Raw genomic sequence first — 128,658 nt, 5'->3', positions numbered from 1 at the left:
GACACTGCAGGACACGAGCGTTTGGTACTACCAATGCCTTTATAGTTTTATCCCGTTGGGAACTTCACCCGTACTGTCATCTTGAATGCATAGAAGAAGGAATCCACACACAATGCACCAGAACAAAGCCACAATGAATCATTCATTCAACCTAAATGGCTACCTCACGAAATTCTAAGTTTCATACTTACCACATTTACTATGGTATACTATCAAGTGGATATATACTATATAGTTGCGGATTTATATTGAATAGTAGCAAAACGACGAAAGAAAATATATTGCCCTGTGTGTGTTCATTTTGTTAACAGCATATGACTTTCCATAATAAAAAGTTAACAGCGATGTAGGCAAACGCGTTGTACACTACCATCGTCTCCTGGCACTCAATTCAAGTTTGATCGAGCGGTATCCTGGAAACAGCGCACTCCTTCGATATAGTATCTTTTGGCCGCATTTGTGCGGTATGGCACTGGCTTCGCGTAAACAAGATATCCAACTGTGTCGCGATAACGTGGGAAAATGCCACCTCTTTTGTGATTGACTGATACGTACAATCGGTCTTGGATACAACGGGTCATCATAGTGTTTTTACACACTGTTCTTATTCAGATGAAAGTTATTAATTTCATTGGTGCGCACTGCCTATTCAGCCTGGTGGTAGATATATCATGTCTGGATTAGTCATATGTTTTTTAAACAGTTTCATGATGCACTACTAAAATATATGGCTGTATGCCCCGCAGCGCAGCTAGAGGCTGGAAAAGCCACTCTCATCTGGCTCGGATGTTGAGGTGATCGTCATTATGACGTCACGCAAAGAATGTTACTGCCAACATTTTAATTTTCTGTGTCGTGCCAATTCGCACCTTCATGTTGCTTTTCGCATTCGTCCAGAAATTTCCTCACCGAATTGTTTCATTGGGGCGGGAAAATATTTCATGCCACTCCCCCTCATTAAGCGGGCAGCAATGCATAAGGGATTGCGAAAGCGTGTGTTCACTTTGCATGAAATGTGTCACCCCATCATCAATAACCCATGCCTGCATACGATTTCCTCGCCTGTATCGATGGTGTAATAAACTTTCAGAACTCCCGGACGATAATACATTGAATAATTTATCGCATATAGTGATGCTTCTTAGAATATCTGAGTCGGCACCGTAACAGTACATTGTGAAAGATCATCTTTACACCAATTTCCATCTTACGACGCATAATACCGATGGTTACAATTTGAAAAAGTAGATGTGGTCGGAATATGCGAAATGGGAAGATGTTGTGAATTCGTGTATGTGTTGTTTCGAGCGTTAATGTTAGATACCGACCAATCTGCGTAGGACAATCAGCCATTTAGGTTCGTGCAAGTCTGTGTATTGAGAATGAACTTATAATTGTATTAGTGGAAGGTCGTGTTTGGTTCATGTACTGCACATGGTACCACATGATAAAAGAGCACAGAATTGGATATGTTCTTTGAATTAGCACTTTAACATGTCATTGTTTTAAAATACCGACAGCGCTATGTAAATGACTTGGATCCGTATACGATTCATATTTTGCTGGTCGAAATTTAAAACAAAGTGTGACAATAATTCAACGGCGCCAAGGGAAGCAGTATTTCCTGTCCATGAATTGCATGTCACGTATGGGCTGCGCTGCTTAGCAGCCATTTGGAAGCGTCAGAACACATTTCAAGAGCACCCTCCCTTCATACCAGCTCATATACGTCAGATAGGGATAATCCCTGCAGTCGAGGGCCATCAGCATAGATGGGTAGACAGGTGTAAGCGTGTAGCTAGCCTGTCGAACCCATCGTTAATGTTTCCATATCTATATTTATATCATGGTAAAATGATGGTTATAATACTGATCAAACTCAACACAGGTGAAACATCCTGACTGCATCCGTGAATATAGGTGCCCGAAATGGCGCTAGTATTGTGAACTAATCGCAAACATGCAATGCAAATTCGAAACTAAAATAACCTTCCGGACTTCACTGTGTGCTTAGTGTCACGCTAATATTTAAACACATCTGCGGTGTATACGTAATACGTATGGGCTATTTCCTTGTGACTGAACCAAAGTCGTTTAGAACGCCAGGTAACCATACCGATAAAAGGATATAACACCGAAATCGCTTGTCGTTTCGACCGGTGTGACATATACGACTTGTAATAGAAATGTTTGGTCCTACGATTCTGTGACTTCTGCCTAGAGCAGGATAAATGTACATGTACATTATGACCTAAATTTACCCACTTCTGGTACCTCAAGTGATCGCATCGAAACTGACGCACATTATAGTAATATATTGACATTGTTGCAAGCGCCATTCGCAAGCTCACGATGATTAAAATCGAATAGGAATAAGCGCATAGCTCTGCTAATGCACATCAAGGATATCTAGAACTAGATATCCCTGTGATGGATATTGGACACTCCCATTTTCTTGACTTCATTGATTGGACAAGTGCGTAGGCTGGGAAATCATTGGATACGGAGGTAGCCAATTTCACTCATTCGAAAACACGGCTAAATATTTAGCAATCTGCATACATATCAAATTAATTAAGTATTTAGAACTCATCTCAACCACTGAGACACAATTTGCTCAAATGAACTCACAAAACAGCACAGACGAAGCAGTCGAAAGCATATATTCTATTATTGCCGAAATATTGGTGTATGGCGTAGAGTATGAGAGTTTTTCATCAATGTAACTATAACTAAGTTTAATTCGGAACTGGTCAATACGAAAATAAACTGGCACACATTAACCACTTTCCATCTATGCATCGACACAGGCTTTACGAACGATATATATTTCGGCTTCGTTCAGGCCATTGGCCACTTATACAAAATTGGATGTGGCGATACTGATCTATGCGAACATTGCACAGTACCAGAAACAGTCGAGCTATTTTTGCTACACTGCCATCGATATGATTATCATAGAAACTTTTTATTCGACAGGATGCGTGAGCTCAAAATCGCCACAACACTCGAATATGTACTGATCGTTCCCGAAATGTTATTCGAAGATATATAGAATGAATTTGATCAAAATGATTCCGGATGGATTTTGGGGCTTCCTTCAAGCATTGTCTCTTGTAATCGAAGATTTATTGTGGAGAAATTAGAGACTGTGCCCGTGGTTAAGATATATTTTGAATTGCGCTTCACTAGAATTCAAGTCAGACGCCAAACATCCCTTTGTTAATAAAACTTATAGAAAACGCACTATACCACGTTGAATTTTAGCGCAAATATGGGTGGGGAAATTGAGTATCTGAATGGACGCCATCAACATAAGCTAAATATATTTATAGAACAAGAGACAGCGTGTCAGAATTAATCTAGCCAGCGCAACAGTATACAGCATAATTTTATAGTTGTAAGTCTCACACCACCCAGGAAGCTTCCGTGTATCATTATAGTGATACGTGAAGAGGATGAAAACCACTGGAAGTTATATAATATTGTTGCACAATTGCTGCAGACATGCAGCATTCGCTCGATGATTAATGTGCTATTGATACATGCCAGTTTTACCATAGTTGATCTATGATACATATTAGCCAAGTTATGAATGTGTAAGGTAATCATATGATATTTTATTCAAGTTCTACCACATTTAGAACTGGGCATGAGACATGACTAACTGTCGCATCCACTAATTCACCAAAGGTATTCCATCATCCGCTAGCATGCTCTTTTACGAACCCATATGATGTGAAGCGGTGTCATTTCCGGAACGAAAATACGCATGCATGTTGTTTCTTTCGATGGGAATCCGCGTGGCACGTTGCGTATAAACAGCATGCCGTAAACGCGGAATTGTGCTGCGAATTTACTTTGCTGTGTACGGGGGCCTCCAACCCTCGCTCTGTGGGAGGATTGTGCGATCCGCCCAAAAAAGATTATTCAAATACGTGTTTGTTTGTTTGTTTGTTTGTTTATTTCACAACATTGGCGCTTGTCAACTCATTCGGTCGTTTGCGCCCGCACAGTAATTTATTTAGATATAACTCTTTCGAGGTCTTTGCGTCAGATTTTCGGATGACTTCCATTCACGCGCTCTCGTTGCTTCTCTCTCGGTTTTCATGCGTCCGAATCTTGTCTCTTTGCTGCCGATTTTTAGCTCGGCTCACCTTCATACTGGACTTTTTCATACACTGCAATCGCACTGAGGAGCCCAGATAAACCTCCAACACATAGAAGTTGGCCCGAACTGGGATTCGAACCAATGCCCTTGGTGTCGGGGCGATGGTGCTTCACCAACTGCAATCGCATGACCGCGAAATTTGGGATGTTGATGACTATTAAAACAGTGTAGAGGTACGCGCATTGTCGTATCCAGGAAAGGTGAACTGGATCATGCCACTCCCACATTCTTCCTAAACCCTTGTAAATTATGCATTAAGTAAAGCCTTTCGTGGCATATTTATTCAAGTTGAATATTTTATTCACACTCCACGTGATCTCTTGCCTTTAGTACACCTCCCGAAAAACAACGATGAAAAATATGCCTAATTTACACCAGAAGAATGATTGTCGGCTATGAAACCGTGGCCCAAATGATCGACGCGTGTTGGCCGAAACCTATTGATATGTCCAGCCGCCTGTTCCCTCATATCGAAAAATTAAAAAAGATCATCAACAATCAAGTGGCCCTCGCGATGATTCGGAAAACGGCATTTGACCCTTCGACTCTGAACAACACGGAATAACTATAGGGAGTATAGTAAGGTAACCATATTATGGAAATTTGAAAAGAGGACACTCTTTCAAACTTTTTCAGACTTGCAATACCGGAGGAAAATCCTAAAAAAGGTAAATTTTTCCCACTTCGTGGTCGGTTGACTAAAAAAAGGTCAACTTCCCGGCCCAACTTCCGAAATACTGTTTTTTTTCCACATTATCCGCTGGTTGACTAAAACAGAGGTCGACTGTCCGGCTCAACTCCTGAAATACGGGTTTTCTTCCACATAATCGATTGGTTGACTATAAAAAGGTTAGCTTTCCGGCTCAGCCCCCGAAATAGCCACCGGAGCGTTACTTCAGTGCTCATTTACTGTATCACAGTCGGATTTTGCCCTATATTTAACCAAAATTCTCAAAAAAGAGGACAAAATGTCAATAAAGAGGACATTTGGGTGTCCTCCGAGCACACTTTTAAAAAGTCAAAAATGAGCACAAATCCTCTTAAAAGAGGACGTATGGTAACCCTACAGTATAGGCAAATAATATCCCAGAGAGAGCTCATCTCCGTATAAAAAAGAGCTTTGACAAACATCCAATGTATGGGAATGGAGTGTCGCGACTCTTGTATCCAGAATATACCTACCCAATGACAGCGGCCCGTTGCTTATTCACAGAAATTTCGCATATTCAGTTACTCAATTCAATTCGTGAGTGTTTCATTTAGCTGGCGCCATTACCCCGGCAATATATCGGTACACATAACGCAGTGAAGAACAAATAAGGATACAATTCGGGGTAGCATGAATGTCATACTCAATCATACAACCGGCTAATTGGTGTCGTCATCTCCTTCCGGTGTGAAAATGCGTGATCGACTGGTTATTCCAATTCCAATGTAGGGCCGCAGGCCGCAGAGCTCAAATTCACATAGGGTTGCCAAACGGTCGCATTCATGTGGTGTGATGAGGAATGGATTAACTCTATTAACATAAAAGGAACTGACAAGCGATTGTATTAATATTGAATACAGCAGTGACTCAATTGCTACAATCTCATTATATTGAGTTAACGCCATTCATTCCACAATATTTTTAGTTTGACTGTGGACTTGCGTAGGCTAGACTATCAATGGCCATACGTTTTTTCGGTAATACGAATCAGGATGCAATACGGAGTAGTATGAATGTCAAGCGGTGTCATAGGCCGGCGAATTGTTGCCGTCACTTCCTTCCCGTACGAAAATGGGTGACTTGTGGAGTTGTAGCTCAAATTATGTATGCCATAGAGTTGGTAACTAAGACTACTTGGAAATATCGATATGACCATCATGTATTACACATAGTTACGCCGTAAATCAATTTACGGGTAATCCGTTTTGCGCATATGACAAAATTCAACTTGACTCAACGCAGTATATAGTGATGAAAATATATGCGCTTTTGTCGGCATGTTGCTGCATGAGAATGGGATGTTGTAGAATTATAGTTCACGAAGTATATATACTTGTATGAATAAGGCGTGCCAATTTGTTGCAAATATCAATGTGAATATCAATGATTAAAAGTGCGGTTACAGGTACATGAAACTGACATATTCTCGATACAAAACAGCTGGATGTAGTGAAGGATTCATGAAACTGAAACTGAATTATTGTTACTTAATCGACCCCATCGCAACACACATTTTAAATCGAAACGAAATGCTCAAATTGCTATTCTGTTCACGAAATGCGAATAATAGTGGAAAGGTGGAAACTTCATGGCTTCCACGAAAGCGCATGGTCCTTTTAACTGATGTGCCACCACGCAACATCCATACTATCTTCCGCGTCGAGTTGCGCCGTTGTGAAGTGCGAACTAAAGTTGCAAGTCTCACACTGTAAAGTATCGGTCTGGCACGAACATCAAAATACTACTTCCTTCTATATCCGTCGAATTCTGCATCAGTTTCGCGACGTCATGCATGTGCTTTGCTCACGTGGGAATTCTGTAATTCGTCTATCAGTTGCACGCACCGATTACAACTACGACATAATTCGGAAATTCCCCACTTTTAGGACATGCGTAATACGCATTGCGTATATTGTAGATGTCGGTTCCACGGCCCGTGTCCCATGATAATCACGCCGGTATCAACCGAGAGGCGTGTCTATCAGTAATTCCGCCCGTGCGATTTCGATTTCGTTCTGAGATCGCGTAATTTTTATTGCCGTCGTTGTAATATATCTGTAAGGTAGGCTGTCGCATGGTTTTTCCGAAGGAAAATCCAGTTACCGACACGATTAGGTTCGCTGCTAAAGCTGGTATGGCAGACATTTGCCGTCAGTTTCAAGGGGAAATACGTCGATGCAGTGCAGTGTTGGTTTTATATAGCGTGTTTTATTTACATTACTCACGCAGAAATTTTGGATTAGGGTCCAGGGTTTCCCGTTATCGATATACAAGTAGTAACGTACCTTTTACGCGAGATGCGTGCACTTTCTAAACAGCGCAATGTATCGCCATCCGCCACTCGAACGATGTCGTACGACTAGAGCTATACAATGAAACATCGGCTTGGGTAAGCTCTCTCGGTAGCGAAGGAAAGCGCTTGTAGCGATCGTTAGCTATTCAATACTTGTAAGTTATTTATAGACAAACCACATCACTGAACTGAGCAAATACGCAAACGCCGTCAGTATAGGACCACTCATACTATAGTAACCGCCAACTGCGGCGCAGCAAGTCTTGATAAGTCTCTGCTGTTAACTAATACAGTAAATGTTTTCGACGTTTTCAAATGGTAACTGCCACCTCCATGTACAGTTGTATAGGCCTACTGTTAGTTTACTGATAAATCCATGTATGCTGTTTTATATACCAACGTCTCACACCACATGTAACGGATATTTCCATGTGGGTATTGGATAAGTACGATACCCCTCCAAAGTTTTATCAATATCCCGCAATACATCATTTCGTATATATATATATTTCGCATGTTGCTTCCCGAAATAAGTAATGTTTTACAGTTCGCGACGTAAATACAAACAATTGTGACCGATCTATTGGTCACTTCGAGAAATATATTGCATCGATAAAATTATCGTCTTACATAGGTATCAGAATCATTTTTATGAAAGAGCGCAATCAAGCCAAAATACTACATAATTGCAATTAGGAATCGAAAGGACTTGGTGAAGTAAATCAATCATATTTTTTTCCAAATGGAATTGATACAAACTTCCCATAAAATTGACTTAGCAAGTAAAGTATATCCTTCTCAGGGAGATTATAATACAAATACTATGTAGATTGTCTGTAGTAGTCTGTTATGGCCTAATAATCTGAAGTATACAAAATATATAAGGTATATATTGATTGTAAAGCAGGTTTCTAAACCACTCCAGAATTCGGATGGATGACGAGTCCATGGGAACGTATCCCGCACCCTACCTGCCCACGTTATCTAGATTTATAATTTAGATATCCATGGACAATAATTGGCTACGTCTACGTGATAGGTATCACGGCGCCTTTTCGACGAATAACAACCTGTGTATGATATGACGTCAAACGAAATCACGTGACCGGTTTATTATGCGGCGATCGCGTTTGGAACGCAGCACTGGGTTGTTTTCGATTGTAACCTCGTAATACGAGAACTCCCAGGAATATTCCTCGTATACTACTTCAACAGAGACGCCCGGTGATATTTTTGAACGCTGGGAAGGAATTTCTGGAAAAGCATCGCCACACAGGATGTTTCGTAAAATCAGAAAGCAGTATTCTCGTATTTACAAATGCGTTGTGCCCCAAAACTTTATAAGTTTCATTTCCTGAATTACCGATATAGAATGAAATCAATCCCAAATGCGGTGTTTGCTTGCCTGATCCCAATAAGAGTGCTTTGAAACCGAGATAATGAGTTTAGATGAGATGGGTGAATAAAAGGGTTCATCAAAGCAAGAAACCCATAAAGCTCGAGAGTAATTCTGCAATGTGCACATCGCGCAGTTGCGGTAGTTCTCCGTTTCCTGGAAAGAGTCTGTCTTGAGTTCTGTCAGGATTTTCGATCGTGAGCGGTTGTGAAATGATTTGACGAAGGCGCAAGAACCAATTGTATATTCGACAATCCACATACGTGAGGCGTGCGTATTGGCAATTCTTTCATGCAGTATATAAGCATGACGAAATCTTGCATATTGCAATTTTTCCGTTCAGTTGCATTTTGACATCGATGCTCTTGATTGCGTCATAATTTATCGGTGACGTCACTTCAACGACGAAAGTATTTTTCCTCTCCTAACTTCTGATTCTCGTTTCTCTTCTTCCTCTAGCGAATGCTGTACCGGAACTAGCCGGTTTGAAACGATATTTTATCCAGGGGTGGGCAAACTGCGACTCTTTCATGATTGCACACGATTTTCACCATTTTGCTAGAGAGGTTTAACCTGATTATAAATTGATACATTTTATCGCGTATTAACAATATGAGTATTGTTTCGTGTTGTGTATTTCCTTATGGTTTACGCAAGATTTGTATAATTTTAGGGGAAGTTGCCACTACAGCAATTGAAATCGCGAATCGAGTTCACATAAACTTTTCACCCGCAACAATATATATATGCCTGGTCACTTGGTCAGTGGTCACTGGTCATGAATCAATTATAAATCATTGTGTTCAACAATGAACTTGATAACTAATGCGCCTGCGCAGGTCACGGTCATTTCCGAGCTAGAAATGGTGAATATGGCCCTTTCATTTTATTGCAAAAACAAGCAATAACTGCAGAGTTTGGCCAAGAAAATGTCGTTGAGATTACCGAGCTGATATCATCCTTAAATTCTCATTCGCACTTGAAGGAACTACCCCGCACTGCTTACGTCATATCAGCCCGATTTCAAACACCCTGCAGCCCACACAATGATAAACTTCATTCGAAAGCCTACATTTCATTGTGACGTAATAAATTCGTATTTTTTGTCGTGCCTCTTTTACAGCTAGAATTTTTGATATGCGGCTCGGAAATGAAGCAGGTCTGCCCACCCCTACTCTATACCAAAATAGTATATAATATAGGCTACCTCCCACGAACGACGGTCGGCGGAATCATTGAATGCAGATTACTTTAAGATACTCGTATTGTCGTAATAGCTGTTATTTTCCTGCTGTATAGTTAGTGGCGTAAATTGTTGAGTGGACCCGCTATATAGTCTGGATTGTATGGTTTGTTTCAGTGTGCTTATGTGTGTTGGTAAGTCGGGATAATTAGAGTCACTTCTCTTAGCTCTCCGCGCTATTGAGAAAGTTTCGACCATACAAGGTTTCGTATGTAATGATCCCAGTCTGATCAAAGATCGTCAACTGTAGTTGTTGCAGCCATTGATGCAAGCCAATGTAAGGCATGCCAGTATTGCCAACAGTTTACTGTACTTTGACCCGATAAGGCCTTGACGTAAATCATTTCGGTGCTATTCAGCAGGGGCAGAATATTTACGAGTTCTACATATCCCCGAGCAGCGAGTAATGAAATGAAGAGAAACATTTTCATTAGTTGACAATTGACATTAGACGATTTATCATGTCAGGAGCCGAAAAAGAATTTCACCACAAGAACAAAACGAATCTGCCCGTTAATACTGGGAAAATTGAAACGTATGGTATTCGCCATAATGCTATGATAGGAAAGTATATAGTTCGAGTTAGCCAAATTAGCCTTGCTGCAAAATCTCCGTGACCGAATATCAGGCTATCGTGTGGACATATGTTGACCTATGTTAACATTTGTAAGAGAACTGTAGGCCAGTGGTTCTCAACCCTTTTGACCTCGCGAACCAGTAAAACTCGAAAAAGAATGTTGCGGAGCGGTGAACCGGGTCCTACGATACTTAAGTACCGTAGGCCCCGAGTGAACCTTACCGACAAATCTTTTGAAAGAAATGCGACTTATAGTTGTTTGGTACTCAATTTCGAATTTTGGCATCCTATATGGTTTATTGATTGCGACGTCATTACAGTTATTTTGCGTTCACCATGTATATAAAGTTCGGGATATACGGTATTTTGACTTGGTCATTATAATTTGTGGTCAAGGGTTCACATTAACGTTCAAGTTTTATATGTCCGCGCATGGCCTAGTAGTACACTGCAATCCCTACGTGGTATGAGAAAGTGGTATGGTGGTGGTGATGTCTCCTCTAAATAGTGGTGGCGTGTTGTGAGGTATGGTGGGTGTGATGGAGGTGGTATGTGGTGGTTGTGGTGACTCCCGCCTGGTCGCAGTGATATATTATCGGTTTCGCTGCCAGCTCTCAGTTAGCATGGCGCGATGAATTAATACAAACAAATCTACCTACAGTATATGCTGAAGCAACCTTGATATTTGATGGCTACTTATTGACACCGTCTGTCTCTTAGTTCACGTGCGGCAAAATATTTGCCTTAATACGCTTTATGACTCTTCCTCAGAACCGCGCGCTAGTCAATCCCCAACATAAAAAGCCGCGGCAGCTGTGAGGCGAAGACATATTTGCCAAATATTGACCAAGTGGACATACAATCTACATAGCGTTCACCAATAGCGCATAGCTCCCTACAATGTAGGGCACACACAATTCATGTTATGCATGTCTTGCTACGCCACGCCAATGCTCCACCAAACAACTATATTGATCATAAGCCTGTGTTCGCGTCGCACCTTCGAGAATGCCTGACTCAATTTCAGTCACAGACCTAAATCAGTAGGAAGTCGATTATATGGAGCCCGGAAAAAATGCGAAAATGTGATCATGTACCGAAAGAGTTGCTAATGAGATAGTGAGGCACCATATAGTACATAGTTTGAATCGAATCATTGTCTTCGCGAGCACCGACAGGGATGGTTCATATTAGCCAATTAGCCCATTTGAATGAATATTAATCTCGAGAATACCCGAGTGTAAATACGGAAACTCTGTTGCGTCTGATGTAATCGTGAAATTACCCCGCTCCGTAACCATAGGTGTGTAAGCTGCTTATCCAAGAATAATAATTGACGTATTGAAAACGTTTTTATTTGTGACTTATTGCCAAGCAAGCTCTAATAAAGCTACAATAATTTCAATAATTGAAGGGCGTCGTTCGATATGCCAAAAGAACCCAAGTGACTCCATATCGTAATGGCCTAACGGATGGTGACGGGACAGGAAAACTCAGCGAAGTCCGCGTATGGCGTTGTGGTAAATTTGAGGGGTGACGAAACTTTGTATCATCTGAATTCCGTCCCAGATTTTTCGCAAATTATGTAGGCATATCTACTAAGAGTGTGAAAAGAGGGTGTATTCACACCATACGGGTATAAGTACACGAAAACGCGACCAATTCAGAATTCAGAAGCCCGTTCGCGGGGTGTCGATTTAATTGTTCACCAGAATGGTCGCCGACTAATCATTATTTCCTTTTTTGTGTTTGCCAATTTAGAGCCAATTTCAGCCAATCATCATTATTAACCGGAGTTTTTCATTCTATGTGTGTATCCGGGATAGGCTATCTAGAACTCCCTGGTAAATCTAGATGTCTCTGGTAAGTTCTAGCAGGGCCTACGATAACTTAGTATCTTATTAACTTATTATTAAGTTATCGTAGGCCCCGGTTCTAGATATCCCTGGTATGTGTTCAATCGCTAGTTCAGTCCTTTTGACTATACTTCACGAAAGAAACGGTTGGATTTATTCATGGTGTAAACTTTAATGCATTCTTATAAATCGTAGGCTACGTGTCCATTGTCCAACTGCATGCCTTCCGTGTCCCCCTGTACCTAAGTTCGTTCCTATACTCCATTTGCACTAATTCTAGTTCTATAATCTATTTAACAAGCCTAAATGAACGTCATGTTCAGTGATGATGCGAGTCGCTGAAAGGATCTGCTTAGCGTAAACACGACCGTTCTAAAGGGTTTTCGGTTAACAATACTAATTCCAACAAATGTACGTACAGCACACGTATAAATAAGGTAGTGTTCATGGCTTGTTTGTAGACTTTTAGAGAGAGAAGACTTATTTTCGCCTGCACTATCGAAATGCTTTGACGATGGAGATCTTTAAGCAAGCCATCTATAGTCTGCACCACTCCTCTTGCTAACCGTGCATGCTGAGCGCCGAGCGGGATAGCTGCGGATACCAGTTTCCGAGTCTTCGGTCTGACTCGGCCGCGGGATTGAACCCAAGACCTACCGATCAAGAAGCCGGACGCATCACCGTTACACTATCTTGCTTGGCTAGGCTGACTGTTCTTAATATTTTGTACCTATTGGCAAAAATACAGATTGAATTAGATGCGAATATTGATTCGATTGGAGTGACATTGTTTGTTTGTTTGTTTGTTTGTTTGTTTGAGGTATTCATGATGTGTGTCCACTATTATGGTCATTTATACCTTCTTCATTTTGTCCGTAGCTGCCGACTTGTAGCACGGCCCACTTCTAGGCTTTTATAAGACACCGCTTACGCGGATGAAATGGCGGGGATGAGCCAAGATAAACCTCCAACACTAAGGCAGGAATTCTGCGGTCGACCTCTGGCGGACTCGAACCTGCAGCCCATTGGTGATACAGCTGTATAGATTACATGCACCACTACGCTATCTCGCCATACGGAGTAGCATTGCATTTTGAGTACACCTTTCTGTCCATGTCTGTATAATATATTGCCGATCTACCAGTCATCAGTCAAATTTTACTTGTTGCAATTCGATTTCACTCATAATGATGTGCTGAGCAAAATTTGTTAAAACGCGATGTTCTGAAAACTCTTTGGTAGAATTCTACCAGATCCAAGGCATCGCATCCAATATTGCCGATATGCTTATAGAGTCATCAGAGTCCCGAATTTGCTGCAATCGTGATACTGAGTATATGATATGAACTTTAAATCCAAGGATTTTGATCTGATATTTCACAAATATGTTCACTGAGACCAAGAATCATTTAAAACTAGGTCTGTATCCGCGAGTAGAACCTACGAAGTTTCAATTGCACACGTAAACCTCAGAATTATGAAGGTTATTATCCATTATTATCAAGGTTCGAGCACGAACGTGAACCTAACGTTTGCACCGTGTCATGTGTAGTTCAGGTTACTATATATCGACCGCTTTCGAAGCATAAATATAGATTGTGACGAGACCTACCAACCAAAACAGTCTTGAAGTCCCGTGCACGTTTTCGTGATCTGTGACTTCTTTATTGAGTGCTGAATTATATATGGAATAATTGTTATTCAAACGATTGATGGGCGGAAATATTTGAAATCTGCTGTAATCAGACATGGGATTACCGTGATTTGTCATCTTAATCGATTACCACGACGCCTCCTGGCAGTATTCGCGTAGCAATTTCGTGGCCATGGAAATGAATAATTGTTGCATTACGATGATTTTCTAAGTACAGCACCAGCACGCACGTTAATATGGGACTCGACTCGAGCTTCGAGATTACAATAAACTCAAATCAGAATAGTAACAGTCAAGTATCTCAATCTTGCCTATAGCGTGGGCACGGCTGGCTATAGGTGGCATCAATCTCATCAATGACTCCTTGCACGATATATCATATCAAAGAGACGCTTAACTTTTCCAGCTGACACTCGCCAAGGGTTAACATCAGCTCAAAGGCGAACATGCAAAAACTTTGTTTAACAACGAAGCGTGAGCCGGAAATTTACGGGTTTATTTCATTATGAGTATTATATTCAAATTCTCTTTGTTGGCATAGACTTGGTTGAAATTAGTGACGGTGAATTCGACAAAAGACAAATGATATATATTGCTACCTATTGCCAAAATAGAGAACCTCTCGATAATTGGCAGCACGTGTCGGGGGTTATCAAGCAAGGGCTTACCGATGAGAGAATTTTGAGCCACGGTCTGATTATATGCGAATGCCAACGGATCACGAATTGTAGGATTTGATTGATAGCGGAATACGCTGTTTGATAGGGCTGGGCATAATGATTCGACTACTCGAATCTGAATCGAGTAATATTTTCAATGATTCGAGTCGAGTAGTAAAAGAAGATTTTTTCGAGTACTGAAATTATACGCTCCTCGCCACTGAAAGTTATGTATCGATGAGAATTATAGTTTCGGCACTATTTTCTACTGTGCAAGCCTTCAAACCTTAATTGACCGTATTTCAGCATACGAAACATATAGAACAAAGCTATGAGTAGCGTTACCGGAAATAATACATTTCCGAAGTCCTGACCATCCCACAACATTGTCACCGAGTGCAATGAAATGGGTAAGGTCGAAAAAATACCTAAGTATCTTTAATGTGATGGATAAGAGGTATTACATTCTCTCGGGTGGCATGCAAGGTAAATATTTGAACTTTGACATCTTCCATTCTGTTATGACGTCATAACGAGCGATACTCGCATAATACGTGATTCAGAATCGAATAACTCAGGTACTCGATTTTGCCCAGCCCAACTGTTTGACACAGTCCTGCTCGTGTCTGCATTAGATTATAATATTAGTCTGTGAGACGCCGTAAGTAGCGATACCGATATGTTTGAATGCTCGTATTATAGGTAACCCATGCTCAGTGTCATCTCGTAAAGCTTCATGCAATAAAGATAAATACATTATTATTAAATATATCATGTTTATGATGAAAACAATTAATCGATCTACGGTAGTAGGCCTACATAGTTATGAGCAGCGTATTGTAACATTTAGAATTCGCGATTCAATAGATAGACGGTGCAGTTGTTTTCGTTATCGTTAAGTAGGTTCTATGCTGAGTAAGTGAGTAGTTACGCGTGTGGCACAACTGACATAGCCATCGTAATTTTCTCTGTGATGGATACGGCTATGTCATGAGTCTTCCGTGCATAATTCCAGACATATTCTTAGCAATACTGTCGATACTAATTTATTTCGCGCGGATTGCTTTCAAGCAATGAATCACCCAAATCATATGTTGAAATCTGATAAAGCAATAATCCATGATTGGGGATAGGCGGTTGCCAAACACTCGACCACAAGTCGGCACTTGTGGTTTCGATTTCCTCCGATGACTCTATATTACAACCATATATGGGCTAGAAACGATTTTCGTTCCTTGAAATAGCATAAATACGCTCTGAGATCATACGCGTCACGTGAAACGCATGTACTGCAGATCAGGATAAGCACCAGTATTCAACGTCACGAAACGCTGCGAGGGCATTGTCCTTCTCACCCTTGGAATATTGTAATGGCACGAGTCAGAATGTGGCAGGAAATTCATTTGCCTATAACAACATCACATTTTTAAAATCTAATGCCGTTCAGCGCGTTGTGTGTACAGATATCATATTCACAACCACTATCGTTTGCTCCTGTTAATCGTCGACGCAGTTGCGTACACATCTCCCTCCTACCTCTCTCTCTCTCTCTCTCAACTCGAAGACTTTTCGGGTGCAATGGATGTTGTATTGAAAATTATCTTCAAGTTCTGTACCACGAACCAACTGTTTAAATGGACATAAATCATAAAAGGATGACGTGAACGTATACATCAAAATCATCAAATGCATCGATAATTCTTTTCTGAGGCGGATGAGGAAGTCTAGCGGGCGTGTTGATATTAAAGTCAAAATGATCAAGTTACATTTGACCGCTCGTACGTAGAACAGTCTACATTTTGTCATTGCCCAATGCCCAAGCGGACGTTGATGTCTTGCATTGAATCAAACCAACCAGGTCATATTAGGTCCTAGCATAAATTACCTTATTATAGGTTAAAACAATCACGCATTTCGACACGGTATATATGTTTACAATTTGACGTGCGACATCACCAAGGTACAAGCAGCATGTATAGTTAGTATAGTAATGTTTGTTGAATGAATTATTGCATCTTACGTTTGTCATGCAGTACAGGTTCAAAGTTTCAAAAGCTCATAGTTGGGTAAACTTCAGAGAGTAAACAAATAACAAAGATCAACATGATGACTCCGGTCGGGCACGAATACACTCGGGTACTGGCGGGCGGATGTACATTTCAATTATCATGATCATTTATTATGCATTTTATCATTTCAAATTACATCAAGAATTTCAATACAGTTAAAAGAAGGAAAGAAGTTGAAACCAATCGTTGACGTCAACCAATCGAGTTTCCACCTTAGCCTACACAGATCGCCACAAAACTCGGAAAACTATAGTGAAAAAGAGGAATACACAACACATTGAAATGTCCACGCGATGATTCGGCAAAAGACATGTTACCTACAGTACGTGGTCGTCATGACCATTGACCAATGACCATACGTGCGCACTGCGCAGGTTATCTCCTGCATACCCGAAGCTGCTATAGACCCCGTTTTGTGATAGTTGTTGAACATCAATTTTTTTCGAAAGCAGCTGCCATATATACTGATATCAGCAGAACAAGCAGAAAAGCTATCAAAAGTAATTAGTATATTCGCCCATGACTTATGCATTATACATGTTTCCCATTCGAGCCATGCAACTTTCATGATCTTGTGTTGCGTCACCACGAGTATAATCTCGTGCTTCGACGGGCAAAGCAGATGACGCAATATACGATCCTGTATTTCTTCCGCATACCAGAATATTTTGATTATGCCATGTAATACTGATGAAGATGACACGGGACTAGACCAGGAGCAAAGTCAGAAGATAACAGCTCTAACCAATGAAAAATATATCGAATTTGGCGGGTAACCCGTGTAGATAAAATTTCGACGTGGTATGATTCCATACATTGGCAATACATGACCTGACCATGACCGTGAAGAATTATAGATTGGGTGATGAAATATTGTTTCATGCGGAATGCCTGGTCTAAAAGCTTCACGATATAAATCCCAGATTTTAGCAGGCATAGGGATGCGTCAAATTATATTTTCTTTCACATTTTGGAGACAGTAAAATTGCGTTTTCTCACTTTTAAATTTCCAAATCAACGTCATTTTAATGCAGATTTTAATGGTAAATTTCAGCTTAATCTAATTCATGAGTTTTATTCGATTAATAATGATTTACGATTGAAGTTCAAGTCCAATGTCCTATAGTTTTATTTCGAGTTCCGGAGATGATCGGAAATTCATCTTTATCGATTAGGACAGGATAAATATACGGCAAACCGGAAATTAGTAGCCTACTGCCGTAGGCCCTGGTACTACTCAAGTATCATACCCGGATACTTCATGACAATATTACTATATCTTTACACTCATAGAAGGGTGCCGGTCATTATATTGTACATCGCCTACTCGTATTCACTGCGTTGTCAACTTGAAAAATTTCCTTAACCGCAACTTGTGAATTCCAATGACGGATCGAGGCTATAATGCTGAAAAATATACGACACAAGCGACGTATGTGTGACCGACTATATATCATACATGGCTCAAATATATTTTCCATACATAGACTTAAGAGAAACTGTCATATACAAGGCTCTCACGTTACGAATTCGTTTACACGTCCATGAGTCGCGAACACTCACATATGTGAGACATGCGGATTAGATTAACCGGTCAATACACGACGATACAAAACATATTTCGCTTAGGTTCCTGACGTAATTTTTTGTCCTACATTCACGTTTATACGCTCCAATGGATTGTTATTACGGCCAATTCAGAGAAGGGCGTGATTTTAATCAACACTCCGTAAACATCATCATGACCGTTTACTTGGTGACTACAAAAGACGTCGGCATTGCACATAAGATCATATCCCTGAATATGAGGAATTGTCATGGATCAGTTGTCATTGGAGAAAGTATCTTATTTATGCAGTGGCTATATCCATATCGGTATTGAGCGTGTGTTCCATATCACCTGCTTCAGTGTCACTGAAAGCGTCCGTATGTGGTACTTGTCGATAGGGCTGGGCAAAATCGAGTACCTGCGTAATTCGATTCTGAATCAGGTATTACGCTTCGAGTCGAGTCGAGTATTCGAGTATCACTCATTATGACGTCACAACAGAATGCAAAATATCAAAGTTCAAATTTGTACTTTTTATGCCACCACAAAGAACATAATGTCAGTTATCCGTCACATTAAATATAGCCTACTTTGGTATTTTTTCGACAATACCGATTTCATTGCACTTCTTGACAATGTTGTGGGATAATGATGACTTCGATAATGTGTTATTTCCAGTAACGTTCGTAGCTTTGTACTATGTCTCGTATGCTGCGACACGGCCAATCAAGATTTCAAGATTTCAATAGTATCAAAACTATAATTCTATTGTTAGTAAATTAACTTTCAGTTGCGAGGAGCGTATAATTTCAGTACTCGAAAAACTCACCTTTTACTACTCGACTCGAATCATTAAAATGAATACTCGATTCATATTCGAGTACTCGAATCATTGCGCCCAGCCCTACTTGTCGATATGATTATTGCAAATGAAAACATATGTCATTGATTACGAGTTTGTTTGGGCAATTTGAAACTTCTGAACTGTCATATCCATGACTTATATTATAATATAATAGATAACTTCGTCATAGCTTGTATTTTTGATGCACTGTTTCCCGTCGAGCAGACTGCTTTTCCATCAGACATCTGATATTGGGTGTCATTTAACGGTTTTCATTCTACTCTACTGCAATCGATCTTCATTTCGCAGTTGGGAAGTGCGAATCAGTATAATGCAAGTGTTGTCTGTGATATCACCGGCGTTATGTGATGATGATGATATATCCGTCTGCTTTAGAGAATATTACACAGTTCTTATTGTTAATGGTCGGGTTTGTCGAAGCTGTAGTATAATAAGCATATACAAACTATACAACGCATTCGACATTTTGCATGATTATACCAAATTGAGTTCATCTGAATGACAAGACCCCCTTTTTTCTGAAAAAAATCAAGAAATAATCAGGAAATGTGCCAGATAATTTGCGACTGAGCATCGGAAAGACTCGCCATGTAGATTCGAGAACCAATTGTAGCGCTACAAGTCTGTAAGTTCTTTTTCCTGTGCTACATGGCGCCGATACGATATCACCCGCAACTCTGAAAAGCTTCTGAAAGGGATTTCGAGAAGATCTGGGAAATTTGGGGAAACAAATTCGCAATCTGGACGGGACTATGAATTCAAAAAAATAAGAATTAAACAGGCGATTCGTTAAGTAGTGCCAAACCTTAGAACATGCTGCTGTTTATTGCAGGCATGGCCTACTAAAAACACGGCCTTACAGTCTGCCTATTGACCTGAAAATTAAGAGGCCAGCTCCGAAACAGTGTAAATCTCACGGTTATACCTACGCAGATGGTAAGTAGCGCGCAAGTCAAAACCACAAGTGGATTCTGACCAGGATTTAATGTGTTAAGATGATGGAATATCGTTTTAACACGGAAACAATCATTTTAGTCCCAAAAGAGCTGCTAGTCAGGTGGATAACCCACTGATATCACTGCAAAAACTCGTGCGGATGAATACAGTTGTAGTTGTTGTTCTTGTTGTTGAAGAAGTCAAGACATTTGCAGTTGTGCGGGTTGCGCCGTGTGTTGTTGTTCGTCGCATTGCACTTGTTTCTTTCGCTGTCTAGAGTATATTCACGAGCTAAGGGTCAGTATTATCATTTGATAGGTTAGTTGGCAATCAGGTTACGGTTCCTCGACAGTGCCAGCGGTTCAAGTTGACGCGAAGAACGTCGTGTTCGAACGGCTCCATTGTAGTATCATAATCTGCTTTCTCGCAAACATAGTCTTGGATACGGTAGTCTATTTCACGAATTGTATAACTGGTAGCTTTGGTTCTAAGACATTTATGATGACGAAGGCATGTTCATTGTAACTGTTTCTATAGAATTTCATTAATTGTTGCAAGGCTTGGATATGGTGCTGTGGCGGAATACTATTTTAAAGTGATATATACTTATAGGCTGATTTGTTAATATTCATTTTCTAGTGTAGTTAATAGGTGTACTTTTAGATATACTACTGTGAAATCTGCCAAAGTCTCAAGCAGGGGATCACCATGTTATGTACTATGAGCTATGTTTGGAAGGCTTTCCAAAAATCAAGAATGCCATGAAAATTGACGTCAATTGAGGGTGCAGCGTGCTGATGCAACATAATGGGATACCTGTGCCTTTACCAACATGGTTCCGCACAAGCAAGAATACTCTGCTCAAAAGGAAATGCGAGCTACTAAACTTCCAAAGCTATTTGGATAGTCTAACTGATCCGGATACCGAAGTAGATATTTTAGAGGAGCTGCGTAATCTAAGATACCACAAGGCTGGAAATACTCTGGCATCATCTAGCACTATGATCCGGTACTGCTTGCTTTTACGTTCTATTTCTTGCCAAGCGTACAAGACACTTTTGGAAATGTTCCCTATGCCATCTTTGAGCTGTTTGCGAACAAGACTAAAGGGACTGTTGATTTTTCATTATGGCAATATCGCATTTTCTGACCAATTGAGTGCACAGCTGGTAAGGGTTGGAAAGTTGACTTTAGGCCTCTTAATTTTCAGGTCAATAGGCAGACTGTAAGGCCGTGTTTTTAGTAGGCCATGTTGCAGGATAAGTGGGGATGACTAAGTACGATCAATAATGATATCGGGGGTATGAATTCACGGTGTGACACGTCACGATTCCAAATTTCGGTTTCTATGCAACCAGATGTGAAATGGGGTCAGGAAATAAACATTCTTGATTACAGGAGTGCGGTTCGCGAGCGGACGACACGCGGACTTGACAAAGCGGCGTCTATGTATTGTATACTGTATGTGAAGTATACTGTACAGCTTATTCTGCATAACACTGCGTCATTTCAATGTTTACCGATGATTATTCACGAAACTAGATACTTTAAAGACTTGTAATAGCTTCCATGTATGGTCTCTTATAGATTCACGTTTCCCTTTACACAAGTAAGTAAGGATTGAATTCGCATGCATCCTTTGTAAAGCGGTCTGTATTCGAGGATTTGTGTCCTGTATATCGTATTGCATAGGAATTAGAGCCGCTGATTACGATCGTGATTGTGAGGATCTAACGCTCATCTATACCAACACTTACGAACTCACCTATAATAAACAGAGTGTATAAAACGAGATACACAACAGTGTGATTGATTGCATGATATTCGTAACTGATTACGGTAGGGCAGTGCTTTCATACACTGTAAACCTATTTCAGAATGAGATATCCCCCTGTGGCCCGACGGCGAAGATAGTCTGTAGAGCAGAGTGTAAAAGTATAGTGAATGCAATCATCGCTTATTGTACGTCTAATGGCGTATATCTAGGCAAATGGCTTACGCAGTCAAATCATTCCGGGCTAAAAACCAATAGCAAACTGAAGATAACCAGACCGAAATATATATTACGAGCGTTCGTCTCAATACCGTGACTGTGAATTAGCAACGCAGCCACAGGGTCAAGAAACCCTACGGTATCAAACATCTGTAACAAAATCTGAAATCGCATTTTGAACACACATGATCAATGATCATCAGTAAGGGTGACATTCATAGCCGCTCTGCAATACCGTTGTGTTTGCCAATAAAATGCAATCGATGAAAAATACACGATGGCACGTTAAAAAAATATTACGTTGCAGTGTAGGCCTATAGTGTGGGGACTGGGGAATGCACTCGGTAGCAGACCGATGATAAATAACGCAAATATTGAAAAATACCCATTACACAATAACTATATTTGAATTGTATGATTTTGACTCGATGGTGGCTCGATTGGTGGGTTCTCCTCTATTAATCATATCAGTTATGGAACTTTTGAGGCTGCGATTGTAATAATTTCCAATAATTAGCACTGTGTTATAGGTCTGTAGCGCCGCATAGTCTGAAGATAGCCGTCAAACATGGAAGACGTGACGTAGCCCTACGATTCTCCGCGGCGTTTCGAGAGCTTCGGTTCAAACGGTGACGATCAACTTGATGCTCGTTGTAGTGACCGATGGCCCGTCAGCCGTAATTCGATTGCGCAATTGTTTACGAAATGAACCGCGCGGCCCGTTTCCGCGAAGTGCGAGTGACGTAGTCCGATAACGGAGAGATTGGAGTAGATATTTATGAAAAGTACAGAGCGACCGACGCGGCCGATGGTCGTCTGTCATCATCGGGGTCTCGCATCTGTACAACGGAATCTCGTGGATTTCAATAACGGAGGGAACGTTTCATCCTCAATTTGACAATTTGCTTTACAATTTTAGCCCGTATCGCACCCATATGCCTTCCACTGAAACTGGCGAAAATCGCCGGTCTGCTGCTAGGAAGTTTGGTTTTGCAAATCTGCATCATATCTTTGCGTGAAGGTATCGACGGATAAACGTAAATTATGAGGATTAACAGTACGTTCCTAGTTTTACGGATATGACCGGATGCTTTCTTTATTGATATGCCGACTTAACTGGATGCTGAAATCTCAGATAATCTTGTATTTCTGTCATGTGATATTTGTATAGTAAGGTGACATTGCTGACATGTCTTGCTAACATTTTTGCGCTTTGCGCGACTATAGAGAACGAATTCCAATACATTTTCGAAGATTAATACTCGGGATTTCGGTAGATTTCGGCGAGATTACTGGACATTACATATACATTACGACTGTCCGCTGGAACGCGGTAGTATAGTATACAAATAATGACAGTGCGGCGAGTGAATCGCAAAAAGGTTGGCCACGCCTGGGCAGGGAATCGAGCGATACTAATGGCGAGTCGTGTGCTCAGTGCTCATTGGGAATTCCCTCGACTTGAGAATTCACTCAATTTCCGATTGGAATGAAGCCCGTTAAAGCACATTAGGATCTCTGCTGGGTGAATTAATGTTGCAACTAGCCCCAATATATAGTAGGGTTAACATACGTCCTCCTAGGAGGATTTGTCCTCTTTTTTTAGGTTATTGAAAATGTCCTCCGAGGTCGCCTAAATGTCCTCCTTTTTTAGATCTTGTCCTATTTTTTTTTAGAAATGTAGGGCAAATTCGACTGATATATAGTAAATCAGCACTGAAGTAACGCTCCGGCGGCTATTTCGGGGGCTGATCCGGAAAGTTGACCTTTTTTTAGTCAACCACCTGATAATGTGAAACTGTATTTGGGCACTGAGCCAGAAACTTGACCTTTTTTAGTCAACCGACCACGAAGTGGGAAAAATTAACCATTTTTTCAATATTTTCCTCCGGTATTCTAAGTCTAAAAATTTTGAAAAATTGTCCTCCTTTCCCGATTCCAAAATATGGTATCCCTAATATATAGGTTTTATGTTGCAGTTATAGGCGATTGTCTTGCGTGCTGGTGTGGTTGTGTGTCTTGTGTAGTCAAACCAGCAAATAGCTGCTCTGTGATGACAAAAGTGCTGGGTAGAGGGGAACAGCACCGTAACTGCCGCACCCCAAACCCCCCAATGGGGGGGGGGAGCTCAAAGGGGCAGAAATTTATTTCGTGAATTAACATATATTAAATTATCTTTTGAAATTTATGCCAGTTTTTCAAATACGTAGAATTTATAGAAATGGAGACTTCGGCTTCGGCTATTACTGCGCCACGACGCACCAAGGCATATGAAGTTATAGGCCACGTAACATGCAGCTCCGAGAAGTGTGCCAGAACGATCAGCAGCGAGAAGACCTTAGCCGAGAAGGAATGCCCTTGTCGTGACCCACAACTTCGATATATATACAATATACATGTTCAATTGGCTAAATGGCTGGCGCCGAATGTTCCTGTCTTGGCGATGTGAGCCCCACAGGACAAATGCCATCCCGCAGGGTAAAATTATTTGCCAGTAAAGCAATACCAATTTGAAACCGTGTGTGCTTTTTAGTTTTGGCGATTTCCATATCTTTTGACATAGCAGATATAGGAGGTCACGGAATAGCATAATATAACGAAGTCAATATACCAACGGGTCCGCCCGAAGATGTTCCATTCTTATTTAGGGGTCCTACCTTTTCCAACACACTCAGCTGTACCGGTAAATCTGATTACGTAAGCAGAGAGGGGATCAAAAATTGATAGCAAAATTATGCAATTCCCGATCATATTGACCGAATCAAACACGAATTATATAAATTTTTCGCGCTTCGCGCGTTTAGTCGAAATAGGGTGACTCACTGAACAGTACACCAAATGTAGCTGATAAGTTGCAGGGGAAAAGCGTACAGGCGGGACTGAGGGGGTTCTGGTGGCCCAATACAAAAGTTTTTATGGCGGGGCTAACAAAGTGCTGTTACAGTCCTGGTGGGGAATGAAGGCTCGGAATAAATCTGAAGTGGGGAATGAAGACAAAAAGGTTGGGAACCACTGTTGTATATCAACAATCGAATCGCATTATATCACAATATAGGCGGCCGATCCATACCGGCCGAATCCTTAAGGGTATCTGCAGTGCATTAGAGGTTTTATTATTGTCTAAGACGTACTGAGTTGTGAGTTGTGATAGTGAGTTGTGATTCGTCCCGATACCAGATTGATGATGAATGCGTTAGCTCAGTTCCTGCATCCTATATTTTTTTTAAATGATACGCATAGCTCTCTTGTGATATCTAGCGGCGCAACATAAATGACTACACTACACTTTTATATTTCTGAGTCGTAGGCCTTGTCGCGTTCAAAATTGAATTTCCATGTCCTTTTCGATACCCTCGAACATCGAGAGACTAATCCTCGACTATGAAAGTATTGGTTGTATGTTAATGCATATTGACATCATAAATCAAAAGAAAAAAACGTAGGTCTGCAGCAGGTTGTTTTGCAGCATAAGTTTTGAATAGTATATTGTAGTATATATATTCATATTGAAAGGAACCCGAATATTTTCGGCTGACACTCGTCAGGGGTAATCGTCAGCAACTAGTAGAGAATTCAAAAGAACAGCGTATATCAACAATCGTAACACAAAATATGACGTCACCAGCACGAAATGTCGAATACGAGAGCGTTCAATGTGTTATTTTGTTGACACATTAGTGTTAAATTTCATCAATATCATCATCATCATCATCATCATCATTGGTTTATTAGCAATTTTATCAGTTCAATACACCACAAAAAATCCGATACAATGAAAAGACAGGAAGATGTCGAAGCGACAAGGAGTAGTCTATGGAATCTGACACCCACCTTGGCCTAGGCGATGTAAAGAGGAGGCATGCACACTGAATGAAAGTAAAGAAGATAGTATAGATTAGAAAATAAGCGACAAGAAATAGGGCGGCATGTCATGGGAAGCGAGGTCGATAGGTCAGTCGTGGTCCGGTAATCTTGAGGATGGACTGTATTTATTTAGTAATACGGAACACTTTTTTGAAATTGTCCTCGGAGGACCGCCAAAATGTCCTCTTTTTTGAGAATTTTGGTTAGATATAGGCAGGGCCGTAACAGCACTTCGTCAGCCCCCCCCCAAAACGTTGGCCTTGGCCCCCCATGGAGTGATGAACCTAACTTCTGGGGGGCTTCGCCCCCCAGACCCTCCTTTGGCTATCCGCTTTTTGACGCTATTTGACATCTCCATTGGGTGTCCGTTTGGTGAGACAGCTTTTCCCGCCTAGACGCGCGAAGCGCGAAAATTTTCAGTAATTCATGATTGAATCGGGCAATATGATCGGGAATTACATATATATTGCTATCAATTTTGATCCTCTCATCTGCTCACGTAATCAGATTTACCGGTAGAGCTGAGCGAGGTCTGTTTTAAAACGTAGGACCGTCCAATAATAATTAGACATCTTCGGACGTATACCCGTTGGCAGGAACGAAACAGCACTTCGTCAGCCTCGCCCCCCCCCACAAAAACTTGGGTTTTGGGTTCTCATAGGGTGATAAACCGACCCCTCATCACAGTGTTCGCTTTTGCCACGAAATTAACTGCACTGTTTAGTGAGCCAGTTCGAAGCGCGAAAATTTTCGATAATTCATGATACAATCGGCCAATATAAGATCGGGAATTGCATATATATTGCTATCAATATCTTGTCCTCTCTGTTCACGTTATCATGCAGATTTACCGGACACTGTAGGGCCCGTAAATAACAATTAAACATCTTTGGGCGGGCGGACCCGTTGGTATGACTTCGTTACATGATTTTATTTCGTGACCTCCTGTCTGCTATATCAAAAATATAGAATCGCTCAAACGTACTAAACTAAAAGACGCACACGATTTCAAATTGGTATTTCTTCACTGACATATATTTTTCCTGCTGGATGGTATTTGTCTTCTGAGGTTCAGATTGCCAAGACAGGAACATATGGCGCCAGTCATTTAGGGGCCTATGGACAATTAAACCTATTATTTTGTATATATAACGAAGTTTGCGGTCTGCGTAAGGGCAGTCCGTTTCGGCCAAGCTTTTCTCGCGCTGCCGATCGTTCTGGCACACTTCTTGGAGTCGCATGTAATAAGTCCTAAATCGTTATATATCTTGGTGCGTAGCGGCGTGTTAATGGCCAACGCCGATATGTCCATTTCTAGAAATCTTGCGTGTTTTTTCTTGGGGGAAGAGTACCAAATAATCAAGATATTTGGCAACTTTAAATCGCGCCCAGCGCGCAAAATTTTGGAAAAAATTGCATAAATTTTCAAAACATACTCTATAATTTATGCTAATTCACGAAATAATTTGGGGCCCCCTTCGAGCTCGGCCCCCCCAATTGGGGGGTTTGGGTGCGGCAGTTACGGTGCTGGATATAGGACCAAATTCGACTGAGACCCAATAAGTCAGCACTGTATTAACGCTTCGGCGGCTGTTTCGGGAGCTGGGCCGGAAATTTGACCTTTTTTAGTCAACCACCTGATAATGTGAAAGAAAAAGTGTATTTTGGGCACCGAGCTAGAATGTTGTCCTTATTTTAAGTCAACCGAGCACGAAATGGGAAAAAATTACCCTTTTTCTAGGATTTTCTTACGATTTTGCAGGTTGTAAAATTTTAAAAAAGTGTCCTCTTCTCAGATTTCCAAAATATGGTAACACTAAAGAACACTAAAAGACTGCGTTACATGTATTCATGATCGAGTGGGTATCAAAATCATATTCTTCATAAAATATCGCACCACCTATTCCGTTATTCGAGTACACCTCATTTACCGACTAAGGAGTATTCAACCGACGCAAATTCGGTCTTTGCAAAACTGGTGTCTAAAGAGCCATAAATTATTGATTCTCGCAACGGTTCATCAGCGCTACATGTGATGTCCTTGCAAATCACGAACATACTCTCGGACGGTTTTCGGCTTACTCCACAGTTATTGCAACGTAAATTATATTATGGAAGCCATATTTTCACGATTGGCCAAATTTGGAGTGGGATTAGCGGTAGCAGGATCAGTCGTCAATTCCGCCTTGTACAACGGTAGGAATGCTTTTTTAGATAGCTCAATCGCTATCATCTCTTCGCACTTTCGCATTATGGCATTTCTGAAGTAGGCTACCAGGTTGTTATAATCTGAATACTCATCTGAGTGATGCTGACGACAAATATTCAACTTAGGTGCGTAGTGCTGTCCATTTAGTTTGCATTTATATGAAATGCATGTGGTGCATAAAGTAAGTGCTTGCATACCATTATTTATTGTTTTGTTGAAGATTTTATGAGCCGGACTGTTATGTTGATATAATAGCAACCCACCTTGTGCTGTACCTTTCTTTGTTTTTACCAATGACAATGTTCTCGTGTATTTGTAGTTGATGCGGGATGCAGAGCTGTTATATTTGATCGTTTTGCCGGAATAAAAGACAATGTCACTGGAGAAGGGACACATTTTTTGATTCCAGTCATCCAAAAGCCAATTATATTCGATGTAAAAGCCAGGCCGAGAAATATCCCAGTCATGACTGGATCCAAGGGTGAGGAATTGCTTTTCAAACTATCTAGTCTATTTTTGATCAACTGAACTGACAACTCGATGCGAGTTGTCAGATGTACCAAATATACCTATTTTATGACAATTGCATGTAAGGCTTCCGTTTAATTGTGTTGAGTATAAGCATTTTCACTAAGGATCACGCTGTGATATGCAGGTCATCGGAAGCAGGATTGTGTGTGTTGGTATTGTTCTGGTTGATCCAGGTTGGATTATGATGACAAGATTTCGTTAAGTCCAAGGGCGGTTGTGATGTACACTTTCTGAGCTCTGCAATGTGTCCTTTAGTATTATGCTTTTAATGCCAGTGCAAGGTGGGCACAAACCAGACTGGGAAGTGGTTGTATTCGGCAATCAATTGGCTGTGATAGAAGAGTTTCTCACATAGAATAATCACATAATTGAACTGAAAATTATGTGTGATGGCAGGGGCGTAGACAGCGGGGGATAATTGGTGTCCAATATCCCCCTTTCTCAAGCATAAACTACCCCTCCTCTTGAATCCAAAATCTAGCTCTTTGTTATTATCTTAGTATATGATCATTCGTGATTAGATGCCAAATCAGCTTCTTCACTGATCAATAAATGCGACCATACCCTTTTTTCTCCTATTCCTCTCTCGTCTGTGACAGCGGGAGTAATTAGCGTGTCACATTACATTGCAGCCGACCTAGGCTTGTATTGTTAGAGATAGCAGATGATCCCTAAAGTACCAAAACAGATTGTACTAATCAAATGTCCGATGTGGAATCTATTATGGATTGATCCAATTTGCGATGATTTAGTTCGGTTGTTGTGTAGATTTCCAGTCTTTGTGTGTCTCGGGCCTCTGACGCATCTGCTGATTGTCCTGTTTTAACGCGCTTGGCTACATGGCCATGGCCAGTAGTAGAAACATCGGAGACTATGGAAAATTAGGCCACTCCGTAACACGAGGCGCGTGATAGTGCTATCAATGTTCGATGTAACGTTGTAATGATGAGAAGTTATAGTCTTGGCCTGGACAATTTGCGATTGTCACGTTTGCACCGCAAACGCATTTGGGAATGCTTTTTGGTTGCAGCCTGAGCCTGCGCCGGGCCTCTGCTATTCAAGAGATACAATCGCACAAGCTCGAGCGTTAATTGGCCTTTACTATCTCCACACACCAAAATACACCATCTTAGCAGACAGTAAACATCACATTGATTTAAAACAAATTTAATCCAGATCATGAGCAATAACAGGCAACAGGCTAATTCATTTGCGCTTCTTCGCTGTTCAGTGTTCATATTTGATCGCAAAATTGAGACATCTCTCGCCGTGCTGTAATATGATCCGCGCGCGCGATTTCTTGATAATGATCCTCGCTTTGGTAATTAGGTCATGATACCTTGCTGTCTCTTTCTGCTGTTATCATGGCTTACGGGTTGTGGTGTTGTATTTAAATAGTACAACTGGGTTATATAAATGCGAATGATGAAGTCACAAACACAAGGAAGATTATCTGACCATAGTAATATCTGCATTTGTGTATACAATTAACCTGATGAATCGGTTAGAACATCATTTTTTGAAGCATTCTCCTTTTTTAAACAAATGCCCCCCTTTTTCTCGGCTGACTACGCCCCTGTGTGATGGTGCCACTACTTCCACTTTATTGTACTGGTCAACATTCATATTAGAACTACGTACGTACATTCATCCATGCCAGTTTACGGGAGAGTTGACGGGATTATTTTTGTCCGGAAATTTATTCCGAATCGAGGAAATGTGATATATTTCAGATCTGCAGAACGTCAATATCACTCTCCGTATCTTATTCCGACCCAAGCCCTCCAGACTGCCTGAGATCTTCATGAATATCGGTGAGGATTACGATGAAAGGATCTTGCCTTCTATCACCAACGAAGTTTTGAAAGCAGTAGTCGTACGTTTGCCGATTAGCATTTCCTAAAAGTATATTTTGAATGCTTTCAATTTGAATTCTGCAGGCCCGATTTGACGCGAGCGATTTGATTACACAAAGAGAACTGGTATCGCGACAGGTAAGTGTTGTCTTCATGAGTAGATGCAGTCATCATTTTTCACCGTATGCTGAAATGTAGGTCAGTGAGGATTTGAGCGAGCGGGCTGAATCGTTTGGACTTATACTTGACGATGTATCTTTGACTCATTTGACGTTCGGGCGAGAATTCACCTCGGCTGTCGAAGCCAAGCAAGTCGCCCAGCAAGATGCGGAAAGAGCGAGATTTGTCGTCGAAAAGGTGATGAATGAATCGATCCTTTAGTTGCAAAATCTGGTGCTCTTCGTAGGGTTTGACATTTCCGGAGATTTAGCTGATTTAAGATGAATTGTGAGAGTTGATAATAAGCAAATTTCCAAGTTGTCTGTGAAGTTGTGTCACTGACCTAAATATCAGCACAGTATGAACATCGATTGGTTTGATTCAATTTGAGCCCAACACCTTCACATTTGAATCTTGGTGTGAAAGCAGTCGTGGATTTCTGTGGCAGCCTATGTGTCAAATTGAAAAGTTGTAATTGCATTAACTTGCTCTATCTGTGCAGGCTGAGCAACAAAAGATTGCTGCCGTAACAACAGCAGAGGGAGATGCCAAAGCTGCAGAGCTCATCGCCAAGGCAATTGGTTTGTGCAGATTTACATCATTTTTATACTGTGTCACCATTTCTGCTAATAGATTACATATAGGCAGTTAATTAATGCTATCTGTGTCCAGGGAATAACAAATCCCACAACCAGAAAATCCAGGAATGTCGTCTTTCTGTCTTGGCCGCTTTATTGTCACGAAATGTGTGAAACATATCCTCGGGGTTGACCTATATTGCCAGCATTTCATGTTCTTTGTGAAACATTGGCTGTGATTGTAGGTGGATTTTGTGCATAGTCCTGCATAGATTTTGTGCAACAATCCTGACTAAATAACGATAACACAGCGCAGTGCTCATTGTGAGGAAATTTTTCAGCTGAATCGTGAATTTTATTCGAATTTTCACGATATCATCATCCATTCTATTACAGATTACTTACCTTCAAAACTACTGTAACTATGTTTACTGATTTAATAAGTGAAATGGTAAATTCAGTTTTATCAATCATGTCAGTATGTAATGGCTTGTATTTCGTAGGGATTTGTGTTGGCATATTACACTTATTGGATATAGGTACCAAAACAACCACTCTGCCAATGAACGTCACTTGACATTTAATGTTCCTCTTTTTCTGAGCTGGTGCAGAAGGTCTGATTGAATATTAACAGATTATTTGCATTTTATCTCCAGCTGATGCAGGAGAAGGTCTGATTGAATTGAGAAAACTGGAGGCTGCTGAAGAAATCGCGATGGTTGTTTCGAAGTCTAAGAATGTATCGTATCTCCCTCCCAACCAGTCGGTGTTACTGTCGTTGCCTGGGCATTGATCTGTGGACTGATGGCTATGTACCTAGTATACTTACAAGAGTGTGGCGGTTGACAATTTCGCTGTCTTGCTTGTTACATTTTCTAATCACAGTACAAATCGTGACGGAGTTGTGTGATGCTTGGGATTTTTTCATACATGAAAATACATTTTTTCTCCCATCTTCCTACCTATTTTTGCTGTCGTGCAGGTAGTGGTGGGGATGTTGTACGAGTTGGGAGATACCTTGAAAGTGAAGGTATTTGAAAGTGGAGGTAGTAGTTGAATAGTGCAGTATAATATCTGAACTGCTAGTTCTCAACCTTCCACACTTTCATTAGTACGATCAAAATTGGGGGAAGTCAAGAGTTATCTGCTTCAAGACTAATTCAACACTAATTGCTATGAATCCATCAAGTTCTCTCAGCTAGAATTTTGAACTTCATCCAATCTATGCATGCTTAGTGTTCTTCAAAGGTGAAACAAATAATATATTGGTGGCAGTTCAGCAAGCCAAAATTTCCAGGTCTAATCGACAGAATATTTCGTTTGGGAAATGACAAAGGGGTGTGTTTCATTTGCGTACAATGGCAAAAATAAGCAGTTTATCTGCACCAACCTTTTGAAATAATGATCTGACGCTATGACAAGTTGAAAAATTTACGCAGCAGTAAAATAGTTCACAAGTCAGACTCAAGAAATTATTGGCAATAATATCAGGTCTCAACTGTTTTCAATCCTAATCGTTGCCTTGCATTCACATATATAGACAACGATAATTGGCAGTTGGAGATAGTGAAAGGCCAACACCAGATTTTACATTGAGGAATGCAAAACCCGTTGAATTCTGATCTTGATCAAGCCCCGCCTCTCAATGGGGGAGAAACAAGAATAACCCCATCACCTCTGACAAAGAGCATAGGAATGTTCCTTTTAGTTTGTTTATAAATTTCTTCATATGTCTCTTCATCTATTTCCACTGCGGTTACAGTCTCCTCCACATCACCCAGGACCATATTGAGATGTTGATCGTAAGCATGCAATCTTCCACGTAATTCCCTTTCATTTCGCATTTTAACATAGACTCTTTCATCCAAACTCAGTCGGATCAAGTCCAAAGGTTCTTCAACAGTCTGAGTTGCTTGAGGAGGCTGAAACATGTTGATATTGATAATAGAAGCATACTATTCTATTACGATTGATTCAAGGCGAAGCAGTTAGATGTTTTGTGTAGGCAGCCGCCAGTCAGTTGCTCCAAGCTCACCAAGACCAAGCTGGAGCCTGCGTTTGCGGCGCAGGAAAATATCGATCACTTATAGTTATGCGAGACGTAACAACTTGAACCTCGAACCTCACATCCCAAAAACGGTTAGCTTACCGGTTGATCTCCGTCTTCTGCCATATCTTTTACAAAACCAGAGCAGCCGATCAGCAATGAATTTTACAGTTGTATATTTATTCACAATCCAATACCCATGCTCCAGAGATGAGCGGATTTGAAATTTCTATATGTCCTAATCCAATCCGAATCCGAACCTTCAAATCCAAATCCTAATCCATAACTTTTTCATATTCAAGTCCATGTCCAATCCTAATCCGATTCCAACTGGAAATTCAGAAAAAATATTAATTTATGCAATGGAGGGATTCGAAAATTTTCTTTCACAACCACGATTCACTTGATTCAAGATAACTTAGTAACCATAAGTACATTAATAACTGATCTGAATAAAGTTTGTCGCCGTTCGCCACACGACATTTCAATCTCCCAGAAAATAGTTCAATCCAATCCAAATCCTAATCCGTTCTGAAAAATATGTCTAATCCAAATCCAATCCAAATCCGACAAAATTTCACAAATCCTGTTTTTTCAAAACCTAATCCTAATCCATGCTCATCTCTGCCATGCTCTATTGAGTTTACGAATATTCCGCCAAAAATTATACGGATATTTATAAACGGAAATATTATTTTCTGGTAAGTTGGTATCTTTACAGGCGTATAAATCGTTAATTTACCTATAATACTAGGGATTCATCATATTCAGAAAGAGACTATGTCTATTATGTTACATAGCGCCGATTTTCAGTAAGACTGTCCAGCTTTTCATCATTCTGTAGACTGTTTCTCGGTGAACGTGCATAACACGTTCCTCCATTTTGCTACCATATTTGTAGGCCAATGTGAGAGTTTGATAATGTTTTAAGTAATGATTGATCTGATAGGAAATTGAAAAGAAGAGGGACAAACACAGCCACCACTGAAAAACCCAACTACGAATGAGTTCAGCTATGGCTCATATGTAGAAGATATGTATCTATAGAAATATAGCGAGTAAATAATAAGTAGTAACATTTCGTCAAGCCAGTGAATCACTATCACTGACAGTGTCTCTTCCACAATCCAGGCAATGAAGCAGGCAATATAGCTCAGTGATGAAGATAGATTTGTGATAGACCAAGGATAGAGAAATATGCTAGTCGGGCAAAACTGTGAGTCATGCTTCATTTCACTGCACTGGCAACAATCACTACTGTTGCAATAAGGTCAGTTGCGTGCATCGTTTTCAGCAATTTTGGGTAGATTTTACGTGAAGATAGATCCAATATAGAATCAAGAAAAAAACGATTTCTCCAAATATCAATCATTTTTTACATCACTAATGGTCGTGGAACGTCATTTGAGTTGTATAGATATCATATTTAAAATATATGAACTTGTGGAATCGATTAATGATATGGAAGACTGCTGTATTTGATTTTGTTACCTAATGAAAACGATGTGTATCGCTGTGAAACCGCTTTAACACCTGATGAAGGAGCAGAGCTCCGAAAGCTCGAGTAACTAAGAAAGTGATATTCATAGTTCATACAAGTGGACGTTAAATAGGTGTGGAAGCTATCAAGGCCTTACGTTTATATATACCGTCTGCTATCGGCACAGCAACGTGTCAATCAAACGCGTAATAAAGTCGTGTTTTGCTTTAACATTTTGGTGCTGAGTAGCCAATGCTGATGTAGTTTCTCTGTGTTCCTATAATAAAGGCATCAAACCGTCCAGCACTCCTTGCTATTATCAACCACTACTATACTCAACCTGACATAGCAATATTTGCTAGACGGATAAAAGGTTCAAATTAAGTTCAAGTATACCAATGGTGCAAGTTGTGCCACTACTGGCCAATGAACCATTTTATAGAGATGTTGAGCTGAAGCCTAAAAAAAAGAAGGCTCCTTTATATAGTCGCTTGAACATCTTAAAAGTTGAAGATATCCACCTATATGAAGTAGGTAAGCTCATGCATGGCTACTACAATGAGAGCCTACCAGATATCTTCCTAGACTATTTTACTCATCTCACCAGTCACCATTCATACAATACCCGAGGCTCTTCTATTAATCTATTCTTACCCCGAGAATATCCTAAGACTATCAGTTTCCAAGGTCCTCGTATATGGAACTCCATTTCGCCCCATATTAAAGATAAACCACTACATATCTTTAAACAAATGTTTCACGAATATCTTGTAGGAAATTATAAACATTCGTCATAAATTTGTCAATCAACATCTCTTTGCCTAGTTTGTGTTCCTGTAGCCAGTGCCATAGTGTTATCTCGTCTATTCTTTAGGTTACCTACTGTGAATGATCCCACTTATTTTTTCATCTGTCTCTGATACATTGCGAATATGTTACATTTTTTGCATTGCAAACATGTTATGTTATGTTATAAGTTTCATATTACAACCATCCTTTCAGGCTGTAGCTGACTTGATGATCTCCCGATCCCTTCGCTACAGCCTGGTTCTGAATTATATATATTTTGCTTTTTATTTATCTATCTGTGTATTATCAATGTTCATGGACCAAATAAATTCTCTCTCTCTCTCCTGTTATATCCTTGATTCAAATATAGTTTTACCAATCTTTTTCAGAACTTGATCTCGATAATGCAGCGTGCACGAAGAGTACTGAATTTTTTGAGAAGAGACAACACCAGATCTCTCGTCAATGCTCCCGCGAAGAAATCCGGAGGATATCAAAGCGGTCCAGGAAAGTGGATAATGCTCACAATACCCGCCGCTACATTTTGTCTCGGAACATGGCAAGTGCGACGCAGGGAATGGAAAAATAAATTGATTGAGAAAATAAATGCACGCACCACAATGCAGCCGCTGCCGCTACCAGAAATCCGGTCCGAACAAGAATTGAAAGATTTGGAATATTGTAAATTCACTGTAGAAGGTGAATTCGACCACTCGAAAGAGATTTACATTCGGCCGAGAATGGCAGTAACTCCAAAAGACTCAGCGGGAGGAGGATCTTTAATATCCACGTCGCCCCGAGTGGGAGCCCAGGTTGTCACACCATTTTACATGCCCGACAAAGGATATAGCATATTAATTAACAGAGGTTTTGTGGAAGAAAATCAAATTAATCCTGCCACAAGGCAGACTGGACAAGTAACCGGTATTGTACCAGTTACAGGTATTTTTCGAAGAACCGAAACAGGAACTATGATTCCTGCGAATGATCCTGGCGAAGGCATCTGGCGGTCCACTAATGTCGAAGAGATGGCCAGGTTAATAGGGACAAGGCCAATACTGTTAGAAGCAACAGCTGAGTCAACATTTGAAGGGGGTCCTATTGGTGGTCAGACAAGAATCAGACTGTGGAACCAGCATGCGTCATATATTATAACATGGTATTCGATTGCTGCTTTGACCTCCTTTATATGGTATTCACGATATATGCGGTAGCTTTTGTTCCAATTTCCCCATAAAATGAGAAATGTGGAACTAGAAGGAATAAAGACTATGGTGCACTATTATAATGATGCAAGCATGGTTCCATCAACTTGGCTATTCTAAAGCATCGTCACCGATGTATGGCATTAGTGGGTAAATTTATGCAAAAATTTCAATCACTTCAATTTGGCAAATTCAACAATTTTAATTTGATAGACGGTCAGTTGATCATAGGCAAGTATATGCTGTAAACGATATAGTTTTCGCCAAGCGGAAGCGCATTGGTCATAGTTGTAGAAATCGAATGAATGGTCGACTTCTTGACTTTCAACATATAGGCTGTGGTGAAGCTACTGTCAATGGTACCATAATGTTACAGCAGACCAATTTCGGTCACGCATTTCTTTTTATAATACAATTATCTGATTTTGAATTCATTTGTGTTCACTGTTCATCGCTACTTCTTGACTGTTTCGATCAGCCATTTGCTACAAGAGAGTTGAGATCTTTTCGCAAGACGCAAGCACACTATTCTTGTTTTTTCACAAGATTGTACACATTTTTATTTGAAAAACTTCCCTATTTTCAGTACCACGAGGGAGATAATTGCACAAGAGCCATTTGACAGGGAATAGGCAGCAAACTGTATGTAAATTGCTGTACAAGCATAGCTTGATAAAATGGTAATGGTGCATACGTGAATTCCAATGTACTTTTTGATCTGTGGCTTCGGAATCATGTTCTTTACAAAATAGGCCATGGACATAACGAGACTTGGCTGGCACTCGTAATTGCACGAGAAATTAAGAACACTCATTGGGTGGTGACAGTGATCGGTGATTTGATTAATACTGGACAAGTCAATGTATGCCACAAGACAGTTTGTGCAGTGCCGAAGTACTTGAGAGGATTCATGAAAAAATGTACTACGAGCACGTGCTAAGGAATGCGGTCACATAGTTGAGGGCCTCTTGAACCTCGGTGTAGGTTTTCACTGTGATCTTGTTTGATGGGTTAGGAGCACCATCAATCATTGCTGATAATCGGCGTCCTGTTTCTGGGCGAAATAGACAAAGAATGGGCTTGTTGAAATTCATCGCCCGTCCGATTTCGTACCCAACTCCCAAGGACGGTACAGTCACTTCAGCTACCACCGCATCACAATCGGAAAGCCAAATCATGTCGCGGTCGTGGATCTCCGCGGTGGTCAGGCTGGCGTCAACCCCAGTGCTTTCACTCGCACTCATTTCGGGGCTTGCTACGTGCTCGGTGAGGACTTTTCCGTATAGCTTCATGTGTTCGACTATCTTCAAGTACAATGCAGCGTCATCTCGTCCACCTCTTATACTGCCGCAAAAATACAGGCTTTTACCCATGGCGATATGCGAGCTGCAAAGAATGAATGTTCTTCGAGGTCAACTAACGTCAAGACATGTGACTCCGTCCGTAATTCCTGATTCAGCTGAACATTATTCAACAACAACATTTTTCGGGTTGCAGATTTTGGTTTGTTCAGAAATTGAATCGAATGGGAGCGTGTGTCGTGCAGTTCTCAATATGTAGACATGAGATATCACGAATATAGAAGTGCACAAAAGATGTGTTTTGAGATTGACAAAGAACTAAAAAACTACTTTCCATTCATTAATTTTCCGGTTCACCGGATCTGCAGGACTAGAAGTCTGTGATTGACAGAAGATAGATTTCTCAAAACATTGCTCGACATTGCAAAACATTGACGATTGGCTGGTTGACGTGTTAGCTGCTCTCAGTTTCTGTAAACTGTATGCGTTTCCGATCTGCATATGGAGTTATTTCATTAAGGCTGGGATTACGATTTTTTATATAATGCGAAGGCATCAAGTTCTGACGGGGGCTGTCAATCCCGGAAATCATTGTTTCAGTGTTGGGAGCATTGCAAGTTTTACGTTTTGGGTAAGATGATACTGATTACTAACGCCATATCCGTATTAACGAGTTACTGTATCGATTTTACTTTGCTTATTTATCTCGATTCATCTTTGGCGGTATGTGATAGCACTTAACGTCCATTAGACCATTACTAATAGCAATAGACACCTTACATAATGCTGATGTTCACACATTGTAAGGAGTAAGCCGACAAGCTATCTAATAAAATAGTCCATTTGACCACTTGAAATCCTATGTATTGTTAGTAATAGCACTTATTTTAAATTGAATTTGGCACCATGAACTCAGTTCACAGGGTGCAACAGCATATTCTTGAAACAGACACATGGAGTTCTATAGCTGCGGATTGCCAATTCCTTATCTGACCTATAGCCTGCATTGCATTACCTGCACGGCTGCACCCTTAAAGTTGGTCAATTCTGAACAACCCTAATGAGTATCTTGTATGAATTGTATAACTAATATCGATTAGGCTACAGGTATATAATAATTATATACCAGTATGGAATCGGTGTCCAAGGCACGCAGGATCACGCCGACTTGGTCGCCAGTTGCACGCGGTCACGCCGTCACGGGTCGTTGATTTCATTAAAAAAAATAAAAATAAAAATTGAAAAAAAGTCAATGTTCTCAGCCACCCCAAATGCTATATTCCAGTTAGTATGTGGTAGGGGAGAGTGGGTAGGTATGGGCCACTAAATCTTACAAAGCTATAACTTGGCCAAACTTTGTCTAATATTCCTAAATTTCGGTATAGACTATCATTAGTTATCTGGCTAACTATTACTGGTAGAATTAAGCTAAAATACCCATGTATTTAGTATTTGGAAGTGACATCAAATTTTGTAACAATACATCATTTTTGTAAGTAAAAAATAGGCTCCGAGGTATGGGCCGGGGGGTAGTGAGGTATGGGCCGCTGTCTGTATTGAATCAATAAATGCCATTCATATCCTGCAAACCTCAACTCTTGTCACAGTTACCAACAGTTTGTATATACTGATATAAAGCTGGGCTGGAAGTGGACAATTCATATATTTCAATTCCCGTATTGATTGAAAGCCGTAACACATAACGAAACAAGATAACTAAAGATATGTAACATGAAAATCACTATCAAATCATGCTTCTTTCGCCTCAACTACCCCATCAAATCCAAATGTCACAGCTCTATCTCTTATTTAAGTGGGAGTGACACACCATGATACGTATTAGAGCACATGATGACATACTGTGCCAACAAACTTTTCTCCCCGTCATTGAAGACAGTATTGGAAAACGATTTTGAAATCTTTTTCATGTGAGACTCATCCCCTGGTTTTCCATATACCTGTTTAATGTAGCTGTACCAATTTTATACTGACGGCATTCTTCTCTCCCTCCCATGCTTTAACGTTTCATATTGCCAAGCTCAGATCTGATTCTGAAAACTGGCTTTTTATGGGTTTCATGATTTACTTTCAAGAGATTGCATATGGGAGGGATAAGACCAACACCTTCTGTATTCTAGAGATAAATATATTTAATAGGATCATTCAAATATTGATTTCAGGTATATATATGTTATACTGTCCCATACCCCAGCCTATTGAGGTATGGGCCGGCCTATACCTCAACCTGCTAAAAGGCCCATACCTCAAACACTCCATCTTGGGGATTCTTACCATAATTTCAAGATCCGAGATATTGACAAAGCATTAAAACTATACTCTATAGATAGCATATTTCTATAGCTTTCACACCATATATAAGTCTAATCCAAACATGCACATATGTGGACTCAAACCCAAATTCCCTATTTTCAAATAAATTTACTCAAGGCCGAAAAAATTATATATCTCTAGCTGAGTCAAAAACTCCGCTGGCCTCATGGCTGTGAGTAACATGGGTGAGTCTGGAGCCTTTTACTAACAATCACAGAGCTTGGCAACCATATGGGATGTCACAGTCACCAGATATGGCAGTGGCCCACACCTCAACAGTGGCCCATACCTACCCACTCTCCCCTATATAATGTTTTGACCTAATCCTCAAGCCGGGATCTGTTGATTACTGTCTGTTGTAAAGTACTTGCACCTTACAGGTTGCTAACCATTACCCCATTAGCATCTGATCTCCTGTCACTGGCTTAGCACAGTCATTTCAAGTCAGTAACCTTGCTTGTCAGTGACAATGTCACGCCGCAAAGTTGACTCTGTCACGCGAAAAAAGCTTCTATCACGCAGGATTTATTTCAAAAAAAGGACGGAGATTCCAATCAGGATTATATACATATATTGCACTGTTTATTGCTATTCATTGTAATGTATATTGCACATTTCATTTAGGCATACGGATCTGGATGTGATTTGGTTATTCTCGGCGTTGATTTACAACCGATACACATTATTCCTGGCCATATCAGAGGATATCAACTTGTGACAAGCTTGGATTGTTGTCATTTTTCTGGAAAGGTATTTTAAACTGATAGCCTATAAAATTTTGTCTATACGAAATTTCAGAGCTGCTATATGTAACTCGCTAGTCGCGGTTGAATTATCGCCTCTATGCGTTCAGAACAGCTGTTGCTTAACAAGATATTGATGATTGACTGGGCAGTTGGCACTTCTTTATAACCCGTGGCCCATGAATAGAACAAGTCTGTAATGAAAAGGGCTAAACGTCTACTTTTAGGACTGGTCTACTCCCACTAAGTGGCCATGTTTTTACACTACCTTATACTTTGCCAGCTATGGAAACCTAAGTAGTTTCTTTTTCCATTGTAGATTATCTGTTATATCACGTTCTTGCGTTAAAATGTCAATATAACAACTGCTGACTGGGCGATGTTGGCCCTGTATCTCGGCAGCTGAAAAGATTTTGAAAATTGCACCCATCTGTGGCACCTTCAGTGATTTTGTATTCGTATGGATATTGCAATTTTGAATCTGTCATCGCCCATCGGCGATTGAAAAACTTGTAAGTCTGTGATGCGTCTTCCTAAACTGATTTTAAACTACTTATTTGAGTAGGCTTCTTTCCAGATCTTTCATTTACCACTTCAAGTACATTTGTCCTGTCTGTAAAATCACTACTGCTACTTGTGATTGAGAAAAAAAACGACTTGTATCTTTCTGAGTTTCGGCAATCTATTCTCGAATGATCTCTGAGGGATATAACAAATTAACGATATGAGAGTCGAATAATCAGAAAGCTCTAACGCTAGTTTACTTACAAGTGAATTTTCAACTTGCGACACGAGTTGGTCTGCTGTTTTGTTAAGCGCAACAACTGTTATGCTGTTTAGATATTTCTTAAGAATCATGTTCAAAATGCTTTTTCGAAACATCTATACCAGGGGTTCTTAACCAGGGGTCTGTCTACCCCATGGGGGTAGGAAGCACCAAATCAGAGCATGCGAGATGCATTAGGCTATGGAATTAGGCCAATTACGCTAGGCTAGAGCCTAAAATTATTTTGCAATCCAACAAAAAATGGAATAATTTCTGGGCCAATTTATTCAACTGAAGAATATTCTTTGTGCTACACGCAATCTCATGTCAATGGTCTTTTTTTTTCTAATATAGATACCATCAGAAGTTGTATTGAAAATGGACAGGGGGCACGATAAATTTTATTAAAAGCTCAAGGGGTACGAGCGCTGAATATGTTAAAAAAAACTGATCCATGCCATAATTTTGGATGTAAATATGAAACCAAACAAAAAAATTGTAATTTGGTCCATTGGAACTTCTGTGATTCCAATTGATTTACGGACGCAATTCCTCAACTTCGGGGATAGTATGCAAAATTTTGTTTATTATTGATTCATTGATTTCAGATCGCCGTGTCTTATGGAAGAGAGATCGTTATTTATCGTCCGAAATTGATTGAAAATGAAAAAGATGGTGTACCGGTTAGTTGTCTATGTTTGATGTTAATGATAATAAACTTTATTCAACTTCTACTTCTGTGTGTATCAGATCAAACTGGTTTGGTTTTAACAATTTGAGCATATGTTTAAAAAATCTGCTTTCGTGCCTTAGATTGCTATGTAGAAAGTGGCATATATGAATTACTATGTGCTTAGGTTACATTTTCGTTAAAATGCTCACAAAATTTGTTGGAAGATTAAGACTGTGCAAGATTACTGCACCTACGTATGAGATTCATGAATTCTAGAAATTTTAGTTCAAATGAAAAATTAAGGTCCAGTGCACGAGTAATTTTGGTGAATGTTTGAATTTTCAGGTATTTACGTGGTTGGAGGAGAATGTCCTGAAATTGAAAGAGGAATATGGCAAAGCCACAGTTTTGTCATGGGCATCTACGGGTATGTCAAGCTGGTATGGGCAGTGTCACACGTGCCTTGTAATGTAGTAATGGTAGATTCGAGTACATTTGAGTTTTTAGTAGCATATGTAGATTGCTAATACCGGATGCCGTCTGTTAGGAAATACTTTCAATCTCTGTATTTGTACCCCACTCACTTGTAATCGTTCGTTTCTTCATGGTTTTTCAATTACTCAGCTTAATTTCCACTGGTACGACTTTTGCATTGATTTGGTTGTTCAGTCGTTGAAGGATTTATGAAATGTTGATGTTAGTGTCATTTGGTGCCAAATTGGTATTTCGATTCACGACGAGATTTTGTAACTTGACTCGAGCAATATGAATGTGTTCAGGAGAGAGACTGTTGGTCGGATGCAAAGAAATTCTGCTTTGGGAAATCAAAAAGAATGCCAAGCACAGACCGACTCTCAACGTTCAATTCTCCATTGAAGAAAGTAAGGAAGACATATTGATTTAAATGAGAATTTCGAATAATGTCCACTGTGTCATAAATTTGTAAAAGAGGCTGGCCATTGATTCAATAAATCGAATTGTTCCGTATGCGCATATTGCGCAAAGCCAAGAAATCCGTTATTTGAGGTTATTTTTCACTCAACGAGATAGTAAGCACTTGATCCACCTATAATACCTGTGCTTTGGAAAGTTTTCGTCGCATTCACCACAAATATCAAAATTCTGTGTCCATGTCTATGTAACAGACTACTTTGGTCAAACTTGGGTGTATAATTACCATTGTTCTTGATACGATAACTGCTTTTCTTTGATACATCTGCACATATCTTTCATGCACATGGTTATAGTATCCGATTGAATGCATTCAATGCTGACAGCATTCCAGTACAAATGAGCAGTTTTCTCTTTGGGCTGGGCTGTAGCTAGAGTGACTTTTTTGTGGCAAGAAAATATAATACATATTGAAAGGAAATCACCATTGGTATGAGCTCAGAAGCCTAACAACATAGACAATTTTTGCTAGTCAATAATATATTAATAGTAGCCTAATAATAAAAATATAGATATTCACCAGTAGGATCAGTATTTTACAGGAATGACAGCCATCTATAAAAAGTGGCTCATAATAAGAATATGACAATCATTCAAGTTCTGAACAATGAACTCAAGTACCAAGCAGCACAAATCAGTTGCTACCATTCGTTTCTGAGTCTGGATTTTGGTATCGGGTCAAAATTATGATATTGATGTGATTCTATTAATTATACGTGTATAAGATCGATTTTTCTCACGATAGCAAAACTACATAATATTTCCATAGTATAATACTACATAATAGTATTGATTCGTGTACTGTACATACTGTGTTATATTTTTAAATTTGATAGTCACTCGGCACGCTGGAAAATCAAAATTCTAAAGTCAAATTAAATGAGTGCAAAGTAGTTTGCATATTGATTTCACAGGCACACCAAAACTGAAATTTGTTTCAAATCGTGACTTTTTTACCTATAATCCGTTCTTTTTCAGTCGAGGAAGAGGATGACGAAGGTCTCCAATTTTCTAACTTGGGTGAAAGTCCTGAATCAGGTGACGGCATCATCATGACTCTTCACTGGATTAATTTGTTTATTCATGTCTATCACTCCGTTACGCAGAAGGGGCAAAAACTTTGTAATTCCTACAACTCGCTCTCGTGCTATTGTTTTCAATCTGTTCTGACATACGACTGAATGGTATATTCATATTGAAATGGACCTGAGTATTTTCGGCTGTCATTTGTCAGGGGCTGTATCGCGAGTCGGATTATGCCCCACGGGTTGTAGATGGCCACACCATGACATGCACCAAATCGTCAGCTTGCTGTATCTATTTGCAGACGTTTCTTGGGAGTTGGTTTGGGGCAGCGGCATACAGGAAGACCCGTGCGACGTTCAGTTCTCTCCAGACGACATGCTTTTCGCGTCGGTCTCTCGCGGAGATACCATGATCAAAGTCTGGCACCAAAGATTCGCGCTGCCTACTAGTTATTTCCGCGGCGATTCCACGGTGAATTATATTTTGCGAATTTTGAAACATTTTGATATTGCGTTTTCGTGTCAATGTTTTTGTAGTGCATAGTATATTTGTTGCCTCAATGAGAGGTGGTTAGTAAGCACTTTTGATGTTTCGGAGCAATCAAGTAAATCAGTGGCTCTCAAACTCTTTTCGCGCCCCCTTATCGTCGTATCAAAAATAATTGAAAGCATCTAATTGAAAGCATCAACGAGAATGCAGACTTTTCCCCAGATTTTTACATGCCATTTTGAGGGTGTGTATTAAACGTGGGGCGTACTATATTTGGAAAATTATGATATGTCTTATAGATAGGAACCAGGAAATTTCAAGTGTATTTTTCATATTAGGGATACGTAATTCAATGCGACTATTTTAAGATTGCACAGTATTTGAAGAGCTTCTTGAAGGTACAGAGTATACTATTGAATATATTGAAATTGAAATGTACCCAAATATTGTGTGCTGACTCGTGTCAGGGGTAATCTACTAGTTGATGACGATTACCCCTGGCGAGTGTCAGCCAAAAATATTCGGGCTCGTTTCAATATGAATATCCCATTCAATTGTATATTGTAGCTTACAGTATGTGCATGTGCAATTGGGTATGATGGTCTGGTTTTGTGAAAGATTGTGTTAAAATGAAACGAGGTTGTGTCGGTTGTAATGTAAATCACTTGTACACGCGTACTATTTTGCTACTTTTTCAGAATTCAAGCAGAACTTCCCCTGGGCATGGAATGAAACCATCGCTGCCGTCCATCGATTTTACCTTCACTTATCTCATTCATCCAAAGCCAGTTGCTGGGTTTCAATGGAGGAAAAGCGTTCCTCTGCTACCCAGGTGAATTACATGCATAAATCGAAAAAAGAGAATATTTTGTTAGATTCGAAAATTCACGTTTGGTATTTTCATGTTACATGCCATGATGTGATGGTTTCGCAACGGGGATGGGACCATGTTTAAGTAAAGGACCACGGATTCAAATGGGAAAGAGGGCCATAACCACGGGGATGGGGACAGACCTATATACCAGAGTAAATCACTGGTTTGACCACGTATCTATGGTATCTTGTAAAACAGCCATCGCTGTTCCCTGTGAACAATACTGGATTATGGTAAAGTTTCCAATAACAGATATTCCTTAGCCGGAATATATTTTCGGTTTTGTGTTACGCACGTAGAAGATCATGAAGCAATAACTGTTTGAGATTTCAGTCGATTTCCCAATACAATTGTGGTCTCATTTCTATTTAGCGGCTCCGTTCCGAATATCCTGATAAGCTCGTGTCACGACAATATGTGTCGGATTTGGTGCGAGACATTCACGCCCGAGATGGACATCACCAAATTGGCAGGGGCCCACACCGCACCCGCACGTACCGTCAGCAAGCCGCTGTCTTCGAAAAAAAAACAGGCTTTCAAAAGCGAGAAACATCTCGGGGACGTTGCCGATGTCAAGAAGGTCAGTGTGCGACTGACAATGTGCTTTGTGAAATGGGCAATTGCTGAGGTGCAGTGCCCAGTGATTTCGAAGCAGCTACACTAGAGTACCCGCTGAGATGAAATAGCCTACTGATATGACTGATATTCATGATAGAGTCGTGATTTTTTGATATCGCAACAGAATCCTTGTTGGGTTACATTAACAGAAACGAGTTGATGCTAGGCAGTCGGGGGGTTCAAAGTGTGCTTCTCTGTTTGGGCGACCACTGATCTAACGTGTGTAAGCCTATATCAGAGTTGTGCATTATGCATTCTTATTAGAAAAATGTGCTATTTATACATGTGGCGAGACCGCGGGTGGCATATAGGATTTCTTTGTTGCAAGGCCCTCTGTTATTAATATAATCTGCACGGCGATGACCACACTAAACATATCAATCACGAATAGCTGAAGGAAAAAAATTAAGGTTATGGAATATATTTGCCAAAACTATCATGTGCCAAGTCGGCGTATACATGTTTTAACCCTTTGCGACCGGCTGTCCAGTATACTGGACCGCCACTGTTTAACACAGAGGAGTCGTTATTTAATCCAAGATAGCTAGACCTGTATTGGTCATAAACTGTTACAATCGTTTTATAAGGATAGCTCTTATGAATTCGCATACATCGGACCATGTATAATCTATTATATCAATGTATATCCTATTTGAAATGAAGATTGAACACGCAAAAACGTTTCCAGCAAAATTGAATTTGTAACGATGTTCGTTTGAATGAACGCCTGAAATGTAAACCATTGTAACTTCCGTTCTAGACGTCATATAACCAGTTACAGTTATCTTCCATGACTTGCTGTATATTATACCATTGTATGAAAGCCCTTATATCGAAGATTAGCACGTAGAAGATGTTTCAAATTGACGGGAAAGAAAGCAATACCTTGCCACGTGAAAATCATGGCTGCGTAAGAGCACCTGGCTGGTTGCGGTTTCAGACAGATGTATAATTGCTTCAGGCAATTGCAAATGATATATATAGTTAGCCATTATCCTGGCAAATCCATCAATATCCCTATCGTGGAGCCTAGTTTTGTATAAGACAACCGACACCAGCCCTAACACTGAACAAATAAGCGTGCGAGTTAGGCTATTTCGGTAGCCGAGCCTGTAATAACAACATCACATAGAGGCAGCCTATGTCTGTTTTAGATGGCACAGAAAGTTACTGTTCACTTCTATGAATAGTGTTGATCATACGTAAATCATTCGCGCTATAGAAGACAGTTCAAATGGATGTGAAATGAAGCAATACGGTATCGTGTAAAATGAATTCTCAAGCGCATATGGGCAGTGTCGAACAAGGATAAGCCAATATATGTTCACTTGGATTTTGCCTTATTGCAGTTACACACAATAACCAACTGAAGCTGATAACACTTGAATAGCAGGGAGATATATAACTTAGGCACTATTATGTATTATGTTACGTAGAACTGGACACGCGTGTTGCCTTCAGCCAGAATACGCGATTACGTAATGATTACTTATCAGCGGCGGCCGCGTGAGTCATGCTTATCCTCTCTGTCTTTCCAATATCGTAGCGCTGGGCTATGAAGCGTTATAGTAGCGTGTAATGGCTCGTTGGAACGTAGAGATTGATGCGGAGAACAATCAGGTGGTCATATACCAATAGAAGCCATATGAATGACATCAGGATAAATTGAAGAACAAAATTCTCTTCCATTTTCAAAAGATTGACTACATTTCCTCGCATAACGCCATTCCCTCTCGCGTCTGAGCCGTGCGAGCGTCTCAGTCCGCTAGGCGGCTACTTCAGGTTTACGGCAATATATTGGGCGTCAATTTAAGCCCTATGGATCACATTTTATCGGTATTTTTATGGATGCAGTAAAATTTTGGTCGGTAGGCCGGCCGATCACAAAGGGTTAATGTTGTTTTGTCCATCTCCAACCCCACTTGAGTTTACCTCAAACGTATGCTTACTAAATTGTGGTCCGCACACTTCTCCAAATTGTCACCACGGGCCGCACATTGCGCGGTGTATACATTTGACTTGGATTGTCACGGCAGAACTAAATTAGCTTGAGACTTATTTGAATATCTGGGAAAGTGAGGTATTTTATGATCACTGTGAGAAAATTTTCGTGAATTGAGAAAGGCAGCAAACAAATTTCGTGGGATTTCGCCATGCTTTCGACCTCATGCGGATAGCAATTAACGGAAGCCTGCGTCTTATTTTCAGTCTATTAGCGCGCCAGCGATGAACACCAAGCTGGATGCGAATCAAAATTCAGTGTTACCGGAAAAAACTACGAGGAGACTATTTCGACATTTCCATATTGCTGCCACCATTAATCCTACTGCAGGTATGTAGCAGACGTTTGTAACGCAGAAACAGTTGCAGCATTTTGCTGCCTTCATGAACGAGTAGAAATGATCGTTCCAGAAAATATTCAAGGAATTCCCGCAAAGCTATCAATTTCTAATAGTCATTGACCATATGACAACTGTTGCATTGTTTTTCTTTTATATCATCGAATAAAACTGGTTGTTCGTGAAAATTGCTGCATTATATACAAGGAATTTTCAAAGACTGACAGTTTCCGATTATGATAGTATCACTGTGGATATCTATTCCGGGATATAAACTTTTATGCTGTGAAACCCCTGTATCACCGTAAGTGAATATATTTTGGAAACGGCACCACTCTGTTTGTATATTTGTCACTTTCTAATTTGACGATCCCTACTTGTCTATTTAGCTGATGATTTCTAAATTTCTTCCGTCCGACTCCACTGACTGTATTTGACGAGTTATTCATGTTTCAAGATATTCCACTGCTGCCCTCCATGTCCGCGATGGGTTCACATGCCGAGGATGACAGTAGCGACTGCGGTGAGGAGAGAGAGGGTTCCGTGTTCACAGTGCATTGGCTCGATAACAAACACCATCACGCTATGGCTCATCTGAACAAGTTGCTACACGAGACTTTACTCGAGACGCAAAATACGACGCAGAGGCATCAGTCGGAAGGTATGAGGCGGCGGTCCTTAACTATGACCCCTGGGCTATGACCTATTTAGATTTCAAGCCTGCCACATTCCGAAAAGAGCGACGGAACTATATTTCATTTTGATAATAATAAGGGGCATTTCATTACGTGAAAAAAATGGTCTCTCCTACTCGAATCGAATCATTGTGCACAGACCTTGTAAATATCTTATTACAAGATCCACCCATGTAGGAGTTATGTAGATAATCCTTTCTGAAATCGACTGAGAAGTCCCGGTATACAGTATGGCCCATGGCCCATCCCGGAAATGTAATGGAATCATACTTACGTTAGTTCGTGTTACAGATGAAAGTGACAAGTCATTCGAAAGCCACAGAGACTCTGTTGCATCACAATCATCGCGGAGAAGAAGCAGTGGCTCTCCGATCAAGGTTTGCTATAGTCATTGAGTAATTGGTATACTTCTTTAGAATTGTATCAAAACACACTATGTGTGTAACTACTTTGAAACCTCTTGCTTAAATTCCATTCTAGCAAGATATTTTTCATAAATCAGCAGTAATGTGTCATGGATTTCTTGATGTTGGTTTACTTTGTTCAATTTTGCCTATCGAATTATGCACTGATGCGCTGCTCTCGGTCCGTTGCTTGCAGGGCGAGTAATGTTTGGCTTTTCTTCCATCAGAGACCTTCCGGCTTCCCTGGCAACCTCCCAGAGTGGGACAGCACAAAGCCAGAGTCCGTGGAAGCCTATTTATCGTGTCTGGCTTCACCCATCTCCCCGGATATACAGGTGACCTACTATCGGATACATTGTAAGGAGATGTAATCAATACTATCTTTAACATCACTTCAAGCGGGGATCAGTTACTCTTGTGACATGTCAAATAACAAGAAATTGAATTTCGCTTCCTAATCCATCTAAGGGATGCATGCAAATGTTTTTCGAACAGCAATGTTTCGATTGTGTGATGTAGGTATCAAAGACTTTGTAATGATAAAACTTGTTGAAACTATGTATTAAAATTATGAAATGATCAATGGTATTAATGTTTCTGATTTCCTCCCGTTGAAATTTGGATCCGGATGCTAATCGAACTGTTTGAGAGGTATAGATGGAAATATTGTGTGAAAAAGGCTGTGCTAGATATAGTATACACGATACAGTACTTCATGTACTTTACGTACAGCAATAAGTTCACCCCAAAAGGCAAAATATTCAGTCACGTTAGGCGCGAGAAGAATCATTAACGATTTCATTAAGGGTGAAACCGACATAATCTATATCCAAATTATGATCACCCATGTAACTGTGGTGGCGTGTGCCCGTAAAATCTCATAATCACATTCATTCTGTTGTGATTGCTGGGCAACAGGTAATGTACCCTGTAAATCTGGCTGTGAGAAATGGCTGCGGCTGAACAACTCTGACTTTGATGTGCAATATTTTGAAACGTCATTATTGGCCTTGTCACGGTACGCCTCAAATTTCTCCTTTGAATTTCCAGTCTACTCATGGCCTTCAATTACCGAGCCATATATACGAAGCTATCAAACGTAACTGGATCGAGCAAAGCGACGCCCTGTTCGCTATTCACCCGACGGACGGTTCGTTGTTAGTGTGGCACGTCAGCTATATTGACGAAAACCGATGTGGAAAAATCCGTCAAGCCCAGGTTTGTCGAATTAGCTTCAAGCTCGTTTTTTTCTGCTAGTTTTTTGCCCTATTGAAGGGGTTTAGATACGTCTTTAATATCGATAGTTCAGCTGCAATTTTGACTATTTTGACCACCTCTGGGAGTTTGTATCGTTGTAATTCGAACTGCCGATACTGATTGAACCGATACTCCTTATTTGGGGATGATGATTTTGATGTTAGCAAACAGTGTTCAAAATTTCACCTTAATTACATTCAATCCACTGGTGCATCAACTGAGGGCCAGCTCTTTTGAGTGGCATCAATACGATTGCTGTCTTATTCATATGAGTGGCAGAATAGTGATTTTTGAGCGAGACATCAACAAATGTTTTAAATCGTTTCAGTTACAAGTATTCAAGTTGTTATAATTGGATCAATGAAGTCTGACCCCTATCATTAAACTTAACCTAACCCCTCACCGTCAGTCAAACTCTAACGTGGTTGAACTTAGATTATTTGTCACTCAAATAATGGCATTCGTCTCGCATTGCCACTCGAGTGAGCCAGTATCGAAAATTATATTCCGTGCTGTTCACAAAAACTCATTTTCAACTCCGGATAACCAATCATGTCGTCACAAACGCATCCAGCACGACCAGTATGACGTGAAATAACGCTTCCGCTAAATTTTGAGGGACACCAGTAGGTACCGGTTCATAGTAGTTTTACGTTGCAGTAGTAGGCGATTTTCTAGCGTACTGGTGAGGTTGTGTGTCTTATGTACTCAAACAAGCAAATGGCTTCTCCGTAATGACAGAAGTTTTGGGTAGTGGGGAATGAAGGCTCGGAATAAATCTGAAGTGGGGATTGAAGACAAAAAGGTTGGGAACCACTGATCTAAATCCACATGCGTGCCAATTGCTACTCCGAAATTATAATACGATATACTGGCACTGTTCATTTATTCACTGAAAGCTTTCCTACCGAGTCTCGTCAAATTACAAGGATCAGTGATACCGTGAAGTGAATTTGAAATGCGAGAAAGATTTTGCCTGCATTATGACATATAAAAATAACTAGTAGACAATATAGTACGGTATGGCGCACTCGTTAAGACATTAAGTACAGATTTGGTTGTATGGGAAATACGACGTAGATATTTTTGTTGATTTTTTATATTATGATATTGGTCTACTAGTTTCAGTAGAGCCGGGGATTATACTTGTCAAGTAATGTGTTTTTCCCAGGTATCTTTCTCATCTCGGATTCCGATGGCGATACCAGTTCGAGACGCGTCGACACTTTCTCCAAAACTTGTGCTGTACGCTAATCATTACGTGGAACATTTGATCGCTTCAAACGATGATACATTCGGCGGAGCCTTACTGCAGTGCGTTGGCTCTCTTGCATATTTTACTATGAAGTATTTGGGCATTTGTGACGATAGTGTGAGGATGTTGCAATGAAACCGTGTAAATGTGCTGCGATTAGGTCTCATTCTCCATGAATGTTCTAGGCTGGACATTGGACGTATCGTAATGACGAGATAGCTCATAAATCTGGCACAAATCCCGCATCTTATGTTAACAGGAAGATACAAGAGCCTGAAACCAGCGAGCCGACTGACGAAGCCTTCCTGGAATCGAACGGCCACACAATGCCGATCGTTTGCCTGCTGACGAAGCACGGAGACGGCAGTTTGAACCACTGGGAGATTTCCTTCTCGCCGAGCGCCGCTTATTCGACAGTGTCAAGCCTGTGTCACAAGTAAGCGATTAATCTCAAACGTTAGAGCCAGAGGAACGTCATAGTGGAAATCTATGGAAAAAACATACGTTTAGATACATGCATGAGCTTTTTTGATTTTGTACTCACTATAGTGTGTGTTCACTATGGCAGGGTTTTGGACGTACAGAACTTCATATCATGACAAACAATATGTTCATATTGCTTAACCCTTTGTGATCGACCGGCCTGCTGACGAAAATTTCACTGCATCCATAAAAAAAAACATAAAATGCCAACCATAGGGCTTGAATCGACGCCCAATATATTGCCGTAAACCTGAAGTAGCTGCCTAGCGGACTGAGATACTCTCACGGCTCAGACGCGAGAGGGAATGGCGTTATGCAAGGAAGTGTTCTCGGTTCTTTGAAAAGAATTTTATTCTTCTATTTCTCCTGACGTCATATATAGGCCTTCTCTTGGTATATGACCATCTGATAGCCTTGCGCATGAACCTGTATCTAACTAGACATTACACGCTACTATAACGCTTCATAGCCCAGAGCTACGACATTGGAAAGGTAGACAGGATAAGCATGACTCACGCAGCCGCGCCACCGCCGATGAGTAATCGATTGAGTAATCGCGTATTCTTGCTCAAGGCAACGCGCGTCCAGTTCTACATAACAGGGGTACTGCTTTAGTGACATTGCCTTGATCTTATATATCTCCATGCTATTGAAGTGTTATCAACCTGAGTTGCATAATGTGCGTAACTTACAACTTCATAAGGCAATCGTAAGTGAACACATACTGCCTTATTCGACACTGCCCAGTGCCCATATGCGCCCGAGAATTCATTTTACGTGATGCAGTATTGCTCTAATTCACATCAATTTGGATTGTATTCTACACGACTAATGTTCCATGTATGATCAACAGTATTCAGAGAAGCTAACAACAAATTAGAAAGCCGAAATAGCCTAACTCGCACGTTTATTTGTGCTGTAGGGCTGGTGTCGGCTGTCTTATACAAAACTAATCTCCATGACAGGGATATTGATGAGTTTGCCATATGGCTAACCATATGTACAATTGTACAATTTGCAATTGCCTGAAGCAATTGTACATCTGTTTGAAACCGCAACCAGTCAGGCGCTCTTACGCAGCCACGATATTCACGTAATAAGTTGTTGCTTTCTTGCGCATCAATTTGAAACATCTTCTGCGTGCTAATCTTCGATATAAGGACTTTCATAAAATGGTATAACCCACAACAAGTCATCGGAGATAACTGTGATTGGTTATATGACGTATAGAACAGAAGGTGCATTGCTTTATATTCCAGGCCTTCATTCACGCGAACATTGTTACAATTTCTATTTTGCGGGAAACGTTTTTGTGCGTTCAATCTGCATTTCAAGCAGGATATAGATTGGTATAATAGGTTATCCATGGTCTGATGTATGCGTATTCATAAGAGCTATCCATAAAAACGATTGCAACAGTTTATGACCAATACAGGTCGATCTACTTTGAATTAAATAACGGCTCCTCTGTGTTAAACAGTCGCGGTCTAGTATACTGGACAGCCGGTTTCAAAGGTTTAATATATTCCACTTTCAGCTTTTCAACTGACTTACATCTGGAGCGAACTTCATAGGTGCGGTTAACCAAATTCGAAATATTAATAGAATTTTGAGATTGATGCGTATTTGCTAGATAAGATTTTCTGAACTCTCAAACCAGGTTGCTGGCCACAAGATGGCGAACCCTGAAATAGATCACGGTAAACGTGGTGAACATGCACCGTCGAAGCGTTGATTTTTTCCCATAAGCTTGCTGCTGTTGTAAATTACAACCCTTCTCCGTCGTTTCTTTCAGAGGCCGATTCTGCGGGCACCGGTACCACCTCGCCGACATTTTCTGCCACCCTACCCTACCCCTGATACTGACCACGTCCCATCACAAGGACCCGGATGCCTCAGGATTCGGACGCGACTCGAAACTGAGGGTGAACAGCGAGTTGATTTTGTGGCGCGTCGACCCTGTCGGGGCTTTATGCCACACTGGCGGTGTCACGGAGCTGACCCGGTTGAATGGGCGGAGCAGCGAGGATTTCTATAAGGTGCGTACGTCTGCGTAATGTGTGATGGTCCTATATATAGAATAAAAGTTCAACTATTGGTATTTTAGTTCTTATGCGAGTAGAAGTATTGGAATCGGCGATTTTTATCGAACATATCTTCAGATTTCTTGGTTTCCGGCGCTTTTTCCGAGTTGGAGTCTTGGCGTGGGTAATTCCTCTCCGAGCAGTTGCTTCTTGTCGCTGCACAGATCCTCGCTACGTATCTACCAAGCCGTTGTGGACGCCGAGGACTTGCTTGAAGGAATGGAGGCTCGTCCAAAACCAGGGTACGTATTACACAGAAAAGTCAATAGGATCATTTGTTGTTACCAGTTTTTCGTTGGGAATCTTGACTCACTCTATTAAAGCAAAGTTGGTCGCTTGTTTAATCGAAATCATTTTCAATTCGCCACAACCGAAGCTGGAGAAATGAGTTTAGATTGAGATCTGAATAATCCTGATTTTGAAGATTTTTGCTGGATTTGGATCAGATATGAATTTACAATTATTTGGATTTAGACTTTCACTCTAAAATTCATTCATAATTGGGTTGAAATAAGAAATAAATAACTGATTTTGATTTAAATCTCAAATCTTGTTTGAGTATTGGTTTGAAAATATTAAGCTGGCTCATGTCTGCGATCCTGTAATCAAACTGATTATCAATCATATAGGCTAGGCAATTCTAAATGATGGAAATTATTTTTAAGATAATTTTGCGAAATGATACAGCACTGTACGAGGGTGCGCTAGGCGAATTGGATAATGATATGCCGCAAAACTCGATTATGCACGATACTTTTGGGAGAATGAAATGGTACTGTACAAGTGAATAGTATATTCATATTGAAATGAACCCGGATATTTTCGGCTGACACTCGTGAGGGGTAATCGTCAACAACTAGTAGAGAATTGGAAAGAACATTGTATATCAACAATCGTATCACAAAATATGACGTCACCAGCATGAAATCTGGTGAATAGGAGAGCGTTCAATGTAGGCCTACTATTTTTAGGTGGTACACGAACTCCTTTTGTTGACAGAGTTTTGGTTGGTGTATCTTTCCAATTCTCTACTAGTTGCTGACGATTACCCCTGACGAGTGTCAGCCGAAAATATTTGGGTTCATTTCAATATGAATATACTATGCAATTGTATATTGAAGTTCTGTACCTCCAAGAAGCTCTTCAAATACTGTGCAAGTGTAGAGTAGTCAAATCTTGATTATGCGTGATGCTTTTTAGAGCAGTGCTCTTCAACCTTTTTCGACGTGGTACACCCTTTTAACGTTTGCTCAAAACTCGTACACCCCTGTTCATTAGGGGTCTTCAAAAATGACTTTTTTCCTCAAATCGTACTGGCTACTTGATATAATTGTTAGGTTACCTAACTTAAGCCTGCACACCAAATTTGGTTCAATTCCAACCAGTAGCCGCATGGCTACGGAAGAAGAAAGTTTCCATTTATAATATAAAAATAAATAACGAAAAATGTGAAATTTTTCTGTTCACCTCATGAAAGTATTAGGTTGTCTATAAAAATGATGTTCTTCAAATTTGGTTCAATTCCAACCAGTAGAAGCGGAGTTATTGACGTCAAAAAATTTGAATTTGAATAAAATAGTATTTGGTCACAGAGTCTATTCGCAGCCAGTTAGGCCGCCCGCCACGCAAATTGGAATTTATTTCGTGTCAGCCCCAAAACAGCATGACATTACGAACGATAATCAACCTAAATGTAACAGTATTGGGGAGAGAGTAGGTAAAGCTACTGCTGCAGAAGCGGTAATTCAGATCAGCGATGATAGCAGGCGCACCAGCCTACTGCGTATCAGGCCTGCCCCACACCACACACAGTCGATAGTAGCACAAGGGATGTCAGTAACCTCAGATCGTATGCCGCTATACACAGTCTATTGTCGCTAATTTGCATCACTAATAACAAAATACTAAATTGCAAATGTCTGGCGAAATATTGGACATAAAATCGGCATTTTAAAACAAAAGGGTTTCGATTTCAACATGGAAGCTGTTTCGACCCTGGCTGGCTACGTCGGGTAGGAAGTACCGATTCAAGAAGTATACGCTATCGCGGCGGTTTCCTCAAAAATCACTAAAAGACAAATGACTAGCTGAACACATGTTTGTTAACTGCATACTTTCCAACACCAAACGGAACCATAGGTCTATTGCCGACGACTAAATGAAAAGGAGGAATATTTGTTTATGACATCACAATCAAGCGGTGTACAGTATTAAACTTGAGATAACATCGTACCTCGCATATTGCTCATAACCTGTGCGTCAACCTGTACTAACCCATAAACCTGTCTTTGTGATAGCTAGCCATCGGCTCATTGTAATTCGGATCTGGTACACCCCTGTACACCCCATCCGAGTGGTACACCCTTTGCAAATTCTGGTACACCCTAGGGTGTACGACAACCCCAGTTGAAGAGCACTGTTTTAGAGAATGATATGGTGCTGTACAGGCTTACTAAATGTCGTTTTATTTCAGCGGCAATTCCGACGAGCCAGATATTGGATCTATCGCGTCTAAACAGTCGTCGTCCCGACCGGGATGCGCGATACTTCTCGACGTCTTACCTCTCGGAGACTCCTTCGATACGGTAATGTGTTTTTGGAATATTCTCGCGCGCCTGTGAGCTATCAAATTCACGCTTTGCAGGCCGACTGTGAAATTCTTCTTTTGAGCGCCATCCCTGAAAAGCAATACGCTGGATCGCGTGACACTTTCGACGATGTCAGTAATCCTGACTGCAAAGCACGCTCCGTACTGGAAACTTTCTACGTGGTGCTGGTTTACAAAGCGAAAGGTGCAGCGGTTAACGTGGCATCCACCAAAACTTGGAAGATCGAATTTTCTGCCAGCGTGAACGCGGTGATCGGTGGTGAGTTGTGTTGCAATCGGTGATAAAATGTTGGGCGGTTATTGAAATCTCCGACTCGCTCTCGCTTTATCCGCTGATTTAAAGAACTCAATGAAAGCACTCAGCTATACAAGTACTGTCATGAATATCAGATTAATGTTAAGTAGAAACAGCTCCACCTAAGCTGGGCGACCGGTCTGTGTCAACTTTCCAGGCGGTTCTCCAAATATATTTCAATTACGGTACCATATGTATGAGGCTGATGGCTGAAGGCTTGTCCTTTAATTAATGAAATAAAACACCCGATTTTAAACTGACTTAGAAATTCTGAGAGTACAATAAAAACGCGTTTTCATATGATGTAGAGTTCTTGGTGTACTTTGAAATTATCCAACGTCTCAATGGTGCAAGTGTTGTACAAATCTGTAGCCTACAACTTGTTTCCAGACCAGTATTATGTAAAAGCTTTGTGGACTTTATAAACAAATTCTGATGACATTGATTAAAGGTACAGAAGATGAGTTTAGCATGTAACACAACTTCCGTACATGTATATATATATGTTAATCGCATTTTTGTGAGGCAGCAGTTACAAATTTTAAATATGGTGCGACAAAAGTATGATTTCAAGACCTAATATGACAAATTGGGAATTGTAACGATGACAGCGTAACCACGAGTTCGTCGAGCTATTTGTACGAGTCACAAAAAGACGCACTTATTACGATTACCTTGACGTTACTGTATGACAAACCGTTAGCCGATCGATGATTTTTCTTACGCCCGATTTTCATATTTGTGCGATCTTGCAGCCAAACCCCAACGTGTCACCATGACGATATCGTCCGAGTCGTCCGATGATGATCAGGATGACGGCAGCTATTCGGAGGACGTCTCGAATTCGGAATCGAGCCGTTTGTCTTATTTGAACGTTTTGGCTACCGAGTTGCCGAGTCAGGTAATGCATCATAGCAGTTCTTTTTGCAGTTGTGAATTGTTACGTCATGCAAGGTGCAGTGATTCACGATCATAGGCGGGTCAATAACGAACTACAAATAGAGTTTGTGTATTTACGAGAGTGATTTTTTTTTGAGTACTTTCACTTCTACCTAGCAGTTTTTTAGGCAAAGCTAGTCAACTGGCACACTCTGTAATTCGTTAATTAATATTAGTTTTGGGTTATACTCGTATCGCCATTAAAAGTGATATTGTCACAATGACTTACTGATTATGTTTTGGAAAATCGCACCCATTTTGTAATGTCTTCAGCGTAGCTTTGCAGATATATTAAGTCACTCGACTTGTACTCGAGTCATTGAGCGTGAATCGAACCAAGTCGTGTGACTTGTTGAGACTAAGACGGCCAAGACCGACATTTCATTGTAACTTCCAAGAATGGTAAAGGCACCACATTATTGGTATTTTCTCTATCAGTCCTGATACTTGGTAAATAGGGCCAGAAACTGTTAGGACTGAGGAAAATTACGATATTATGAATGCAAGCCATTCTCTATCGCTTGAGCTGAGTTGAAAAAAGTGGCTTGAACTGGTTTGAACTGAAAACTGAGCAGTGAACATAATGGCTTGGACTCGGACTCGACCCTCTACTCACTGACTTGGACTCGGACTTGACTCGATGGCGAATTGAAAATGACTCGACTTGACTCGAGTCAAAACTATAAAAGTGAGATTGACTTGTGACTTGGTTATTTGCAACCCTGATAAAATGTTGAATCACCAAAAATGATCCTGGCCAGAATTTTAGTTTTTAAAATCTTATATCGTAATTGCAGGAAATTCTACATTCCGGCATCGACAATGTGTCTCTGGCCTGCGACGCGTTCGACCCCTTGCTGCATTCCGTCTTCCACCAAACCGAACCTCTACCCTACACCCTTTTAACTGCCGGCGACAAGGGCAATATCTATTTCTGGCGCAGCGTCGAAACTTTAGATTGCTCCGGAAACGCCCAAGTTAAATGGACCAGGGCCGGAAGTGATAGCGTCTCCGCGGACATTGAAGTATCCAGGGCGCCTTACGTGTTGAAAATGGCCCATTGCTGTATGTTGGCGTGCCTCCACGAATTCAAGGGGGCGTATGTCGTGTCTGTGTATGAATCTCTGTCGAGCGGGGGTTCAAAATGGGGGCTACAAGATAGACTGCATGTTGATACTGTACAACCAGGTACATTCGATAAGTTTCATTTGGATTGGCTTTCGAGAGAAGACGGAACTTTTCTCCTCACTGTCAACTTGGGCAGGAAAGTGAAGATATACGCGCAGTGCCCCGCCGGGATGAAATGGGAGGACCCGGCCCAATCGAAATCAGACCCAGGTGCGGATAAAGACAAAGTCAAACCGTCGATACGGCCTTTGCTTAAAAGAAAAAGCACACTGGACGCGATGACCCAGCAAAAAATATTCGGCCGGCCCAAAAAGGTGTCCGGGGGTGTCAGCCATTTTGAATATCTGCTCGGCTGGTCCTTGCTGTCCGAGGTGGCTATTGGAAATTCGGTGGGGCTTTCGGCGGGCGGCAGTGGCTCCGGGCCGGTGATGGTGTCGTGGGTACGCGGTGGGCTGCTGCTTGTAGCTACGGAGACGGAGATGCATATTTTTTGCCACTGGGTGGATAGGGTGGACCGGGCCGGTGTTCAAGGTTGGAACGGCGGAGGTGTGTTGTACGGAAGTGCATCGTTGAGTCAGTCGACGCCTGAGGGGCTGTGTCGGTATATCGCTAAAGATGGAGACGGTGAGACTTTGCTTGAGTGTTGATGTTAATGATACAACGTTTGTTTTTGGGCCAAACAAAAATTAGCAAAGTTTAGATCTGGATGTTTGCTTTGCAAAAAACCGCAAGTGAGTCATTTGCGACAAATATTTGGTTCGAATTTTCTGTTTCTATTTGATCCACTGAAAACTGTATCAGGATTCATCACCCACTCTTGACCCATAGGTATAAAACCATCCTCTAATACGTCATCTGTTAATCGTTTTTCAAAAACGTGTATGAGATACGTCCTTCATTCAAACCTTTGGATTTTGCAGGCGTACCATCGTCAGATGTGGAATCTCCAGTTGCGAACATGTTGTCGGTGGCCGATTCTTTGTCGCCGTGCCTGCCGCAGTATCACCCTCTAGTCTTGTCCGAATTGACCAACGGCGGGCATTTGGATATGGTGAAGTTTATATTGATCAATCTGGCCGTGGCGATCAACAAGCAGTTCGAAACCTCGGAGGGATGTGTTGAGACCGAATCGTCGAAACTCAAGAAATACGATTTGATTGGGTAACTTTTGCAGTGCCATTTTAATTTATTGAAGCTCAGATTCGACATTTTGGTCGGAAATTTGTGGGTGATTTGGTTCAGCGGTATGGTAACTGATAATTCGGCAAGTTCAATTTAGGTTTAGGCGTGGTCAGGTCAAAGTATTCATATTCAACATTGGTACTCCGATAGCAGTAGAAGTAACATCAAGCGGGAGTACTTTTTGCACATTGCATTGATGAATGACAATAGGAACAGGTGTGATTTTCTAAAATGAATTCACTAACCCCCAGTTGCTACGGCAATTTCACTCGAAAAGGTGATGCAAACATACCTGAAAACGAAGTTGGCAATTTTGCCTTGAAGTAGAATTGGAAGTACTCTCAAACAACCATTTGAGTAAACAGTGCGAAAAATACAAGGTTGTTGACCACTTTTGGGCTTTTACACTTACTGTGTTGTAAGGTAGCCACTGACTGGATGTTGATTAGTAACATTCTTGTGACGTATTTCTGATTGTGTATGTAACTGCTGGCTGTGATGTGCACTGTGCAGGGACCAGTGTTCAGAGTTCATTGGTTTTGGCTGTAGTTAATGTTAATGACCCAGCCCATTTCGTGTTTTTGACCATTGCTGACCGCTTCATTCAGAAACGGGACCGACCGAGATGAGGATTGCAAAACTCTGGCGCCTTTGCTGCTTCACGATATTCTGGACGAAGATGGGAGGATCAGTAAACGGATTGCTAGGTACGGAAGACTGTTATCTTTCGTCTGTTGACTCTGAACTGGAAGTGGTCAGCAACAGCAACTTTTTTTGCCTACTTAGCTGCTTGCTCGAGCAGTTATGATTTACACGAGTGGTTCTCAACCTCCGGTGTGTGAAAGGTTTCCTGCCGGTCCGCCAGATATATTAGGATTTTAAATATCAATTCCAAAGCGCAAGACGTAGGGTGCTTGGCCATTAATAAGAGAAAGAAACATCAAATTTTATATTTATTGAGAGGTGTGTAACATATTTTTTGCATGATGTGGCAGTAGAGATTTCATGGTCTACTTCATGCGTTTGTCACAAACGTACAAGTGCTATAAGAAACTGTTAAAAAGCAGCCTACAACTCGTTTTGGACAAGTTGTGTGAATGATACAGAGAATTTTAAACAAACTTTAAAATAAGCAACTCTTGGTAGTAAAATAGAGGTAAAATAGCAAAGTCACATTTACTTTAAAGGACAGCAAACACAGTCAAGTTAGAGGTCTTTAACTGGACTTTGCAGACTTCTCGTTGCAGAAACTTCAATAGAAACACATATAAATATCTAGTATAATAAAGGCATCATTAAATGGAGGTTCCAATATTACATTTAAGTTGTCGTAATTACATTTAGGGTTTTAAGGTTCAGTGGCCCGCAACATTTGTTTTGAAGTTTTACCGGTCCATGAGGTCGAAAAGGTTGAGAATTACTTATAATGCTAAATCTCCGTGACTTCTACTCTTTTTATGCTTGATTTTTACTTGATTTTTCTAACTTGGATTTTATAAAGTAGAAGGTAGTTTTGGGATATGGGACTTATATGCGCTGTATCACTAACTTGATATATAGTTTGAAAAGTTGTACCTAATTTTAATGTCATATTGCGTTAGTGGGAATGGTATATCTCGCAACTCCTGTCACTCCAACTCTCAATAACAGTTTCGCTTGGAGATTATTCCAATTGATACTGTCTGTAGTTTACGACCCCCAACTGGTATCATCTTGCGTTATTTCACAGCGGAGATTCACAACCGAAATCTGAGGTAGCGCCGACTGCAAAATCCCAGGGCAAGCAACAGGCTGCAAGCTCTTCAGCTGGAAAGGCAAAAAGCGACTACAACGATTTGTTTTCTACAAATGAGCTGAACTATGATGATGTGAGTATCCCTTGCATAGACTAAGCACTTTTTTAACCTTTAGCGCAGAGGTCTCAAACTCAAATGTGCTCGCGGGCCAATTTCCTAGCTTTTGAGGACGCCGCGGGCCGCAGCATCAATAATAGGGATATTCAATGTATAATTTCCAAGTAGGCCTTATTGGACGGGAGCTTGCAGACAGGCATTCCAAAAATATCGTGAAAATATAATTTACTATTGCACTATTCACGCTTGACACGGAAAAAATCACATTTTTAAATAGTCGAATATAATTGTTTTTGTGCCGGACGTAATTTGGTAAAACAATGAGTAATAGACATCATGCGAGAGGATGCATGATGACATTGTCAAACTGTCTGGTTATAATATTCCAGCTAGTGAACCTTTGATGTGCCACAATTTTATGTAGAATATTTTAAAATCTGCTAAAGATTGATCTGATATCAGAGCATTTGAGCGGTGTAGCCTAATGTGGGTTTTGACATGGTCATGATAAGTAGGCTATTGTCACTGTCGTTGCGAAAGTCAAATTAAATCAGCGTAATATTTTGCCTTCGTTTATTATTGGAACGTACCAATAACAACTTAAATATAATCCTCATTGAGCCATAGTAATACATTGTTTCTTAACTTTAGCAGTCGCACCTCTCGTGCTTCCAATAAGATTTCTCGTCACCCCTGTCCATTTTCAACACAATTTCTGATGGTACCTATATCAAAATCAGAGAGCCCATGCACATAAAATCTCGCGTAGCGTGAAGACTATTTTACAGTTGAATAAATTGGCCAAGAAAATATTCAACAGCATATAGGCCTAATTTCAAAATGCATATCGTACCCCCTGATGTGGTGCTTTGTAACCCGAAGGGATCTACGGACCCTGGTCAAGAACCCCTAGAATAGAAATGTCCAATCACCGATGAATTCATTGGTGTTACAGCTGTGGAGCGTACTACTACTTTACTCACCACCGATAATAACATGGATAAAGAGAACAAACAACAACCAGCATGTAACCAACTATACGTCACGGCGGTCACATAATGCCGAGGGTTGCCATACTGACCTGATTAGATAACTAAATACCACACGCAACTCAAGCAACGACCTTTTGATATATTACTATTCCCCATGATAGTTTCATAGATTGTTGCGTCCATAGGATTACCAAGTCACCGTTCCGAGTCGCAAGTCATTCTCTGATTTTAACGTTTGACCCGACTCAACTCGAGTCATTCTTATTTCATCACCCAGTTAATCCGAAATCGAGTAATTTCACGAAAGGTCGCGCCAAACCAAATCACAATTTTCAGTCACGAATCATCAACGGGTCATGTTTTATCATCATGAACTAGAAACATGACGTAATAGCTGATCTTTTACCGCATGGTAGCTCTTAAAAGTGATGTAATAGTGTAATTTGTTGAGATTTCAGTGATTTATACGGTAGTTTTAGAGTGAACTTCAAGTTCTTATGTCTAAAAAAGATATGTGGCACTTGAATATATTGTCGAATACTTGAAATTCCATAATGCCGTCGTAGAGCAGAGACGGGCCCGGCCCGCGAAGGGATTTTGACCAGCCCGCAAAGAGTTTCTGCTCTGAAAGTGAAATTCTATTCTGAAAGTATTGACACATTTTATGCGTCACAGAATGAATCCAAGTTTGCTAATCCGAGAAATATAGACCTGAAACTACTTGCCTTGTTCGGATCTACTTACATTTTCGACCATGAACATTAACGAGACAAGGCTGCGTTTCAAGATAACTGATGTTCACTTACAGTCTTTACCAAGGGTTGCTACATACGACATGCAGCCCAGAGTTCAAAGAACTTGTTGACACCTTTGTCCGACCACAGATGTCTGATTGAATCCAACAGCTACTGTTAATAAATTCATTAAATACTATTTTTGCTCTCTATTTTAAACTTTAATTTTACAATAATCACGATTTTTTTCCTTGTATAGGTGGATAAATACGCGATTAATGTATGTATTCTGTAATCCAGCCCGCCAACTATACTTCATTCAATCATATCCGGCCCGCCGACTGGACAAGTTGCCCGCCCCTTACGTAGGGCGTGATGAGCTTAATTGCAAATTGTATCTGTGGCTCTTTTAAACTTAACTTGCACCGCGATACATATATGCCAAAGAATCGACATATATGCTTTCTCCAGATGAACGTGTAATCAATTATCTCATATCACTCTCATCGGGAGCGAATATCAGTAGATAATCTTATTAGAGTTGGAAATTTTAAATCGAATTGTGACACCGTTACGTAATAACAACTAGGACTAGGCAAAATGGGGTGCGAATTGTACTTTTTTTGTGAACATAAAGTAAATAACGTCAGTAATATGTAGTTGCAATTAGAGACAATACTGCAGCTCTGTCACCACTCCGCACTACTGCTGCATGTACTGAATGATTTACTGCCTCGTATCGAGGTTTTAAGGCATAAGGCTGTAAAGTATCGCAATGGCAGTTTCCGTTCATGAAATGATGAGTACATGAGATCGGTACTTGTACTCCGACACGTTGCCTCTAATTAGAAGATAGAGAAAAAATAAATTTCGTCACCCAATGAAAGTAAACGAGCAAATTTGTGCTATAAAACAATAATTGATCAATATGGACTAGTGATGGTGATAGATCACGACATTCAACTGAAACCAGAGTTTTTAAGCATCATAATGTCACAAAGGGATCTATGTTCTTCACAGAATTTGATGAATATATACGTTATAGTGAAAAGAGAAATAAAATTTATATAATAGAATAAAAGATTATTCAAATTTGGACTAATATATAGATAATAATATACCGTATACTACTACTCGAATCATAAAGAACGATGCTCGATTTGTATTTGAGTACTCAAATCGCTCTGCCTAGCCCTGACAACGTCTCATAACTACAGACTCGTGATGAGAAATGCATTCCTACATTCTTACAGGAGGAATTGGAACTCTTTGCCGAAGAAAAGGAAAACACGGCGTCAAACGAAATCATTGACCTGTCTCAATTCGCAGCGGGCTATCTCGGACCTGAACACTATCGGGTGAGTACCCCTAGGCCATGCAAAAACCGGCCCCTGTGCGCGAATGCTGCTGTCTTATTACACAGGTGTTGCACAATTATTTGGCGCACAATTTCCTGCCGGGGCTCACCGGTTCGAATCAAATGGAGCTGCTGGCCATTGCAGACACGATTGCGAATAACGTTCGCGCCACCAAGACCAGTGACAACGATGCCGACAGCGGTAAGTGGCCAAAAAGTTTATGACAATCCAAGGTCTACGAATATTATTATTGAGTGGTTTTAAAACGTAGATTTAGTTGATGTGTCACTAACTTTCAGCAGTAGACCCACAACTGATTTATGATAGAGATCTTCAACATAGCTCTCACAGTAGCTTCTGTGTATCCTTTATTATATTTGAAACTGGAAGAAAATGATATCTCCTGCTGCAATGTGCCATTACCTCTTGATAAAGTGCCATATAATATGTACTAGTAGTTTTGTTAATATTGTCTTATCGGTTAATACGGCCACATTATCGCAGCCGGATTGTGTAGTGCGTGACTCAGCGATTGATTGCTTAAATTCCAGGCGCTGCCGCTGATGACAGCCGCCGAGGTTACGCCTCTTCAGGCAACAAAGCCACAGAGTCCATGGACCAGTGCGGCGTGAGATTCGTTTTCGCAATGCAGCATCATGCGTGCCTGCTGCAGGCCCTGCCCGTGGCTCAACGCGGCAAGCTTCTCAAGAAAGGAATGGAAACGTGTCACTTCGCGTGGGCTTTCCACTCGGAAGGTAAGCGAAACAAAACGCCTGCTGCACTTGACACAGGAACTTAGCCATCATCAAAATATCTTATATTATATGCTCTCACCTTATCAAGATCACTAATGCCCCTATAAATAGGTTAAGATTTTCAAATATATTCAGATACCGTGGTACAGGGGCTATTTTGCCTGTTTGCTATCACAATTTCATTTGTGAAAATGGCACAACATATCCCTAAGCTGCTTTCAACATTACAATGGTTAAATTAGTGAACTTTTACTGTCGCTCTAAAAAGAATTACTGAAGTATTTTTCTAATATGTACACGATAAATGTCCCAGGGGTTGAAACCTCTTCATAGAATCTATTTACTCCTGTTAGGCTGTTAGACACTGTTCCAGAAGAACCATAAGATGAGCTGTTGGGTAGAACGTGAATGTACGTGAATTTAGATAGCTTCATTGAAAATCTGTTTTTATGCTTCGTGTTGCGGTCATGCTCAACGGCATTGTCGGAGCGTTACACGTTATAATTCCGTTCTTCTCCGCCTACCACTGTGGAAGTGTTTTTTCACTGTCGTTCGTATAAAATCAAAGGCACAGAATGCCGAATATTGCATACGGCATAGGTCTTTTTCCAAAAAATCGCATTTTTTGCAGTTTACTTAGCCAACAATGATTATTCGCTCAAGAGGTATAATGTTTGCAGGATAATTAAGCTGTATTTGAGCTAAAACTTGAGGGGTCGGCGATGGTCTTGACGGACAAAAAGCGGTCAGTGTGAAGACAAAAAGGTTGAGAACCACTGTCTTGAAGTGTTTGAGCTTGGTTGTTCCTAGTTTCCATTTCCGTTGTCCATGATCAATGTTAATGGCATCCCCTAGTACATAGGCGTCAAGTTACGGGGTGGCGGCTACCCCATACAAAATGCCCAAACGCCCGCCGTCTGCGATTTCGAATTTTATTCTATCGTCTGGTCAGTTCGATACGACATCAGCGGAACGAGACCATCAGCGCTGTTAATTAGTGATGCGTGCCCTGGTGCACAGACGAATCTCGCTAATTGATCGCGGCCGCGCGTGACACTGAATAATACGACTTGTTGAATTGCAACTGAATATTAGCATCAGAATGGTAATTTCAAAAGGACGGGGTTTTGCGTTTCAAAAGGGGGGTGGGTTCGACACCCCCCTTGTCACGCGCCTGCCGCCACCCCATGCCTATGCCCTAGTATGGCATAATTTATATGTTGATCAGCTACTTTACTGCTTCAGGAACGCAACAAGTCTTTAATCAATACATCGGTTTTATCTTTGCAGCCGAGGAGGAAATGCTGTCGCTGATTATGAGCGTGCAGCACGGCGCTCCCGAGTGGCACGAATTGAAATCGTTTGGTGCCGGCTGGTGGGTTCGTAGCGTGGTCACTCTGAAGAGGTTGATCGAGCGGACTGCCCGTGCCGCTTTTCAAAAGAACAACGACCCGTTGGACGCTGCCGTATTTTACATGGCGCTGAACAAGAAAAACGTTTTGAAAGGACTTTTCAAGTAAGTGGCGAAGTTTTGTTATTGGTTGGGTTCTGATTTCATAAGTGTACTTCGCTGACTTACCTCGAGTTTTGTCCGTCTTTGTGCCCAACTGGATGAATAGCCCGGATCAGCACCACTACTTTGGTGTCTTAGCAATGATCTGTACTTGAAAGTACTGCATGATCACGGCTGTCTTTAAACCTGTGGTCTGTAGTGCTTTTGGATAACTCAACTCTCGCCTACTTTTAGATCAGTCCACGAGGACAGGATGACTCATTTTTTCTCGCAAGACTTCAATGAAGAACGGTGGCGTCGGGCAGCGCTGAAAAACGCTTTCGCCCTCATGGGGAAGCAACGGTTTCGGGAAGCTACTGCGTTCTTTCTGCTCGCAAATTCTGTGGACGACGCTATCGAGGTTTGTTCTCTTACTTTGTCGCAGAGTTCTGTGTCCATCGCGGAACTGATATATCTCCTGTATGTGTAAAGCAGTGCTGGTATGATTCTTTGAATGACTTGACTAGGCTCAAGTCAAGATTTTTATTGACTATAAATGACTTGGACTCAATTGTAGTGGCTTATTCCTAACACTGGTACAGAGTGGAAAAGAGGTATGTGAATAAACGTATGTATCTGGTCTGGTCATCATCATCTCAATCATACTATGTCATAGCTGGAGCCAAACTGATATCTGTTTCACCGGCACGTTTTCACTCTAACCATTTATTCAATGTGAAAGTATCTTCATCACTATTGGATTGATTCATGATAACTGCAGCAGTCCACTTCTGGTGAAAAGTTGTGAATTCTGAATTACAATCTACGCATGTTGAACTGAAACTCACTTACGTCCTGGCGTATTTTTCAACCTTAACTTTCATAGTACTCCGAAATGTTCATAAATTGACTTCTGTCATGCAATTTCCATTATATTTAGGTGTGCATCGAAAAGTTGAAAGACCTTCAACTAGCATCTGTGATCGTGCGTTTATACGACCCCGAAAAGTCTAGTTCGGCGTATGCTGATTTTCTACGCAAACATGTCATCGGCGACAACAGCAAAGGCAGCCATGCTCAGGCCGACCCCTTCCTGAGAAGCATGGCGTACTGGCAGCTGGGATCGTACGAAGAATCGCTCAAAACACTGCTAGCCGATGGAGATGATGCAGGGAAAAGTGGACATGACGAACAGATTAATATTACCGACATCTACAATTTTTACAACTTTCTCCGGACTCATCCGCTTATCATGAGGCAGAAGAAGCTCGACCAAATGCAGTCGCGTAAGTCGAAAGAAAACGCCAGTTATACCGTGATGCTGATCAGCTAGACAGCTAGACCTGTGGTTCTCATAAGTTTTTGACTCATCGCCCCTTTCTCAAGCTCTTTATCGCCCTCTAGAATTCAGAGGTCTTCAGCGACGAATTAAAACTACTTTTTTATTTACTTTTATCACCTAATCAAGTAGATTTATTTGTATGCTACTTCTGCATCAGCAGTTTTGATGTAGAATCGAAAAACAGTTTTGGGATGTACTTCAATCGCTTTTGTGGGGAATAAATTGATTTTTATAGACTGCTCCGGTGGCAGACTTCAGTTTACTCTGTATTTATTCCAGTTTCTGGTTCCGACCAAGAATATGATGACCGAATTTCAATGGAGGAGAGAATGCTTTTCTTTGCGACAGCCGCCACACATCTGGAGGCAGGGTGCCCTCTTCTTACCTTGGACGTTTTGTCAGCCCTACCGCCTCTGAAAGACGACACAGTCTCTGACAGAAAAGGTACGCGCAGGTTGTGCTTGTGATATCACCGAATGCTTGGTTCTGATTTGTGTAGTTTGGGTTATTTTGATCGTTCCTCTGGACTAGATTATTACTCCATTGGATTGGTTTTATCACAGCATCCTTTACGAGAATGTATTTATTCTTAGCGCAAACACTCTTGGGGTGTTGGTATCAAGAGTTATCATTATACTAAAGGGTTTGAAAAAGATTCATAAATTAAACGAACATGGCAAAGTGTGAAATGACAATCACAATTATGGACCATGGAATCCCCACCGTAGCATTGGCCACAATAAACTCTGAAGAATATGATCATAGGCTATCATAATAGCAACGCTTCCGTTAAAACCGACGGACGACAGAGCAAACTAATTGAAGATTTGTGAGTTACTCAAAAGTCATTATTATCATTGTCAAAATTGACTTCAAAGACATTAAAATCATTAAAAATTTTCCTTGCTATGATCGTTAAAGCATATTTGCAACGGTCCGCTGACATTGAAATTGCCTGTTGCCTGTTTGATTCGTAAAATTCATAAAAGCAGGGAAATATATTGTAAATTTAGCTGCCAAGCTGCATGAGGTATTACATCAGTAGGTCTGGATGATAACATTGGTATAACTTCAAGTGATCTGCAAGCACAAGGTATCATGAAAATACGATCAGATATTATCCTTATTCAACTGATACTAATGTTTTGATTATATTCTATAAAACAGAGCTATAGAGTTGATATTGCTGTCTTTCCAAAGTGCGATAGTGTATAGTGAATTCAGTTGAACTGTGATTTTGATTGCCAGGTGCACTTGACACCGAAACCATCACGGAAGAACCATTTCCGACTTTGTCAGCCCCGCAGGTATGGAACAGTCTGTTTTGTCCATTTTGTGCTCGGAGTCTAAGTTGGATGACGTTCCGCTGTGTGAAATGCATGAAATTAATATCTGAACTGTGTCGGACTGGTGGAATAATGCAGAAGAGGAGAGTCTCTAGTCCGACCGCACACAAGATTGTTTCCCCGGCATTTGTGTAGATTTTCTCTCAGTATGGATAATCACATATTTGAATTATGATTACGCCCTGATGATATCCTAACTAAGGTGGCCATGGAGGAGGGCAGTTCTATTTTGTTCACAGGAATTATGTGCACTCTGGAAGATTATTGAGACTATGTTATCACGGCAAATAAGCGAGTCATTGAAAATAGCAAGTTCAAAACTGCCAGTGTTGATATAGCGAGTTAATGTTAGGATAATGGGAACTTGCGTTAGAGTTACGGGCGAGGTTAGCTTGGTATAGGAATAAGGTTACGATGAGCGGTATCCTTTTACAGCAAGCGTCTGACGCGGATTGGAGCGCGCCAGCTTTCGATATGGGAGGCGGGGATGAACTTGACTTGGACTGGAGTGAGAGCGAGGAGGAGAGTGGGAGTGACGAGGATAATATCGGGCAACGGCCTCAAGTTCCCACTTTACCTGCAAAGAAAGAGGCTGAGCTGACAAATGTGGCGGGATCCGACGGAAAGCAATCGGGTAATGTGTTTGGTTTGGAGTGATTATGTTTTGAAAAGTGCATTTTTTTAATTTCAAATGTGATGAGTCTTTTTGATACGACTCAATTTTTTCTGGAATCAAAAAATCATGTTGTGTTGAAGCAGGCTCCATTCTCCAATTTAAAACAATGAGTTTTATCAAAATAGCCGCACTTATATTCTTTGAGAAAGCAAAAAATCTGCTTGAAGAAATTTTCAATTACTGTCAACTCCGGCCGATGCATTCATATTTTTGAGACGACTAAATTTTTCAGAAATCCAAGAATATCTTTAGCCTATATAATGAATTTTTCCTATCCAAAACGCTAAGTTTTATCAATATATTACCAATTTTATCAAAATATCCTCATTTATTTGTTTTTGAAAAAGCAAAAATCTATTTTTCAAGTTTGCAATAACAGGCCAACTCTGGTCGATGCTAAATCTAGCAGTAATCAGATGTTACTCACCCGCTAATGCTTTTCATGTGACCGATGAATATAGGTGTAGGTATGATGAAGGCATGGTATGTTGCCATGCACAATTAGCTTCCGGGTTGAAATTTCTGTGGCATACGAACAAAAGCAAGATCCTTTTGGTCGGAACAAATCTCGCTATCTATTAACAAAAAGCCAAGCCTCGAATTTTTAATCCAATGACATTGCTGACTTGAATTAGTTGCGGAAGACTTCTTGCGTACTAGGTACGCACAGGAGTGATTACGAGCGATGACAGACTGAAATAAATTCGAACTTTGTCATTTCAGATGGACCCAAGACTCAGAATAAGCTTTATTCCGACGTATTCGCTCATCAGCTACGTTTGATGGCATGTTCCAAAATATTTGTGTACGAGTTGAAAGCCATCGCAGCGTGTAAGCATATTTTACTTTGCACACATTCGCAATTCTTTTCTCCAGTTAGGAAGGGAAAAACATGTCAAGTCAACTGTTGAATTCAGCTAGATCACTTTGGTGTCAAAATATCGAATTTAAATGCTTTTTTTTTTAATGCTTGTAATTTGTTTATTTAATTTCAATGAAACAGTGGTAATCTGACCTGTACAGGGGAATAAGCTCCTGAATATTTGCCATCGAGGTTATGAATTCGCAGTAGTGCAGCCGCGTTTCACAATTGAAATTTTTCACCAATCAATGACATCAAATCAAAACCTACTGGATTACTTCAAAGAGTTAGAATTTCTTTCTGACTGATCCAATTTTTAAGAGCATTATTTGGATGATCATTCAGATCGGCGAAAACCTTACTTTTTTCATATCTATTGCCTGTTTGCGAGGCATTTCATGCGCACTGCATTATTATTCTAACCTATGCTGTTTTCTTCAAGCAAACGTAGGGGAAGGCGCCCATATTCGCGACCAGCTCTACTCTTGGCTTGAGAAAGAAACCAAAGTCTTGCAAAGGTACGTCTTTGACTTAATCAACCGATCTAGAATAAGCGAATAAGCGATCTAGAATTACCGTGATCGTAATACTGTATTACAGGATATCACCACAATCTTATGAGCAATCAGCGACAGAGAATCCCGTAGAATCGGTGCTAAAAGTGAGTCACTGTACTTTTTCTATGTAGATACGGATTCTGTGTGTTCCCAGTTATGTTTTTCTGATCAATTTCCGGAGACTGATTAAATCACATTAAAGATAATTTGGCGATTTTTCGGCCGTACCCATTTCCATGATATGCGTAGATTTGTGCTATATGTTTCATGTACCACAAACCGAGGTTTATAGCCACAGCGGTAAGTACTAATATTTCAATACTCAAGAAAAATCATCTCAAATTCCAAATTTATATATTCTATGCGGCTGGTTGTATGCCATCCGCAATAATTTTGTATTTTTGAACCAAAATTATTTCGTACTGCTTTGCGACTATTGCGAGAGTCGATCATTACTTGACAGATACGCCTAACTAGCGTCTCCTGTGTTTAAATGCTACCATCCAATTGTGTATGCTACAGGACAAGTAATCTCTGTTTGAACTTGATTTAAACTCTTTCCCAGGAAGTAAATGAGAAAAGCGACTTTTCTAGCGACGCAGAGTCGGAAGAGGACAAAGCGACAAAAACTCCTCGCCAAGACGCAACCGGGTTCTCTATACCGCCTGTTCCGTCGTTACATGAGTTGTATCTCGCCGAGAAACAGGTTAGTTAGTCCTGAGTGCAGATATTGGACATGGTCCTCGGACCAGAGCAACAAGCTTGTAGAGCTTTTGGTGCTGTGAAATGATATAAAGCAAGTGCTGTTGAGCAGGCGACATTCGTTTACTATTGGTCACGTTATGTCGTGCGAAGCAATACTTATGTCGTAAAACGTCTTGGCAGGATTGGAAAACGCGACGAGAAAACTTGAATCACCGAAGGCGTTGGTTGAAGCAGCATCGTAGATTTTTACGAAGTCTTCTGTCGTATTGCGGGCTCCACGACGATACGCACGGCTCCTTGTCGCCCATACGGATGGAGTTGCTGTTTTTGCTGCAGGTGTTGTGATGTTGCTATTTTGACTTGCGCTGTGATTTACGAATTACGAATATATCTCTGATTGTGTTCTGCCAAAAGTTCATGTCTTATCAGTGGGGCGATTACTTTTTTACCAATAAAACTGACGATTTGCACTAAAAAATCCTAATTTTGACTATTTTTGTCATTAAAAACTAAATTTTTACTAAATTTTGCGCTCAAGATATACAAATGGTTGGAACTTTCTGTCCCTATGAAGTAGCTTGGCAGTAATATGCGAGCACAAAGAATATAATGCCAGTGCTTCATTAGATATTATTTGGTATCATGTCGGCCATAACTATCATTGCACTTTGTGGCGATACTATGGGCTGATCACGACTCCACAGATATGTCATTGCATAGCTTTGTAATGCATGTTTCATTTGCTGCTATACGACTAATCGAGGTTTACAGCTTTGATAGTATCGACACTACAATTCTCGTTGCTGAATTGATTGTTACTGGCAGGGGCGTATTATTTCTCTAACTCAGAAAAATCATATCTTCGGATTGGAATAGTCGAAGCTTTGCGCTCAGCCCTAGTTGCGAAATGCACACTCTCACAGAACGTATGGTAGAATTTTCCAGTTCTAATCAAAATTCGGAATAACCTCTCGCTAATCCACGACTTTAATTCTGCATTTCGTTTCAAATCAACAGGACTCGTTACAAGAAAAGAGCCCCCGCCAATTGTCGTCACCCGTACCGAATCTGACGACCGTCCCTCTGCTGTCCTCGAGTGTGGTCGCTTGCCGGACCGTGGTGGCGGAACCCACCGCCCAGCTGTCGCATATGGCTCACGACATTTTGGAATCGGTTCTGGCGTTTGTCGAACCTCCGTCGTGCAGTTTCAACGCAGGCGGCAGGTCTCAGAGCGTCACCCTCTGCAGGCAGGCCGAGGCGCTGTCGACTTGCGTGTTTCAAAGTTTGTGCGATCTCACAGCCAAGACTTACAGGTGGGGAAGTTTGAGATTTGAAAATATTGTAAGCCTACCGGGAGTTTTGGTGACGTATTGATTGTTGAATTTGATTGATTGATGAAAAAAATCACGATGAATTGCCTGAATTCAATGAAAGCACAATCTTTTTAACCCAATTTAATCGGTCCGTAATAATTTAATGATGTTGAATTATGATCAAATAAATAGAAAGGGAGTAGAATAAAAACACTTTTATTTTAATCCAATTACGTCGGCCACGCCGAATTTAACAGCATTGAATTGTTGAATAAGTCAAAATGATGAAGTTGAAGAATTTCCCTACATTTTTTTCACAAGTCTGATGTACTGTTGTTTCAGTAACTCCGCCGAGTCCTTTAGCGTCACTTTGAATTGGCTGTTAATGAGATTCATAGCCCAGATATGATTTCAAACCATGTTTAGGATTGATGTATATAGTTCATTTCCTGTTATATCCAAATCCATAACGGGTAATTACTGGAATTTTTTCCGAACTCGAATGAAAATAAAAAATGAACAAAAATGTTATGTTGAAGTGTAAAGCCAAATCAAGCTTCGATAAAATCATAATTCCTAACCTGATCCAAATCCGGCCAAAATGTTCATATCCGATCCGTTGAAATACAAATCCAAAGTCATCTCTGATACCATCATCAAGATCATCTTTCTTTGCTTTGCCTGCAGGCTTGAAATGCAGCGCCATAAACGGAATTAGAAACTGGTTTTACAGATGCCGTAAAAGTTACGGTATGATTACTGGAATTATATACAAGCTATGTGATGCGTGTGATCTTGCAAATAATGACATACGAGACTTTGATTGAAGTTGCGTGATATTAACACTACCGTACAGCAAGGTCACTTTGACTTGTAAAAAGTTTAGTGTTTCTAAGGGAGAATTTTTCATTTTCAGAGCACGACTTCTCGATAAGCACTGTTCGCCTGACATGCCGGGATCTGCCACTAAAACCGCGACCAATCATTACATGCCGCCGACAACTTTGCCCTCCCAGTGGCCAGGTAATAGACCTTGTTGTTTTCTGCACGTCAATGTTTCATAAATTTGAAACCCGAATGGGTCTACATCAGTGGTTCTCAACCGCCGGTCCGTGACGACATTCCTGCCGGTCCGCCAGGTATATTACAATTTTATACCCTAATTTCAAGATGCAATGTTGAAGGCGTCAAGTGCAGAACAGATACGAGTTGACTCATCACTAAACAGCGCAGTTTGCGCGATCATTCGTTTTCGATTCATTCATTTTCTGCATAACTGTAACTGGGGCACCCCAAATCCCCCAATTGGAGATGGGGCCGTGCTTGAAAAGGGCCAAAAATTATTTTGCAAATGAACATAATTCATAGCGTATTTTGTTGAAACTTGTTACATCATTTTTCAATTTCTTTTCGCGTCTTGCACGATTAAGTGTAGATAAATGCCTTGCTTCTAGGTGCCCTTTTCCAAGAAACATCCATGATTTATAGAAATAGGCATTTCGGCGTCAGCCATTACCGCGCCACGACGTACCGACACATAATGAAGTTTATGCTAACATAGGATTCCGAAAGTTGTGCAGCGAGAAAACCGATTCAGTCATGAATGATCGAAAATTTTCGCTATTGGCACGATTAAGCTACATAAACTTTCTGCTTACACTGAGTAGAATGAATGTGCTCACAACTACAGGTAAAAACATCCACCCAACTGTAGGGTCTGGGGGCGATTCGCTTGAAGTTTGGCTTATCGCCATGTGGGGGCTCAAAACCACCGTTTCTGGGGTGGGCTGACAAAGTATTTTTCCGGCCCGGATTTGCACATGGCCGATATAGCTGCTGTAAGGTGTTTTCTTGCGGCACACATTGTATTCGTAGTTGCCAGATTAGCCTGCCTCTGGTGGCAGTGGGCAATGAGCAAGGTAGCACGACAAGATGCTTGGTTCTACTCACAAACGCTTCATCTCTTGATATTGTCAAAGACAAGAATATAGTCGTGTTGGCGTGATCGGTTAAACCAGGGGTGGGCAAACTTTTGAGCTCGCGGGCCGCATTCAACATCTGAATCCATTCGCGGGCCGCACTATATAAAATTGGGATTATAAACCAAAACGCAATATTGGTATTTGATTATATAGTGAGGACATGGAGATAGTATATGTGCTTATTTAAAACAAAACAAACATTGCTTTGGTGATATCGTACACGCGTCAGAAACATAGTCGCGAGATTTCATTGGCTGGCTGGCCGACTTCAATAACCAATTTGTCAAAACTATAGAGATGAAAGTCGGTTATCCCGATTTTTAGAACAGGATTGAAATTTAAATCTGTGAGCAACGATCTGTTCATAGATTTACTGATTCCACTTTTGCCTAAATTCCAGAACAGACAATGCTGACAGCACCATAACCATGTTTGCTTCAAACACGCAGGTGTAGATAAAATATTAATACCCCAATTATACGCATACACAGAACGAATCTACCTCTAAGACTCGAGCGAATCGTTTTTTATAAGCGCATCCCTGAAATAATTAAAATAGGAGTAGCCAATCTGAAATCTCACTCGCGATCCGACTTATGTCAATCTCGTTTAGGGTTTCTGTTATGTTTAGCAGTTGAAACCTTTTAAACTGTGTGGGCCTTGAGATCGGGCTGTCGCGCAGCAAAATTAAACATAAAAATAATATAGGAAGTATTAACCTTGGAACAGTGGTTCTCGAACTTTTTAAGACACGCCACCCCCCCCCCCTATGATGGTGAAAGATTGCGCGCATCCCTCATCGTCATATCACAAAACGCAGCCAGGATGCTAGCAAAGCTAATGGATAGTTTGATGACATGGAAGGTTACGACTGTGGATGAGAGATTTGAAAATGTGAAATTCATACTTAATACAGAGCAAAAACGATGAATAGTATGTAAATCGCGCGTAGCGCGAAAATTTTTTTAGTTGAGCTTAGATTCACGCCCCCTTCAGATGCTTTCACGCCCCCAAGGGGGTACCCGCAGTTTGAGAACCACTGAATTATCATGCTGAAATATACCAAGAAAAAGTTTAATCGAGTCCCTGCATTATTTCGATTTTTAGTACACATTTTATCAATATTAAAAAAAAAGTTTCTTTAGACTCTCGCGGGCCGCACAGAACGGTCTTGCGGGCCGCATGCGGCCCGCGGGCCGTAGTTTGCCCACCCCTGGGTTAAACCCACGGCCTTCGGCGCGAAAGACTGTAAATGACTTTCAACTATAGCACGTTTATCTGGACAAGTCAATTTTACCTCAACTCAGCAGACTCACTACCATAAAATCACATTGATGCCATCATGAAGATACCTAATTACGATCAAAACCCCCCAAATGTCACTCTCTAGCATCATATAGTTGCAAAAACGGTTGCATACTATACATTTTGACGTCATTTCAATTTTCAAAGCTCACAGGTCCGCCGGACATTTTTTGAAATTTTACCGGTCCGCGAGGTGAAAAAGGTTGAGAACCACTGGTCTGCATAACATAGTTAGAAATGTGGATATGATTACTAGTTGGACTGTACCTTTTCAGAGTGGACGATTAACTTTTCTTTCCTACCCATACTATTGATTTTTCTGCTGTTCACTGCTTGCCAAATTATGTCAATTACAAAGCAGTCTGACGACGGGGAATATCAAACTTCCAAATTTTCACCGTTTTCAAAGTGACGCAACTGAGCTACAAAAAGATTCACAAACTACTCACTTTCTACTATAAAATTATTTTACAGTAGACAGTAGAATATAATGAGTTCATATTAGTAGCATAAGTATAATGCAGGGCAGTGAATGACTGCTGGCTGACGTACCACAAGGCCTGTCTCTTGCACACGTATATCAAGACCAGACGGACAGCTTTCTTTTTGTTCTGTCTCCACGTCTTGTAATTTTATTGAGCCAATAGTACCGACGACATAACAATCGTTTCCGAAATGTAATGTTGAATAATCTGTATACATTGAATCACACACATATATACATCGTAGAAACACAATTTATCTTACATGTATTCCTTCCTATCGATATTTCACACGACACACATAGCATCACACCACATGACATAACAGATTTTCACTTCCTGGACAACGTTTCAAGATAATACAGGGGATAATTATAATGGCGTTACCAAGATATATTCCGTTATAACAAGTGAAACAAGGCAAAGTAGACCCTGTATGCCGGTAACTGATTATAACCTCGAAAATTGTGTGTGTTTTTATCTCCGTTTTCCATTTGCTTTAAATCATGAAGATATATCTTCTGATTTTTGGCAAAAGCATTGTACAAAAAGTCTGCGCCTCGTCCCAATACTCTTCTTCAAACTACTTGTGTGCTTCACAAACGTGTCATATTCTATTACTTGAAGTAGCGTAGGCGTGCTTTGAAGATGACTACTTGTACTTGTATTTGAGTATAAATTTGTGGCGTTACTTCTACTTGCGTAGCATGAATGACTAATTTCACCGCAACTGCTTTCAACGATAGATGATATCAGTGAATGATTCACTCACAACCACGCTTGTATAAATTACTTGATTTTCAAAAGTCGCGACTACAACTAGAACTACTCGCTTTTTGAAGCTCGCAATTATAACTAGAACTGCTCGCTTTTCAAAGCTCACAACTAGAACTAGAACTGCTCACTTTTCAAAGCTCACAAGTAGAACTAGAACTAGTACTGCTCCCTTTTCAAAGCTCACAACTAGAACTAGAACTAGTACTGCTCCCTTTTCGAAGCTCACAACTAGAACTAGAACAAGTACTGCTCACTTTTCAAAGCTCACAAGTAGAACTAGAACTAGTACTGCTCCCTTTTCAAAGCTCACAACTAGAACTAGAACTAGTACTGCTCCCTTTTCGAAGCTCACAACTAGAACTAGAACAAGTACTGCTCACTTTTCAAAGCTCACAAGTAGAACTAGAACTAGTACTGCTCCCTTTTCAAAGCTCACAACTAGAACTAGAACTAGTACTGCTCCCTTTTCGAAGCTCACAACTAGAACTAGAACTAACCACATACAAAAATCTGCAACTAACTAAAATACCAATACCTAGATTCAATTCCTCAAAATGGGAAAGGGTTTCGACCGTCGAAACTCCCCTATTGGCTACGCTGCGGTCAGTAGTTAGACTCTGAGCCATATATGTAAGAACAGCACAAAAGACTGGTATAACGATTTACGCCAAACAACGACACTAGTTGTTCGGCAACTAGTCTTTTCAAACAGCGTCACAGACGATTAGCAAACGCTATGTTGATTTTTCTCCAGGCGTCGTTTCTCTTCAAACTCTGCTACATTCGGAATCGAGTGACCACAGACCGCGGCTGATTGTCCTACTCTGTGAATCGCTCGTGGCCGTTTATACCAGCTTGCTGGTTCACGGAATGCAGACCTGCAATTCCTTGCTGCTGTACAGGTCAGTTGGCGAATGAATTGTGAGGCGTGTATTGCGTTAGTCTGGATGAAAATTAGATTATGAAACATTATATTTAATGATGCGACGTCACGTGTTTCCGTTGTGAGAACGAGTGATGTAATAATGTCCGAGTCACAATTTGTCAGTGTCACTCGTTCTTGTTGTCCACCCAGGCTGCACCATTAGTGTACTGAATGGCAAATAAGATCCATGTTAATATAATGAAAAAATCTTTTGTCTAGGCCAGTTTTTCTCAACCTTTTTAGCTTGAGACGTGAGACCGGTAGAATTTTGAAACAAATGTAAATGTAAACAAATCAAATTCATTTTTTCACAGGCTTGTTAGCAACCCGTTATGCCAGAAAACGTGGAATGCTGTTTTCGGCGGCGGAATTCGAACGGCTGTGAAATACATCCGACCGTCTGGAGGTGAGTGTGTTCGTTAGTTTGTTTTCAGAAATTTGTAAAGCTGTACAAGTTTGCCACTGGCTTGTAACAGGCTGCATCATTGATATATGACACAACACTGAGATTCTTGTCGCTTTCAGCTCTAAAAGACATGAATGAAAACAAGTTTTTATAATGAAGCCGGCATATTTAGCTTTTCTCCTACTTGGTTTGTCTGTTGAGTATTTCAGGGTGATTTCGTGAGCCGGTATTTTTCCGTTTGTCAGTCGATTTTGTCATGTTTAGAAGTTGTGCGCGTTCCTGTGCAAACCAGCAAGCCTGGCGAGCATGCGCCGTCTGGTCTGGTCGGACAAATTGGGAAATCTACGAAAAATCAAGGTTTTGGTTGTGATTGCATGGATTTGTTTGAAGTTTTTTTCCTGGAAAGATCACGCGTGGCGAATTTCAGAGATTATTTTCTCAGTCCGTTTTACAATAAACTGTATGCATGAACAGTGAACACTGTATCGTCAATAGGTACATCTCCATTGCGGACATGTCAATTATTATTACGTTGATTCTTGCTTTGAAAAAATCTTTATGGTGACATCGTTATAGGTTGACTGTGTCGCAGTCGCATTTATCCAATTACTGAAAATGTGGAAGATTTGTCTCATTTGTTCCACCTCCTGTTAGAAATTACTCTCTTCATCACTAGGCTGTAGGATGAATGGCATCACCACTGGCTTGAGGGGAGCGCTGAACTCCAGTGCAATGTTGCTAGCGCTATTTATCACTAACATACCCCGGACACAAACTAACAATGACACTAGTTTGGGTTTGATTGAAAAACAATGTGTGTACTGTATTCATATTGTATGTGCAGATTGCGCACTCAAAACCAGAACACTTCTTGCTGTTAAGCACGAGGGAATACTCGGCCATTCTAGTATTTTAGATTTTAGTTGCCAATTTTTCTGCTTGTCAGCTGCAACGTTACTTTACAGAAAAAAATTAAGTTTGGCATGCTCTTTTAGTTACTAATCAAGGTCTAAATTTTCAATCTCAATGGTTGATCGTGATTCGGTCAGAGCGTTGATACAATGAATTTGTCTGTCGGATAATACTGTAAAATTTCTTGATTGCCTTGTCTAACTCTATATCATTATTCCAATTATGGTACTAGGTAGGGATGGTGTGAACGTGAGGTTCACGTTCGCGTTCTGTGTGTGAACCTCGGAAATTTAGAGGTTCGCGTTCACAACAGAACCTTGGTAGGTTCTGCACTGTGAACCTTTTTCATATGTTACAATTTTCACTTCATTATAACATTGCTGGTTTAAATTTATTGCATGTTAACGGCAGGCCAATCTATTCATGGCGCTGGCAGCATAAAAAAAATCGACACTAAACGAGCATGCACCGTGACAATCTCAAAAGTTTTGCTTGCTTTGTTGCAAAAGTTTGCTCGAAAGATCCAGCTTTCCGTTTGTAAATATTTAATGACTCTATGCTGCGAGCTTGACCCGCAATCACAAAACATCACGAGCGAAATAAGCTATGTAGTCAGAGAATGATGCTTATTCAACCAATCAATGAGATTGATATCGTTTTCTGATGTAAAAGAAAACTAGCAGGCTTACGGGGTCAATCTTCACTTCGTGTTTACTGAATCATTAAAATCAAATCGGTGCGATTGACTGAATGACTTGTTAATGGGGTAATATCAGTAGCAAGCATAGATACCCGTTTCACACTCTGCTCAATATCAATATATGATGTCGAATACATTTTCCGGTCTCATATGAAAAGGTGATTCGAGTTTGACTTAAGTCAAGTCATGACTCGAGTCATCCCAACACTGCTACAAGGCTATATCTGCATCTTCCTTGCCTGGCGGTATATGCACATCATGTACTCATGGTGGGCATATGCGCGGAAAGTGTGTATTTATGTCATGATTCGGTGTATATGCGGCAAAAAACATCAAGGACAAAAATAAACTACTTCCTTTCCTGTCATTATATTCCCTGGTAAGTCCTCATCGAAATTGTTGGCAAAGCGGCGGAAGATATTGATTTCACGAGATTATTATATCATTTGATTTCCCCAGTTGATACATTTGGCGACGTTTAAAGCGTCAGTATAGGGTACTTCAGCATTGAGACATTATGTCGCCCGAATCGTCGCTAGGTATCATGTACAATCTGTACATTATTGTAGGTTATCATTTCATTGAAGGATAGGGTTGGAATTAGCAATATGACGTCACGTGACGTCATGAGGTTCACGTTCGTGTTCACACAGAACCTTTCAAAAAGGTTCGCGTTCACACGAACCTGAACCTTTCATAGGTTCACACCATCCCTAGTACTAGGTACAAATTACCTATTTTTACCAGCGTGATTATTACCTAGCTGTTGTTACCGCTAACTTTGACGTGACCCTCTTTTAATCCGTTGCGATTGTAAATTTAACAACGAAAGTCAATGTTCATTACAATATGACAGAATTGGAGTACATTGTACACAATCGTTGATATACGATGTTCTTTCCAATTCTCCACTAGTTGCTGACAATTACCCCTGGGGAGTGTCAGCTAAAAATGTGTCAGCCGAAAATACTCGGGTTCATTTCAATGTGAATATATTATTCGATTATATTTTGTGCATGTCATTTTTGTTATTTCATCTCGGTAAGACCAAAACTCGAAAAAATTTTGTTCAAAGCCACTTGATCAACTTTTGGTTTTCCATCTTCGTCTGAAATCCGAAAAAAGACATGTTTGTGGTGCGTGTTCTAACTTTCTTATCGTACGAATTTGAATTTCGTTGTTCTGTGAATCTTAACAGCAATGGGGCTAGACAAATTCGATTGTAAATCCATGCAGGAATTTGTTGCATTCCGTTTTTAGTCTCGGCATAACTAATGTAACTATCACACGTAAAAAGTTGATAAGCTGTTATATTTTCCACCTTAGCCCAGCAATACTTTGCACTTACACTTGGTTACTCTGCAACTGAGTTATCATTGCCATGTTGTGAAAATTTTTCGCCTTAGGTATCACGGTAATGAGAATGAGCTAGGAACAGGGCTGCCGTTCAAGTTACAGTACTTGGCCGGATGTGTTAATTTTCTATAGTAAAACTTTGGTTCTCGAAGGAAATCTGGTACTCAAACTCGCAGCGCGAGATCCGACATAGTAAATATATGTTTTTCCGGCGAAAAATTCCGAATGTTTTCTAATTCGCAGCTGCGGGATCTCCCTTGCGAGGTATGGACGGAAGAAAAATGCGAGAAAGACTCAACAGGAAGGCACTGTCGTATTCTTACGAGCGACAGAACAGTCTGACGAGCACAGATAGCACTTGTTACAGGTCGGTGCATGGGCAAAGCATGTGCTCGTTACTGTTGTGAGTTGTTTAAAAAGTGTAGCGTGATGTGTAGGGCGATTATTCTTGGAGATGGTGTCATAGAGGTTCCACTGTCGGTTAACTTATCATTTACAGTCTTGTAGCCTACTTTATAGGCCTACTGCCCATTGTCTAATCATTGTGAATCATAAACCATCGAATGAAACAAATAAGTTGACATGGCGTGACCATGATGATCAACGCAAACACCTAAAAACGTGTGAAATTTTTAGTAGTTCCCAAGTTTTTGCAAGATCGCGCCAATATCGCAAATCTTGATGTGAAACTTGACTGCGTGTTGTGCATTCGTTCTTATATCCCTGTGGTTCTCAACATTTTATGAGTGGATCACGAGATGTTGACAAAACTTTGATTTTGGTTACAATCTGAAAATTGCGATGTAGACGACATTGTCAGCATGAAGAAGCAGGTGTGTTACTAGTACTCCAACAGTATGCACTGAACTTCAATGCTGCCAGCAAACAACTGCTGCTGTTGAACGTTTTTCCCGTTCTTGCCGTAAGAACAGACATTTCCAACCAAAAATGTAGAAAAGTACTACAATTCTATCATTATGTGCAACAATGCCTAATTTAGTAGTTTTCCTCATTTCCATTCGTGAAATCATAACATATTGCTGGTGAACATAGATTGACAAATGTGAGCATATACTTTGATGATGTTGTCAATGTAATTTACTCATGATATACTATTATCATGCGTTGGGTAGAGTTGGGTGGGCTAAGTAAGGGGGCAGATTTGGTTAGGTTAGTCTTTTTGACTTCGTATTTTGGGTTGGTCTTGACCAGGGGAGGTTGTTTGTTAGTTTGAGTTGGCAGGTAGGTAAGGGTTAACCCCAAACACAACAATCAACCCAACTCCTCTGCCTACAAACAACCACCAACCTAACCTGTCTAAACGTATTCAAACCCGCCCATTTGCTTAGCTCAGTAAGATATATATTTGGAAACCACCAAAGCATATTATGACATGGTCAATTTTTATCCGTCCATCGACAGCACCTGCGCAGATTTACCGGATGATATGTCTAAACAAACAGTGTTACCCACAGTAATGGAAATTCCAAGCTGGACTTCTCAGTTTACCGTCCGGTTTCTTTGACGCAAGTTACTGCATTCACAGGGAGAAATTTGTGGCGCCCGAGGTGACGTTGTGGGACATGTTCCTGTCGAAGCCGTTGATGAGTTACACCGGGTCGGAAGACGCCGACTTTGAATCGGATAGCGACAGGGAGACTGATTCCGTTTACTCTGACCTGGATGATATGGACGGAATCCAAGATGGCTATAACGCGTCCAAAGGTTAACTATTATTCTAGCTACGGGCTGACTAACTAATTATATTTATATTGGGCCGGTGATATCGGTATCAGCTACCTCTGGGCATCATTTATCGGCCAGCCCACTCCTCCAATTGTTATAAGTGAAACGGTCCTCAGTAGGAGTGATTTTGTTGGCATTAAATTTTTAGTGAAATTGCTGAAAATCTTTGTTTTCCGAACGGCAATTGCACCTGTTGGACTGGAAGTACTAGTTTTTTACTTGGCTGAATTTTTATTGCAAAAACATGATGTTAAATTAGATAAACGTCACCATTGTCATTTGTATCCGTTGCTCTGTTTCAATGTACCCGATTCCTTGCCGATAACGTTATGTTCACTTTTCCAGTGCTGGACGAATCGCATCCCGAATCTTACAGCTGGCATATTCTACGACTTGCTATCGTACGCGTGGTACTGGATAGTATCAAGTCTTTCCTGCCCATGACAGGTCTCGAGGTGTCAGAATTGGGGATATCGTCGCCGCTATTGAATAATATCTTACAGTAGGTGTCGAGGGGGATGGTGTCTAATAAAAGAGGAAATTGTGATGCTTTTTATTCGCTACTTCAGCTTGCTTGGCCGGTGGCAAGTCACTCTCGCTAAAGACCTGGAAGCGTTTGTGGACCCTCCTGAAGATTTTATAAGGGGTATCAACGACGTGGCGGCGCCATTGCATGGCCGACCCGCCATTTTGAAACACCAGGCCGTTTTGGACCCGGCGAACACACCCTTCAAGTGAGACGTTAAACTTAATCCTGTTTTCGGAGATTACCTGCATAACTCTTTGCGATTGTGGATTGCGATATAAAACTGGCTTTGCGATTCAATCTTGGTAATCGGATCTGTTGTCTGCATTGTTTTTGGAATGATTTCCATTGTAATCGAGTGAAGTAAAGATTAAGGAATACGCTACTAGGGTCTTTTGTTTTGACAGCATCGTGTTTTACATTGGGTTCAGCATCACAGGTGTGCGAACGTTTATCTTAATATCTGAATCGAACTGCGCCTGTCCATTTACCAATGCAGACAAAACTGTCATTCTGTTACAACTAATGATAATTTTGCGTCTTAAACTTTCAAAAAATTAAAAGCAATGTTGAAATATCAATTAAATCTGTTAAACGATAAAAACTAGTAATGTACCAGTCAAGCACTTTTACTGGATAGAACGGAGTTAACGATAAGAAATGATCACAGGCTGTGCAGGTCGAGTAGAACGGCGTCTTGTTACTTGACGGCTAACCGAGAACTTTGCGTTTTGCAACTAAGTGAGAAAAGATACAGCTAATGAAAGGAAGAAATATTTCTTTCAGCACGATTAGTCGTGGCAACTGTATCTAGCACTAGAATCTGATTGTATGCTTATATATATATATATGTTGATAACTAATACTGCTTCATTTAAGTTTGTCCAAAACTAGAAAGTAGTAATGACTGATATGTTCTTGGTAAAACAGCGGTTCTAAACAGCATTTCCACAATACCAGCGATGAAACGATGTACGACAAGTTTAATCCAAACTGATATGCACAGAAAGTTATCATTCGTCTATTTTCAGCGGGTCCTCTGTTGAGGCGCTTGGCGCCAGACGCCTGTGGCATTGCCTGATCCACAAGGAAAACATTCAGGATATGTTCATCCGGTATATATTCCATAACAAGTCGACGAAACAGGTAGGTTTTGCCGTAACGGGTGCTGTGTCTTGCACGGTGTCGTTATGTTCAGCGGTGTCGGTGTTGTAGGAGTTGCTTAGTCTTTTGTGTGTCTCTCTCAAGTGGTGGCGAAAGTGAGAGGTTTGATATACAGTATAGAATGCTACGATGGCATAGTGACACACATATCACTATAAACCTCACTTTTTACACAGTATTCTATCATTAATATCGTCATATCAATGATTCGTCACCCTAATCCAGTAACTGCACAGTATCATTTCGTTGTACACCTGTCTGAATTTGGAAAAGTAACGACTTTACACAACTGTTTCTCTGCGTAGTTTTGACGTTATAATTCTGTTGTCTTGTGTAACTTGTGTCGCAATTGCATGCTAGAATGTGGAATGCAAAGACAGCAAGCATACCGGCAATGGTGCGGCTCAAAGTGGTAGTGACAATAAGGTATGGGGCATTTTTATCGATGAACGTGATGCGTTTTCTTTGCTGGCGATGTTTTCTCGACACGATCACTTTCTTGAAGTAACAGCATGTCGCTTTCGAAGCACTAATATGAGTTACAGCTGCTAATTCTGTGCTAATTTTTTACAAGGGATTATGAAATCGACGCGGTAGTTGGTCCTTAGTAACATAATCGAGGCCATAAATAAGATTTGATTCTGTACGTATGGATAGTGATAGAAATAGTTTCATGATTTCATCTGCACTGCCACTGCCATTACGGTTTTGGTTAGCAAAACTGTTCTGCATGAGTCATGTGGCATGACGAATTCGCCCATGGCGTCCAAAATCACTGTCGTCCTGAACATTGTTTCAATTTTTGTACTCAACGTCAACTGTTTTACATCCGATAGTGACTCCAGTAGGCTGTTGAAAGATTCCGGAAAGGCGCCCTTACTAAAATACTATCCGGTTCATTCAACTAATTCCTGATTAGTGCTGGGCTAAATCTGAGTAGTCGCTGGCACTGAAGCTCTAGAAGTAGCAGCAATGCTGTAAATTTCTGCAAGGAAAAAAAAGTTCTTGAAATGGAAATAGAAAATGAAGATCGGAATAGTACTCAAGTAAGAAACTCATGAGGTAAAATGGAAGTAGCCTTAAAACATAACCATTCAAGTAAGTAGTGCAACTCTACTGAGTCCCCCCAAAAGCAGAAGTACTTCAATAGCCTTCTGACCACCTCTGAAATGTGGCACTGGCGGTATTAAATGCCAAGCCTAGTATCAGCATTTAAGGATTGGAAAATTATATTCATACAGAAATGATGATTTGAAATTTTATCCCGGCGACCGCATATTTGGTGATACGATTGTTGATATGCAATGTTCTTTCCAATTCTCTGCTACTTGACAAGTGGACAGCCGGAAATATTTGGTTTCATTTCAATATGAATATAGGCCAACTTTTCAATTGAACCTCTTCAAATATTTAAGGATTCGAGCAGCGGAAATCTTGTAGTTGAGAGGGGATTGAATGCTGCCTTGCTAGCCTTGGTCAATTCAATTAATCCCTAATTCAGTTCTATGTACTTACACGCTTCAAGGTTTGTTCAAAACATTTGTATTTTTTCGGTGTCTGCTCTGTCGATGTTTTCGGCGTACCAGCTCTTGCACAATACAATTTGTCTCTGTAACAGCTTGTTTTAACCGTGCTCTACGTGCTTATAATTCTGTTGTTTCTTCCGTTGTTCCGTTTCGACGTTGCGTTGCTTGCATGAATAGAAACGAACTCTAGGCGCGCGACGCGCGACAATTGCCGTCATGTCGTCCACTATGCCAAAGAACCCGCAACAGTATTTTGAAGACGCAAGACGCGGACTGGTACGTGGTCGAAAAATATGTTGTGTGCGTGCGTGAGGTCTTCTTAGCTTCGTCGTAACACTATAGAGTGCATGCCTGTGATTCTTTTCATTACTAATACTCATTATTTGCTCGTATCTTATGCTTTCGAGGTACTGAGAGTGTCAGGAATCCATTCTTGGTGAATAGCATTCTTCCATTTCATTTCCATGGTGTGTGCACATAAGCAAAAAGCTTTTGATACGAATAATTACTTGGGTCTATCCAGTGATCGTTTGATAATCAAGTTACGGGCTATTTTGCTGTGTCATAGGCTATCACCTTACTGTCAACAGCATAGCATCGATATTTACATGAACTGATGAGAATTTTGAATTCAAAATGCGGTAAATGGTATTGAACGATATTTCTCGCTGCTCAGGCCAGGGATGCGCATTGCGCAACCTTATTTCAAGTGGGACAAGATATCAGCAACGAATTATGTATCAATTGAGCTCGACATTGTATCATACACAGCAATCGCAAAAGGAAGGAAATGATTTACTGGTTATTGAGTAAATCTTGTCATAGATATTGATGTGAAAAGTCATAGTGTGCATATTTTAGTGATTTTAGTGGACTTGAGCTCAGCAAACATCATTTTTTTCTCTATGGGCCGCATGTTGCACGCCCCTGTCTTGAATTTGGAATAGGGGTATGGTTGTAGTGGTAGCTATTCGGCTGACTCCGTGATCAGTTGGTGGTGGGCTCTTTTAGAACACCTCCTTTCCATGTCCATTATCCAAAAACCTCAGGTGCATACGAAAATATAATTTCTTAACTCTAATTATTTTCACTCATTTGGAAAATTATCATCGTCTTGCTATCCCAACTGCTCAGATCTTGTAGCTAAGAATTTGTCAGTAGCACAACAACATGCTGATTGACACTAGCAAAGGTAGTATTGTTTTTAGCGTTCACTATTTTTAAGAAAATAACTCTAGTAAACGAAAAATCGTAACCCTGGCTGTGTGTCATGGAGCGGCAATGAATTGACGGCAAAAGTGATGTGAAAGATGTGGCTCAGCACAAGACTTGTTCTCATTTTTAAATCAAGTTACGTTGTCCTTCCTGTACAGGGTGTGTCGGATAAGAACGTCGGTAAAGTCAAGATTCTTCATAAAGAAACGGAGATCGTCACCTCGTTCTGCATAAACAATGTGACCTTTGATTGTTTGCGTCGGTTTTCGAATTGATTATCACACCGCACACGTTTCAATCAGGCAAACCCGACTTGCGTGGTATTGGCGAGTAGCCGGGATATACAGGAGGTGAACGTCAGCGCGCTCCTCGCGTGTGACACATGGGCTTGGATCGAGGAAGATGTATCGCCTAACATATTGCAAGACGACGCGTTGAAAGCTGGGTAAGATTTTTCCAGTGTTTCATGGGTGCATGTGGCAAAATCCGATTAATGAGAGAAATGACACTATTTCGTGAACTGTAGCACTTCTCTGACAACACATTTGGGTTTTCTCTTATCATTTCCGAGTTCAAGATAGTGACTTTTTATCGGTCACAGAGTAAATAAACCATTTTATGACAAATAAATCTCTCTGTCATACCGATCTGCTTGGCTTTTCAAATTGCTCATGTGGTTGTTTACAGCTAAATTTGACTTATTTTGAATATTCCCAATTACATACCGGCATTGCAAAGATTGTGGTGGTCAAAGTAATCATTTGCGGTACGTAAGTCCAAATCTTCCACCCAATTGCATGTAAAAGTGAGTATTTTCAAACCAAGCACTGCAAATTTTATACTAATCGCACTAGTTTGGCTTCAAGAAGTGTAGGAGTAAAATTATTCTAAAATCGTAACCACTTGATAAATTATTGGAAGTAGACAAAGCTCTTTCGTGTGCTTAAGAAAAGTGGACATACATTGTTATTGACCGTCTCTGCATGAAGTATCCGGTACCCTAAATCCAAAGGTTTGTATTGTAGTGCTTTGAAAAACATATATTTCAGCTGTCAGAAAGACGAGGAATTTCTTGTGGTGTCTCGCAGACAGTCAATGTTTGTGACACCACCGCCATCCGCTCCACTATCGTATGCGTCAATGGCTACCAGCGCTTCCGGATTGTCAGGGTCGCCGCAAACCGGGCAGGGCGCTAGTCTGGTAATATCATGAACCTTCTTTTATCGCAAAAATCGGGAGTTCGGCAAGGTTTTTTCGTGTTGCAGTTGCTGAAGAGGCCGTTTTCCGGCGTTCGTAGAATGACTTCGCATCCAACGTTGCCGTATTGTAAGATTGGATGTTATTGCAGTGACCCGCAGAATTTTGAATGTGTTTTTTTTCTTTAGACTTGACTGGTCATCATGACGGTAGCATCAGAATGTGGGAGTGGGGTCACCCGCAACAAATCACACTGTTTCGCGCTTCGGGACAGTATCCCAAGTACGCGTTTTTTCAGTCTAGATTTTACTGATCTATCTATGTATTTTACTAATTGATAATCATGCTCTCGGTGTAATACCTTCTCGTTAATACCTATCATCAAGACCTACCTATTAATTATAATATTATATGTTATTATTATGCTGATTCTCCCTTGCACTCTATCAAGTACCTCCTCGTTAATACCTATTAGCAATATCTGCCTGTTAATTAGTTAACGGAGCAATTGCTTCTCGTCATCTGTCTAGAGATCGAGCTTTATTTGCCAGTTGTATTTTTCATTTCCATTTTTTTGTTTTATGCAAGCTCGTTCGTATTGGTCATATTTCCCTTTCACTCTATTTATACCCTTATCACTGGTAGCCTACTTAGTGGTACATATCATGCCTAGTAATCTCAATACTTATTGCTGGGATATTTATATATTTGTCTACTGCTAGTCTTGTGTGTTATGCCAATTACAGACTATCACTCGAATGGCTATGCTGTGCAAATTCTGGCTCAATTAACAGTCCTATTGACGATAGTCATTTGTAGATTTGCCGCAATTTGATCGATACCATTTCCTTTTTGTCAGAGTGACAAATTTACATTTCTCATCACTCGGCAACAAGATGTGTGCAGTTGACGCCGATGGCTACTTGGCGCTCTGGCAAGTCAGCTCCCCGCGGAAACCTTTCTTGGTAAGATCTTGGAAAGTTGCTGACATGCGTCCGAGATAGCTACTGGTGTGGGTTAGGATTGTTGTATAGTATGCTAGTAGTACAGAAAATATAATTGAAATGTTGATTATTGTCCTTGTTAGACTCTTCGACAAATCAAACTCATTCTGAGCTCAAGACTGCATGGTTTATTACTCTCTGTATTTCGCCCCTTCCTCCCCCCAGGACTGATCTAGGCAGTGTCAGTAATTCTTAATCTTCACAGTGGATTGATACGGTTTTGCTATTGACAGTACAAGTCATAGCTGCAAATATGTTGCTACATGACACTGCGGAGCACTGGCATCGCCAAGCCTGGGTTGTACGGATATCTGTCATGTGTCTGTCGTTTACTGTTGATTTTCTCCACAGTATCATCAATGCCACGATAAGTCTGCCGCCGATTGTTGTTTCCTGTCGTCCACGAGCGTTGTTGCGACAGCCGGGTTATCGAACTCGAACCGAAATGTGGCGATATGGGACGCGTTGCTGCCGCCACGCTCAATGCTTGTGAAAGGTATTTGCATGCGTGACTGTTGAGGTTTCGACCCTTGGTGTTCTCTGTTGCTTTACTTTAACTGTGAGACTTCTTCGATAAATAATTCAATCAATATTTTATAAACTTCCAAATGATTTCCACTCGTAGAGGTAATGCTGAAGTAGCAATATTAACATACGGTTTGCTGCAATATTGAAGTTCTGTACTTGTAGAAGCCTATTTATTCTGTTAAAACATAAGTAACGATTTCTGGACAGGTCAAAACTGCTTTAAAGAGATATAGAATATACGAAAAAACAGTCTGTACTTAACCGAACTAAGACATTCGATGACAAAAAGTGTTAGCGCGGATCAGAAGTAGTCTGGAAACAAAATTCAGTGACTAGTATAGAATCAGAAAGAGCGGAGTTTTTCCGTCACTGACTGCCTTTGTGCCATGGCGTCCGGCAGAGATGCTGCTGAAGTAGAAGTAACGCCATAAAATTTCACTCAATTGCAAGTAGAAGTGGAAGTTGTCCGCTGACTGCTTGGGTAAGTCGTTCAAGTAGGGGAAACCCACTTGAGCACTCTGAGAAAGTAGAAATACTTGGCTTCTGAGAAGCACTGGCATACAGAGACTCTAACCAAGGTATATCGCTTATGTGTTTTTATTTCCAGAATTTTCCATTCACGAGGGATTCGGCGCTGCATGTCTCGCGTACTCGACGCAGTCCCGATGCTTGTTTGTTGGCGGAAGGGACGGAAAAGTGTCCGTGTTCGATATGCGGAAGTCCGACGAACCGCTGACAAGCTTCGTGGCTCACGAGGCCCCGGTTAAATGCGTATCGGTTGGAAGTGACGACCATCTTTTTGTTACTGGTTCTGTTGCCGGGGATGTACGGGTGAGAATTGAATTTTTTGGAGTGCTCAGGCAAGCTTTGCATGCTTTTACTAAAATGGTTAGATTTTTCTACTAGGGGAAGGTGGGCACAATGGGCCAAAAACACATTTTTTGTCATAATTATATTTAAAATACAGAAATCCCGATGAACTTAAAACACAAATTTCCAAAGAAAGATGATTTGAAAGTACGAAGAAATAACGAAAGCACGGCCACTTGAAAAATGTTACTTTTTAGTCCGATTGTGCCCACAATGGGGCAAGTGATGGGGGACAATGGGACAGTATTTAAAAATTTAACACCGCATCAGTTAAAAGAAACTGAGAACTGTCAAAGAAAGGATGGCTCAGCAGGCGTCCAAGAACAGTTTTAGCTTACATCCCGAAATTTGGAATTGTAATGAAACTTGCATGAAGATCGCTGCCGATTTGTCGATCCACATTGGTTATATGGAGTGGTGGAATAACCTTAACGTGCTCCGTTTCATGTATGACACTTCAAGGGATGTTCTTTTAAGGGAGTCACTCAATGATACATACATTGCCCTTATCCGTTACACAAGTTAGCCAATCCTGAAATTTGCCTGCTTTCGCAGGTTTGGGACTGCCACTCGCACAGTCTCGTTTACAACTTGGCCGGCGAGCACTCGCGCACCTCGATATTCCGCAACATCGGTTCCGGCACCATGAAAGTCGAGATCGTGTCGCCAGGAAACCGCGTCTACTCTTGCGGCGCAGACGGCACGCTCAAGCTACGGGTATTGCCTCGCGAGCAAGACCGAGACTCGGGCACTGGACACTCGCTCGGGAATCGCTTTCAGAAAGTGGCCCTGCAGAAGCAGGTGTTGAAACTGGCCAACACGATCAGGCAGCAATGTCTTGCGTATTAGAACGCTGTTTTTGTTTAAATTAGGGCTGAGGACAATGAACCAAGTATCAATTCTAATCATTCGAGACACATACTGAGAGACCAGTTCGCTCTTTGCCACTAAGAGAAAATTTATGAGCGACAATTATAGTTTCGACACTATTTTCCAATGTGGCTTGCTGTAACCCTTGATTGGTCGTATCGCAGTATACAAAACAGCAGGGTTGTAACGACTCGAGTCACGATTTTCCGATGACTCGACTTGACTCGAGTCAATCTGTGTATTGACTCGACTTGGACTCGAGTCATTGCGCATGTCTCGAACCAATTCACATGACTCGAAACTCAGGCGGCCAAGAACGACATTTCATTGGGATTTCAAAGTATAGTAAAGTAACCATACTATAGGGATTTCGTCTATTGGTGCTGGTACTTGAAAATGCGGCCAAAAACTGCTAAAAGTGGGGAAATTAGTAGAATATAAATGCGAACCATTCGATATCACCAAACAGAGTTATAAAAAGTTAGTTTAACACGACTTTAACTGGAAACTGAGCAATTAACACAATGACTTGGACTCGGACTCGACCCTCTGCTCGCGGACTCGGACTCGTTGGTGAGCTGAAAATGACTCGAGTCAAAACTGTAAAAGTAAGAATGACTTGGACTCGGAGCCTTGTGACTTGGTTACAACCCTGCAAAACAGGCTGTACAAAGGTTCCGTGTTAGTGGAAATCACATATTTGTGAAGTCTTGATCAACCCACAGCATCATCACACTCTGCATTGTGCAATGTAATGATAGTATGATCGACAAAATACTAAATAATCTCTAATGTGGTATTGAACTGGCATTATATTCTTTGTGGTCTCATAAAAGGTACACATATGGACTTTTCACATCATTCATGCTGTTGTGTTGTGACATTATGATAAGTGTTACTCGACTTGATGCCTAATATTCATTCAGAATTGCCCAGCTCTAGTTGAAATAAATCTGCGCTTCGTGCAATATTATATCAGTGTGAGGCTGAATTAGCTTCTCTGGTTGTTGGTTAGTAGGATTCTTTCTATGAGGCGTGGTGATTAATATATTGTGAAATTCGGAAACGTGGGCGTAGCCGAGGTGTTGTCTGACCGGCCGTTCTCCATCCTATTTTGATTGTGAGCATTTTGACATCACAATTGAGCCGTGGTCGTGCGTGACCTCTGGAATAGTTTTCCTGACTGCGTGTAAAGTCGGAAACTGTAATGTGTGTGCTTTGTTTACTTCGGTGTACTTGCTGTCGTGTCGTGTCGATATTGTGCAATAAAACAGTACCACTAGTATCTACTGCAGTCGTACGTGTCTAGGAGTTAATTGGGAGCAGTTGTTGCATGTTTACGTTGTGTCGCAGCGTCACACGATCTATTGTACGCAATAACTATCTTGGATTATACTTTCTCGGAAGAGAACCTGTTCGTTTCGCAGAACTGTTCAAAGTAAGGCAATAAACCTGAACGTGATTGAAGCTGTAAATGAGCTGATATAGTTGACTTGAGTTAAATGAGGTTTCTGTCTAGGAAAAGTGTTAGATCTTCTTTTAGTCGCAGTTGGGTCCTGGAAAGTGGCGTTCAGGAATTTCTGAAATCTGGTGTATCAACAAAATACATATGGCTTTGAGCGGCAGATTTTTAAATGTCAAAGTACACAGTATCCAGGGCTAAGTGTATGCAAATTCTATCATATATGTCAGTAATTAAACTAGAATGGGGGCATGCAGTAAAATTGAGAAACTTTTGACTGGATATATCTCATTTCTATCCAGCAGTTCTTTTACAGTAGGAGAAAATGGATTCCGTGGAGAGGTTTCAAGCAGACTAGGTGACCTTGCGGCCGTATCGCGACTCCGTCGTCAAAGCATCTCTCGATGGTACAGGCGAAAAATATTATCATGTCTCTCTCTCGTGGAAAATGGACCAAAAAACGTAGTTATTCACAGAAGCGAAAATGCCACTGCGGAACCGGTATATGCAGTTTACATAGAGCAGGGGTCGCCAACTCAAAATAGGTCGCGGGCCACTTTTCCAAATTCCTGGAGGCCGCGGGCCGCATGACATCAATATCGATATAAAAGTAGGCAACGCAGTTCAACAACCACGTCTGATAACTCTACGTTATTACAACGCTGTGCTTTCTAACATGGGCGACGGTTATAGTCACCACAAAAGAACTAATATTTTATTGAACAAACACAAATACAACAAAAAGTATCATGATCATCAATGTCATTATATTTTGGACTATGAGCTGTACACGATACCTGACAATGACAACACTCTTTAGCCGCTAAAACAGGGGTGGCCAACATTTTTGTAATTCACGGCCGCATTTCGCGTACTCATGTAGCCTGCGGCCGCATACCGGTGGTTAGTCGTGATAAACTAGCTGGCCACAAATACCCACGTTATCATGTCCATTGCCGGTACACTCCGAACTAATCTATATGCACATATCGGCTTACTATGCGCACCAAATCGTTAGTAGTTATGTTGTAAAGAGCCACAGAGAACCAATCTGTAGTCGCGCGAAGCGCGAAAAATTTTTCATGTTCATGAGTGAATTTCGTCAATAAATATTAGTATAGTTTCACATATTACTATAACATATTTATCCTTTCTCGGCCAATGTGATCAGATTCCCAGATACAGCTGATGCAGGGGGTATCTGTGAAAACTTAGGGTTGTTATTACAAGTGTCGACAGCCGCATAATTTTCCTTCTACTGCTGCAGATTGGCCACCCATGGATTGAAGAATCAATATTGGGGTTAGCTATACACGGTAGGCCTACTTGCTAGACAACTATCTCCTCGTAAAGCATGGTCTTTTGGAGCGCCCGAAGTCGTTTTGCAGGCGTCTCGGTCTTGGCAGTGGTGGGCCATTGCACGTCAAGGCAATATGCCCATTCGTACCAGCAAATTCTTCATCCATGGAATGATATTACCATGCCGAAGCCGTATCAACTAGTGAGTAATAGTGATAGTTGGCACATAGAGTGGCTCACTTTGAAAAACAACAACATTATGTTTCAACTGAAATCAATTTTAGCGTTTCAACATGATTTACTAAGCGTTTTTCTGAATTTTTTTCAAATCAGGTCGCGGGCCGCAAAATAGGACCTCGCGGGCCGCGTGTTGGAGACCCCTGACATAGAGAATATATTGGTTATACATATGACAGAATATGATATAAATGAAATATCTGTGGCCGCACTGCGGTATCACTTCCAACTCAGAAGGTTCTCGAACTCGATACAAACCCGAATCTCGATTTAATAATAAGAAAATAAATTCCAACGTCCGCATTTACATTTAAATCTCTTGTACATTCTTCACACCTCCTACGCAGGTCTAATGCCAGATTACGGCTAAAGCAAAGGGGGTATGGAAATATGCCAACAAATATCGTCGTTAGAGCCATTGTTTTAGCGGTTTATATCTGTATTCAATCAATTATACTATGGAATGTATCTATACTATTTATACTATGGAATGCATATTTGCCAATTCTATTGTTCGTGTATAAAGGTTTTGCTAATTGCTAGATTAAATCCCCTATGATCCGTGGTACAATTCAATATACTATTGTCTATCTATATATACTTGATAGTAAAGTATTCAAGTAAAAAGATGAGGCATGAGGTAACATTTTGGAATCAGTTGACTGACGCGGCCCGCGAGCGATTTGAATCCGGCCCGCGACGCAATTTCAGTTTGACACCCCTGCTCCAAACATTGATTGGTCGTCTAGCAGCGTAGCCTACCAACACATGCTTTGTGGGCCGTATGTTTAATACCCCTGGTTTAGAGCCTTCCACGGTGGAAAATAGAACCGAATTATTCATTTATTATCGTTGATAAATTGACTCATATAGTAGCAAAAGGAGTGAGCATATCATTTCCGTTTGAATCATTAGAATTACTCGATTCGGATTGAAGTACTCGAATAATTGTGCCCAGCCCTTTTTATTACAATTCACAACGCTAAGTATTTCGTATGTGCCATATTGGCGTGGGCTTCTATTATGTATGATTGGAAAGATATATTGATCGAAAGCAGAATGTTTTACCATAATTTGATTACGACGAAGCACCTTTAAACGTTAGTTCCAATCACGGCAAGAATGCAAAACTATGGAAAGATAATAATGACTCGAAGTGATAGTGAAGTTAGAACCATTGGCAACTCAACATTGTATTTTGTAAAAAATGTCGTGACACCGAGCAGAACTGTCTATAATAATAGCCTGCTGCATTGAGAAAAGGATCAAGTTTGCTACGCAACCGGCAATATTTATAGCCGTGGGGCAAGTCGCGTGGTGTAATTAATTTGAGAAGGCCGTACGTGTTGACTGTTTCGATGGAAAGGTCATTACGCTGAATGTAACATTTTGACTAATAGCTTACATATATCTATAGGCGTATGCCTTACACTTGGCTTTGACAGTCGTGCAAAACAGCGAATATTTTAGCATGATATTCAGTAGGCTATAAACGTATGACATTTGTAAAAAAATGTTCGTCTGGTGTTGCAGTAATTATAGATATTCCATGTGCTCAATCTATGCCGGAGGGCGGTTGGGGACACAGCAGCCTAAAGGATAGGAATGTTTAGGTATAAAAAGTTGATACGCCTATTACTTTTCGTTATAGCCACAGTCGCTTTACAGATCTGATAAATTTGTGACCGGGTATCTAAAGCTCTGAATCAGCGAGTTAGATTTTGTCTAATTAGTTAGTTCTTCTGCGATTCCATCTCAGAGTTCCTAGTTGAAGTATACCATGTGTAATTGTGTAGGCTATTGTGTATTAGGGTTTCCGGGTTCTCCTGAAAATCTCAAGTTAGCAATAACCAAATTCGCTCATAAAACACCCTGTGTGGAACAATCATGTTTCTGTGGTATAATAAACAACTGAACTGAATTGCTATGGGATCACCACATCTCTCGCGCTCAGTTGTTGACTTGACTCCAACAGTCATCGAGCATGTTTACAGTAGGGTTACAATATTTTGGACTCGGGAAAGGAGGACACTTTGACGAAATTTTCAGACTCAGGATTGTGGGGTCAAACTCGGACCACGACCTGACATATCGATCTCGTCTTCCGGCACATGCCACCTTTTTTATCACCTGTCCTATTGTATTATTTTCTTTTTCTCTTCATTCAGTGTGCATTGCGCATCCCTCCTTCTTTAAATCGCCTAGGCCAGGTGTGTGTCTGATTTCGAAGAATACTCCAAGTCGTTTCGACACCTTCCTATCTTTCATTGTATCGCAGTCTTGTGGTGTAATGAAATTATGAAATTATCAGCGCAACAAAGTATTCAGCTATACATTGAAATATTGTTTTCAACTCTTTAAATCACTACCGGTACTATCTTTTGATACAATTTTAGCGGTAGACAAATGAACGCATTCTTCCATAGTTCTTTTCCTTCGTATCGCTGTCCTCTATCTTTTCATTATGTCGCAATCTTGCGGTGTTTTGATCTGAAGAAAATTTCAATAAAATGATAGATGACTCGGCTCAACAACTCAATGGCGCTCCCACGAATAAAACTGTGTATTGCAATCATGCGTGACTGGTGACAACATTACATTTCAACTATAGATAACTAACCTACCGTAGGTTAGTAATCTATATTTCAACTGACCAGCAAAAGGGATTTGGAGTTTTGGACGAATTTGGTTGATCGCCGATATTTCACACACAGATTACATACCTCCGCAGTGGATACGATTGTAGATTGTATGTATATAGATAGCTAACTGTTGCAACCTGTTATGCCGGCTAATACCACGGTAGTAGAAGGTGTGTGAGTCCATGGTCGTCTCGTGACAAGCTAGGCTAGAATTCTGTATTGAATAGTAACGAAGTAAACCAATCACTAATTGGTCACCAATCCCATGCAATGTTCATGTTAATTATATCAGGGTATAGCCTATGGTGTGCACTTGAACTGACTCTTCTATATTCATAGTTTATTAGTGAAATTCATAGTTTATTCAATATCTAAACACGATGGGTGAGAAAAAAGTGATCCTAGTTACTGGCGGTTCCGGCCTTGTCGGACAAGGCATCCGTATGGCTGCCGAAAAAAATCCTGTTGCCGACGAAGAATTCATTTACCTTACTTCACGTGATGCCGACCTCACAAATCGAGAGGAAACGAAAGCCGCTTTTGAAAAGCACAAGCCAACTCACGTCATCCATCTCGCTGCCAAAGTCGGAGGCTTGTATGGCAACATGCGTGCCAATTTGCAGTTTTTCCGTACCAACATGCAAATCAACGATAACGTTTTATCTGTTGCACACGAAATGGGGTGTAAGAAAGTTGTTTCATGTCTGTCGACTTGTATATTTCCTGATAAGACAACGTACCCGATCGACGAAACAATGGTACATAACGGCCCGCCACATGATTCCAATTTTGGATACTCGTACGCTAAAAGGATGATCGATGTCATGAACAGAGGCTTCAACAGCGACGGTTCTGTCTGCTTCACTTCGGTCGTACCCACCAATGTATTTGGTCCCTTCGACAATTTCAATCTTGAAGAAGGGCACGTGATGCCTGGACTTATCCACAAGATTTACAAGTGCAAAAGGGATAACACTCCGCTCACAGTCTGGGGAACAGGTAGCGCGCTACGTCAATTTATATATTCTGTAGATCTGGGTAAGCTGTTCTTGTGGGTTCTCCGCAATTACAACGAAACGGCTCCGATCATTCTATCGGTCTCGGAAGAAGATGAGATTTCTATCAAGCGTGCTGCGGAACTCGTCGCTCAAGGATATGATTTCAAGGGAGAATTCATTTACGACACCACCAGATCAGATGGTCAGCATAAGAAAACTGCCAGCAATAAGAAGCTGTTGCAACTGCATCCCGAATTCAAATTCACGCCGATCGATCAAGCCATCCGCGAAACCTGCCAGTGGTTTGAAGCCAACTACGAGATCGCACGGAAGTGAAAAGCCTAGGAAATATAACAAATTTGAATTTCAATCTGCTATGTTACGGTATTTATAGCAAATTACGGTTTATGTGTTATCTGCTGTCATCAATACGGTGTTCAGCGTTGTTTTGGAGTTTGTGAACAATCATCTCTCCGTCCTCGAAGTCATTCGTATCAGTGTTGCACAGTTTCTAATGAGTGGAAGACTTTTGCCTGCAATAAAAGTGGCCTATTTCCTCGGAGACAATCTTAGTGACGCTATATCCGTCAGATTTAAAATACATAGTCAATATCATGTCTGTAGCCTTAATTCTGTATTTGATTCTAGTAAATTATTCAAGTCCTCAAGATTGTGCCTGTTTTATGCGTAGAAAAGTGATTGTTCGCATGCACCGTATAGCTATCGTGAATGACCAATGACCATGTTATACACAATATGACCTCAGTGAAGTAATAAAGTGTAGTAAATTGCTTCTTTACGAGTTCTTTGAATATTGTGACTGGCTATAATGGGGCGTATGGAGGGTTCACTGCCATCTTGTGGTCTGATGGTCGGGAGTTAAAAGATCTGTGATATTGTTTTATGTTAAGAGCTACCTTATGTAAGCGTGCCCCCTCCATGTAGGTAGCGGAGCTGGTCACTGGTCAGTGATGATGAAGCCTACTTATACTTTTTAGGACTAATCAAGTAGTCCTTGCCTACTTGAACTATTTACTGAAGTGGCTGTTTTTTCACAACTTCACTTCTACTTGACAGTTCTGTTGGAGAAACTTGCTCTTTGTAGTATGGATTTTGTAAAGTAGAAGTAGTTTTGAGACATCTTTATAGCGGTAACTATCAATTCAATTTATTATTAACAATTTCAATACTATCCACAAGACTGCGATACAATCAAAAGATAGGACGGTGTCGAAACGACTTGGAGTAGTCTTTGGAATCAGACACCCACCTAGCTGCGGCGATGTAAAAAGGAGGCATGCACAGTTGCACACTGAATGAAAAGTAAAGCAAAAGAACATGAAAGGACAGGCGATAAAAAGAGGTGGCATGTGCACTTGTTCTCTTGTACACTATAACCGTCAACAAAATAGTTGCAACCTTTTATGGTGGTGTAATCAATTTACGTTTAAAGTTCCACGGTCAATATTTCTTGCGCCACGAACATCACTTACACGAAGAACGTGAATATGAATTATGAGGTTGGCGATGCTGATTACTTTTGTCGAAACAATCATAGAATGCCCATGGCCCACATATCAGGATTGTATGAGGGCTGGGCTTAATGATTCGTATTACTCGATCAGGACTTAAATGGGAATGACGTTTCTGTGAAGTCGTGATCAACCAGAGGTGGTCAAAGTAGTTAAGAAAGCTACTCAAGTAGAAGTAGCGACGCAAAAATTTAATCAAGTACGAGTAGAAGTAGAACTTCTGAAAGCAATCTAAAACTACTTTAAGTAGAAGTGACTGGCTTTAAATCTACTCAAGTAAGTTAGCAGTTTTGAAAACGGTCATAATACGTTCGCAGGGAATTTCAAATGCTACAATTTGAGCTATGCGAAAGTGCAGAGAGCTTCATACATATTGAATCAATTGATGCATCCCGGTCCCAGAAGGTAGGCTATAAATGTTCCACTACATGAGTATACGACCGCATCATGAGATGCAAATGATAGTTCTGCTATGGAAATGCGATACTAATCTTTTGTTTGTTCGAACATCCCGCTTTAGATAATGTCACGTCATGGCTCCCTCACCCATATTTTAAGGCCCATAGTTTAGTCGAAGAGCAATACGGAGAAATTGTATGGATACGGTGTTAACAGTTTGCGCAATTCGTATTTGTTAATAAAAATATGGCGTATCGTAAAAATGTCATATAGTGTAATTGTACTTTCGGACCGTAAAAACGATGCATGATGGTAGTCCTGGTTAAAGATATTCTTGGTCTGTTTGTGACAGTGGTCGGAAGCACTTTTCGTCGAAGGAACCCTATTTACCCAATATTTTCAATTGTCAATGCCAACCTACAGTGACGTCACAATAAAATATTGGTGACGCCATGACTAGAAAAAACATGTTTTGAACATTTTAAATGCAACCCTATATGTAGAACTGACATTTATATTTTGTGGTCACTGGTCAGTGGTCACATAAGAGGTATACATATTTGAACTTTCCACATCATCCATACCACCCCTATACGACGTCATAATGAGTGATACTCGAATACTTCTATGAACTCCAAACATTTCATTACTTGATTCGGAAGCATATGTAGCAGATGATGCTGGTCAATTGTCAATTATTTCATCAACCTCATGTCATCGGATTTAAGATTGAATCAGTCCCAATATTGTAGGGTTATACCTCGTGTCCTCCTAAGAAAGATTTGTCCTCCTATTTCAAGAAATCGAAAATGTCCGAGGACGCCAAAATGTCCTCATTCAGTAATTCGTCCTCCTTTAAAGCTTTGACAGCTAGGCTAATGGACTGGGCCAACTAAAAATCGACACAAATGACGCGAAATATGTATGCAGACGTTTGAGCGGTTCATTCTGGAGTCGAGTAGAAGTGATGACCTTTTTTAGTAAACACCAGAGAATTAAGTATCCATTAAAGTGGGTTATTCGGTCAAAGTGATGACCTTTTTTTAGTCAACACAACAAGATTTCCAGTCAATATTCCAAAATTAGCTGTTTTCAATCTCAAAAAGTAGACTAACTTTTATGATTTCAAAAAGTGCCCGTCTTTCCCGATTCAAAAAACCCTATAATATTGGAACAATTTCAAGTGTTCACGTCTTCATATTTCTTATGGCTACGCCGCATCATGGTCGGTATGGTCTCGGCTCGGCACTGAAAACACGCTGAGCTAGATTATCATTTATAGGCCAGTGATTCCCAATCTAGGCTCCCAGCTAGCTTTCTTGCGGCTCCCATTGACATTTGAAAATCCCACCTCAAGAAGCTATACTGCGTACTGAATTCTATACAATTACGCGTCGCTTTGACACACTTCTTCAAGTCAAGTTGGGCATTAAATTGATTTGTGTATTTTTTTCTTGTAAGTGTTGCTAATCGTTGGTACGTGCGGCTCCCAACGTACTCTGAAATTTGAAATGCGGGTCCGACACTGATCTATGCGTATTACAGGGTTGTAACCAAGTCATAAAGCAGTGGTCGGGAACCTTTTTCGTCTGAAGAGCCATTTTGACCCTATATTTTCCATTTTAACTCGCAAAGAGCCATACCTGTCAATCGATTGTGACGTCACAAATGAAATTTGTGACGTCATGGCAGTATTTTTTCGAACTCACAACATGTGATTCGTGTTGGGCGCCATATTTTCTCTGTAAAATCTCACAGGCTACTAATCATCCTGTGACAGCGCAAATCATCACAAAGCCCCGAATTTATAGTACCTGATATTAATCGACTATAACTGTAGAACTGATTCCGGAAATGTAAATATTGATCGAACTCTCAATTGTCGTAGTATTCGGCGGTAACATGAACGTTGCACTACACGCCTACGTTTTAATGGCACCACCAGAAAGCGACTTAATAATCAAGAACATGTATAGTTAAACGTTGATTGTAACACATAAACACAAAATCGAGTAAGGCTAATGTTAAGATTATTGTCATAAGTAGGGCTGGGCAAATTCGAGTACCTGAGTGATTCGATTCTGAATCACGTAATATGCTTCGAGTCGAGTCGAGTATTCGAGTATCACTCGTTATGACGTCATAACAGAATGTAATATGTCAAACTTCAAATAAGTACCTCTTATGCCAACACAAAGAACACGATGCCCGTTAGCCATCACATTAACGATACTTAGCATTTTTCGACCATGCCGATTTCATTGAACTTTGTGACAATGTTGTGGGATAATCATGCCTTCGCAAATGTGATATTTCTAGTAACGTTCGTGGCGTTGTACAAGTACTTTATACCCTGTTTTGTATGCTGCGGTACGGCCAATCAAGGTTTCATGTCTGACAAAGTGAAAAATAGTATTGAAGCTATAACTTTTGTTGATGAAATAACTTTCAGTGGCGAAGAGCGTATAATTTCAGTACTCGAAAAATTCGTCTTTTACTACTCGACTCGAATCATGAAAATAAATACTCGATTCAGATTCGAGTACTCGAATCATTGTGCCCAGCCCTAGTCATAAGCAATCGTATCCCAGTTATTAACTCTACAATCTTGGTCGAATTGGACTTGAATTTGGTATCCATGGACGCGAAATTTTACGCTGAGTATTGACATAGTCAAGATGCCAGGCATAAACCTCTGTTATCGTCAACTGGAAATTTTAAAATTGCCCCACATTTATTTGTGATTGTGAATTTAATTTCCAAGGCAGTTCATTTCTTGTCGTGGATCAGGAAGACAGTGTGTAATTAGAAAGCTAGATTGCAATTCTCTTCGGTCAATCGACGTAAACGGAGCAATCCAAGATTTCGCGGCGCGCGATGTCATGCACTTGTACATTGAATTCGCGAGCGATATTTGTCGGTGACGCTGCAGTACCTTAAATTTGAGTATTTTATAAAGGGGTCCAAGCCCGTAATCCTGTATACGCCACTCTCTTGAGCTCTGCCACGAGACTAATAATTATTCTGGTCGTTATGAAAATTTAACAAGTTGCTGCAATATCGATAAAATCAAGTAAAAAATTAAAAATATGTCAAAGAGCCATATCTTATACCCAAAAGAGCCATATATGGCTCGCGAGCCATAGGTTCCCGACCACTGTCATAAAGGCTCCGAGTTACAAGTCACCCTCACTTTTATAGTTTTGACTCGAGTCAAGTCGAGTCATTTTCAATTCACCATCGAGTCAAGTCCGACTCCAAGTGATCGAACAGAGGGTCGAGTCCGAGTCATGGTATTATGACTCGAGTCCGAGTCATGGTGTTGACTTCTCATGCAGTTTCCATCAGTTAATGTCTTGTTAAACCCACTTTTTATAACTCTGTTTGGTGATATCGTATGGTTCAAATTTATAGTACTAATTTTAGTCACTTTTAGCAATTTCTGATCGCATTTTCAAGTACCAGTACCAATAGACGAAATTCCAATAGGGGTTACTTTACTATTCTTCGAGATTACAATGAATTGTCGGTCTTGGCAGTCTTGAGTCTCGAGTCATATGACTTTGTTCGAGTCATGCGCAATGACTCGAGTCCAAGTCGAGTCGTCAATACACAAATTGACTCGAGTCGAGTCATTTCTGTATTTTGAGAAAATGACTCGAGTCAAGTCGAGTCATCAGAAAATCGTCACTCGAGTCGAGTCATGACACGAGTTGTTACAACTAGGGCTGGGCACAATGATTCGAGTACTCGAATCTGAATCGAGTAATAATTGTAATGATTCGAGTCGAGTAGGAAAATACGATTTTTCGAGTACTGGAATTATACGCTCCTAGCAACTGGAAGCTAATTTATATACGAAAATTATAGTTTAGACAGTAATTTTCAGTGTTGAAACCTTAAAGCCGTGATTGCGGGTCGTATCGTAAGACACGAAACAAGTACAAAGCTACAAACATTACTGGAACTAGCAGATTTCCGAAGTCATGATCGTCCCACAACATTGCCACCAAGTGCAATAACATCGGTATGGTCGAAAAAATACCAATGTATCTTTAATGTGACCGATTGTAGGCATTATATTGTTTGTGGTGACATAAAAGGTACATATATGAACTTTCACATATTACGTTCTGTTATGACGTCACAATGAGTGATACTCGATTACTCGACTCGACTCGAAGCATATTACGTGATTCAGAATCGAATCACTCAGGTACTCGATTATGCCCAGCCCTAGTTACAACCCTGACCTATTATCACATTTCGTATATGCTTTTGCTTATTGTTTCATGGTTTGGGTTATCTAATGTAGATCGTGAACTTTTGTTCGGTTACGTTTTGCGACGCATTTTCACGATTCGTCCTGTTTACATCATTGGCCTTGTTTCCCGTTGTTGTTGCGTTGGCTTCATCTGGCAATTTCCCACGATGTGTCCCGTTTCATTGCATTGACTGTATGATGGTTTTTGGCTATGATCAAGGATATCTGCAAGGGAGGAAATTGATTATTATTATTATTAAACTGTGACATCATGGACTAGGTCGAGGTGGATGCCAGTTTAAGAGACCGAAACTGGTCGTTCAACATCCTCCTATCTGTTCATTACATCGCATTGTGTCTTATCGCATTGTTCATTGTGTGTGTCTTGATCAGATGAAAATATAATCTGATGATTATTGATTTATTGCTTGAGTAGGGATGTCCAGTTGGTGAAAACGTTAGTATTCTATACTTAGTATTGCCCAAAAACCGAAAACTGTCCATTATAAGTAGTCTAATATAGAAATCACTCCAGTAAATATAGTAGTATGCAAAACCTATTATACACTTGAGTACTCCGAAAAAAACTACGTCTGTTGTCATTGGAGTACGTAGACGCCTAATTTCAATTTCAATTTCTTCAATTTTTACATGAATGTTCGATCGATAGACTTTTCCAAGTCGCGAAGGACCCTTCCTTTCTTTACACTGCAGGCCTGGCATATCGCAATCTTGCGCTGTTTCGGAAATGATGAACTGTACTCTGGTTCCCTCCGATGGTTATCTTGCTTGCTCTCGCCTCTCGGGAGTTGTTGACATTTCGCAATAACCGGCGGTCGATATCTCTTCGAAGGACTGCTGCTGTCGATTACGTTCATGGAATCATGGTTCATGTCAGGTCGTCAATGTAATAATTAGAAAATTTTGGCTATTGAGTTTTAGAAAATCGCTTTGAGGAATTCGGCTTAGTGGTTTTGATTAACTGCTCAATGAGATCATGATAATCGCTAGTCACTGTCCGCCGACAAGAAGTTGCGATGCAGTGCAAAGTGAGGGCACAGTGACAGCCTGACAGTCCCTGCAAAAATCAAAAATTTAAAGATATTTCGCATTATATCTGATTGTAAATTCTCAGCTTTCGTTTATGGTAATTCCATTCTTATTAAAAAATGTGAATTTTACATAATTGTTCTATTAACATAACATTCAATTAGTTTTTTTATTCCTATTATATCATCATCCTGAAATCAAAGTTTATTGCTTAGGCCCCATCCATTAAATTACACGTTCAATATCCTAATGCAAGTCGAACTCCTACCTTCAAAGACGTTATATTGGTAATGTTCCACTTGAATGGGAAACCAATCAAACCATATAAAATCTGGATTTGAAGCACATGTTTGGATTTTATGCAAGGACTAATTATGGTGCACACTGCACATAAGTGACTTCAATCTGTACATGGTGACGTTTAAATTGACTGTCCTTCTCCATTGTAGCAACCCGTTAGATAAATTCTTGCAAGAAGACAGATTTTCTCGTGCAGGCATGACGAGTTCAACATGAAATCTGACAATTCTCTTTGTTTTGGATAAGACATAATACTTCGGTGATCGTCTAGCATCTGTCCACCCCACATCCTAGAAATCGCGATTTCTCTAAGTGAAATGGCATCGTAGCCCCATAACCCTAACCAAGGTCAGCGATGCGCATTGGATGTATGTCAGCGGTCACTGGAGAGCAACTGCTCACTGGTCATCGGTGAACATTTCTCAATGGTCTCCATTTAGAAGAAGTGACTAGTAATCAACTATTGTAATTCAGGCAATAAAAACATGTTGAAATACGATTCGCAAGGTGTTGAGATTTTTCTCAATACCATCATTCATGCTGCAAGTGCTTGTGATCATGTTGAATGCTGAACTAGATTTTGACGAAGAAGAAAGGTGTTTACTTATTTTGTTGTAAACAGACAGACAGACATTTATTGCTTTGTCATACAAAAATTTGACTGGAGGTGACGATATGACCTACAAAGCTGAAATTATTTTGTGTTTGTACGGAGCTTGATACTCCACGGCTTATCTACTTGAAAGCAATACTCAACTTGGTTTTGGTGTGCACCGTATAGGTCTAAATACATATCCAGTAATCTATGAGCAATTTCCTGTAAGGCATATTGCGCCCAGCATGCTTCATAATTGACTGCCTATTTTTCGATAATTGTGTAGGCTATTTTTCTTCAATTGTGCAATGTGCATTGCACTTTCAACACATTCTTCCTTTGTGCACTCTATCTGTCGGTCAGGTCGGGAGTTTTATTGATTGACTTCACCAAGTCCTTTCATCGTACCGCAGTCTCGTGGCGTTTGACCTGATACAATACTAAACTTACTAAATTAAAGGCGATTGGTGTCTGATAATAGAAAAGCTCCACTTCATTATTACTATTGTTGCATTCCATTGCTGAACTATGTCAACGTGTTAGCCAATTGTAACCGTTTAGCCTAAGTGACGACCATACCTTTTAATCCATGAATTTTTGATTATTTTACAATGCTATGGTCTCAATTTTATGTTATATCCAGTGGTCAGATTCAGCCGGTTCTAAAGAATCATTTCAAAAAAGGTCAGCAAACCAGTCAGTATTACTGGATACTGTCAATCACTTTTTATAACAAACCCTACTGAAAGATTTGAACAACTTTGATAGAACTGGCTCAAAAAATTTCTATACTGATAATTATATTTTCTTTGACTATGGTGCAGCTATCCATCTGTATGAAGCATACCAATAATTATAAGTTTTGCATTTAGAGGAGAATTATTTCATTACATTCGTGTCCACACAAGCTGAACCCTACGAGAGAATTTAACAATGTCTGACGTACCACCAAAGCCATGGGAGATAAACAGGCCATCCAGCGGTGGAACTGGAAGCTTACATTCAAGCAGCGTCCCTTCCAAACCCGGGGAACACTCTCAAGATCGGAAAAAGACGCCACCACCAATTCCTACATTACCCAGCGAGCGGATCGGGGCTATAGCTCCGTATCAGTACCAACCACAATTTGGGTCATATGGACCTAGTTATGGTGGATACGGCTACAACAGCATGTATGGAGGAAATAGGTATTATGGATCCTACGGGCAACCGTATGGTAACAACGGTGGCTTCATGAGCCAAGCAGAGGAAAGTACACGTACTGCATTTCAATCTGTTGAAAGCATAGTGCGGGCGTTTTCCTCCGTGTCTGCTATGCTGGAATCTACATTCGGTGCAGTTTACAGCTCATTCAGAGCAGTTCTGGATGTTGCTGATCAATTCTCTAGACTGAAAACTACTTTTTCTGACATACTCAAATCCATTACAATATTCCGATTCATCAGGTATCTATTCCGACGCGCCAAAGGTATGTTTGTACAAAGGGATCCGTGTGATGAAGCGTGGAGCGATATTTCTGCAGAAATGCGTGCCGCTGCTCCAAATCGATCGAAATCATGGCCAGTTCTTCTATTTCTCTCAGTTGTGTTTGCTGGTCCATATCTTATTTGGAAACTGCTGTCCAGCGGAGGCGACCAGCCCACAGCCGCAACCTGGGCTAGCGGACAATCCGACCACGTCGTAGCCAAAGTTGAATACGATTTCCAGGCTCGTAATAGCAATGAGCTCTCAGTCAAAGCGGATGAAATGCTGAAGCTGGCCCCAAAAGAGATGCAGCCGCATATCAACGAATGGGTGATGGCGTCTGTCGATGGAGAAAAAACCGGGATGGTCCCTGCAAACTATGTGAAGATATTGGGGATAAGGAGAGTTGCGCCGGCTAACACAAATCCTCCCCCTCCTCCTCTGCCTGGCACTGTTACAACAACATCCAATCTAACCGCATCAAATCCAATCGATAAGCCAACTACACTGCCAGTGGCTTGAAATACCAACAGATCTGTATTACACTACTGTGAAAAATGAACGTTGCAATAGTATGTCAAGTAAGCGTGTCTTCGTTTCTCAGATACTCCCCGACGTCCGCTTGGTGAAATGCGACTATCGACATTGGATCGGCGTGTCTGCATTCCGCGGTTGATTTGGCTGCAACCCCAAAGCCCTTTCATACAATAGATTTATTAGTTTGATCTGGTATCGTTGTGAACCCACATCTACCCACCAATGGCGTGTCGCTCATCGAACACAACACCACTCCTTGATATTTTGGTGTGCCTTCAGTTATCCTCCCGAGGCCCGATTTGAGGATGTGATTGCCATATAAAAACGATTGCTCTGCTCCTGGCTTCAACCAAGCTTTGAACTGAAAAGTGAGATTACGCGAGTCATGATCAACATTTTATAACGAAAAATTTGGCCCCATCACTTGAACCAACCACAATTTTTCTTTTCTATCCCACTATAGATGGTCTGTTGTGGAATATAAAAATGAGGTAGTGTCTGTCGACCGCCATTTGCTGAGCTCGATCGCTTGATGTGTAGATTCTGTATCACCACTGTCTCTTTCGGGGTATTTGTATGTTCATGTGTATAGCGTGATTGTGTAAGCACAGCTTTTTATATCCTCATGAGAACAGATGTGCGATGAAAGTAGTGTCTATTATGTTACCTGCGATCAGGTAATAAACCAGACTCGTAATTCATCACAATCATTTTCTACTGTTTTCTTTTTCTGTTCAGCAAATGAAGCGCTAATTCAACTTGCTCAGTTTTTGATCATCAACATTCTAATTGTGCTTATTCAACTAATAAAATTTTGTTATCGTGAATACTCGCAGTACTGGACACCTAACTGCAGCCTAACGAAATAACAGTATAGAGAATAAGGGAAATTTCTAATCAGTGATGCATTACTGTTATCATAAATAACAACATGCGTGTCGGTGTAATTTAAGTGATACCATTTCATCAAATGTATGCAAGTTTCCATAGATAGGTACAACGTGCCACGGCGTAGTAAACAGTCGCAGCTACTTCAGTAACTCAGATCTCTGAAAACAGCTGGAATCATGCTTATTGCACATGCTCTGCTCATTAACTATATAGTGACTAGTAGTGAATTGAGGTAGATCATACTAAAATTCCATCTGGCCTCTATCGTAATTAGGGGATTAGGATTTCAGGGCTGAGAAACATTTGCTGTTAACTAGACAGTACTGGAGTAAATTTACCTGTCAACACGTTTCTTTCAACATGTCAATGAATCAAATACTGACAAATCGTGTATCCTTGATGAAAAGATCTATCTCACCTTTGCATAGGGTGCCAAGTAGTCAAGGGCTGTGACGTGTAAACGAAATTTCTTAGTCTTCGTAAATTTTCCGAAACAGACTCCAAGGCTTATTAGATTATCTCGACAAACGTTTGTAGCACGCTTCATAATTTCTTCCGAAACATAATAAATACGATCACGGTGGAGACGAAAACAATATATTCCATCAGGGCGGTCGATCAGTAGCTTGATGTTTTCACCAATGCTGAATAAGAAAAATATGTTGAAGTACATATTACCCAGAGTGGAATCGGTGGCAAACGTCACGCGAAACTTTGCATTTAATTCCTTAATTATTCTATGTAAGAAACCCTTCTGTCACGCGCAACTTACTGCCGAAAACAACCACTAATTCCAGTCTGGCATATTACAATTGCAATTAACTATGCTCGTAAATAACAGTCCCTCAAAATTATGCAGGACACTTCTGGCAACTATGTTACCAATTTTCACAGCAATTGATAACTTTCATAATTGATAATGCTGTTGTCCAGTGAGAAAAGTGATGGAGACGTAGGTAGAGAGCGGAAAAATAATCTATTATTTACATCAAAGAGAATATATGCTAGCCTATGCGTGGTGCAAACGTCAGTTATGTTATGGCGCACACTTACTACTTGGCTAGTTTTTCGAACAGTATCTTCGTCTCTTCTTCTGTAAGAGGCCTCATTGCAGAATATCGAAATGAATGAAGTCTCTACCGTAATATATCTGCAAAAGGTAGAACATTCACTAACAGAGGGTCCGCCGACGTGGCAAACAATCCAAACATGAAACCAGTTTGGTACGCTAAGTTTTTGCAACTGACCAACAGTCTGTTTTCTGTCAAGTACACGCGATAGAAGTCGGTCTTAGTCACCATGCCTCGATATCGTAGTCACTCCCAAAACCCAAAGCGTGCGATTTATCACAATACTCACCTCATTCACAAACGTGTTGTTATGTTACCGCTATATTGCTTTCGATGATCGAGTTGACAACACGTGAGCCGTTATGCTTCAGTGGAGAATTTGTAATTTTGAACCCGGCATCATTTATTTTCATGGTTTTCAGTATCAGATATCTATAGATAACTAACCTAGTTATCTATAAGATATCAGTTTATTAATATTTTCATCATTTCAAAACACCAGAAACTGCGATACAGTGAAAAGATAGGAAGGTGTCGAAACGACTTGGAGTGGAGTAGTCTTTGGATTCTTCAGGATTACCGGACCATGACCTAACATATCGATCTCGTCTTCCGCCACATGCCTCCTCATTTTGTCACTTGCCTTTTATGTTCTCCTGGGTACGGGGCGATTGTAACATTTGAGCGGCGATTTTCGCGACCCAAAATTTCCATGATTGATTGTTGATTGAGTTCCATTTTAGTTTTTATATCAACTATCGAGTTGGTGGCTTCTTTATATAAAACTTTGGAAATGAAATTTACACGAGAAAAACACGTAATGTTGCAAAATACAAAAAGTGTTACAATTGTCCCCGGTCTCCCCTACCATAGCAATTTACCACGTAGCTAGACTATAAATTGCTATGGTAATACTGTGGTTCTCAATCTTTTTGACATCGTCATGATCATTTGATTAAACTTTTGATCAAATCACTACAAAATTGCGATATAATGAAAAGATAGGAGGATTATTCAGTTGAAATCCCTATACCTATGTGCCGAAACGACTTGGAGTAGTCTTTTAATTAAGCATTAATCTTGGCCTACAGCATATATACAGACAGAGGTGGCCAAAGTAGTCAAGAGAGCTACTCAAGTAGAAGTGGAAGTAGCGACCCAAAAATCTACTTGAGTACGTACTTCCACTTCTACTCGAGTAGCTCTCTTTACTAAGTAGTACTTTTGAAAGCAACCTAAAACTACTTCAAGTAGAAGTAGAATTGACTGACTTTAAATCTACTCAAGTAAGTAAGTATGTTTTGAAAACGGTGGTAATTCGTTTGCATGGACTGTCAAAAGCTGCAAATTGAGCTATGCGGAAGGTGCAGAGAGATTGATTCATATTGATGCATCCCAGGTGTCCATTTTCGACAGACTAAAGTATTCGTCCGCATCACGGGATGCAAATGATAGTATTGATATGGAAATGCGATACTATTCCTTTGCTTATACACGAACACCCCGCTTTAGAAAATATCATGGCGGTCTCGTGGTAAATTGTTACTCAGTTCAAATTCAAGTTTTTTTCATAAAATTTCATCATTTCAAAAATCACAAGACTGCGATAGGAAGGTGCCGAAAAGACTTGGAGTAGTCTTTGAGATCAGACACCCATCTGGGCCTAGGCGATGTAAAGAGGAGGTATATGCACATTGGATGAAAGTAAAAGAAGAAAATATAGAATGATCATCATCATTGGTTTATTAGCAATTTTATCAGTTCAATACACCACAAAAAAAATGCGATACAATGAAAAGACAGGAAGATGTCGAAGCGACTTGGAGTTGTCAATGGAATCAGACACCCACCTTGGCCTAGGCGATGTAAAGAGGAGGCATGCACACTGAATGAAAGTAAAGAAGACAATATAAAAAAGAAAGCGACAAGAATAGGGCGGCATGTCATGGGAAGCGAGATCGATAGGTCAGTCGTGGTCCGGTAATCTTGAGGATGGACTGTATTTATTTAGAAGCAATTGCTTGTATTTCGACTTGAATGTGGACATGCTCGTCGACTATCGGATGGCCGGCGGGATACTGTTCCACACGTCAGGTCCGGCATGATAAGCGACAAAATCAAGTGGTACGTGACGAAAGGCGAGATCGATATGTCAGGTCGTGATCCGGTAAATGTTGAGGACTGACTAGTATTCATTCAAAAGAAATTGCTTGTATTTCGACTTGAATGTGAACATGCTCCTGAATGCTCCTCTCTCTCTCTCCCCCCTCTCTCTCTCTCCCCCCTCTCTCTCCCTCTCCCTCTCTCTCTCTCTCTCTCTCTCTCTCTCTCTCTCTCTGTCGGATATAGCCGGCGAGATACTGTTCCATACTTCAGGTCCGGCATACTATAATGATACTATTACCCTCTGATACTATGGACGACAACGACGTGCGTGTGTTACTTATGCACTTTTGATACGGATGTAAAGAAGACATGACAATTTTCGGGGCAGTGACCACAATGGAACTGATACATAAAATTGGCGATTTCTAGTTTCTGCATATATATATGTTTAGAGAGAGTTCTTTTATTCGTCAACCATGAAATATAGTAAAGGCAATGTCCACAAACATTCACGTCCAATAGTATACATTTTTAAAATTTTCCTAACTATAATTTACACGGTATAGACTGGGAGACCCGATATGACCGAAGTCTTCTAGGCCGGAGTCACCCACGCATATTGGCAGTATTAATTATAATATGGATCAATTTCTTCTCTCAGTCAAGTAGCACCGCAAAGAGTAACGAAATAAACAAAAGTAAATAAAAGACAGCAACACTAGTGAAGGACGGTTACCATAGTTAACAGTGTGATCAGAAAATAACAATTTGACCCATGTACACAGTGGTAATATTATTGTAGCATATTAAATGAATCAAAACAACAAACAACATCACTGTGGTCATGAGATATTTTCTTCTTAGTACTTGGATAATATAAGTTTGCAATAGCGAGCTTTAGGACACCGAATCTTTTGAGCAGTGATTTGTTGGATGCAAAACCTGGCCCCAAAGGGGTCCCGGCTATGATGCAGAGAAAGTGCTATATTTCCTTCGTATCAGATAGGCCTACACTACGTTAAGGGGACCATAGGTCTGCCACAGTATGGAATGGGAATGATTTCCATACTCCATATCCGCCTCAATCGTTCCATACCATACTTACAATTTACCTTACCATAACAACATTCTTCTATACCATATTTGATTCTTTTTCCATACTTTTGAAGTTGCCCAACTTTTCAGATAATATTCTATTTTTTATGAGTGTAAATTTTACGGCGTTTATATTTTAATTGTTTTGGATGAAATTAGCCCTGATGCACCAATTCTACCCACGATTTCTCTGTGTCATATGTTAGCGATGCAGGTTATTGCCTAATCATCGAAGAACGTAAAATATATACGGAATTATTTGGAAATCTCAACAAGCTCATCATGTCATGTATAAACGAGTGTGTTTTTAACACACTGACAACAGTAATACGGAGTTATCGTCTACAAATATTACATACAACAAGGTATATTGTCTCATTAGAAGATTCATAGAATACAATTTTACATCGCTACTATCACTAGGGATTCGCGACAGCGGATCAAATGTCGGATTACCCCGCTAATGTGCTGGTCTTACTCATTAGCTTCATTAGCTTCGGTTACCATTTTTTTAGTCAGTCATCACCACAGAACTATAGATAAAAAGTGAGTAATTCGGGAGTCGAGTCAGAGTGATGACCTTTTTTAGTCAACACCGAAGTAGGCCAACCTTTAAAAAAATCAGCTTTTTTAATTTCGGTAAACCAACTTTTATGATTTGAAAATAGTGTCTCCTTCCGGATTCCAAAATATGGTAACCCTACATTAGTCAACATCGGGGTGTCCATTCTTTTATCAGAGAGAACCAGATTTAATGAAGTTACAATGTGTGCGTTGGAGGCCGGCATGGCTATAATGTCAAATGGACATTGAGTGAGTCGTGATGATCATTTGAGCAAAGCGCAGCAAAGGACTCCTAAGTTCAACAAATACTCCACGCGAAATACAGATAACGATCTATAAGAGTCGCAGAGTCATCTTTTCATATGGCTTGACTTGACTAGAGTCGAGTCACTTTGCAAAAATGACTTGACTTGACTCGATGCATCAGAAATGTGTATAGACTCGTGACTTGGAGCAAAATATCCGAGTCAATTTCAAGTCATCAAGTGATCGCGGTGTCGAAAAAATCGCCGTATCTTGCATATGTTCGCGAATCCGTGGTGTAGCCTGTGAGAACAACCAATATTTCAATGACTGTGCGTTTTACTGCGAGCCTCCAGTGCTCTCTCACTTAGCAATTGACCGCAAACGAAGTGATCGGGGCTTACATATGTTACGTTGTCGTCAACTAGTAGTAAATTCATCTGATAGCAAAATATCTATATCTGTTCTACAAACTGCTCATTGTGCTATCTTCCCACCTTAACCAAACCTCTTGTTTGAGTTAAATATATTTCGATTATATTATATTACTAGTCAACAATGTTCCCTCTAATTTTTCACGAGTCTGCGCGCACTCACCAACTCGCTGCGCCGTCCGTTTGACAACAATGCGTAACGACTAAAAAAGGTCGTGCGTGGCACAGATATTTCTGCGCGCGGCGACTTTGTCAGCAGTGCGCGGCCGCGCACGCGCGCAGCTTAGAGGGGACATTGCTGGTAAACCATTGACGTAGGCGGCTTGACTTGTATCTCATGGATCCTCATGGATGTGTAGGTGGGTAGGGTATTGCATCATATTAATTCGTTTCTACGTTCGGAGATTTCGTATTCAATTCGGATTTTGGCTGATAATTATATAGACTGAGGCTATACATCAGTTACGCGGTTTAGCAGTTCTACGTATGTGTGAGCGATACGCTATACCTTTTTGCATTAAACTCTATATTTGTTCCTCGATTCAAAATATACCACTCCATCTGTATTTCAAACAGTAAGCAAAATGCAATGACGTAATCATGTCTCGTACTTCGAAAAGGTAACATGACTTGAATTGTGATCTGAACAGGACCGAAACTGCACTTCGTCAGCCCCCCCAAAAAAAACACGTTATTGGTCTGGGCCCCCTGTAGGGTGGTAAACCAAACTTCTGGGGGGGGATTTGCCCCCAGATTCCCCATCAACCGATACGCTTTTACAGCTACTTCTCATCAAGACTTGTTTAGGGGGTCAGGTTATACCTCCAAAACGCGCGGTAAATTCTCTAATTCATGATTGAATCGGTGAAAATGATCGGGAATTGCACATATAGCCTAATTGCTATCAATTTTTATCCTCTCTCTGTTCACGTAATCAGATTTACCGGTAGAGCTGAGTGAGGTGTCTTGAATTATGTGGAGCCCGTAAGTAATAATTAAACAGCTTTGGGCGGACCCTGTTGATATAATGACTTCGTTACGTATAATCTGTTAGTTCCTGACCTCCTGTCTGCTATGTCAAAAGATATTGAAATCGTTCAAACGTACTAAATTAAAAGATGCATACCATTTCAAATTGGTATTTTTTACTGGGGAATAATTTTTTCCTGCGGGGTGACATTTCTCGATCTTGTGGGGCTCGGATCGCCAGGACAGGAACGTTCAGCGCGAGCCATTTAACGCCTATGGACAATTAAACATAGGCCTACATGCATTTCAGGGATGGCGTGAACCTCGGAAAGGTGTGACGTCATATTGCTAATTCCAATCCTACATTTCAGTGAAGGGATATATTAATGTACATTGTACACTATACCTCTCGGGCCACATAATGCCACAATGCTGAAGTGGGCTATACATACTACTGACTTTTTTAACGTCGCCAAATGTACCAACTGGGACAATCAAATGATGTAATAATCCCATGAAATCAATATCTTTCGTCGCCTTGCCAACGATGTCGACGATGGAATATAAACTTATTACGCCTTAGCGGCCTAGGCAAGGTCTAGGCCAGAGGTCTGAAACTCAAATGTGCTCACGGGCCAATTCGTTAGTTTTGATGACGCCGCGGGCCGCATTATCAATAATAGGGTTATAATTAGGGATATAAGGCTTTATTTCACGGGACCTTGCAGACAGGCATTCCACAAACATCGTGGAAATGTTATTTCCTAATGTGCTATTCACGCTTGACACGAAAAAAAATCACATTTTCAAATATTTGAATAATATTTTTTTTCTCATGCGTAATTGTTTTAATTGGGCATCATGCCAGAGGATGTATCATGACATCATAAAACTGTTGGGTTATAACATTGCAGCTAATGGACCTTTGACAATGCCACAATTTCATGCAGAATATTATAAAATTTACTGAAGGTTGATCTGATATCAAAGCATTTCAGCGGTGTAGCCTAATCCTGGTTTTGATAGTCGCGATAAATATAGGCTATTGTTACTGTCATTGCAAAAGTCAAATTAAATCAGCGTTTGATTTTGCCTTCGAATATTTTTGGAACATATTCTATATAATCATTATTGAGCCATAGTGATAGCATTGCTTCTTGACCTTTTTAGCAATCGTACCCCTCGTGCTTCCAATAAGATTTCTCGTAGCCCCTGTCCATTTTCAACACAATTTCTGATGGTACCTTTATTAAAAATCAGAAAGCCCATTCACATAAAAATCGCACGTAGCGCGAAGACTATATTCCAGTTGAATAAATTGGTCAAGAAAATATTCCACAGCATATAGGCCTAATTCTACAATGCATCTCGTACACCCTGATGTGGTGCTTCGCACCCCGATGGGTTCCACGGACCCTGGTTAAGAACCCCTGGAATGGAAATGTCCAATCAGCGAATAATTTATTAATCTGACAGCTGCTGAGCGTACTACGACCTTACTCGTCACCGAGAATAACATAGTTAAAGAGAACAAACAACATGTTCGTTGGGATTTCAGTGATTTTTATAGTAGTTTTAGCGTGAACTTTGAGTTCTTATATCTAAAAAAGATATATGGCGCTTGAATGTATTGTTGAATGATTGAAATTCCAAAATGCCGTCGCGGGCCTCACAAAATGTTCTCGCGGGCCGCAGTATTCTTGAATGCTTGAAATTCCAAAATGCCGTCGCGGGCCGCACAAAATGCTCTCGCGGGCCGCGTGTTTGAGACCTCTGGTCTAGGCAATATATTCGGCGTCAAAGTGTTTATACGTTGTTATTGAGCATAGTGTAAAACGGGTTTCTATACTTGCTACCGATATTACCCCATTAACAATATACAGCAGTAGCCAACACTCCAATCGCACGGATTTGTTTTTTATGATACGATGAGCATATGAAATCGAGGTAGACCCCGTACGCTTACTAGATTTTTTACATAAGACAACGATATCAATTTCATTGATAGGTTGAATAAGCATCATTCGCTGACTACCTAGGTAGCATATTTCGATCTTGATGTTGTGTGATTGCGGGTCAAGTTCACAGCAGAGAGACAAAATATTCACAAACGGAAAGCTGGATATTGTAACAAAAGCGAGTAGAATTTTTGAGATTGTCAAGGTCCATGCTCGTTTAGTGTTGATTTTTCATGCTGCCAGCACCATGCATAAGAGTGACCCGCAGTTAAAATAAGGTTACCATACGTCCTCTTTTTTCACTTTTTTGAAAGTGTCCTCGGAGGACGCCCTTTTGTCCTCTTTTTTGAGATTTTGTCCTCTTTTTTGGGAATTTTGATCAAATTTACGGCCAAATTCGACTGAGATGCCGTAAATCATCACCAAACTAACGCCCCGGCGGGTATTTTTAGTCAACCGATCACGAAGTTGGACAAAATTTAACATTTTTTCAGGATTTTCACCTGGATTTGCAACTTTTACAATTTTGAAAAAGTGTCCTCTTTTCAGATTTCCAAAATATGGTAACCCTAAGTTAATTTCAACCAAAGATGTTATAATGACGTGGAAATTGTAATATATAAAAAAGGCTTCACAGTGCAGAACCTATCAAGGTTCGTTTGTGAACGTGAACCTCTAGATTTATGAGGTTCACACACAGAACGCGATCCTCACGTTCACACCATCCCTAATTGCATTTCATCAAAGTTTTCAGTCAACATAATAGCAGTCCTTTTCGGCCAAGGTTTTTTCGCTGACGATCGTTCTGACACACTTTTCGGAGTCGCATGTTACATGCAGGACCGTAACTGCTGCACCCAAACCGCCAGGGGCGGGCTCGAAGGGGGCCCCAAATTTTTTCGTGAATTAACATAAATTATGTAGTATTTCTTTGGAAATTTGGGCAATTTTTTCAGAAAAATTTCGCGCCGTGCTAGATTTAATGTTGCCAACTATCTTGATTATTTGGTACCCTTCTCCCAACAAAAACAAAATCGCATGATTTATAGAAATGGGCACTTAGTTGTGGGCCATTACCTCGTCACGACGCACCAAGACATATAAAGTTTTAGGCTTTGTTATATGCAACTCCGAGAAGTGCGCCAGAACGATCAACAGCGGACCGTGGCCGAAAAGGACTGTCCTTGTGCTGACCGAAAACTTCGATTTAGATACAATGTTTAATAATTGTCCGTAGGCGCCTAAATGCTGGCGCCGAATGTTCCTGTCCTGGCGATCTGAACTCCTCAAGACAAATGCCATCCAGCAGGGAAAAATTATTAGCCAGTAAAGAAATACCAATTTGAAATCATGTTCGTCTTTTAGTTTAGTAAGTTTGGGCGATTTCAATATCGTTTGACATATAGCAGATATAGGAGGTCACGAAATAGCATCATGTTACGAAGTTAATATACCAACGGGTTCGCCCGAAGATATTTAATTATTTTAATTATTAATTATTTAATTGTTTCGACGCGGCGTTCTAGACGTCAATGAGTGCCGATTTAGCAGGCGTCAAACCCTGTCTGCTTAGCTGAATCTGCTCTTGGACTGGGCAAACCTTGCGTATCACTCTTATATTCAAGATAACATAACCAAGCACTCCTAATGGAACAAGGCTTTGGTTGGTTGAAACACGAAGATGCATGATCGAGATTCGCAATAGTGCTCGCTCGTCCGTTGCTCGATAGAATGTAGGCGGACGCAACGGCAACGAGGAAAATATAAAGGCAAGCGAATCGAAAAGTAGAACAGTAATAGTCAAATAATTAGGATTAAAATCAGACAATTAGAATGATTAGAAAAGCGAGATAGAAATAAAGCACAGTTGAATTGGAAACTGATTACTCTAAAAACATCAAATAGAGAACAAAATAAACATGCACTATCGCAAATAGGGGTCCTACCTTTTCCAACACGCTTTACTCAGCTCTATTACCGCAGTAAATCTGATTACGTGAACACTGAACATAGAGAGAGAATAAAAAATTGATAGGCTATATATGCAATTCCTGATCTGACCGATTCAATCATGAATTATGGAAGTTTTTCCCGCTTCGCGCGTTTAGGCGACATCAGCCAACTCACTAAACCAGTGGTTCTCAAACTGGGGGCGTGAAAGCATCTGAAGGGGGGCGCGTAGCTGCGGTCAACTGATTTTTTTTTCACGTTATGCGCGATTTGCCTACAATTCATAGTTGCATTGCCCTCTAGGGATGGTGTGAACCTCTGAGAGGTTCAGGTTCGTGTGAACGCGAACCTTTTTGAAAGGTTCTGTGTGAACGCGAACGTGAACCTCATGACGTCACATGACGTCATATTGCTAATTCCAACCCTATCTTTCAATGAAGTGATAGCCTATATTAATGTACAGTGTACATTGTACACGATACCTAGCGACTGCTCGGGCCACATAATGACACAATGTTGAAGTACATATTGCCGTTTTAAACGTCGCCAAATGTATCATCTGAGGCAATCAAAGGATATAATACTCCCATCTTCCGTCAATTTACCAACAATTTCGACGAGGACTTACCAGGGAATATAAGCTTACGCCTTAACGGTCTAGGCCAGACCGGACAATGTATTCGGCGTCTGAGTATTTGCTACATTGAGATTGAGCAGAGTGTAGAACGGGTTTCTACACTTGCTACCGATATTATCCAATTAACAAGTAATACAGCAGTAGCCAACACCTCAATCGCACAGATTTGGTGTTAACGATGCAGTAAAGATATGAAGTCAAGATTGACCCCGTCGCCTGCTAAATTGTTTACATCACAAAACGATATCAATCTCATTGATTGGTTGAATAAGCATCATTCGCTGACTACGTATATCGCTCGTGATGTTGTGTGATTGCGAGTCAAGCTCACAGCAGAGAGTCACTATATATTCACAAACGGAAAGCTGGATATTTCGAGCAAACTTTTGGAGCAAAACAAGTAAAACTTTTGAGATTGTCAAGGTGCATGCTCGTTCAGTTTTCATGTTTATGCTGCCAGCGCCATGTATAGAGTGCTGGCTCGCAGTTGAAATGCAATAAATATCAACCAAAGATGTTATAATGAAGTGGAACTTGTAATACATGACAAAGGTTCACAGTGCAGAACCTACCAAGGTTTTGTTGTGAACGCGAACCTCTAAATTTTCGAGGTTCACACACAGAACGCGAACGCGAACCTCACGTTCACACCATCCCTATTGCTCTCTATAATTCTCTAATCAATTAGTCATAACATTCCTTGCCATCAAATTATGCGATTGCTATTGCCAGCATCCCTGGTCGCATTTTGTGTTATGGTGATAAGGGGGTCGAGAAATTTTTCACTATTATAATAAAGGGGAGCGTGTCTAATAAAGTTTGAGAACCACTACACTAGGGTTGCCATCAGACATGGGGTAATCGCGATTAGTAATCGTAATCGATTACGACGATTACAGCATTTTCAAGTAATCGTAATCGCAATCGATTACATTCGAAAAAAATCCAAAGTAATCGTAATCGTAATCGACTACTTCACATATCTAATCGATTACTTTGTGAAAGAACGATTACTTTTTATTTGTACAATTAATATGACATAACCGAACATTCGTGAACAAGGAAGAGATATTATACCAGGTTAGTGATAGCGCAAACGGTTGATTTTCAAACGCCACTGCTCATTATTACGTCAGAAGTATTAGCTTTGCTCGTCCTTGCGTAAGAAGTATCCACACGTAGTAAATATATATTCGATGTACATTGTTGTGTGATTGTTAGGACAGTGTAAGCCATGCTGCATATCAGGTTATCAATACACTCTAGACGCCACTACCTCACAGCAAGATAATAATCACAATTCTGCCTAGTTTCAAATAGTAACTTATGTATTGATGTTTGGTTATGCTTAGTTAAACGCAGTTTGACCGTTGCTGCTTGGCGAGCAGTAGGCCTATCTCTGTGGTATACGTATGTATTATACCAGGGATATATAGAACTACGTACACCGGACAAAGATTTGAAATAAAACATAACGTTGGTTAAAATCAACAGCTGCTGATATAAATCATAACCGAGCCGTTCTTTGCCGCTTCTCGTAACGGCAGGTTTCAGTATCTGTATTAAGTGTAAGGTAGAATTTTTAGTTCATCTCTTATGACTCTACTTGAAACGGGCGCCAATCGTTATTTTCAAATTCTTCACTGGACATTTATACCTGTCGCCATAGCCATCCGCTCATACACCATGTTAGTGTGGGTTTTAGGTACAATCAGGACCAAAACAGCAATTCGTCCCCCACTCCCAACCTTGGTATTGGTAGGGTTGTAACCAAGTCACAATGTTCCGAGTCACAAGTCAATCTTATTTTTATAGTCTTGACTGGAGTCAAGTCGAGTCATTTTCAATTCACCTCCGAGTCAAGTCGAGTCATTTTCAATTCGCCTCCGAGTCAAGTCCGAGTCCAAGTTAGCTAGGATAGGGTCGAGTCCGCGTCATAGTGTTAGACTCGAGTACGAGTCCCAGTCGCTATGTTCACAGATCAGTTTTCAGATCAATTCGGTACAACCCACTTTTTTCAACTCTGCTCGAGTGATATAGAATGGCTCGTATTCATAATATAGTAATTTTCATCAGTTTTCACAGTTTACGGCCCTATTTCCAAGTATCAGGACTGATAGACGAAATACAAATAATGTGGTAACTTTACTATTCTTCGAAGTTACATGGAATGTCTGTCTTGGCCGTTCTAATCTCGAGTCATATGACTTGGTTCGAGTCATGCAAAATGACTCGAGTACAAATCGAGTCAATACAAAAATTGAATCGAGTCAAGTCAATTTACGCATTTGAAAAAATGACTCGAGTCAAGTCTATAGTCACCAAAAAATCGCGACTCGAGTCATTACAACCCTGGGTATTGGGGCCCCACAGGGTGGTCAGTTTTCAAGTTGATGACTGAATTTCGTCAATAATATTGGTAATTGCATTATATTGCTATTCATTCAGATTTACCGGTAGAGCTGGGGGCACGTAATTCATAATTATAGCATCTGGTATGTTGTTATAATTACTTTATTGTATGTTGTTAATTCGTGACCTCCCGTCTTTTATATAATCAAAAGATACTGTAGTCGCCCACACGTAGCAGACTAAAAGAAAAACATTCATGAGACGCACACACAAATTGTCATGTCTTCATTCCTCTGTGAGTGCCCCGGGTGGCATTTGCATTGTTGGGCCTCAGATAGGAAGGACCAGACTATTCGTCACGCCCACAGAGCGCGGCTAATGACAATGGACATATACCCAAAGTTTTGGCAAAGGTCATTCTTTGGTAGTACATTTTGTGGAGTTGCATGTTGGCCGAAATTGCATACGTTATTTGGTGTGTTGTGGCGGGGTATTGACCGCCTCAGAAATGCCTATTCCTATAAATTATGCATGCTTTTTTTCTTGAGGGGGAGAGGTATGCATTTCAAAATCAAGCTATTTAGAGACAGTAAATCCCGAAGCTCAAAGAAAATTTTCAAGATAATCAACTCTTTTGAAAATAATCTATAATAATTTATGTTGATTTACGAAATACTTTTGAGTCCCCTTAGAGCTCGCTCCCGGTCCTATTGGGGAGTTAGGGGTGTGGCAGTTACGGACCTGGCAAGAATGCAAATCGTTGGATGCAACGAATAGTCCTGCATAGAGTTGGGCAATTGGTGCATTATGACGTAACAAGCAAATGACGTATGAATTATAAGGAAAGTTATCATCTCATTAGACCTTTATATTGTCTTCCAATATCTCTTCTGAAATTAGTTCTAAGAAGCAAAACAAAAGTAATCGTGAGTAATCGTGATTACTTTTGAAATGTAATCGTAATCGTAATCGACTACTTCCTGATTTTGCTGTAATCGTAATCGTAATCGTAATCGCGGGATTCACAAGTAATCGTAATCGCAATCGATTACATTCGTGAAGTAATCACCCCATGTCTGGTTGCCATACGTCCGGAATTTCCCGGACATGTCCGGAATTTCACCGAAAAAAATGCGTCCGGGAGGAATTTCTAAAATATGCCTAAATGTCCGGAATTTTGAAGGCTTGAAGCAGGCTCAAAAGTTTTTCGTAAATCCACATAAACAATATTATTTTCAAGCGTATTTATGCTATTCAAAATTCTTCATCGCGTCGCGCGCGAGTTAATCATCATCATCGGTTTATTAGCAATTTTATCAGTTCAATACACCACAAAAAATGCGATACAATGAATAGACAGGAGGATGTCGAAGCGACTTGGATTTGTCAATGGAATCGGACACCCACCTTGGCCTAGGCGTAGTAAAGAGGAGGCATGCACACTGAATGAAAGTAAAGAATACAGTATAGAAAAAGAAAGCGACAAGAAATAGGGCGGCATGTCATGGGAAGCGAGATCGATAGGTCAGTCGTGGTCCGGTAATCTTGAGGATGGACTGTATCTATTTAGTAGTAATTGCTTGTATTTCGACTTGAATGTGGACATGCTCGTCGACTGTCGGATGGCCGGCGGGATACTGTTCCACACATCAGGTCCGGCATATTAATGCAACGTATAATGATATTAGTATGGGCACCAGGCACCACCCTCGTCAAAAATGCGATCAAAATAAATATAAATAACCATCAATTACTGAAATAAGTCTGATTGTAATCGCAATTATAAGCTAACGGTATATTCCTAGAGTTGGTTAAGGCCGATTGGATGCTTCAGTCACAGACAGTGGTTCCAAATTTTGGGGTCGTTTGCCTTTATCTGGGGATCGCGATGACTTTGGAAGTAATCAGCTTCCTAGGCCGTGAGCAAGTTTAGGCAAGCTGAAGTTTTTTAGTAATCAGCTTGTTAAGTTTTGAACTTTGCCACCGAACATTTTCAAGTTGGAAATGAGGTCGCAACCATAAAAGGTTTGAAATCACCGGATGTGCAACCTCTGGTGCATTTTATAGTAGCCTAATATATGGAAGAATCAATATTATTGACAGAATTCATATATAAAATTTAACAGCTAAATGCATATAGTAAGTGTCCAACAAGTTACATCGACCACCCTATGGTGGGCCCAAGATCAGTGCTTTTTTTTGGCGGAAGGGGGCAGAAAAAATGTTGTTTCGGACCTGATTAATACACATAACCTGATAGCCGCACCGACCTAACAAACACAATCCTGACAGGCCAGACACGGCCCGCCAGACGGTTTCATCCGGCCCGTGGAGGAATTTATTGCAGACCCTAGCAAGTAGCAATCACCAGAGTTCACATTACAGATGGCCCAATTCATGACCTATGTTCCACTCCAGTCCTGTATAGTGTATACCAGCTGCATCCCGCCGGCCAGACGGTTTCATCCGGCCCGCGACACGATTTTGGAAAATGGCACATTTCTAACAAATGGCGATTCAGTGCTGTAAACCAGTGGTTCTCAACCGCCGGTCCGCGGACCGGTGCCGGTCCGCGACGACATTCCTGCCGGTCCGTCACGTATATTACAATTATATACCTTAATTTCAAAATGCAATGTTGAACGCTTGTCCATTTATAAAATAAATAAAACATCAAATTTTAAACTGATTCAGAATTTCGCGAGGTGACATTGGGGCTGCACTGTAAAAAATAAAAACCTCGATTTACCGCGAAATGTTTGGAAGCACGGTAGCCAGACATTTCGTGGTAATCTAACATTACCGTTAGTCAACGTAAATTTAACTTACACTCGTCCGGTAATCTCACTTTACACGCCAGACTGTAATGTTACAGTCACCTCCGGTATATCTAATCTACATGTTCTCCTGTACATTTGCGATCGAGACTGTCATTTTACCGCCTACCTACCTACATGCTGTTCCTGTAAATCAGGATTACATACCAGCTTGTAAATTCACGTACA

General features: G+C 40.6%; 8 protein-coding genes across 12 annotated transcripts; 5 read left to right on the top strand and 3 right to left on the bottom strand.

The window, feature by feature from the left end:
- The first annotated feature begins 27,861 nt into the window (after positions 1-27,861).
- Positions 27,862-32,128, top strand: LOC145455794 (prohibitin 1-like). Its single transcript, XM_080333811.1, has 7 exons — positions 27,862-28,030; positions 28,363-28,524; positions 30,308-30,450; positions 30,515-30,568; positions 30,629-30,787; positions 31,092-31,170; positions 31,824-32,128. The coding sequence occupies exons 1-7, from the start codon at positions 27,946-27,948 to the stop codon at positions 31,958-31,960; spliced, it is 819 nt and encodes a 272-aa protein (XP_080189937.1). The 5' UTR covers positions 27,862-27,945; the 3' UTR covers positions 31,961-32,128.
- A 271-nt stretch (positions 32,129-32,399) lies between these two features.
- LOC145455805 (U6 snRNA-associated Sm-like protein LSm3) lies at positions 32,400-33,561 on the bottom strand. Its single transcript, XM_080333824.1, has 2 exons — positions 33,317-33,561; positions 32,400-33,089 (listed from the first exon to the last, which is right to left on the bottom strand). The coding sequence occupies exons 1-2, from the start codon at positions 33,338-33,340 to the stop codon at positions 32,796-32,798; spliced, it is 318 nt and encodes a 105-aa protein (XP_080189950.1). The 5' UTR covers positions 33,341-33,561; the 3' UTR covers positions 32,400-32,795.
- Positions 33,562-35,872: 2,311 nt separating this feature from the next.
- LOC145455795 (surfeit locus protein 1-like) lies at positions 35,873-37,118 on the top strand. The gene has a single exon (XM_080333813.1). The coding sequence runs from the start codon at positions 35,888-35,890 to the stop codon at positions 36,695-36,697; it is 810 nt and encodes a 269-aa protein (XP_080189939.1). The 5' UTR covers positions 35,873-35,887; the 3' UTR covers positions 36,698-37,118.
- A 98-nt stretch (positions 37,119-37,216) lies between these two features.
- Positions 37,217-38,061, bottom strand: LOC145455803 (5-hydroxymethyl-dUMP N-hydrolase-like). Its single transcript, XM_080333821.1, has one exon. The coding sequence runs from the start codon at positions 38,059-38,061 to the stop codon at positions 37,612-37,614; it is 450 nt and encodes a 149-aa protein (XP_080189947.1). The 3' UTR covers positions 37,217-37,611.
- Positions 38,062-38,421: 360 nt separating this feature from the next.
- LOC145455758 (dmX-like protein 2) lies at positions 38,422-96,067 on the top strand. Of its 5 annotated transcripts, XM_080333738.1 has the most exons (60): positions 38,422-38,620; positions 40,945-41,070; positions 42,438-42,512; positions 42,848-42,929; positions 43,282-43,383; positions 44,432-44,491; positions 44,781-44,950; positions 45,667-45,800; positions 46,215-46,422; positions 48,669-48,792; positions 49,257-49,460; positions 49,786-49,871; positions 50,126-50,233; positions 50,949-51,116; positions 52,327-52,469; positions 52,670-52,846; positions 54,689-54,932; positions 55,056-55,219; positions 57,451-57,562; positions 57,622-57,844; positions 58,636-58,781; positions 59,617-60,571; positions 60,868-61,108; positions 61,738-61,836; positions 62,859-62,997; positions 65,962-66,066; positions 66,132-66,267; positions 66,618-66,821; positions 68,112-68,337; positions 68,569-68,734; positions 69,254-69,599; positions 69,935-70,099; positions 70,904-70,962; positions 71,437-71,635; positions 72,401-72,508; positions 72,982-73,057; positions 73,140-73,200; positions 73,662-73,802; positions 73,982-74,137; positions 74,819-75,114; positions 76,031-76,137; positions 80,415-80,562; positions 80,900-80,991; positions 81,256-81,348; positions 84,203-84,326; positions 85,506-85,684; positions 86,051-86,207; positions 86,275-86,439; positions 87,263-87,377; positions 87,756-87,821; positions 89,099-89,197; positions 90,295-90,375; positions 90,439-90,581; positions 91,186-91,336; positions 91,402-91,462; positions 91,522-91,615; positions 92,193-92,298; positions 92,689-92,833; positions 93,473-93,696; positions 94,291-96,067. In XM_080333738.1, the coding sequence occupies exons 1-60, from the start codon at positions 38,534-38,536 to the stop codon at positions 94,582-94,584; spliced, it is 9,465 nt and encodes a 3,154-aa protein (XP_080189864.1). In that variant the 5' UTR covers positions 38,422-38,533; the 3' UTR covers positions 94,585-96,067. The 5 variants fall into 5 exon arrangements, with proteins under 5 accessions (XP_080189864.1, XP_080189866.1, XP_080189865.1 ...); XM_080333740.1 differs by lacking the exon at positions 81,256-81,348; XM_080333739.1 differs by lacking the exon at positions 87,756-87,821.
- A 4,478-nt stretch (positions 96,068-100,545) lies between these two features.
- On the top strand, positions 100,546-102,034 carry LOC145456100 (GDP-L-fucose synthase-like). The gene has a single exon (XM_080334140.1). The coding sequence runs from the start codon at positions 100,626-100,628 to the stop codon at positions 101,577-101,579; it is 954 nt and encodes a 317-aa protein (XP_080190266.1). The 5' UTR covers positions 100,546-100,625; the 3' UTR covers positions 101,580-102,034.
- A 6,797-nt stretch (positions 102,035-108,831) lies between these two features.
- LOC145455843 (peroxisomal membrane protein PEX13-like) lies at positions 108,832-112,211 on the top strand. The gene has a single exon (XM_080333861.1). It carries the CDS (start codon positions 110,317-110,319, stop codon positions 111,367-111,369), a length of 1,053 nt encoding a protein of 350 aa, XP_080189987.1. The 5' UTR covers positions 108,832-110,316; the 3' UTR covers positions 111,370-112,211.
- Positions 111,351-113,723, bottom strand: LOC145455844 (60S ribosome subunit biogenesis protein NIP7 homolog). The gene is made up of 5 exons (XM_080333862.1): positions 113,635-113,723; positions 113,329-113,425; positions 112,694-112,919; positions 111,605-111,745; positions 111,351-111,544 (listed from the first exon to the last, which is right to left on the bottom strand). Exons 2-5 carry the CDS (start codon positions 113,382-113,384, stop codon positions 111,425-111,427), a joined length of 543 nt encoding a protein of 180 aa, XP_080189988.1. The 5' UTR covers positions 113,385-113,425; positions 113,635-113,723; the 3' UTR covers positions 111,351-111,424.
- Positions 113,724-128,658: the final 14,935 nt, after the last annotated feature.

Source organism: Botryllus schlosseri, chromosome 14, assembly GCF_051294905.1.
Source record: "Botryllus schlosseri isolate E-star chromosome 14, Bs_hap1, whole genome shotgun sequence".
NCBI lineage: Eukaryota > Metazoa > Chordata > Ascidiacea > Stolidobranchia > Styelidae > Botryllus > Botryllus schlosseri.
The sequence above is the reverse complement of the archived record's forward strand: the minus strand, read 5'-3'. Positions and strand labels throughout refer to the sequence as shown.

What these genes read in the sequence shown, in the direction of transcription:
- LOC145455794 (XM_080333811.1), top strand. Translation starts at nt 27,946, where the DNA reads ATGGAAGCCATATTTTCACGATTGGCCAAATTTGGAGTGGGATTAGCG. An exon ending in CAATTCCGCCTTGTACAACG is followed by an intron (nt 28,031 to 28,362) that starts GTAGGAATGCTT and finishes GTGTATTTGTAG; the next exon opens with TTGATGCGGGATGCAGAGCT. An exon ending in GAGAACTGGTATCGCGACAG is followed by an intron (nt 30,569 to 30,628) that starts GTAAGTGTTGTC and finishes GCTGAAATGTAG; the next exon opens with GTCAGTGAGGATTTGAGCGA.
- LOC145455843 (XM_080333861.1), top strand. Translation starts at nt 110,317, where the DNA reads ATGTCTGACGTACCACCAAAGCCATGGGAGATAAACAGGCCATCCAGC.
- LOC145455844 (XM_080333862.1), bottom strand. Translation starts at nt 113,384, where the DNA reads ATGAGGCCTCTTACAGAAGAAGAGACGAAGATACTGTTCGAAAAACTA. An exon ending in ACTTGGCACCCTATGCAAAG is followed by an intron (nt 111,746 to 112,693) that starts GTGAGATAGATC and finishes CTCACTTTTCAG; the next exon opens with TTCAAAGCTTGGTTGAAGCC. An exon ending in CGATGAGCGACACGCCATTG is followed by an intron (nt 111,545 to 111,604) that starts GTGGGTAGATGT and finishes ATTGTATGAAAG; the next exon opens with GGCTTTGGGGTTGCAGCCAA.
- LOC145455803 (XM_080333821.1), bottom strand. Translation starts at nt 38,061, where the DNA reads ATGGGTAAAAGCCTGTATTTTTGCGGCAGTATAAGAGGTGGACGAGAT.
- LOC145456100 (XM_080334140.1), top strand. Translation starts at nt 100,626, where the DNA reads ATGGGTGAGAAAAAAGTGATCCTAGTTACTGGCGGTTCCGGCCTTGTC.
- LOC145455795 (XM_080333813.1), top strand. Translation starts at nt 35,888, where the DNA reads ATGCAGCGTGCACGAAGAGTACTGAATTTTTTGAGAAGAGACAACACC.
- LOC145455758 (XM_080333738.1), top strand. Translation starts at nt 38,534, where the DNA reads ATGCGAAGGCATCAAGTTCTGACGGGGGCTGTCAATCCCGGAAATCAT. An exon ending in GTTGTCATTTTTCTGGAAAG is followed by an intron (nt 41,071 to 42,437) that starts GTATTTTAAACT and finishes CATTGATTTCAG; the next exon opens with ATCGCCGTGTCTTATGGAAG. An exon ending in CGACTTTGTCAGCCCCGCAG is followed by an intron (nt 70,963 to 71,436) that starts GTATGGAACAGT and finishes ATCCTTTTACAG; the next exon opens with CAAGCGTCTGACGCGGATTG.
- LOC145455805 (XM_080333824.1), bottom strand. Translation starts at nt 33,340, where the DNA reads ATGGCAGAAGACGGAGATCAACCG. An exon ending in CAGAAGACGGAGATCAACCG is followed by an intron (nt 33,090 to 33,316) that starts GTAAGCTAACCG and finishes AACATGTTTCAG; the next exon opens with CCTCCTCAAGCAACTCAGAC.